Genomic DNA, 133,486 nt, shown 5'->3' with positions numbered 1-133,486 from the left:
GTGCCATCAATTGCTCCCTACATTATATCAGGGGCTATTAAACATAGGGTGGCATCAAAAGAGGGTACAGTAGGTGGGGAAAAAAATTTTACCTTCATCTCATTCTCATATTCCTGGAGGGGAAAAAATGGAACTGCTGGAGAAGTGATGTGCAAAAACAGTATGTGAAGTCATTGAAATAAACAGTAATCCTTACATGATGTTTTGTTGTACAATGTAAACATCACCATTTTGTTGTTGCTAAGAAAAAAAATGAAGCCAGATAAAATTCATAAAGCTGTCAGAGTCATTTTTGGGAATGCCTTAAGTGAACAAGGGAGAGAGTCTCAAGCTTAGTATTGTTTCATCTTAGAAGAATTCCCTAGAGGAATTGGCCAAAGTTCTGTAGGGGGTTAAACAAGGGTCCCTGAAAACATATGGCCATTTCCCAATCTCTAGAACCTGTGATTGTGACCTTATTTGCAGAAGGGGTCTTTGCAGATATAATTGAGCTAAGGATCTCAAGATGAGTTCATCCCGGATTATCAGGTGAGCCCTAAACTCAGTGACAAACATTTTTATAAGAGACACATAGAGAAGAGGAAAAGGTAATGTGAAGATGGAGGCAGAGAAGTGAGTATTGTGGCCACAATCCAAGAAACACCAAGGAACACCGGGAGCCAACAGCCACTGGACCCATCTAGCTCTAGGTTACCTAATCCTGATTATTCCCTAGAGCCTACAGAGAGAATAAGGCCTTGCCTTGATGCTGAGGACCTTGATTTTGGACTTCTAAATGCCAGAATGGTGAAATAGTAAATTTCTATTGGTTTAAACCACTAAGATTGTGGTAATTTATTGCAGCAGCCCGAGGAACACAATACAAGCGCCTTGAGAGAAATGTGTAAGAGAATTGGAGAGGCAGGGCCATCTTGTCGGGGAGCAATGCTGGCTGGAGCACCACATCCACATGAGCAGATGTGGGACAGCAGTCATGCTCTCACTAGGAATTCTCTGCAAAAGCCAGACATGTTTGGCTTCAGGCTGTTTCACTCCAATAGGTGTTACCTATTAGGACATGCCAAGGACGTACTGTTTATTTGTATGTTTCTGTCTCCTCAGCTAGATCATGGACTTCTAAATGCCAAGAGCCTTCATTTCTGCCTTCACTAAAAATTTATTGATGACTGTTATGTGCTCCATTCTGTGTTAGATGCCTGGATAAGATGCTGAGTAACACAGTTCTTGCTTTCAGGATGCAAGCAGACCTTGGGTGGCACACCACTTTTCACTCAACTAAGGTATGCTGGATGAAGGGAAAAAATATGGACAAAACAGGTTGGAGGAGTGGAGAGTACAAACAAAGAGAGACCTAGGTTCAAACTGCATAAACTTCCATAAGATACTTATCTCAATTGTATAACGCAAAATGGAGAAAATAATACCTAAATAATACATATATACATATATATGTAAATATGTATACATACATATATATGTATATATGGTGCCTTTATATATATGTACATATATATGTATATATGTATATATATATATACACATTTACACATTTTAAGAAAGGAAAACTGTATTAAGATTGTAATACTCTATATATACCGACAACAAAAGATGAATACAAGTCACGTTTGACTTCTGCCATTACAAGAGGTGCTCAAAGCGGTTCCCATCAGCATCTACACACTTCTGAGTATGGCGGACATTGACCAATGTGTCCACTTGTATACATTTTTTTGGCATCCCTGGTATATATAATATGGTACTAATGAATGAGGGTCTAGTGTTCCAGCAAAGTTTCAGTGTACATATCTGTTAAAAAGCTAATAAATTATGTCTTGCGTTAGTAATATGCAGTACTTCTCCCATGTGTTTTTACAAGTGAGATATTTGATTTTTCTCCAGCTTTCCAATGTAGGCAGGATGAGGTGGCGTCTCAGATGAGGCAAAAGAGCAAGAGATCAAAGTCATGGAAGAGCAGGGTGGTACCTGGTGGAGTTAGACTAACACCCAAGTTTTCGTGTCTCACAAGGCCCTGCAGTGACCACCATAGTCACTCCACTCACAATGGGTGAAATAGCCCCCTTAGGCTACGGGGTGGTCTGCTGAAAGTTACAGGTAAACATGAATCCATTTTACCCAAGATTTTAAGAACAATGTCTTTAAAATACTACAACACAGACTCATTTTCGAATATAATGTAAATACTTAATAATAATAAAATAATAATAATGATGATGATGATAACTGTTTATGTGCACCAGTCTCGATTCTAACCACTTTTAAAACAGTAACTCTATTCTTTTTTTTTTTTTTTTATCTCATCACTCAGCTTTAATAGCGATCAACGTTTTTCCATTCTTGGTGCATGTACTCCCTTCCTATTTCATTAGTATTATTTTTTTAAAAATTATTTTTTAAACTTTAAAAAAGTGTTCAATTACAGTTGACATACATTATATTAGTTTCAGGTGTACAGCACAGTAATTAGTCATTTATATAACTTACAAAGTAATCACCCAAATAAATCTAGTACCCATCTCACACTGTACATAGTTATTACCATATTATTGACTATATATTTTATGCTGTACTTTCCATCCCAGTGACTATTATGTTACTATCCATTTGTAATTCTTAATTCCTTCCCTTTCTTCACTCATCCCCCCTACCCCTCTCCCATCTGGTAACTCTCAAAATGTTTTCTGTATCTATGAGGCTGTTTCTGTTTTGTTTGTTTGTCTATTTTGTTCCTTAGATTCCACATATAAGTGAAGTCATATGGCATTTGTCTATCTCTGTCTGACTTCGTTCAGCAAAATATCCTTTAGGCCCATCCATTTTGTTGCATGTGGCAAGATTTCATTCTTTTTTATAGCTGAGTAATATTCCATTGTATATATGTAGCCTCTCTTCTTTATCCATTCATCCATTAATGGATACCAGATTACCTCCATATCTTGGTTATTGTAAATAATGCTGCAATGAACATATAGATGCATATGTCCCTTCAAAGTAGTCTTTGGGTTTCTTTGGAACAGAAGTGGGATTACTGGGTCCTTCTTTGTCTCATTATAGCCTTTGTCTTAAAGTCTATTTTAGCTGGTATAAATATTGCTAACCCAACTTTTTCTTTTTCTTTCTTGTTTCCATTTTCATAAAATAACTTTTTCCATCCCTTTACTTTCAGTCTGTGTGTCTTTCGATCTGAAGTGAATCTCTTGTAGGCAACATATGTACAGATCTTGTTTTCTTATTCATTCAGCCACCCTATGACTTTTGGTAGCAGAACATTTAATCCATTTACATTTAAAGTAATTGTTGATAGACATGTAGCTATTGACATTTTATTATTCATAATTTTGTTGTTGTTTCTTGGTGGGGTGCTTAAAGAAATCCCTCTAAAATTCGTAATATTGTTTTGGTGGTCATCAACTCCTTTAGCTTTTTCTTTTCTGGGACGCTCTTTATCTGTCCTTCAATTTTAAATGATAGCCTTACTGGGTAGAGTACTCTTGGTTGTAGATCATTGCTTTTCATCACTTTGAATATTTTGTGCCAATCTCTTCTGGCCTGCAAAATTTTTATTGATAAATCAGCTGACAATGTTATGGGGGCCCTCTATAAGTTGCTAGTTGCCTTTCTCTTGCTGCTTTTAGGATTCTCTTTGCCTTTAACCTTTGCTGTTTTAATTATGTGTCTTTGTGTGAGCCTCTTTGGTTCATCTTGTTTGGAACTCTCTGCACTTCCTGGGCTTGTATGTCTATTTCCTTCACCAGGTTAAGAAAGTTTTCAGTCATTATTTCTTCAAATAGGTTCTTAATCCCTTGCTTTCTCTCTTCTCCTTCTAGTACCCCTATGATGCGAATGTTATTATACTTGATGTTATCCCAAGGGTCTCTTAAACTATCGTCATTTTTTTGGATTATTTTTTTCTTTTTGCTGTTCTCACTGGGTGTTTTATGCTACCTTGTATTCCAAATCACTGATTCAATTCTGTGCTTCATTTACTCTGCTGGTAATTCCTTCTAGTGCAGTCTTCATTTCAATTATTGTATTCTTTACTTCTGACTGGTTCTTTTTCATGGTTTCTGTGTCCTTTTTTTTATGCTTGCTATCTCTTGTTGAAGTTCTCACTGAGTTCCATGAACATCCTTATAACCATTGTTTTGAAATCTGTCTCTTGTAAGTGGCTTGCCTCCATTTTGTTTAGTTCTTTTTCTGGAGTTTTCTCCTGTTCTTTTATTTGGGACATATTTGTTTCCTCATTTTGGTTGTCTCCCTGTGCTTTCTTTGTATGAGGTAGACGTGCTATATCTCTCAGTCTTGGCCTGGTGGCTTTATGTAGTAGGGCCCTGTGGGGCTCTGGCACAGCCTCCCTGGTCACTTGCTTCAGATACTCCAGGAGTGTCCCTTGTGTGGGTTGTATGTACCCTTCTAGTATAGTTGCACCTTGATTGTTATTGTCACATCAGTAGGTGGGATTGACCCCCAGGCTGACTGGCTGTGGGGTTTGGACGTATCCACAGATTACAGGCTGCTGTGTGGGGGACTTAGCCCAGTGAGTGTGATTTGCCCCACTGGGCTCTGGTGTCTGTTGAGACCGCCCTTTGTGTATGCTGCTCGTGAGACTAATTGGGTGGGGCTCTGCGTAGGTCTGAAGCCAACTTTCAGGTATGTTGCTTCTGTGGCCTCTTGGGAGGGGCTCTGGTGCAGGCCTAGGTCAACCACAGCCTGTGACCAGCCAGGAACTACCTGGTAGGAACTACAATGTGATCCACAGTTTTTTTCTGCCTGTGCTAACCTTGGAGGTAGGTGGGAGAGGCCACACTGTGAATCAAAAATGGCTGCCACAAGTACCAGGCCTGAGGTAGCTCTGCAAAAAGGCGGGATACCCCAAGGCCTGCTGCCACCTGCCAGCTCCCTTAAAATTCAGCTGCTGACATAACTTCGTTTGGTATGCAAATTGGGTGAGGCAGAATCTTAAGGAGGCACTAGAATGGGAAGAGTTATGTTCACCAGGTTAATGTAAATTCTGTTTTGGTGCCAGTGCTGAGCCTGGATTAACTCAGCAAAAGTCTCAGAGCACACCAAGGCTAGTCATTGCCCACCTGGGTCTCATGGACTCTGATAGTTTTCCAAGAAAGAATGCAATGCAGGTGGGGCTAGCTGAGCTCAGAGAAAGTACCTCCGGTGTTGGGGGAGTTGGGCTGGGCGAGTTCTCAGTGAGTCAGCAGAGCAGAGCCTAGGAGCTCACCAGACCAATCAGATTCAGATTTGGCCGTAAGTGTAGGGGGCGGGCTCAACACATTAAAGATGGCGGCTAACTGCCCGGCTGCCAAGGACCCCATACAGGGAAAATTATGACTGTCCTCCAGTCCTGGGCTGCAAGTCACACACCTCCCCATACGCCACTGATGCCTCTCGAGTCACTGTCCCTCCGCTGGAGCCCAAGGTGAGTGACTGCGAGCAAGTGAGTTGTGCGCGAGCTGTTTAAAAAGATGTCTAGGTTTCCTGTAGCTCCCAGCTCAGCCCCATGGTTGGAATCCCCACTGTTTTTCACAGCTAAATATTGTGCGGGCTCTTTTTCTCAGTACCAGTACTCCGGGCTGAGGGCCCTGGAGTAGGGCTGTGGTCCTTTGTTCCTTTGGGGGAACCTCTGCGGCCAAGGTATCCCTTTCTATAATATTTTCAACCACCACCTGCAGGTTTGGGACCAGCTGGGTTCACGTCTCCACCCCTCCTCCCAGTCTTGACATGGTTTCTTTATATCCTTAGTTATAAAACTGTTCAGCCTTACTTCAGATGGTTCTCCAGGTTGATTGTTCTATAATTTGGTTGTAATTTTAGTGTGTTCACGGAAGGAAGCAAGTGTCTTTGATCTCCCTCAATTATCATGCGTCTTGTGGGCCTGTTTGGGTTCATCTTGTTTGGGAATGTCTACACTTCCTGGGATGTCTGTCTTTTTTTATTTTCTTTTTGCCAGGTTAAAAAGGTTTTCTATCATTTTTCTTCAAATAAGTTTTCAATTCCTTGCTTTTTCTCTTCTCCTTCTAGTAACCCATGATGTGACTGGTATGCTTGATGTTGTCCCTTAAAGTGTCCTCATTTTGGTGGATTCTTTTTTGTTGTTGTTCTGATTGGATGTTTTCTGCTACCTTATGTTCTAAATCGCTGATTCAATTCTCTGCTTCATTTAATCTATTGTTGATCCCATCTAATGTATTCTTCACTTCAGTTATTGTATTCATTTCTGACTGTTTTGTTTTTGTGGGTTTTTTTAATGTTTTCTATCTCCATTTTATGTTTTTTGTCTCCTTGTTGAAGTTCTCACTGAGACCATTGAGCATCCTTATAACCAGTGTTTTGAACTCTGTATCTGGGAGATGGCTTGTTTCTATTTTGTTTAGTTACTTTTCTGGAGCTTTGTTTTGATCTTTTGTTTGGGATATGTTTTGTTCTCTCCTCATTTTGGCTGCCTCCCTGTGTTTTATTTTATGTATTATGTAGAGCTGCTATGTCTCCTGGTCTTAGAGTGGCCATATGTAGTAAGTGTCTATGGAGCCCAGTTGCACAATCTCCCTAGTCACTTGAGCTGGGTGCTCCAAATATGTCCCTAATGTGGATTTTGTGTTCCCTCCTATTGTAGTTGAACCTTTGTTACTATTTGCACATCAATGGGAAGTATTGACCCATAGGCCAATTGGTTGTGAAGACTGCTCGTGACTATAGTGGAGGAGCTGTTATGCAGGGGCTGACTCTATGGTGAGGAATTCCCTTTAGTGGGGTTCTGTTCCCTGCCCCATCTGACCTTTGGGTGTATTGTTTGTGGAGGTGGTTAGGTGATGCTGTAGTGTGGTGTGAAGCTGGCCACCAGGTGTATTGATTTGGGGGCCTTTTGGGAGGCGTTCTCTTGCAGGCCAAAGTCAACCACTGCCTGTGCCCTACCTGGGGCCACTTGATATGAGCTACACAGTGATCTGCCGATGGTTGCCCCTTGTGCTGAGCTTGGAGATGCCTGGGAGAGTCCAAGCTATGAACCGAGACTGGCTGGGGCTAGTTCTGGGCTTTATGCTGTTTAGCAAGAAGTATGTGGCATGCTGCGGCCAGATGTGGCTTGTTTGGGGTTTGTGAACCTTTAAGAGATTTTAGGAAAGTCCCCAGCATGAGTCAACGTAGAATATTTGTATGGAAAATCCACTGGAAACAATTTGGGTGGGCCTGCAAATTGGATGAGGCAGAGTGTCAGGGAACACCAGGGCTGGGCAAAAGATGTTAACCAGGTTGATGGAGACTCAAATATGGTGCTTGACTGTGTCTGCACACTGGATAAGGGGCAGGCTCAACAAAGGACCAAAGGCTTCTGCTAACACTTTTGTCTGGGAGAAAGCTGCTCCTCTAGTCCTTGCCCTGAAACCCGACAATTCAATTCTTCCTTGTATGTCCCTGGCACCTTTCAACCTACTGCTTCAGCAATGGAGCTCAGAGTAAGTAAATCTTTCAGTGAGTAGGTTCATGCGTGGTCCCATTAAGAGTAGTGCTTGGGATTCCAGCAGCCCTCTGTCTCAGTCAATCTCTGCTGGTTTTTACAATCAGAAGTTGTGGGGACTTTTCTTTCCAGCACTGGAACTCTGGACTGGGGAGGCTAATTTGGGGCTGGGAGCCCTCACTCCTCAGGGTGGACCTTTGTAGCCAAGGTATCCCCCCCCAATTTTTAACTGCTACACGTGGGTATGGGGACCCGCCAATTCTATGTCTCTTCTCCCCTACAAGTCTTTATGTCCTTAACTATAGGACTTATGTTCAGCTAGCCTTCAGTAGTTTAGCTATAATCTTGAGGTTGTGGAGGAGGTGTGCATAGTGTTTACCTAGTCTGTCATCTTTCTTATGACTGTTTTTATAATTGGCAGTTTGTACTTCTTAATTCCTTTACCTTTTGCACCTATCCCATCACCCCCATCCCATCTGTCAACCATCAATTTGTTCTCTATATCTTTGATTTTGTTTCTGTTTTGTTTGTTCATTTATTATAATTTTTAGATTCCATACATAAGTGAAATTATATAATATTTGTCTTTTCTAGTAAGTCTATTCTTAGTAGTAATTCTTACTAATCTCCCTGATCAGTCCTATCATTGTCCCATTTTACACATTAAGAAACCAATGGAATAAAATGATTAAGAGGCTTGCATACAGTCATATAGCTAGTCAGTGGCAGAATTCGGATTTGAACCAATGGGGTGTGGCTCTAGAGGTCCCAGTTTTAACAATTTTGTTATGAGTATTTATACAAGCATGAATTTCAAAGGCAGTTTATATTGTTTGATGTCCCTAGGGCACCAGGGCTATGATTATTCTGTTGTCTACCACTGTGGGCATGGGTGAAGATTTTGAGGACAACCTCAGAAGCACTGTACTGCACAGGCTGCATATAGAAGTGAGTTTTTAAAATCAAGCGTGCATGTGTGTGCGTGCGTGCACGTTTGCTTGCACATAGAGAGCAAGCATTTCAGTGTATGTAACTTTCACTTAATTAGAATAGGAAGACTATTAACACACTATTTTTAAATGCACCAAAGTTTAGGAGGTGTATTGGAATTAAATTACACTGGTTGAGGCTGATTGGCAGGCCATGTAATGTGGGAAAGTTCATAATCTTGTCTTTATCAACACAGTTTGCAAAGTAGGCCTGAAAGCCATGTCCCCAAACACATAGTTTGGGGCTATAATTATTCAAGTAAAAAAAAATAAAACTAATTGGAAATGTGATAAGGAATGATTAGGCAGCCTATTTCAGGAAGAAAATGAACAAAATGAGCAGATGCCAATTGCTGTGACTTTTGCGAAAAAAGATTGACACACTTGTTAAATGAATGGCTTCCTGTCTGTCATCTAGGGGAGGGATTTCCCTCAGGAGTGCCCCATTAGCATGTCATTTGCCTAGAAAGCTTAAAACAAAAACAGCCACCACCAAATAGAAACTCCTGGGTACAAAGAGCCTGTATTCCAATGCTGCTGACTGGTGGAAGGGACCGCGTCCCCATACAGGGCACTTGGAGACTTACTGCCACTGGGAATGCTTCTGACCTTGCAGTAGTAAGAACTGGAATAACCCTGGCAAAATGGAGCCGGCAGGGCATCAGAAGATCTTGGCTCCTGTTTTGGCTGAAGCTCTTGGGCCGGAGCCCAGAGTCCATGTGCCTTTGAGGAATTACTTTCTCTCTGTAGGCTCCTTGATGGTCAACCCCTCTCCTCCAGTGCAAATTGCATCTTCCTCCTCTTTATTTTAGGCTAAGGGGTCAGACCCTTGAGCAATCCAGAGGCTCCAACTTACTCTCTAACATTAGCTTCATCTCCTGTTCCAGTGGAAGTATGGGCTCTGGTGTCTGACTGCTTCAGTTCAAATCCCGGCCTAAAGATTGCGAACTGTGGGGCTGTTAGCATGACCTCGCTCTCGGCCTCGGTTTCCTCACCTCTAATACAGAGGTATCTCACAGGTGTGTGGTGAAGATTAAAGCAGATAGGGAAAGTAACGCAGAGAATAGTGTTTGGCACTTACTGATTGACCACTCTTTGTTAGTAATTAATATGGATTTGCAGAGCTAACTTTGATCATTCACATGCACATGTCCTGTAGTTGCCAAAAATAAGAACCATTATGTACTTAATGAATTTAAAAAATCAATTCGAGTTTTCAGACTCAGCTGTATTTCAGGTAATAGTATTTGTGAAGGCCCAGGATGAATGTGTTTATTTTTTCTAATACACATGAAAATAGAAACAGACCCACTAAAACAATGTTTTTAAAGGTCAGCACATTCCCAAATCACCTGAAGTACCAGTGCACAATTCACATGTTAGACAACACTGTCCACACATATTCATTCATCTTTCAGTGGTTCTATTAGCAAGCATTTAAACAACACTTATCATGTGAGTGGAGAGCAAGTTGGGCAATAGAAATGAAAAACCATCTTCCCTGCCATCATGGAGCAGGCAGATGCACTGGGGAGTGATGAGAATGATGCTAGAGCCCTGTGGATGAGTGGTAGGGAATGGCATCATGGGAGGGCCCTCTCATCCCGCTGGGCAGGCCAGTTCTCTCAGGAGACAGAGTGAAGTAGAAGAACCAGGCATTATTCCAAATCATTATTCCAAATTTTCGTTCCAGGACAACTTGGCTTTGCTCCCAGATTCTACCTTGAGGCTTCTTACTTGAGTTCTCTGAGCATGATTTGTCATCTGTGAAATGGGCATGCTATCTAGCTCACAGAGCTAGTGAAGCTACCACAGCAGGTACTTAGTGAGTGACAGTTCACCTCAGATTATCAACACTCACTGAGGACAGACACTTGCCTATTCTAGACGCCTGTAGTATGTACCCTGTTCTCTCTGGGTTCTGAATGCGCTCTACCGTGTTTCCCTGAATATAAGACCTAGCCGGACAATTACCTCTAATGTGTCTTTTGGAGTGAAAATTAATATAAGACCTGGTTTATAGTAAAATAAGACCGGGTCTTATATTATAACAAAATAAGACCGGGTCTTATACTAAATTTTGCTCCAAAAGACGCATTAGAGCTGATTGTCCGCCTAGGTCTTATTTTCAGGGAAACACGGTAACCATTAACCCCAAATCTGCCTCTTTGGGAAAGCGGCCCTTGACATACTAAACCAACTTAATATTGGCCAGTATATACTGAAAGCTTTCCAAGTTTAAGACACAACTCTAAGAGCCTTGTATGCAAGGCTCTTGCATACAAGAGCCTTGTCACAAGTGGTATCTTAATTAGGATGAGATCTGTAAAACCCCATTTAATACATGAGTAAACTGAGGCATGGAGGGATTAAGTGACTTGCCCAGGTCACATAGCTGATAAATGGAGGAGCAGGTAACGACTAAAACTAGGAACCACTAAAATTGTCAAGTTGTTAGTTAAGACAGGACTATAACTAATACCTACAGTAGTAGAGGACCATCTTATCTATCTCAGTGATTCTCAATTGAGAGCTTTTTGTCCCCTCCCCCCCCGAAGACATTTGATGATGTTTGGTGATGTGGTAGTTTTGGTTGTCACAGCTGTGGGGTGAGTGGGGCTGGTATCTAGTGGGCAGAGGTAATGGGCTGCTGCTACACTTCCTGCAGTGCAGGGACAGGCCCCTTCCCAAAGAATTATCTACCGCAAAGTATCAGTAGAGTGAGGTTTAGAAACCCTGATGTAGGTACGACCATATTCACTATTTTTAACCCAGCTGATAACTCAGAAGACAACACCGGGGTTTCTCAGATTCCTAAACAGGTAGCTCCAAGTTGGGGCAGAAAAGCACCTGTGCTTTGTCATAAGAAAGCCTGTCAACAATGACCTCGAGGTAACTGCTCCAGGCACATTTGTCTGGAGATGCAGATAAGCTGATTAAAAGCCCCAAGTGGGGTGCTATGGCTAAGTAGAAAGAAAGAGGGAGGCAGCATGACTCCTGGCAGGAGTGAAAGAGGTAGCGGCCAGCTGCTAGTGTAAGGAAAGGGGAAAATGTAAGAACCAGACATGTGCTCTTAGCAGCAGCCTCGGCTGTGCCAAGCCCTGGAGAAGCAGCCATGTGGATGGAGGCAGCTTCCTGGATGCTGGGATGAGAGGAATGGGCAGCCAGGAGCCTTGCGAGGGCCTTGGGATAAGGGGCAGGTCACCAGCAGCATCTGCTGCACCTTCTATTATTAAACTACTGTGAATGCTTGTGTTTAAAAAAGGGACCTGAGACTGTCACTTGAACGAGACGATGAACCTGGGAAAGCTAGAGGATTTGTCTTGTGATATTTTTCTGTATAAAATGCAAAATAACCAAGTGAGGCTCATCGGCTTAGCTATTATGAATAGGAACAAGCAAGAAGCTGACCTGAGTATTTTTGCTTTATTCAATCTCATAAACATTTTATTTATATAAAAGACGAATGAGGCACAGTATGAAAATAAGTGCTTGAGACATTTGATATAAAAAGAGTATATAGCATTCACATTCCTATTTTAATACATGAGTATGGCTGAAGTGTTCCATAAAAGAATAAAACTTTCCTTTCATGTAGAGTAGTAAAAAGAAAAAGTCAGTATTTTTAGGAACTACAGAATGTTATTATTCCTTGGTCTTTTTCTTGAATAAGAAAAACAAAAACAAAACATAAACAAAACAGGCCACAGTATCATCTGACACTACATTCCAGTTTATGCTGATGATGACCCAGAAATGATAAAACTCTTGAATCTTGGAAGATCCCAGTAATGGACCAGTATTCTAGCAATTCACCACTAGAGGTCGATGGGCAACAGCTATTGGGATGGCATCAAGCAGCTTTCAAGTGCGCGGAGTATCTGGGCACTTCATGGTTTTGCAGCGAAACCGTCCTTAACTCTCTCAGCTCACGCCCACTGAGTAGGGTGCCTAAGAGTTCCACCTAATCCCAAACTGCTAAAACCCCAACGAACCAAGACCTTCCAAAATCAAAACAGAGCTGATGTGCTCATTGCCAGTCCCTCTCTAATATTCCTATTTGGTTGAAATTAAGTAGCTTCAAAAACATTTTGTAAAAAGACATTATTTGCAGCATTAAAACTTGTGAATTAACAAGTTTCTTGTGGAGTCTTAAAGCTCATTCTTTCTTCTTATCTACGTGGACACAGATTTCCTAACTGTGAATGGGGTTCTTGTGTCCCACACTCAAACCCTCACTAGCACATTCTGCGAGGGTTGGGAAGGGCGGTTATGATGGACAGGCTGGTAGCCACGACGAAAGCTTCTTGGAGTAAAGGGCTCCCCTCCCTAATACAGAGGGGAAAGCTCTGAATAAACAGACAAAATAAACCTCTGTTAACCGGGGCCTCTTACAGGAGGTCCCCTTTAGTCCAAAAAAAAAAAAGGCCAACCTCAAATTTTACCACCAGGGCCAGTAGAGGGAGTGAATCAAAATCTATAGCCCAGGGCAGCCAGATGGCTCAGTTGGTTGGAGAGTGAGCTCTGAACAGGGTTGCACACTGTTCCCCAATATTCCCCAATAAAAAAAAATATTATACAGCCCGAGGATGACTGCTTGAGTGCACATTTCTTACAAAGGACTTTGGTTAGTGGCAGGTTTAATTCCCAGACTGGGGTGGGGTTAGGCAGAAAATACAAATGTTTATATCAAGAAGTGAAGCAGCTTTATAAGTGTATCCACAACTTCATTTAGTGAATGATGTGAACGGGAGAAAATTGGAAACCATCTGCTATCTATTCTCACTTGAGGATCCAGATATTTTTTTTTGTAAAGTCTCCAAATATTTGAAAAGTGGCTCAATTTTGTCAAACGCCACTCTGGCCAAGCAAAACACTTGTTCTGAAACTCCTGATTGTGGCCGTATTGTGCAGTTCAAATCCTTTCCACTAGGCCAAAATACACATGAGCATTCAGGAGCCCAGGAGATGGAACCCACTGGTGTTGCATAGAAATATAGACTCAAACCAAGGGTGGTGAAAAATGAAACACGGTGAATCCTGGAGGAGAGATCTGTTCCCTTTCAGGAAAGGGAGAGGGCTGGGAGTGGTCAATAGTAACATAGATATGAGGTGGGGGGGGAATTAATATATATGACTATTTTATTAGTAGAAGGTGTGGCAATTTCATGGATGAGGACATTTGTCCTTCTGATTTTTCTGTAGCCTGTACAGGTAAAAACGGGGCTCAAGACATTTAAACTATTATAGATGGAGCAAAGTTTCTAAGCTGGTTGAGGAAGGTGGTTCATAAACCAGATGTGGGGGTTGAAGCTTAACTGAATAGCCCAGGAGAAACAACGGCACACAAGCACCCCAGGATCTGGTCCCTAAACAGCATGACTATAAGTAACTCCATGGCCAGACGAGGAGCCACACACAGAGAATTATTTTGCAAAAGCAAGTGGAACGTGGTCATAGTGGGCTTGAGACATGGAGCCTCTCTCCTAATGCACAGTCCCCCCTTGTGTCAACAAAGAACCATCCCGTGTGTGATTGTCAAGAGCTAATGTTGTCATGGACCCCTTCTTCTGCGCTCGGCTCTGGAGCTCTCCAATCAAACCTATTTCCTGGGAATATCTGGTCTTTTTCCTTGTCTCTTTCCAGAGTATGGCTGTATATATAGATATAGACATATATAGATATATATAAAACATAGCTATTCCATATTTATATACAAGCATTAATAAAGTGCAAATGTTATTGGCTATTGTAAAAATCAATCTCATTTCCTGAGGAACTGCTAACACAGCTTATCCTATGACAACGTCAGAGGCATAGAATGCTTCATGTCACCCACTCCCTGCAACTGTTGTTTCTGCTCAAGCCCACAGTTTACAGGGAGGGGCGTGACCCCTGTTTTTCCAGGAAGCATCAGTTTAGGGGCAGCTTCCTGCTGCCTCTGTTCTTTGGCAACAGGGGCGGCCTCTTTGGACTGGGCCGAGCCTGCCCCGAAAGAGCTATTTGGTAGTGCTTAGCGAGCCGTCTTCAGGAATCTTCTCCTCGGAGCAGCTCCTCCCCGAGAGTCTGTCCAGGTGCTCCAGCTCACTGAAGCGCTCTGCCACACACTGGGCCGTGAGACGGGCCTCTGGGTCGTGGTCCCAGCACTCGGTCAGAGTCTCACACACCATCTGGATGCCCTGCAGAGGAAGAGACGTGCAGAGGCCACATGAGTGGGTGGGTTGGTTGGCTGGCCTTGTTCCCACAGTGCAGGCCAGGTGAGAAAGAGCCTATGCATTTCACACATTCTGACCGAGCGCCCCCTGGATGAGGCCAGCCAGTTGTGTGCGGATGGAAGCAGGCGGCTGTGCACTGCCCTGGAAACCTGCTGTACCTATTCGTTCTGGTGCCATTTGATCCCAATAGATTGTGGAAATGGAGCAAGGGCCCACTAGTAGACTTCTGGGGTACAGTAGCGTCCCCAATACCTGAAAATTCCCATGAAGTGTGCCCCTAATGCTATTTCATATCTTTCTCCTTTTTTAGAGCAGTTTTCGCTTTTACTGCGTAGGACAGTTTTAGGTTCACAGCAAAACTGAGTGGAAAGCACAGAGCCTTGCCACATACCCCCTCCAACCCTCCCAACCTTCCTCACATCAACATCTTGCATCTGTGTGGCATATTTGTGCAAATCAACCAACCAACATTGACACAGCACTGTAAACCAAGGTTTACGTTAGGGTGCACACTATCTATGGGTTTTGACCAATGTACCATGAATGCAGCCATCATTATAGCATCCCACAGAATAAGTTCACTGCCCTAAAAAATCTGTGCTCCCCTGGTCATTCATCTCTTCTCATCCCTGAGGCCCTGGCAAGCACTGATCTTTTTACTTCTCTGTGGTTTTGCCTTTTCCAGAGTGTCTTAGAGTGGGAATCATAAACACGTTTCTGTATTAACAGGGCTGAATACCCGAGTCAGAGTGAAATCCAGGCATTAGTGTAGTTTTATTTTGTAAAGTCCACACGTTTTGTGGAGTGATGCAGTAGCAGCCGCCAAGGGTGCCCTCTGTTATGCCCCCCTCTTCCCCATCGTTAGGCTGGACCCTACGAAACAGCTGTCTGTAGGTCAGCTTGACTCTAGGCCGTTTCACAGGGTTCAACCGAACCCCAAAATGGCCCCATTCAAAAGGTCCATCCAGGAAATGCTGCCCAGGACAGTGGCAAGGGTCCTCTCACAGCCTTAGTTTTAATTTTGCATTGCAAATCTTTTTGTTGTCATTTCAAATCAGTTTTGGAAATAAAGCAGGCAGGAGTTACACAGAGCGCCTTAGAAACAGAATGTGCTCCTGCCAATTACAGGCTCAACGTTGTCACTGGTGACCCCTCACAGAGGTGGCCCTGATGGAAAGGCTAAATCCCAACACTGCCCTGAGAACTGGCACTTTCCCCATACTAGTAACTTTCCTAACACACCTAGGAGCCTCTCCCTCCCTTCCCCACCCTCCGTAGAGTGAGTTCATGATGTTGAATTAATTGCATAATTCACCTAATTGACGGTATTGATTGATGGCCCTGTTCAGAGTGGAGTGTTATTGTTGGTACACAAGTAACATTTATTTTATTCTGACACTGTAATTACAGGCAGTAAATTAAATTAAATATTAAGCATTAACTTGAAATCAATAGGGCAACAAATCTCATTAAGAGAAAAAAATGTATTATGCAAATTCTTTCCAGAATTTTATCATCATGAATAATGGCTTCATTACAAGAACTATACAGCTTCAGAGGCAACCGAGTTTGAAAGAAACACTAGTGCCTCCCGATTTCAGAGTTAACGCAAAACAGTCTTGCATTGTCAGAGTCAAAGAGGCTTTGCCCTAAACCCCAGGGAAGCCCTGGGCTACTATGGCCAAGTTCAGGCTCTCCCAACTTTATTAGGTTCTGTCCTCGGAAGGGGCTTGAGGCCAGGACTGCCACAGGCCAGGCTTCCTGCTCCATCTGTCTTCCCAATTGAGCCTGACTTGTTACTGTTTCTTATATGAATTTGCGTTGCCCTTAGGAAAAATCTATGACTTAGCCCAAGCCTTCAAGGGATGAGGGAATTCATCCAAAGGAGACAATAAAAGGTTTCCAAAGTAGAAAGAACAGTTCTGTCAGAGAGATAGGGGCACACTGTTCCCTCTCGAGCTTCATTCAGGGCTCTTTCCTGGGTGGGTCAGACAGTCCTCTTGCTCTCACAACCTATCACTTTGTTCTTTTTCTCTGACCACTGCCTTCATCCAAATGCCCCCAGACAAAGAACTTGGATAGGTCTCCTTAGAAGTCCAGAATTACTGCCCTGCTAAGGATGGCCTTACCTACCATTTCTTGGAAAGGAAAGAAAACAAGAAGCCCTTAGGATGTTCCCAAAAGACAGATTTCCTATTTGTTCTCTCTCATTTCCTCTTCTTTTATTCCAGCGTGAGGTGTGGCCTCCTCTTTCCCAGCTCTGTGAGCACAGCCTACACAGGGCCTGTACAAGATCCTAAGCACACAGCAGTCGCCTCTCGGTCCAGCTGGCTGACAAACTCTGCTTATTTCTCTCTGCTAAGTATTTCCTTCCAGAGCTGAAAATTCCCAGAAGAAAACATTTGGAACCCAGAAGGGAGCAAAACATAAACTCCCTATGTAAAAGCATGGGGGTGAGTGAGTGGCAGAGGCCGTAAACAAAATATTTTAACTGGAACCAAGGGGGTTTGGACAAAGTGACAAATGCCCTTCAAATGATTATTCGTGAGCCCTCTTTGAATGTTGTGCCTACCTGCCAATTTGAAGCTTAAAAATAACAGGGTCAGCCCACTTTATTGAAATTTTCTTTATAAACAAAACCTGGGAGGATCACAGAACACAAAGGGACCTGACCTCAGATTGAAGGCCAAATAGCCCAGAATTCTCTCCTGCCTAAGAGGTTACCTCGGATGACTCTTACTCTCCCCTCAAAACAGCCACTCCTTACCTGGTGGTTGAGCCAGGAGCTGGGAATTTCTGGTCGTCCCCGATCTCTCAACACATTGTCCTTCATGCTTTCCACACAGGGATGTTCCCGCACCTTGGAACCAAATGGCGGCTCATAATCTTTCACTTCTGTGAAGAAAGCAGGCAAACACGGGGCCACTGAGGAGGGTGTGCGCATCCAGGGGACATGAGCCTGTTGGGAGGTCTGACTGACATCACGAGACACTGAGTGTCGAAATGCATCTTTGATTAATTACTCAGAGCAAGTTTTTAATAATAATGGATTAAGACAAGAAGGAAGGAGTGGTTTTGGAAGGAGCTTGAGAAGTATTCCACAAATGATTGTTGAGTTCTGTGCTAGCAGTTGGGCTACCAGCTGGGGACAGAGAGGGGAGGAAGACCAACGAGGTCACGAAGCTGACATTTTAACACAAGCATTCTTCATGGGGTGCTGTTGCCCCAAGGGATCAAAACTGGTTCTTGCGAGGTAGAAACAGTTTTACAGATTGCAGTGGTTTGTAGCCCTACAAAGGTCCACAGTCCATGAACAGATTTAACCCATGGTGTTAGATTTCATGGTGATATTCAGCCTAAAAAGGAAGGGAATTCTGATACATGCTACAACACAGATGAACCTTGAAAACTTTATGCTAAGTGAAATAAGCCAGACCAAGAAAAAAGAAAAAAAAGATAAATATTGTATGATTGATTCCACTTATATGAGGATCCAGAATAGGCTAATTCATAGAGACAGAAAGTAGACTAGTGGTTGCCAAGGATTGTGGGGAGAAGAGATGGAGGATTGTTATGTAGTGGGTACAGGGTTTCAGCTGGGGAAGATAAGAGAGTTCTGGAAATGGATAATGGTGATGGTGGCACAACATGGTGAAGGTACTTAATGCTAGTGAATTGAACACTGGAAAATGGTTAAAATGGTGAATTTGTTATGTATACTTTTTCAAAGGGGGGAAACATCATGGGGAATAGCAATTAAGAAAAAAAAAGTGTCTACACAGGCTCCTTAGGAAGCAATGATGAAAGAAGTTTGAGATATGCTATTTAGTAAGATGACAGAGGAGAGAGATTAATAATAACATAAACAAACAAAATTTTAAAAGGTAATTTTCCTTCGGTGATCTATGGTATGAAGAAAATAATAGAGGGTGATATAACCCTTCACTACGACTTCAGGTTTCAACTAAGGTCAGTTTCTTTATAGAAACTTCCTTGAATATGCCCCCACAGCCATCCTTGGTTAGATGTCCTGGGCAGAGCTGTAGTTTAGCATGTGTTATATTTTAATATGACAAACTCCGATCCCGTAACACGGATGTGGTCATTCAGATTAGGAATGGGGATGGGGACTTAAAGATATGAAGCTGACCTTTCTTCTACTCCGGGGAACTGTCATATTTATGTAATACATATTTTCTAAAACAGTTGCTCACTTTTTGTCTTATTATGAATTTTTTGCAATTCCTCCTTTTGTCTTTCCCTCACTTGAATAGCCTACTCCCACCCATTTCCTTTTTTTTGAATCATGCCCTATGTGTGTAAAACAATGTGTCCATTTGCCTCTCAGTCACCAGCTTTAATATTTGGTTGTGGCCATCATGAAAACCACCCTCAGGCAGCACTGCTCTCTTTTGGGGGGTGGGACTATTGAGGCAATGACATCCTCAGGTCTCCATTAAGACATGGAGGATACCAATTGACAGACGTTACAGTGGAGTTCATTCCTTTCTGGAGGTCATGCCCTACCTGCTCCTCAGTTCTTCTCCGAGTTGCTCAGAATACCAACGGCATTTACTTTGAGCAGGAAGAGGTATCCACAGATAGCTAGGTGGAAGCCTGAACCCGGAAAGAGGTGGTTAGAGGGCAGGAAGCCTCTGCCAGCCAGGTGGGCACCGATGGTCTTTCCTAGAACAGAACCTCATACACTGAAGCCCAGACAGTGCTGGGGAATTGAGCAGAGCTGATGACTGGCCAAAAGTTGGTTTTCAACTCCAACTTTGTCCCCATGGCTTCAGTCATCCAGAGGCTGATATGCTTAATCCACTTGGGCAAAATTGCTGGGGCCAACTTACTTATCTTTTATCCCTACCTATCTATTTTTCATATTGGTTCTTCAAATATTTTTATATTAGAAAATGTATGTAATTAAAACTAAAACAATTACTAAACAGACGGGTACAGACAAAAGCAAATCTCTCTCCAAATCTAGCAAATCTAACCCCTAGTTTCACAAAAGTGGTTTAGGTTGAATGGCGGAACTAAAAGTGACTTAAATGTTTCCCTTGTTGTTTATAAATGAGCACTTCTCAATGTATTCTTTATAAAAGGCCAGGTGTTTTGCCCCCAATTCACTGGGGACCGAGGCCTCAGTAAAATACCATAGAAATGAATTATAAGAAAAGTGGATCCCACTTGAGAGTCATGGCAACACCAATTGCTATTGAAGTTACTAAATAACTATTCTCAGTTTCTGTCTTTATCATATCACACATCTGAAACAACCAGTTTGAGGACCAGAACCTTCCACAGATGACACTTGGAGCAGCATTGTTTTAAATGCTTTACAAGGAATATGAGTTGCATATTGACAGAGGAACTGAATACCAGTTACTTAACATATTTTAAGGGTTTCACATGAGTCAGACAGAGAATGGTGAAGAAGAGTCTTTAGAGATGTGATCCAACACCTCATTTCACAGTTGAGAAAACTGAGGCCAAAAAGCTCACTGGATTCCGGGAATAGCACTCAGAACTGCCTACTGTATTACTGTAACTTTGATGAAATGGCTTTGCCTTTTTAGGAGGCTTTCCTGCTTTCTCCTCTCTACCAAGCATTTCAGTGAGTTCTTTCTTCCCCAAACAGAACAAGCACAGCTGGGAACAAATGTGTCCCTCATCACCTTAGCTAGGCCATCCATATGACCCTGAGAAGGGGAAACTTCTGGGACCTGTTGGATGTTATGGTTTGCAATTTCCAAACAAGCTATGCAAATAAAAAAACCACTGATGACAAAAACACCCTCTCATTACTGCTCTTAATTACCAACATTAAACCATACTGCGTTTAGGGAAATCGGTGCAATGGGTGGTGGTGGAGGTGGGGGAAAATGGGACTTGCATGTTATGCCATAGGCACCGGATTAGGGCATGGTTGGCAATAAAGTTAATGCAGTCTTTTCTAGAGTTCCTCTTTGTGCATTTGACTAAATGATGCCCAGGCTCAGGCCTCCCTTCTGTGAAGAACTGCAGAGAAAGCAAGTTAAGGGGTAAGTGGGGTTAGCACGGAGAATGCTACACCTGGCTAACCTATAAAAAGGACCACTCAAAAAAATTTGGAAATGCCTCTGAAGAAAAAGAAAAAAAATCGAAGCGTTTAGAGAGTAAGACTGAGTTTAGCACTTAAAAAAAAATAGTGCTAACAATATGCATCATAAGTAGGGATATTATCAGTTGTGTTTACCTTAGCTACATCATAAACTAGATATGAGAACTTGGAGAAGAAATGTCCACACTTTGTGCCTCAGTTCCCATATCCACAAAACAAGAGAAATCACAGTGCTCTCCATCATTACTCAGTACAGTAGTCCTCTCTTATCCACGGTAGACATGTTCCAAGATCACAGTAGATGCCTGAAACCATGGAAAGTACCAAAAAATATATACAGTGGTACCTCGGTTTTTGAACGTCTCCATTGATGAACATTTCGGTTTATGAATGCCATAAATTTTATGGATCTATGGTATCATTAGATAGTAAAATTCATGCTAAATGTGCAGTTTTAGGGGCTGATTTTAAAGGTCTGGAACGGGTTAATCCATTTTGCATTACTTTCTATGGGGAAACCGTGCCTCGGTTTTCGAACATTTCAGAACTCGACAGTCTTCCGGACGGATTATGTTCTAAAACCGAGGTACCACTGTGTGTGTATACACACACACACACACACACACACACACACACACACACACACACACACACACATGATTTGTTCTCATTGTAGATCTTAGCAACTTCAGCATACAATTTTTCTTTCCTTATTAAATCTAGAACTTTCACCTTTTCACTTAAAAGAAGCAATTTACGGCTTCTCTTTATGGAACATCTGAATTGCCAGTATTACTAACTAACTACTCTTGCGCTTTGGGGGGCCACTATTAAATAAAATAAGAATAATTTGAACACAAGTACTGAGATACCAAGACAGTGGATCTGATAACTGAGACAGCTACAGAGGGACTAACAATTGCGGGAATGCATGAAGTACGGATATGCTGGATGAAAGGATGATTCACGTACCGAGCAGGACAATGCAAGATTTCATTATGCTACTCAGAACACGGTGCAATTTAAAACTTGTAAATTATTTCTGGAATTTTCCATTTCATATTTTTGAACCATGGTTGACCGTGGGTAACTAAAACCGTGGAGAGAGATCCGTGGATAATGGGAGTTTACTGTACACTGCTGTAGGACCACTGGCCACACAACCTTCTACACTCACACTTCCCATGCATGCTGGCCCTACTCCAAGTGGGGCAGGCTGGGCATGTGGGAGTTCACCCTCCCAACTTGCCCCAGGGCAGCCCTCAACCAAAGACAGATGAGAGTTAGAAGATAAACACCCAGCTTCCTGTTCAGTTGGGTGGTGTGACACTGAGGTATACGTTTGATGCCCCAGCCAGGGTCCCCAGCAGCAATAGGCTCCAGTTGTCCACAGTGAAGACCCACTTGACCACACACCACATATTGGCTTCCTTCCCTTTCATGACTCACTTCCCCGTTCCCTTATTGGCATTTCCTGAGATCTCTTCCCAAATAAATTACAGACACTCAAATTCTGGTTCCAGGGTCTGAGACACCCAATCCAAGGCAGATGCCCACACAGCAGAATTACTTACTCAAACCAAGTCCCTGTTTCACCCACAGGCTGCTTCCTAAGACAGATATACTGAGGCCGGACACCTCAGGCTCTCCCTGAGTGCCTCACACATCATTCCTAAGGCACTTCACCTTGCTGCTTGAGAATAACTCGCTCTTCTTCCCAGCATTCCCTGCCTTCCCCCCAGTGGTTTCACTGACGGAAGCCACCCCGACTCATAGGCACTTGTAGCACCGTTAAGTTCTCTCAGAGGCTCTTAGGAGAAACTACACTTATATCCCTCTTCCTAGTTCTGTAACAGAGGGCAAGTCTCTGGCATAGCAATGCTATTCCTCTGAAAGTCAGCATCTGCTACACAGCTGTTGCTTTGTAGTTCCAACTTAACAGTGCAGCAAAGTTGTTGATAGTTTTCCCTGAAGCAGTACCCCAGCGTTTTGTCTGCCCTCTAAATTATACTCCCCTGAAATCCAGGAAAATGAAGTGCTTCCATCCTAGTCTTTTCAGTCCTCAATTATTTTCTCCTTTTTTGTTGTCTTCAGTCCTTTCTCTCTCACCCGTCTTCCCGCCCTCCCCACTGCTTTCCTTTCTTTTTGACTCATTTGCACTTTTTGTCTGTCTCACAAGACTGCAGCAGGCCGACAATATGGTCAGGAGCCATTCTTGGGGTTGCGTTTATGGTCTTTGTTAAATACTTGCTCAGCCGGCTGCTGTGTGTCAGCTTCTATTCAGAGGCCAAAATGGCTAGGGATTGGGGAGTCGGTCTGCTTGTGGGCCAGCTTTGGCTGGGGATGACATGAATGCTGTGCCTGCTGTGTTTGCCAAGGGGGGCCTGAGAGGCACCCCGCCTTCATCCGCCTCCCACATACCCCACAAACACTTGCATGAACACCAACAACCCAAAAGCCGCTGACAGAGATTTCTTTGTAAAACAGAACCACGCTCTGTAAAAGAGACCCAGTCTCTGGGTTTGTCGTTGCTGAATGGAGATTTCAAGACTTTCCTCCTTCATTACAAAACAGGAACACACCAATCACCTCCTTCTATCTTCCTCCCTCTTCAAACAACTATGAAGCCCTGTTTTCTTAGGTTTTCTTTCAGATGGTCAAAGTGTCTGAAATAATACCCTCTGTCAGTATCTATTCCCTAATTCTGCTTTATTTTTCTTTCTAAAATCATCATAACCCACCCCTGATATTATAAAGCTACTTGTTCATGACCTGTCTTTCCAGAATATTAGCTCTTCATTAGACTCACTCTCCCTTGAGGACAGAGGCTGTTTGTTCTTTTTTTTCACCACTGTTTGCTTAGCATTTTGAATAATGCCTGCCATGTAATAGACACTTAATAAATATTTGTTGAGTGAACGAATGAATACATCTTCAGAGAAATTTAAGAATAAGAAGGTTATCTCAGAATGTAAGACACCGAGCCTGCAACATGCTACAGAATTTAGTTGCCTTGGGATTTATTAATAGAGAATGACCTGAGGGAGACAGGACAGTCACTGGCATCTTTCAGAAAGGAGGGAAGCCGTCACCAAATGTGCCTCACTTCAGGTACTTCCAGAAAGGCTTCAAGTCAAAGGCCAGGATACACAAAGTACTACCGACTACCTCATCAATAATAATAGTAATAGTAATAATGATATTAATAATAATGATGGTAATGATACCTGCCATTTATTAAACATGTTCTCCATTGGTCAGGCCAGTGAGTACTAGGAATGTTAGGGCCTGTGGGCTAGAATCAGACAACAGGGCTTTGATTCCCAGCTCCACAACTTTCCTACTCCCAAAGCCTCATTTTTTTCACCTGTAAAATGGGGTTAATAATAGTACATACTTCAAAGAGTCCTTGTTAGATTAAATGAGCTGATCCATGAAGACGTTGTACCTATCATTCCCTTGTGTTTATTTCATGACCAAACCTACTTCTACCAGAAAGCCTTTCCCTTTTGACCACTCTCTTCAATTATGACAACCCATCTTTTGAGCTGGAAATTTGTGCTAACTGAGAGAGTTGTTACCTGTTGGCTTCAGCAGGGTATTATCATGTTTGCATTTTCTCACTTGATGACCGGAGGACTTCCCAGTGAGTGCTGTATCTTTCTCTCATTTGCCTGTGTTGCTCTGCACAGAGGAGGCTGGCTGATAAAGAAGCAATTCAAGAGGACACTCCTGTGTCTTACCCTTCCTTCCAGAGTTGACCTGTCCCTCGCTGCCTGACCCTACTGTTACACTCCCTTTAGCCGATGTGGGCATGCAGCCCCCTGTGCCCTCTGCCTTACCCACCTGCAGCACTAACCACAACCGAACTGCACTTGCGTGTTTATAAGTCGATTTCAGTGTTCCAGTCCAAGTAAACAGCATGAGACAAAGCCTGGGGGCAAGACCTAAGAGGCGTCCATAACAACAACTGCAAAATGAGAGCACTGTGTGGAGAGGAGCCTAGAGAAGCAAGAGAGGGCTGGCCTGGCACCCATGTGAAGACTTTGGGCTCAACCCTCAGAACAGAATGGAGTCACTTAAAGGCAGGAAAGCTAGGATTTTACATTCTCCCGCAACACTGTCCTCTGGATGCTTATTGTCCTACTTCATCCAATTAGATGTTCTCCCGCTCAGAATAAACTGGATGGAATATAAGTTGCCTTACGCTGTAAAATTAAAAGGAATTATAGTATCTATAATTCCTCATACTATGGTTAAGTATAGTCCACATTTCCTTTTTTGAAATAAGACTGCCAATGAAAAATAGTAATTGTATACGTTGCATTTCAAGTCACAGGAAAGAAGTGTAAGCTTAAGGAAAGCCCTTTTACATCCTGCCCTCTCTTTTAGACCTTATAAATGAAAGCCTAACATCAACTAGAGGGAGCTATTATTGATTTTCCTTGTAAGGTAATAAATGTGTCTGCCTGTGCAAATTTTGAAAAAGGAGAAAAAACAAAAGTCTGTTTCATCAGTAGACTATATGCTTCTTGAGAGCAAGACCTGTTTTTCCACGTTTCTCCAACAGCTAGGAGGGAACATGTCCATCTTCAGGCTTTGTGTACCTTCCAAGAGACTCTTTAAATATAAATGAAAAGTCTGAAATTAAGACTAGGCTAAAAAATCATCTGTCTTTAAGATTTTAAAGACATGCCAAAAAGGAAAAAAAAAGTTCTTAAAAGAAGTTCAAAGAAAGGATTTAATATGCAATTTCACACAATCAAGTGAAGGGCTTTCTGTTGGACCAAAGTGAAGACAAATAACTTTGGTTTTTTTTCAGTCTGAGCAGAGATGGGGGAAACAGGACTGTGGGCTGAAGATCAAACAAAATGAGAACCAGGATGGCCTCTTTCCGGTTCCCCAAATGCCGTCTGTTCTTACCCTAAAGGTTATGAAAGGTTTTCTGAGACGAGCTGAACAAATGAGATCCTGTTCCTTCCTTGGGAAAACCTGTTTATACTGTATCTGTTTTTAGATCTCATAAAAGTTGGTGAACTCCGTTCCTCCTCATTAGCCCGAGTTCTTCCACACTCAGCAAATATCAACAGGAAAAGGCCTCTGTTGTCGCAAAGAGTGGAGGCAGAGTACTCGCATGGGGCCCTAATAAGCTGGCTGCCCTGATAGAGCAAAAGACAGAGACACAATCTCCAGCTCATGTTTATAGAATAATGGGCTTCAAAGGATAGGAAAGATACTGAAATTTAGGTAAATTTATTCTGACAGTGACAACGGCATCATCTCTGACACAACTCACACCAGTCTAAGGATTCATTTTGGAACTGTCAGAGCTTTCAAACAGAAAATTATTCTCTGTGGCTGAAACTTGGTTATACAAATCTCACTGAGCAAGGAAAAACTAAGTTACTTTTGAAAGTGCTGTGGGGGAAGAAATCTTAGGCAGGAAACCAGAAAATAACAGTGTCAGCCAGACAGGAATTACCATCCCCATGCAGGGACTCAGAGAACTAGGTGATGGCACAGCCAGGTACTCAGTGTGAGGGGGTGACCTGGAGCCATCCTAGAAAACTGGGTAAGCATGTACTAAACAGGATGAAGAATCAGAGCCAGCAACAGTGGCAAGCAAATCCATCTTGGGCAAAATATTGGGGAGTTTGGCTCAGTGACCAAAGCTGTGGCAGTATGAACAACAAAACAAATGGTACTGGATATTCATAGACTAAAATAAATATCTATAACTCAATAGTGTTATAAATACATAATCAAATGAATAAATAACAGGTGGTGAAAGAACAGATGTTCCTTACAGTAGAATATCTATAATAAATGTAGAAGGAATAAGAATAATAGAGAATCACTGTCAGGAAAGCATTACAGTAACAATTGTTGCAGGTAAGTACTGATGGATCCTAAAATTAGCAGGCAAAATTATGACAAGAAACAGGTCTAGTATCCTGACTATACAGATGTCTAGTATCTTTAGAAACAGGTCAAGGCACCTTTCCACGAGATGTGTATTAATTACAAATAGAAAAAATTAGTTACTTTACAGGGGAGAGACCTGGCAGATACCATCTTCACCAAGGATCAAATTGAACAGGCACACTGACATCTTGTGTCCCCAATATGAGAAATCGAGGAGGACACAATGTCATTTCTGTGGTATTCTTGCCCAAAATACACGATCTCAATTGAATCATAAGAAAAGCTCAGAAAAATCAAAAGTGAGAGACCACCTGTAAAATAACTGGTCTAAATTCTTTGTAAGTGTCAGGGTCATGAAAGATAAAACTAGACTTGTCACAAGTTGAAGGAGACTAAGGAAACATGACCATTAAATGAAATGTGGATTAGATTCTGTTCCAGAAAAGGACATTACTGGGGACTTGGACAAATACATTCTATAGATTAATTAAGAGTATTGTACCAATATTAATTACCTAGCTTCACTATTTTTGCAACTATGCCATATGTCTAAATGAGTACAAAACAAATAGTTAAAAATAAAATTGCAGTTAGCTTGATCTGACTTCCCACAGCCAGAACCATGATGGGACGTGTAACTTTCTAAGGTGAGACCTAAGACTGCGATGGAAACTACTAAGAGGAGAGTCAGAAAAAGATAAAGTAATGCAGAATTCGGCCATTCTCTTGTCCAGGAAGTTCAGGGGACAATAGTCTCTAAAACAACGACATTCCTCTGCACCCTTGAAGAATGCGGCATTCCTCAATAATTTCTCACCACTAGATTTTCCAAAACCTAAACAAATACGTCAAATCATTCTGCTTGTTTGCCCAACAAAGGCAAGTCATGTCCATAAAAGTAAACTGTGAGTCAAATTCATCTCCTGAACTTTATAATTCTAAAAAATCTTAAAATACACACAAAAGAAAAAAAATCAGATGCTTTTTTGAATAATATATCCATTTGATAAGTAAAAATAATTCTTATATTCTTAGTGTTCATTGCTTGCCAGATACTTAAATATCTGTGGAAAGATATGTCAAGAGAGAAAAGTAATTATATTTCAAGAAAGGAGATAAAAAAAAGTTTTATGCTCCAAACATAGCTTTCAGATTAAAAACATAGGCTTTTCAGCACAATTCCAAATTGTTCTGTGTACTGCCAGACCTCAACTAGCTCTCATTGTGGGGTTAACTCTTCTGTAACCCTGGAATCGTGTCTGAAGCAAATAATATCATTTTGAAGGCACAGCTGCCAGGACACCAGGATGGGGGTCCATACATACCCCCCACTGCATTGCAGCGCGACGTCATTTCCCAGAGCACCAGCGCCATAGAGTAGACATCTGTCTGCTTGAAGGACTCCACATTCTCCAAATTCATCCTGGACTCTAGGACTTCTGGGGCCATGTATCTTGCAGTTCCCACCTAAAGCAAAAACAGATATTGAGGCCCATTATTTAATCCCAGCTGCATTTTTATTTTCAAAATATAGCTGATGTTTATCCCCTCCATGAGCAGATAGTCTTTAAAAAGCACAAAAATAATGAGACCTGTACAGAAAAGTATAGCTTATGTAATTATTTTTAAAAGTAGGTGTTCTCTTCCTGAAAACACCTTGAAAGAATATAAACAAAGCATGCCAAAATAAGGTCTGCCTTGTCTAATCCCATGACATATGTCACCATATTATACAATAAAATCCTTGCAGATAACCTGGGAGACAACATCTGTGATACTTTAGATGTTTATTTTTGCTTTTGCAAATAAATATATTTTCATTCCTGAAACTCCAAGATTTATGGTGGAAATAATAATCATTGCCATTAGTTTTAGTCACTTAAGGACTGTGTTGATCTTCTTTGTTTACCCCATGGCCCATTCTAGTGTGTCGAGGATGTAACATAATTTCATAAAATCTCTAGTAAATTAAATTGCATGAAAATCGTAAAAGACTAAGTCTGGATCTTTATGTAGTTTTATTTGGATGATGACTGATAATATAAAAACACTGAAATACAAAGGAAAAAAGAAAAATGTATATTTCTAGGGAATATTTGATAAATATTTCATAATGCAGCATGTATAGCTTGACTAAATAACAATTAAGTCCTACCTTTCCAAGGATCTAAGGAAGGTCAAGTGAGTTAATATTATTATCGCAAGGAATATTTCTTACTGGCATGCATTAGAAGAAATTTTTCTTTTTAATAGGTCATTGCATGACTCATTGTCCTGGCACAATAATCAGTTCGTGTTTCAACATGTTTACCTCAAGATTGCCTGTGCCAGGGACCCAGAGGGCTGACAGAGCAGTAACTAAGTGCTTCAGAAGCACGTCCCTGCACCTGGTTAGAGAAAACGTTGGTGCTCGTGACAATTAAGCTTCCAGCATGTGAAAACATGGGGTTCCGTTATTCATAAAGGATGTCTTGGTAATTTCTAGTCACTTTCCAATATCTCCTTAGCTAAAAAGTTTTCCATTTTAATCTGTGAGATACTTCAAAAGCGGAATTGTTCATTCACTCAAGTCCATCACTCACACTCACACAACAAATACTCATTGGTCACTTTCACTGTTCAAAGTATTGTGCTATGTGGGACCAAATGGATGTGGATTTGGACTTCAAGGAGATTGCTTTCTGGAATGGTAAAAAAATAAAAATAAGAAAACAAAACAATAACCACTATAACTACCAATAGTACAGAGTAGAAAGGGCTGAGTGCAACCCTAAAGAGAGGAAAATAACAGATCAAGTACTAACACTGTTTGAAGCAAAGAAAAATAATTTGAAGAGAAATGAGGATTGACTCGAGGAGAAAAATGTCCTGAAGTGGGGAGGATTTGAAGAAACCAAATGCTTCTTATCAAAGGCACCCTGTCAGGAGAGAGTGGGGCATAGAGTGTAGGACTGTTTGAGACAAGATGCAGGAGATAGGGATGAAGAGGGATGGGGTGCAGGGACAAGGTAAGGGGGATCCAGGTCTAACTCACCTGCCCACTGTTGGCCAAGTCATCCACAGACAGAGTCGGGTCGAGACGCAGGGAAAGCCCGAAGTCACACAGGCAGCAGGTCAAGTCATTCTTCACCAGGATGTTGGAGCTCTTGAGGTCCCTGTGCACGATGGGCATCTTGGGCCTCCCGCACAGGGTGTGGTCACTGTGCAGGTGAGCAATTCCCCGCGCGAGGGAGCTGCCCAGCTTGCGGAGGTCCTCCCAGCTGATGACGTGCCGCGTGAGGTACTCCTGGAGGTTGCCCTTGGCATGGAAAGCGGTGATCAGCCAATACTGCTTCCCCAACTCCGTCTTCCGCTCCTCAGCTGTCAGGAACTGGAGGATGTTCTCATGTTTCAGGTTGATGTCCGAAAAAATGTCCTTCTCCATCTTCCAGGAGGCATACTCCTCATAAGGGAAGATCTTGACCGCCACGGTCTCGAACTGTTCTGATGTGTTCTGCTTCAGCTTGGCCTTGTAGACCTCGGCGAAGCGACCTTTCCCCACCAGGGTGTCCAGCTCAATGGGCAGCAGCTCTGTGTTGTGGTTGATGTTGTTGGCACACGTAGAGCTGATGTCCGAGCGGTCGTCTTCCAGGATGATGGCAAGCTGCTCGCTGAACTCCATGAGCTTCCGTGGCTTACTGGTCTCCCAAGAAGGAGTCAGCTTCTGCTTCCGGTGAACACGGTAGCAGTAGAAGGTGATGATGACAGCTATGGCGATGCCCAGTGGTGGTAGGAGGCTGATGCCTGTCACTTGGAATATGACTAACAACAAGTCAGGGTTGTTGGTGGAATATTCTGATGTGAAAACAAAACAAGGGAGAGAAGGAGTTGGGTTGAGTAGATATGCACTGTGAGAAAGTGGGCGCCTACCTCAAGTGTCTAGAGGTTTTAACATCAGTGTAGTTTTTGTCAGTAATATATCGTTGAATTTTTATCCCAGAGATGGATGCATGTAAACGTCACCTTAAATGTCACACCCTAATAGAAATCTAGGAAAACTTGTGAAATAGTTTATTTTACATATCCTCATAGCACCCTACATTTTTCCTGCATAACAATTTAGCACAATTTAAATACCTATGACTCTACTTAGTGGTTTTTATATCTACTTTCCCCACCCCCCAGCACACTTAAAATGCCATGTTGGCAGGGACCATGCTTCCTTCTTCACCACTGTAAACAACACCTAGCACACATCAGGTCCGCAAGAAGTACTGAATACACAGACAAAGCATTTACTTAGTGTTGACTATACCCAAGGTATTGCAGGAGGCTTTGGGAATATAAAAAGAATGACAACTCCTACCTCCAAAATATTGTATATATGGTAAAATATATGTATATGTGGTAAAAACAAAGAGATTGCCAGTGCTGCCACGGTCTTTGTTCTTTTTCTAAACTCCAGCTTGTCCTGTTCTGACCACTATCCAGGCTACCCTTTAGCATCAGCTCTGGGCCTATCGGTGGTGGGGAAAGGAATCTGTGGAAAGGATCTTTTTGGAAGTCAGTTACCTTATTATAGTCACCTAGTATTACTCTTTCCAGTGTGCATGTAGTTGGTAGTTTCACAGAACAGAAATACTTAATAGCAAGCGTGGAAACATTACTATGAAGGTGAGAGGAGTTAAAAAAAGAAATGCAGCCTGGACCTAGGAAGCAGGCCCTGTGGGATGATGGAGGAGTCTTTAGCACCAGCTATCCAACTAGAATGTCATGGATATCAAACTTTGATTCACGTGCTAGCCTTGGTTGGAGCTAGTTACATGGTTGTCCTTTTGGGAAGGACATGGATGGAATCGTTCAGTAAACAGGAGAACAGTGAAAGGTAGTTCAGTGACAGCTTTGTACTAGGCTGCCTCCATTGGCCAAAAATGCCAGAATTCTATTGCTCTATATACCATTCATATTCCCTCAAAGGTTCCCATTAATGAGCAGGCTTCATGAAATGCTACATTCATTCATTAAACATAGCACTCCTGAGTGCCTGCTGTGGGGCTGGCAGGAGTTAGGGCATGCATGCAAATGCCTAGCAATATATGTCAGTCTGAGATGGGAGCTAAAGTTGTACTACAATCTATTTAGTGGTGAAAAGTGGAAAAAATGAGAGAAACGGAAGGCAAGGACTGCTTTTCAGTTGGTCAATGAAGAATGGGAAAAAGTCAATCATGGGCAAAAGGAATGTTAAATTAAGAAGTAAGAATATCTGGTGCTTTGTACAAGGGACTGGGAGGAAAAAGGTTAAGTAGGTAGTAGGGAGCCAGGCATCATGTCACAAAAGGGATTTGTAATTATTCACTTGGCAGTTTTCATCTACTGTAGGTGTTTCAGGAGGGAAAAAAAAAAGTGATGAGAATACAGTCCAGATGTAATAGAGATAATCATAATCCTTTGAAGGGAACCCATTACCTAAATTTTATTTGATACCATCACTTTAACAAAGCAGAGTTAGAAATGAGGCTAGTACCATGTAAAATTGGAGTTTTTAGGCATGATTCATAATCTATTCTTACAGTAAACTCTTAGTGGAAATGCCAACTTCCACTAACTATATAATCTAGATGAAAACCATAGGTCTTAAGCCTATCTGATACCACTAAAAAACTGTAAAAATAATCCCCAAACATCTTAATTTCATCAACCAAGAGAAAAAAAATCCGTATTTTGAGGAAAGATACATTAATGCATTAAAATGAATAGGAAATGGGGATATAATTTGACTCTTGAAAATCTGAGTTCTTACTCACACTGGAAGGCTTGAATGAGACAAAGGACAGGTTGAAGGAGGGGTGGAAGTGGCAGTAGGACAAAGCAATAAAAGAAAGGATTGGAACTGCAGAAAAAAGAAAGCTCTTGTGAAGATGTATGGACTGTCCCTGTTGTCTGGCAAAGTATGAGCCTGAAGAGCAAAATTAAGGGGCCAGATGAAATAACATTCAAGTGCAACAGCTGAACACAATATTTCCTCCTAGTAACTCCACCTCTATTATCTGAAGCGTCCAATAAGTGTGTTTGCTTCAAGTACCTACTTATCTGTAACTACATAAGATGTCTTACAATCCTAAGTCGGTTTGGTTCTCTGATTGCGTGTTTCACCCATGGCAAAGTGTTCTACATGGGAAAAGGCCAGATCTACTTTGATCATCGTAATATACCCAAAACCAGACTCAAGAAGGAACATTTTTATGATATACTCAGCAAGTGTTTGTTGTATTATAGAAGCTGAGTGAATGATTACTTCTGGGGGACAATATCCCTCACATTTTTTATGTTCTACTGCAGGGGCTGGCAAACTACAGCCCAAGGGCCTTGTTTTTGTGCAGCTCTGTGAGTTAAGAATGTTTGTTGTTTTTTGGTTTGGTTTTGTTTTTTACTTTTAAAGATTTTTATTTATTTATTATTTTTAAGGAAGAAACTTCACTAATTGTTAGGGAAATGCAAATCAAAACCATAATGAGAGATCCCCTCACACCTGTCAAAATGGCTATTATCAAAAACACAGAGATAGCAAGTGCTGGTGAGGATGTGGAGAAAAGGAAACCCTTGTGCACTGTTGGAATTGTAAATTGGTGTAGCCTCTATGTCAAACAGTATGGAGGTTCCTCAGAAAATTAAGATTCGAGCTACCACATGACCCAGCAGTTCCTCTTCGGGGTATTTATCCAAAGACATGAAAACACCAATTGAAAAAGACATATGCACCCCCATGTTCACTGCAGCATTACTGACAATAGCCAAGATATGGAAACAACCTAAGTGTCCATCAATGGATGAATGGATAAAGAAAATGTGGTATATATCTAGAATGGAATAGTATTCAGCCACAAAAAAAAGATTAAATATTGCCACATGCAAGAACAGGGATGGACCTAGGGGGTACTATGCTAAATAAAATAATTCAGAAAAGGACAAAAACTCTAATTTCATTCATAGGTGAAATATAAAACAAAAAAGTAACAAACAAATGAAACAAAAACACATAGATGCAGAGTGGTTACCAGAGGGGATAGCAAAATGTGTAGAGGGGGTCAAATATATGGTAATGGATGGAAACTGGACTTTTGGTGGGAGCATGCAATATAGTATAAAGACATCGAATTATAATGTTGTACACCTGAAATTCATATAATGTTATTAACCAATGTTACCTCAATAAACATAAATACATTTTTTTAAAAAGAAGAAACTAAGAGGTTCATGCAACAGAGATTATATCTAGCCCGGAAAGCGTAAAATATTTCCTACCTGTCCCTTTACAAAAAAAGTTTGCTGATCCCTCTTCTATAGGTATTATCTTAATAAGCTGTAATACATTGGCAGAATTTGGAGAGACTTTATTTTGATCCACTGTGGATATTCTCTTTCACATATGAGGAAACCACACAATTAGAACGTTTTAAATATTAACTGCATAATTACTTAGTTGTGTCTCCAATTCATTAAAAAGCGTAAAACGTCCAAATGAACTGTTCATTTATCACTCATAATTTTATAATTCCTGGCCATATATGAAAAGGGTCTGCCTTACTGAATTCTGTTCTATTTTTAGGCTAGGAGAAACACAAAAAACAGAAATCCCCTGAAATTTATGTGGGCATTGATTGAAGAAGTCTCCAAAATATCCTCTCCTACAATGTCAGAAACCAACGTTTTACTTTCCCCTCAAATTTCCTGTGTTTTCTTTTTGAAAATCTACATGTAAAAATCTGGTGGGGAGAGAATTATTGAATAACATCTGTCAATTTTGAAACTTCAAAGAAGTGGTGAAAAACCTGAACAATAGCAAAGAGGCTGAAAGGAAGCTTTGGGATGTGGCTTTATCTAAAAAGGAACCGCCCACACCCTCTCACAGCATTAACCCTTTGGTTGCTACTAGAAAAACCAACCACTCTAGGTGTAGGTACAAGCTAGCATCTCCTTTCCTCGTCAGCAGGAAGTATTTCTGTCGCCAGCCCCCAATTACATAGCAACTCGTAAATTGAATTCTTATTATGAACCTGGCTGTATCCTAAGAGTTTTATACGATGTTTATATTTAACCAACAGAAAAAAATCCTATGAGGTAGAAACTGCTATTATTATGAACCCCATTTTATATATAGAGAACCTAGGGGTCAGATGGTTTAAATAATTTCCCAAGATCATAAACTTAGGCAATGTTAAAGTTGATCTTTGAAAATAGCTCTGTTGTATTGGTGAGACCCCATGCTCTTAACCCCATACCATATTGTCTCGAAACTTAACATTGGTGAGAGCCAATCAGCAATGACTTTATATAACCTCTCAGTTTGATAAAGTGGTGTTCTCCACTGGGAACTGGACTAAGTGATTTTACAGCCATACTTTAAGTGATACCGGCAATTCTTGGATAATTTGTCTAGAGGGGCATATTCTGAGTGCACAGACTATTTCCTTTGTTTTTAACTAAGAACCACCATTGAGGGGTATCCTTACAAATATGTATCTTTCCCGTGCTTGGTAAGAAAAAGTCTTACATGAGAAAGAACTCTAAACTATCTTTCTTCAGAGCCTATCCCCGGGACTAGAATATAGAGGGGGATCAAGATATAATTTTGATTATTGGAACCTTCCATGAGTTGTTTCTTGGATTCATAAATAATTAGTGCTTGAGACCTGGCATTCACATTACATGCCTTTGTTATGGAACATTGAGCTAGATATAGTTCTGGAGGGCATTATGAATAAGGGGAATTTCTCCAAGGTTCTTAAAAAATGAGGCTCTATACAATAATAGCAGAAGCTCTTAGCCTGGGCTTCATGGATAGAATATAGGGCTCTGTGAATTCCAATGGACAAAATTTACATCTGTTTATTTTCAGTAATCTTTAGCTAAAATATGACATTTCCTAGTATTAGCCATACCTATGACTTTGTCACCAATAGAAACCACAGATATATTCATGCCATATTACATTTGTTACAGATGTCTTGGTGTATCATTTATACTCATCACTTAGACATTTCAATTTTTTAGAGCTGATGCTAGATTTTATTGTTTAAGACATTACTATAGAAGCAGATAATACTATAGCATGAATTTATTTTTAAAACATTTGATAATTACAGTTCAATGTCATTCATTTTCTTTGAAATTTTGTGTATTATATTTTATGCACTTAAAAATATCACTGAGAAGGAGCCAATAAGCTTCACCAGACTTCCGAGAAGTCCATGGCACACACATGCACATGCACAAATTGAAGAGCTCTTGGCAGACCGAAGGCACTCCAGCTCTCATTTCTTTGCCAGGATTGCGTAGAGCAGAGATTTTGAGAGTCCTCTGTTCCTTGGGGAAGTTAGTAAGGGAGGAAACTCTTGCCAATGATAGACCCTCCTGGCATGATATGTTGTGTTCCCCACAGGCAATTGTGAATTCTGTCAGAGCTTTTGTCACATTTTCCACTGAAGGGAGATCTCAGTGGAAAATGAGGGGAATCCCTCCTTTGAACTCCCTTAACAATAATAAAGATAATTATCATATCATGTGCGTTATTGAGCTAGGCACTGAGCGTTTCACTTTATAAGCATCATCTCTCTTGGGAGAGGGAGAGGGAGAGAGAGTGAGAAAGGAAGAAAGGAAGCAAGAAAAGGGGGACTCCAGAGCTATAATGACTCCTGCAAGGGAAAGCAGGGGGCCCCGTTTCCCTCAGGTCTGAGTGGCTCCCCTTCTTTCCATACCATCAAACTATCTTCCTAACAATGAACCCAGAGGTCCATTTAATAATTCTGGAACTTTCTAACCAAATGTGTCCCACATTGAGAGTCCAGACTTATTTGCAAATAAGGAGTCATTTGCAAATGTCAGTCCTGATAAATAAATATTTTTGTAAAGACAAATGGCAAAGATAAATGTTAGTATGCCATAAAAACAAACGCAAACTGGCAGAAAACCTCAAGAGGAAATTCCATGGTATACATTCCTCTGGAGTGATTTAAAAGTAAACAAGTTGCCTAATCTCTCTCTCTCTCTCTCTCTCTCTCTCTCTCTCTCTCTCACACACACACACACACACACACACACACACACACACACATACACGACATTGAAAACAGGTTGCTCCCAGCCTCTTTCACGTCCTTTATTTTATTATGCCGCAAACCGACACCAGTTGCTAAAAGAAACTTAAAACTGAACCTTTACAATTCACAATATTTTAAAAAGCCACATAGTGAAAACAACACTAAATTAAGACCAACATAGCAAAAAAAAAGTCCCTGTAGATCACGTCTTGATGAAACCAAATCAACATAGATGAATCTGAGAGATGGGCTCCTCCACTCAATGAAGGTGTTTGGTGTGGAAATTGACCAAGATACTAATTTATCTGAGTGACAGAAAGGGTTATGGATGACCGTGTTCTGCGTGCCTTGGTGTGTTGGTATCCTATGAGCACACATGACAACTACAGAGATTCTTTCGAAGTTGGCAGTGACCCTCTAACCACAAAGATTTTCACACGTGAACGTGTTCAGCTAAAGTGACAGGACATACACATAACTGGCTGGGCTGCAAAGAAAGAAACTGTGCTAAAGACAGATATGCTGGGGGGAGGGAGAATTTCCTGTCGCAAGCCACTATGTTAATTACAATATTAAAAAGTGCAGCCTGCATTTATGGTGCACCTACTAAATGCCACAGTGTGCTTTATGTAATCGTTTATTTTGAATCCTTGTCGCCAAACTGCTAGATATGTATGATTGTTGCCATACAAATGGAAACTGGAAACAAATACATGAAATGAGCTGGGTTCATTTGGAGTGGCAGAGATTCACCGAAGAACAATGCTGATGGCAGCTCTTAAGATATTCAGCCAACACAGGGTTCAACAGGACAATTCAGAAAAAGGACAAGAGTATGGAGCCAAAGAAAACAGGACAGACACAGTAAAGAAAAAGGACAAGAGTATGGAACCAATGAAAACAGAAGGACAGACACAGTAAAGATACACTGGTGAAACAGACAACAAATACAGAAGAGGGAGAATCAACAACACCCCAAGTTGGTATTGTGTAATGACTAATGCGACACGTAAACCTCTGTGAGAGTTATAATGGAACAAAAGTGCAGAGGGAACATAGTTATCTGCACAGCAAAAATTCAAAGGATAAGAAAATCCCAAGAGAGATATTTCTGCTAATCAATCTGAAAACTTAGACAGGAATAGTCAAAATCTTAAAAATATATATGTGTATCTTACGAAAACTGGCCTCCAAAAAACTACAAAACTTGAATAATCTTACAAATAGTAAAGAAAATAAATGAGTAATTAAAAAATCTTCCTATAGTATAACCTTCTTAATTTTTTATCTTTTACTGTCCGATTAATTTTCTTCTTACTGATATGACTGAATACACGTCCAAATTTGATTTTTGTAGAATTGTCACTGCCCCTGAAATCTTCCTACCATAAAAATACCAGTAGAATCCTTACAAAAACATTTAGGCAGAATCTAATCAATGCAAAGAAAACAAAATTACTATCTCGAAGAGCTATATGCACCTCTATGTTCACTGAAGCATTACTTATAATAATAGCCAAGACATGGAAACAACCTATGTCCACCAATGGATGAATGTGGAAATATATATATCTATATATACCCAATAGAATATTTTTCAGCCATAAAAAGAGATGGAAATCCTGCCGTTTGTAACAACATAGATGAAACCTGAGGGCATTACGCTAAGTGAAATAAATCAAACAGAAAAAGACTAAAACCTTATGATCTCCCTTACATGTGGAATCTAAAAAACAACAAAACAAAACACAAAATACAAACTCATAAATACAGAGAACAGATTGGTGGTCACAAAACAGGTGAACGTGGTCAAAAGAGAAAACTTCCAGTTATAAAATAAGTCCAGGAGATGTAATGTACAACACGGTGTAAATAGTTAATAATACTGTATTGCATGTTTGAAAGTTGCTAAGAGAATAAATCTTAAAGTTCTCATATGAAAAAAGTATTTGTAACTATGTGTGGTGATGGATATTAACTATACTTAACCGTGGTGTTCATTTTGCAACGTATACCTGTAACAAATCATTATGTTGAACACCTGAAACTAATGTTATGTGTCAATCATATCTCAGTTAAAAAAAAAAAGAATCTGATAAAGCTGGATCCAGCAGACAAACCCAGAATGCCTCTAGAAAACAAATGGCCTGGCCTGTTCAAAGTCAATGCCATGAAAAACAAGAAACACAGTGAAAGACAAAACAACTAAATGCAATGTGTAGACCTTGACTGGATCTTGAATTTAAACAACAGCAGCAACCCCATTGCTTTGTGGAAATTTGAATGTGGAGTGTAATACACACACGTGCATGCGCACACACATATAGAGAGAAATGAGGATGTGGTTAACACGGTAAATATTGAGAAAGACAAAGAGTTCACTGTACCATTCTTTCAACTCTTCTTAAAGTTGAATTTTTTTTTAAAGTGGGGAAAATTAACCCAATACATTTAAGCAACAATATTCCCCCCAAAAACCCAAACACAGACCAGTCCCAGATGAAGTTGAGAGCTGCCAAACTTTCAAGGAACAGTTCATTTCAATTTCACACAAACTCTTTCAGAGACTAGGAACAGTGTACCATGGCAATTGAGTCTATGAAAACAGTACCACGAACAGCAGATACAAGGAGCATGACAAAAGAAAACTACAGAACAATCTTACTCATGTACGATGATTTAAAAACATCATTCTAAATAAAGGAACAGCAAACCAAATCTTATAGATATAAAACAAACATAAGACAGCAAGACCAAGTAACCAAGAAAGTATATTTTAGCACTAAAAACAAACTACTGTTATCGATCACATTTAATAATGTAAAGGAAAAAATTTGTATGACCAATTCAGTCGACACAGAGAAAGTATACGATACAGTTAAATACCCTGGTAAGGAATATATATATATATATATATATATATATATATATATATATATATATATATATATATTATTTATTAACAATCTTCAGCAAACCTTATTTTAATGGGCAATATTAGAGGCATTTCTTTTAAAAACAGGAAAAGGACACTGAAACGTAGTTACTTCTTCTGAACATGAGTTGGAGATCCTAACCAGCACAGTAAAACAAAATGGAGGAATTGGCCTTATCAGATAAATAATCTTTATAAATCTACAGTGTCATCTGCCTGGTCCTTTATACCTGATCTCAATGATTCTTGGTCTTCAGATATCACTGTGCTAGCTCATCTACTGTATAAACAGATTCACTGACAGGTGGCTTCTTTTCTGACAAAATAATTTATATTTAGGGAATGATCTAGGTAGGTATCAGGAAGAACAAGAGGTTCACAATATTAAAAGTACTCTGACTTTCAGTCAAAAAAACAAAAAAAGATTATTTTCAAACAGACTAACACAAAGTACATTTTGTTAAAACAGCTTATTTCGGAATTTTTATCCCAAGTCAGGAGACCTGAGATATATCTTGGAATCACCTTTCTTTGCCATGCTGTGTTTGCTGCCTGGCATTAAAGGTCACTTTATTTCCCTTTAACAATTTAGCAGGATATTCTGCAACAGCGACCACATTTAAAATCCTGAAGTCTTTGCTACTCTCGGAAGGGGCTTCTCAAGTGTTCTACAATCTAAGTTATGTGCTAGTATCTTCTTTGTTACTTCATCTCCAAACCACAATATTCCAGACACAACACTGAGCTGAGATTCAATTTCATGATTTTCTCAGTGCACACTGAGAAGTCTTTTTTGTTTTTTTTACAATTTAAAGGAAAAAAAATACTAGCTCTAGACTCAAACTAGTAATAATACTTCATCAGGCAATAGAAAGGTCTAAGAATAATCGCAGTAGCTCCTGAGATTTAATAACTTACAGGTACCACTCTGTATATTTGGAGGCAGTATAACTTGGATTTTAAGAACTGGGGATTCTGATTTTGGACCCTGCCTTGCTGTTTCCTGACTGTGAGATTTGGGGTCTCAGCTTCACCTGCATAAGAAAGACAACCCACAAGCAATCCCACTGGGTTGTCCTGGAGCTTACAAGAGATAGTGTTTGTCAAGCTCTTAAAATTATTACACCTATGATATAGAAAGCATTCAATAAATATATTTGTATTATTTTGTGATAGACCGTAACAAAAATGGTTTTCACTAATAACATATTTCACAGATTTCCAACCAGAAAAAAAAAAAAGTCCTGATCTGGTAAAGACGCATTAAAATATCACTGGAGCAGTGGCCTTTGGCCTGACTGCAATTTGCTTTGCCTCTTTTTGTAACATGTCGTATGATAATGCTGTTTTTGGAGAAACCTTTTCCCCCAAGCCTATCTGAGCTCCAGAATTCTTTCTTAAAAAGCGAAATAACACAGCCACATCAGAAATAAGTTAAGAGAACATATACTGAAGAGTTTGAAGTGAAAAAACAAAAATAAGGCAGAAAGTTATGGAGGTAGTTGGTCTGGCTGTTCTGAGAAAATGAGGCGAGTGCTCTTCGGTTGTTGGGTTTGGATGCGACTGTCTAATCAAAGACATAATTCAGTTGAACCATATGTCTGGTAAAATTGGACCCAGTTATAATAAAGAAAACGATGAAAGTGAACAAGTGGTACTGATATCTTCTGCATATTTACTGGATATGTTCTGCGTATGTTCACTCATCATGCAAAGGAAGCATTGCTGAGTCACAGGCATGCTGGGATCCTACATAGAAAGATAATGGATTTCATAAGGAGCAAAACATATTACCTTTCTTCTGTTACATGCCTTATCCTTATCAGCTTTCCTTTGCCCCATCACACACACACACACACACACACACACGCACACACCCCATGCCTCCATATTATATATATACTCTCTAACATGGGATCTAGTATCTTACCGCCATTTTCTCCATGTTTAAAAATTGTGGTGGCATAGTACAGAAGGAGTCTCTTGGCACTCTGCTATTCAAAGTGTAGAGTCAGCAGGCATTACCTGGGAACTTATTAGTAAAGCAGAATCTCAGCCCTGTCTTAAATTGCTGAATCAGAATCTACATATTACAAAGTTTTCTAGGTAATTAATTTACACAGTAAAGTTTGAGAAACACAGCCTTAGCAAATATGGGATGAGTCCTTTGGTGCTCTGCCTTAGAGATATTTCCCTCTTACAAAGAAAATTCATCGTGGATTTGTTTGCAAAGCCCTCACACAATTGTATTCAGTGCTAGCCAATGAGAAAACGGTCCATGAAAAAATTCTAGTCAAATTAACTGCTGGAGGAGTGTAGAATGAGATATGATTCCTCATTCATCATTTCAATAAAAAGCAAACAATTAAGTTCAGGCAAACAATAAAACATCATTTTAATTAAACAACAGAAGGACAGTGAGCTCACTAGACATGCAGGATTTAATTTACCTTCCAGCATATTGACAGTACTTACTGTTTGTCATTCTGGACAGACTTTGAGAATATTTTTTTTCCCCAAAATGATGGAAGATGCCTACCTTCCTGTCCATGTGTTTGTTTTATTCCATTTATACATTTCAAGACTAAACTATTATCCATTTCTTGCATCCCATCCCAGTCTCCCTTCCGTTATTTCCCTCCCACTTCTCTCCCCAACAAAAGGGCCTTACATGTAGTTTAATTTGGTATGACAACCTCTTCTGGAATATTCCTAAGGAAGACATAAAACCTCTGGCTGAAATGTTACAACAGTGGGACCCAACTCCTCTGTAAATCATGCTATGATCAATTTAGCTGCATATCTATTGGGATAAACTCTAAATATTTGGGATATTTAAAAATGTATCTTTCGTATTAAGTCATATGCCTTCCTGCATGTCCATTTATTGGTTTTCATGCTGCTCTCTAAAACAGAAGACAACAACAAAACAATTCCTTCTTCTACAGGATGAGAGGTCTTAAACTGGTGGGCATTTGACCCATTTCTCTAAATCATTTCTTTTTTAGGTTGAACATGCCTGTTTCCGTCAATCACTCTTCAAAAGACATATGTATCAGACTTTGAAGTCTGACATATTTGTAGGACCCTAAAATCTGCCAGTCCAGCATATAGCAGGTGTCCAATAAATGTCAAGTCCTTTTCTAAGTATAAAATGATCTGTTCTCTGAAATCATTCTTTCTATTCAAGATTTTCTGTGACACATTTCACTAGATCCAGCTACGATACCTGAGATGTCATCTCTGTAAGCAGAGTACAGTGGAACTCTCACCACCCCTTCCAAGGAGAGCAGTTTAAGATGACTGCTGCTGGTTTGTTTGTTTGTTCTGTTGTTGTGTTTTGATTGTCTCAGCTAGGTCACTCCAATTTCAGAATGACCTCAACTCACCTGTGAACCCCTGGGTCTTTATCATGAACATGTGCCCCGTCAGCTTTTTGATGAGCTGCCCCTCTGCCATCGATCGTTTGAACCTATCTGTGTTTCATATTACTGGTCATTCCAGGCAATTAAAACCCTGATTCTGCCTTTGTTGTGTTAGGCATTCTTTCCACTGTGCTCATCATCCTCCATGTTTCTCCTTGGGATATAGAGTCTTGCTACTTCTGTAGCTGTGGCTTGAGGAGGAGGGCAACCGACATTACCAGAGAGGCTACAACGGGCCAGGCTTGACCCAAGAAGCAACGACATGTCCTATGAATATCTGTTTCTCCCATACATAGCACTTCTGCCTGATTGATGTATGTTCTTTAGAGCTGGAGTGTTTTCATTTTCTTCTCCATGTTATCATCTCAGCAGACCACTAAGCTTGGGTTTTGGTAGGCTCCCCGACCTGCCCGGATTCTTCATTTCTTTTTCTGGCTGCCTGTCTGCCTGGATTACATCTTCTACTCTGTGCAGGGGCGCTTCACGTGCTCAGGACATCAGAAAGCAGAGATATAGTTCTTAAGGTATTTCAGCATCTTCTCCAACGGGGAGACTAGGGAGCTTTAGCACAGCACACTGATGACTCACACTATCAGGACCTGTCAGGTCACCAACACATATCCTCACGTCTCCCCTGCCTTTCCAGGTGAAGCCCAGCTTCCGCAGTTCCCTCCCACCTGCGCGTCTTCACCTCCTGCGACGATGCACACAGTTTCCCCCTCCCTGCCTTGTCTTTGCCAAGGCAATAGCACCCAGAGCTTGCCCTCCAACCTTTCAGTCACTTAACGTACAATTTCATCAGTTCTAAAATCTCACATACCTCTGCCCAGTGAGGCTCTTGGCCTCGTTCTGAAGTAATTGTTTGCAAACTGTGGAAAGCACAGTAATATCCCACAGTAAAGAAGCATGTTATTCTCAGGGCTGTGGTAATATAGGTGTTTTGTCTGCTTGTTTTCTCCTCCTGTAACCTAGAAGGCTGAATTTTGGCTACTTCCTGCAGCAGTTGCCATTTTCTAATTGTTATTATCCTTTTCCAAGTGACATGGGGGAAATGATGAAAAATATAAGAAAAGATGTGGCAGAAAAAAAACATGTCTTGAGTCCAATGGCTCCCAACATTGCTGCCTAATAGAATATGTTGGGGAGTTGTTTTTGGTGTTTTCATTTTAATCCTGATACAAGGCCCCAGACCAATTAAGTCCAAAACTACAGGGCTAAGACCCAGTTAATGAGTAGTTTTTAAAGCTTATCAGGTGTTTCCAATGTATGGTCAAGGCAGAGACCAACTACTTCAGCCTGACAGGAGAAAGAGGTGTTTTAAATAGGATGGGACCTGGACATAAAAGGGATGGAAAGAATTTTAATGACTAAATTTAGGATCAGTTGTTCTTGACATTGGAACTAGCTATATCCTAATGAGGCAACATGAGGTATATATATATTTTCAAAAGTAGAAAAGCAAATATTAATTGTTTCTTTAAAAGTTAATATGTTTTTTAATAGGCATAATTATTGCTGGTAAAATTGACATTTTGCATAATTAGCAACATGCAGTGATCGGAGGACCAGAAAAGGTTTTTCAAAAGCAAGTCAGCCAGATGTCCAACTGGTGGTAAACACAGCCTCTGAAGTTTAGTATGAGAGGAAATGAAAGTCAATTTCATGGTGGTTAGCTAGCTTCCTGGTGTTTTTCCACTGGTGGGACACTGAAATTCTTGTAAAGCAGCAAAAAGAATCTCCCTCGACCCTTTCTCCATCACTCATCTGTGTGTTTGTTTATAGAACATAAGGAGGTGGCTGTGGGAGAGAAGGGAGACTGAGGACGTATGATCAAAGCTTTGTAGCCACACCAATTGTTTTATTGGTAACTCACAACCAGTGGATGGGATTCGAGACGGGCTGTGTCCTTAGTGGATTCCACTCCGCCGTGATTCATATCAGAATGAGGTTCCAAAGCAGAAATATTCACAATCGCAAGCACATCTGGCCTCAGAGTACCTGTGTTGACTGTGTGGCTTAGAAAAATAAAAATCTACAGAAGCCAGTTGCTCTGCCCGACGTCACTACAAGTACATTCTCAGTTTCACCTGACTGTATCACAATGCCCGCTGGCAGGTACAGTCTTTATTATTTCCTGGGCGAGACACAGAGCCGTGGTCAAGGATTCAGAGGATGCTTTCTAACCTAACTCATTCACAACCAAAGGCTCCTTCACCGTGAGTCATCACCTCAAATAACTGATTCGTCTTCCCAGGAATGACACTACTGACTTGAATCCATAATCTTTTTTTTTTCCTCTTCTAACAACTTTTCTCCGCCATATTTCCACACTTATTTCTTTCTTCTGCATTTAGACCAGAAAGTAAAACTGGTTTGTTTCTCTCCAAATAAAAATGCACAGCTGGTGAGAAGCTATTTTGAGTAGCGAGCGCACGGCCCAACGGCAGCACAGCCAGAACTCCCAGACCTGTCAAAGCACCATTTATGCTTCTCTTTTCTTACCTGCGAGAACCAGGAGTTTCCTTCAAGAAGCCATCTAGCTCCCTGATGCTGGAGCAGAACAAACACAAAATAAGATTTGAGAGAAAGAGTACTTTCAAGGCCTCCTTGACTCAGAAACCAGTAAGAGTCAATAAAGTGTACCAGGCATGTGATCAATGCACAGAGTGGGCTTGCTAGATGGCAGGAGGCGACGTGGTTAAGGTCACAGTAGTTCCAGGGGGAACCAGCTGGCTGAGATGTTCTGCTAGCAAGTTAAACACAGACAGGAAACCGTGTGTCTGATACTGTAAAAAAATAATTTGTCTTCCTGCCAGAGTTAGGCTTGCAAACCAAAGAGGCTGTTTTCATTTAAAAGAAATTCTACAACAATGAGAGAGGAAGGAATGAAACTCTGGCTGTTAGGAGTCCACGTCTCCCTTCCTTAACTTCTCCAGTCAGAGAGCATGTGAACTATGAAAGCCTGCACACAGCTGGCAGGTCACCAATGAACACACATTGGGTGACAGCCGACATCTGATGGTCTGCTTCTCTATTTCACCACATGGGTTGAACTCTGAGTCAGAGTGGTTTCTAGAGTCCTAGTTTCTGAGCTAACTAGATATAATTGATGTATTTACTGATAGTTCCATCCTGTAAAAAAAGAAAAGAAAAAAGAAAAAATGTCATGCAACCTACAGATAGATATAGCAATGAAGGAAAACAAAAGTAAAAGTGGGAGTTGGGATCAAGACAAATGGAAGAATGTTGCTTATGGCGGATGGAAACTAAACACAATACAGTTGAAGGAATTTTCACAATACAGTTGAAGGACAGAGAATACAACATGACATTGGTATATCGCTCCTCGCTCACCTGGCCAAATCCCACATAAGATACTTGAATTTAGGGGAAAGACCGTAACGGTTTACAGCCAAAATGTACTGAATACTTGCTCTGTGCCAAGTACTTCCCTAAGTTCCCCACGTGAATAAACTCACTTACGTTCGCCAAAGTCCTATTCAGAGTGAGTACTAGTTCCACCTACATTTTTCAGAGGGGAAACCAGGTGAATTAGTTCACCCGAAGACAAACAGCTTATAAATGGTGTAGTTGGTATCGCAACCCAGATAATCGTCCTGGGGAGACTGTGATCTTCTCCAAACATGAGCACCAGTAGCTGGCCATCATTTAGGAACATCACATTCCTCACAAACACATAAATAGTGCAATCCTGGGCATGTAGCCCTTGCTGAGGACTTGGGGAGTGGTGGGTCAGAGGGGCCACTCAGTGACAGCCACGTGTGCACAGAGCAGGTGGCCTCTTACGTGAGGTGCACAGCCTTCCATGGGTATAAGGCTGATAAAGAGCACACAACCCCACCCAGACCTGAGCAAAGCAGGGTAAGGATATTCCCTGAAAAGGAGACAAGATTCTCTGACCCTTCTGTGGACAAAAGGTGGAGAACCTGATGTTAGATCTTGGGAAATTCAGGCCACTCCCTGGACACCCACTGCTTTGTCAGTAAAATGAAAAGTTTGGACGAGCTAATTTCAGGGATTTCATTTCAACGTAAAAAGGTTATAGACTCCCACAAGACAAGGGAAAACAAGTGTTGGCGAAGATGTGGAAAAAAGGGACCCCCGTTTCTACTGTTGGTACAAATGTAAATTGGTTCAGCTATAATGGAAAACAGTACGGAGCTTCCTCAAAATATGAAAAATAGGACTACCATATGATCCAGCAATTCCTTTTCTGGGTATATATTCAAAACACATGAAAACAGGATCTTGAAGAAATGTCTCCATGTTCAGTGAGCACTCCATGAGCACTCCGTGTTCACTGCAGCAGTGTCCACAATAGCCATGACATGGAAACAACGTAAGTGCCAAACACCGGATAGATGGATAAGAAGCTGTGGTACACACACACACACACACACACACACACACACACACAATGGAATATTATTCAGCCACGAGGAAGAAGGAAATCCTGATATTTCCAACAACATGGATGGACCTTGAGGGCATTATGCTAAGTGAAATAGGCCAGATGGAGAAAGACAAATACTACATGGGATAATTTATATGTGGAATCTAAAAAATTAGTCAAACTTACAGAGACAGAGCAGAATGGTAGTTACCATGGGCTGGGAGGGTGGAGGAAATAGGGAGAGGTTGGTAAAAGGATACAGACTTTCATCTGTAAGAAGAATAAGCTCTGAGGATACAATGTAAAACATGGTGACTACAGTGGATAACACTGTATTGTATAATTGAAATTTACTAAGAGTAGAACTTAAATGTTCACACTTACACACACACACACACACACACGATTAATATGTGAGGTGACAGATCTGTTAATTTCCTAGATGGCAGAACTCCTTTCACACTGTATATGTATATATCACCATGATGTACCCTTTAAATATCCTATAATTTTTTTTTTGCCAATTATACCTCAATAAAGCTGAAAAATGCAAAAAATGTAATGCCCAACCCCCCACCAAAAAAAGTTATGACTCTAGGAAACAAGACAACACACTGAAAGTAGTTAGCATAGATGAACAAATCCACTACAGGCTTTCATCCCAGGGCAGTGATCATTGCTACTCTTGTCCAATGAATTCCCCCAGTCTGGGCCTTGGGCATGGTGCCAGCTTGCCTGCACTTCACTTAAGGAAGTGGAGTGGGCCTCTGGCCTTGAAACCAAACTTTACAAAGTCCAGGACTTGAGTTTAGTGCTAATTCCTTTTCCTGTGTGGCCATGGTGCCGCTCAGTTTCCAGAATAAGCAGTCAGTTCTAAATCAGGAGGAAAACTAGGATGGCCAGGGAGCTGGCAGTGGGCCAGAAGTACGCCTCCTTTAGTCTCCCACGTATCACCTTCTTGCTTTCCTTGTGCCCACCTCCAGCAGATGACTGAGAAACAAATGGATTCAGGCAAAAGCTTTTCAGTGCCACTCTACTACTTGTCCAGGGCTCCCTGGGGCTACCAAGCAACTCTTGTAGATCCAATTCAGTACAACATCATCTAAAATGCATCTCAATAACATTCCTAAATGTCTTCTCGCTTTGAGCAATATTAGAGGACAATCCCACTGATAAACTGAAATGAACATTATCATGGAAAACCCAAAGAAATGTTCCCGAAAAGGTGCCTGATCCTCTCTCCATCCAGACCCATGTTAGCACCGTTTGGAGTATATTAAAAATGAACTTCACTACTGCCGTTGAAAAACACCCACATTTCACCGGGGAGTCCTGTTATATGAATGGACTGAGTGAGTAAAGTATATTTAGCTCATTTCCAAATGACCAGGTTTAAGATCACATTTATTCCTCTTGAGCTGATTAGCTCAGCATGTTACCAGCAAGAAGTTAACAAGACCCTTCTCTGGTTCTGTCCCTAGCGGGGGGAGCTCACACCAGTGCTTTCCACACTTCAATATGCAGACAAATCACCAAGGACACTGTTACAACCCAGATGCTGATGCAATAGATCCAGGAGGGCTCCAAGTTTCTGCACTTCTAACAAGCTCCCTGGTGAGCTTGTCTGGTCTGCCAACACTTGGAATAGCAAAGGGTTTCACCATTTGGAAGAAATGTGCTCCTTGGCTTAGTGTTCTTACCAAGGGGACAAAGAGAAAGAAAGGAGGCACTACTGTGTGCTAGCCACGTACTGCGCAGGGCACTGACACCATCATCCTCTTCGATCCCCACAACCATCCCACGTGATGGGACCATTACTAGCCTAGATGGTCCACAAGGGATCAGGCATTCAATGAGAAGGCCACCGGGCCCAAAGCAAGCTTTCTGTGAAAGAAAGAAGAGGGAGTGAATCCCTTTGGCAAGTACAGAACTGCAATGACCCTCATCACTGATCTGAAAGGCCCTTGTGAATCGTTCCCGTTTTACTTAGCTACCTCCTACTGTGGTTCTGAGTCAAAACAGGAACAACGGGCCTAATTTGTAATATTATCCAAGGATGAAGGGATGTGGTTAGCTTTGATTAGAAATCCTAGACTCAGCGTGGCCCCCCTTCCTCTGGGAAGGCGTGTAGAGAAAAAGAGAAACTGGATGAGGGACAGATTAAAGCAAGACAAGCTCCTCCAAAACTCTTGGGGTACAATGCCTGGAGGTGTCTGCTGTGCTGGCATGCCATGGTCAAAACTCAGCCACAAAACCTCAACGCTGGAACATACCTAAGGGCTGAACTGTCCTGGCTTCATGTTTGAAGAGAAGCAAAAGTCCTAAACCCTACAGAAAAAGCCCAAGTAGTAGAAACAGCTAACAGACAGTGACTCCTTATGCTGTGCCAGGCACGACTGGAAACACTCTGCATGTATGAATCTAGTCAGTCCTTCCATCACAACAACCCCCTTCTTCCTTTTGTTTCCATTTCATAGACAAGGCGGCTAAAGCATGGAGGTATCAGGTAACTGGTCCAAGGTGGCAGTGATAGTAAGGGGTAAAATACGCCTTAAATCCAGGAAACTCCCTTGGGGTTCCCAGTGTTAATCATTCCAGGGGCCATTTCTCTCTTACCTAAAACAGCAGAAATCATCTCCTTGCCCAGTGGTCTGCAAATGCAGTGTCTTTGCTGCTCTTGGAAACCATTTATGAAATGAATAAAACTGAATGGTTGTGTCTGATTCTAAATGATTCAGTAGGAGATCAATAGCCACATAATGTCTTCTAAAGTGGATATGTCATTGGCAAGTAAATAGGGCACCTATGAGCTTCGGATTCTCTCTTCCTACATCCTATGCTCACTTCCGTCCTGGAGGCTGATAGGTCTTACCTGACTCACAGCTGTCACCAGGCCATCAATTATAACCAAGGCAAACACCATCTCTTCTAACTGGAATCTTATGTCTTGGTGAGTTCAGGGGTAGGTAGACATTGACTTCCTTAGAAGTCTACACAATATCTTTTGGCAAGAGGGAGTCTTCCGAGACAGGACCAAAGACATAACTGTTGAAGCACAGCTGTGAAAAGCAGACCTCAGCCTCATTCTTGTTGGTCGTCTACTCTCACCTGCCCTTGGCCACTTCAGGGAAGCAGGAGAGTCACCAGACACAGGACAGGGCCCCACTGGGGGGTTTCATGGGTAAGGGGCAATACTTGGTTCACCAAGAAAGACACAAGTTGTCTTTAACTCCTTTGTTCTAGAGCAATTTTCAAACTTATGAAAGCCAGCAAGCTTGCTGTAGTCCTTATCTTCTACTGAAGCTCAGTATACACAGCAGGTAGAGGAGAATTGACTCGATCCCTTCCCCCTCAGTTTCTCAGTGCAGTCCCTGATGCCCCTTGGAATGCCCTGTACTAGGGAACTAAGACCTTGGCAAAAGTCTGGAGACCTGAGCTGTAGCCCAGCTCAACCACTGACAAGATGAGTAATTGAAGGCAAGTCACTTCTGTGTTGCTGTTTTTCCTCCAGCATCACCTGGAAATAGTGATCTAATTACCTTGTGGGACATGAGGAGGATTACCTCAATGTATCTTCAATGCATTTTCTGTGTATTTCTCATGTACACAAAATAAAAGCGCTTTGAGGAGAGGAACAGGACAATAGGCATAAAAGCCATTGTACACGCTGACCTCCAGGAGCCTGAAATGGGATAACGGGGGTTTGTATAGAGGTCCATTCTCCCCTCAAACATCATCCAGCCTTCAGGATCACTTACTGCATGGCATAGAGACAAGTGGCATGGAGTGGGAGAGAAAATGTGAGCTAAATGATGCAGAGCTGGCATTTGGTTTTGTTTGTTTGGTAGGTTTTTAGAATAAGCTTCGTACCTCCAGAAACAAAGGAAAACAGCAGCATTTTATTGTCTGAGGCTGGGGGCACCCCATGTATCCATTCTTCAGAGCACTGAGGTCATGGCATTGGTTAAGTAACATCAAAACCACAAAGGAAAAAAAACACCAAATTGTTTAAAATGTGAATAAAAATTCCAATATGACTGCAAAAAGGCATGAGGGAATTTAGTGGGAGTCACAAAAACGTTCTGTATCTTGATTATCAGAGCAGTCATAGAGTTGTACACATTTGTCACAATTCAGCAAGCCGTAGAGTTGAAAAGGGTGAATTTTATTTTATATAAATTACATATCAATGAATCTGACTTTTTAAAAATCTCAATTATATGCTTTACCAAATTAAGGATTCCCATGCAAAATTCTATGCAGAGTAATCTCTCTGGAAGAATGGATGACCATTGACTATTAGCAATGGACATGAAGATTAGGGGACAAATTAAAAGGGAGACTTTCTTTTCACTGTACCCATTTTGTAGCATTTGAATTTTTAAAATATATGTATCTATTATCTGTTTAGATACAGAGAGATAGAATGAGAGGAGAAAGAAGGAAATAAAAAGAGAAGAAGGAGAGAAGGGAGGAAGGAAGGGAAGCCCTTACAGATTTTTTTTTAGTTCATACACAGCCCTAAATCCTAGCTATGCCACCAATTAGACATGTGATTCTGGAGAAAGTGTTCATCTTCCCTGAGTTTGATTTGCTCACCCATCAGATGAGGATTCTGCCAGTGCCTACTTGTGGGGTAGCTGTGAATGTAAATGAGGCCATGCCTTGGAAAAGGTCTGAGTACTGTACATAGCAATGGTACATTCTCTCTGAATGTGACCTATCATTCATAATAGCACTGAAAATTAAGAGCTACATTTCAAAAGAGAATCTGTAGCTCAACTTTTTTCCCTTCCCTATTTTAAGAAAACCAGAAGATGTAAGTAATTATCATCCACTATGTGTGCAGATCAGAATCTGACAACAAGATGTGAGTATTACAGTAATAGAAATACAGTGTAAAACACTCCAGAGGTTTGGTGTTCGCCATCTTGTTTGATTTGGAGTGGAGAAATAAAAATTACTTCAAGGGTTGTCATTCCTTAGTATAAAGAAGAGATGGTGGCAATAAGTGGAGAAATAGAACCTAAAATGTTGCTTTAGTATCTGCTGTTTTAGGTGGGGGGAAATACTCTCTTTTCAGAGAAGAGAGATGCTTAAAAAGCAAAGCAAACATCCCGTAGAACATTTTAGAAGATTAAATGCAAAACAACCCCGGAACATTGTAAAAGATGCTGAAATCACCCAGACATCTGAGTCAACAGCTGTGCTGGATTTCTTGAACAATGAGAAATTGTCTTTAGGGTGATTATCTCACCTCATATAGAAAGAAATAGTCTGATAATGAATAAGAGGGAAAATGTATGAATGTGGGCCCATGATTTTCACCTAAGTTGACATACATTGAAAACTTATGTCATTAATCTTAAAAGCTTATCGTTTTTTTGTTTTTCTTTTTTTGTGTGTGTATGTATGTGTATGTATGTGTGTGTATCCATCTGACTTCAAGTCATTTTTCAAATTTTGTCCCTTTTGGATAAAATAAACTTTTCGATTGTGGACAAGCCAGTATGCAAAAGGAGAGAAAAGTTTCATAGGTGATAGTAAAATGTCTAATTAAAGACTAATTCCTTCAGCTTAGCTTGGGCCTTTTTTAAGAAAGTGAACTGCTTGGAGAAAGTTGACATGTTAATTCAAAATATCAGGTATTAAGCTTTAGTGTGATTTAATGTAGTTATATCTTTCCTTCTAACTCAAATTACATAAGTAAACTGAGATAAATGGAGTGTTTCTAGGATGAGAAACCAGGAAGAAGGAGAGATTTTGTAAAGTGTTGCACTGAGAAGATATACATGCCTACCTTCATGTATTGAGAAGTTGGCAGAGGTGGGAAGTTGGACAGGAAGAGAGGGAAATGGGCAGTAGGTGAAGGACACAGAGAGAGAAGAAGGAGGGTTTGCAGTGCTGCTGAGCACCATATACAATGGAGGAAACACGTCATTTCCCATAGATGGAGCACATACAGGGATAGAGGGTAGACGCAGCACTTGGGTTCCAAAAGGAATGTTTACTGAATCATACCTATTTTGGGTTAAAATAACTGTTTCACACTCTGAATTTACATTCCTAAAACCAAGAGAATATTATTTTTACCATCAGACTGGCAAAACTAAAAGGCTTATACTCTTCAGTGTTGGAGAAGGCACATGGAAATCCATACGCTCAGATATCATTTTTTTGGAAGTAGAACAATTTAATAGTGGTGACCATATTTAAAATGTTCATAACTTTGATCTAGAAACTTCACTTCTAGAAATCTATCTTGCAGAATATTAATAGCACATGTGTAAGATATTCAATGTGGCATTAATTGAAAAACTGAAGACACCTAAATATTCCACCAAACAGAGGAATGGTTCAATTAGTGATGGGGGATAATCCATATTATGGAATTCTCGACAACTGAAAGATGTGGAGTATATCTTTATGTATTGTCTTATTTAGAAGGAGAAGTAAAAGTGTTTTTTTTTTAAAAAAGTCACCAAATATTTATAGTCACATCAACTACTTGTACTGAAAGATGGATGAGTAGATGGGATAAATAGATGGATGGACAGATGGAGAGATGGAAAATGCATGGATGGAGGAAGGCAGGGAAGAAAAGAGGGAGAGAGGGAGGAGTAAGGAAAGAGAGCAGGAAGGAGGGATTATATGAATGAATGAGACATGTGTATCCAACAGACTCTCAATATTGATTATCTGTTGAGGTGATGAGGTTTATGTACTTCCATTTTGAAAATTTTACATATTGTTTGAAATTTTGATAAGGGATATCTGCTTTTGTAATTCAAAATTATTGAGTTTTTTTTTTTAAAGTGAGGGACCAGTTTGTGCCCTTCTTTCAAGCTGAGTGAATGCTGAACTTCAAAGATAAACGTCAGTATCTAATCCAGTCTTCCCGTCTCCCTGAGTAAACCTTGGCTCTTTATTTTTCTTCTACATTTCAGTTCCCCTCTCAAGTGGGACAAATAATAAGTGTCCTTTAGACAAATCCTAGGAATAAGTACATAAAACCACTTGAGTTCATTCAAAGCAAGTGCCCCTCTTGTATCAAATAGCCTCCTCTAATCTCTAGACCAATAGTTTTCAAAGTTTAGCTGCATCAGAATCATTTGGAAGGTTTGTTAAAACACAGATTGCTGGGCCCAGCACCCACAGTTTCTGATTCAGTGGGTCCGTGGTGAGGCCCCCGAATCTGCCTTTCTAACAAGTTCTCAGGTGCTGCTGCAGCTGCTGCTGTTCCAGGGACCACATTTTGAGAACTACTGCTCAAAGTGAAAGACACTCTTTGTCAAAGACAAATCATAATGTGGGCCTACGAGCCAGATTGGATAAAGATAGAACCAACCCTACTCCTCAGTAAGTACTGCTTTCCACCAAGTGACTGGGTTGCTAATCCCTAGAGCATCAGCTCACTCTGCAGGTTCAGACACAGAAGGAAGAGCAGTACTTGAGACTCAGACCTGGGATACAAGAGATCAGCATAGAGGAGGTCGGGCTGCAGACCATCAGGAGAAAAAGACTTACCTTCGGAGAAGATGATGATGTCATTGCACTCATCCGTGCTACAGGAACACATAAAGAAAGTCTCGCCGTCCACTTTTTTTTCCTTCATAATACACTTTGTAGAAGCAGCATCTTCAAGGACAAATCCATGGTAGACAAGCTTGGGGTCATGGCAAACCGTCTCGAGTGTAATGTTCTCATCATTCTTTCTCCTTGGGTGCAGAGGTTCATGGTGGAGGGCCGGGGTGGGGAAAGAAAAAGAGAGTGGATGGATATGGTTTCTGGACAGAAAAGCAATCTGGAATGTATTTCCTTCATGAAGTTGTTTCTAACAATGGCAGCTGGTTCTTGTTTTCCAGTATTAACAGGTTGTCCCATAATCTCCTGTGCTTTTTCTACTCACTTCAGTTTTTCTTTGGCTTATTCTCAGAGCCCACTTAGGATTATAAACATGAGAGCTTTCCTTGGGGGCTAACCTGTCGGTCCTTTTACACATTAAGTCTTAATTCAATCATTAAAGGGGAAGGCACGAGAAAACAAGATTGCTGGGTCCTCAGGATGACGTTAAACCTCCAGGCTCACTTTGCAGCCCTAGTTTATTTGGCAGAACCAGGGTCATGTCTAGCTAACCTGTCGTCAAAGAGCATGCCTGGGAAAATACTGCAATTCCCCTTTTGTTGTCAGCTGGGCCCCAGGGCACTGTGTGTGAGGGCATATTCCATGTCAGCAGCTAGCTGTTCTGAGAAAACAAGATACTTCCTAGATAAAGAATTGCAATTTCCAGAATTACAGAAAGGAACAACAGAGGGGGGAAAAACATTAAAACATATGGGAAAGAACTGCAAGGTGTTCTTCATTTACTGTTCAGTGAAATGTTTTATGCTGTCAGAAATTAATTTCTTCTTGGAATCATTTGGAGCCTGACTCGGCGTAGGGCTCAGTGAATCTTTCACACAGCATTTTACTTAGGGCCTAGGAAAGGCTCACTTGGCTGTATGTGTACATTACGTCTAAAAATGACATGCTTAATGCCCGCTATTATCATTGCAAAAGCCAAAGTCAAACTCTGGCATCCCTGGAAAGTGCATTCTTTCTCTATCTGCTTCCCTCTGCTCCCCTCATAAACGTGCCATCTTGGATGTTTGGGTCCAATGCCAAGGTGGGTCTGACATCCTTCCTCCCAACTCTGTCCTTTGTGGATGTAAAACGTTTGTTGTCTTGAAGGGTATTCTCTACAGCTGGAGGGGGAGTCTAGGGAGGGGCTAATCGGGCTTTACATGACTTGATAGGTCCAGTCTGCACATGTAATCTTCCCTGGGAAGGATTCTTGAATGCATACATAGGAATACACATGTGCTCTAACACACGAGGTTGCTGTTCACAGCCAGGAGAATGGGAGGCAGGCTGGAAGCAAGAAGCAGCTAAGATACAGCTCTCACCTGGAAAGAGCTGGGCCCACACCTAGGGAAGGAGCAACTTGACCGATTCCACCCTTTAGTGCTGAATTCAAGGACAATGCAGGACAGTGTGTCAACAAGTAAGAGTGAGCGTGAGTGAGGATGGAACAGCCCAACCAGGAATGGAGTCACGTGTATGACATCCAGACAGCCCAGGGTGGACTCCAGCACAGACACTTACTTGTACCTGTGTGAAAAACGGTAAGCTCCAGCAGGAGCAAGGGGAGCAAGGGCTTGCTAAGTGCGTCCCTACTGTCAAAGGAAGAGTAACATACATAGTTGGAATCTGTACTCGAGGGTGGCAAGCAGGGAGCTAAAGGAAACTTAACTCAGCACGATCACACCACAAATGGTGTGTAGGTAAAAATCTTCCTATCCTTAATCCCAAGGGTATGGAGTCTTGGCAAAAATGGTGGGCATGAAACAAGAACACCTCCCTCCCTTCCCACGTGTGTGTGTGTGTGTGTGTGTGTGTGTGTGTGTGTGTGCGCAGGGTTGTATTTTGGTAACAAAAGGCAGGCATGCTGAGTCCTCTATGCTCCCAGAGAAAGCATGGTATATCTTTCTTGTGAATCTTCTAGAGGCCAAGGGACAGGAAGGAATTGGGAGCCACAAAGCCCAGCTGCTCTGCACTGACTGGGCAGCTCTTTCAGAGGTTCTTGCTTCCCGCCTCCTAGTTGCTTAGAGAACCAGACTTGCAGAGAGGAAACTCAGCTAAAATACTTGAGTCTGGGTAAAGTCCTTAACTGTTTTCTCCACTCACTCCTGTCGCAGTGTTTTCCCTGACAGCAGAGCTCATATTTTTGCAAAATATTGTTGGAGCCAGCTGAGCATAGAAAGGGAAAACACAGTGAAAAAAATACGGACTTCTGTGTCCTGCAACATTTGCTCTGAGCAATTGAAGGTGAAAAATTTGTCAGTAGACTTGGAAAAAGAACCACAGTCATGAAATTAATTTTGGTTTCAAAATACTTCTATTCTTGGACAGAATTTGAGCATTTTACATGGGATGGGCACACAATTGACATTATTTAAACCAATGAATGAATCAATGGATGAATGAAAACAACACTAAAACTGATAAAGACATTGAAATGCACTATGATGAAAGCCCCTTTCAGTTTCCACACCTGGCTCTTGCTAAAATAGACTTCTTTCTTAGTTTGGGTTCCCTGGAAACAGACATGGAGGCTGAGATTTTTCTGTGCAGGAGATTTTGGGAGAGACACCTGTAAGGCACTGAAGGGAGCAGTACTGCACAGAGGAGTTGAACCACAATGTAGTTTGCAGTGAAGGACTCAGCTAATCCCTCAGAAGCTGTAAGGCTGGATGGCCTGTGGGAACTGTTGCAAATTGAGGCAAAGTAGCCAGGCATTTGGACCCCTGCATCCATCAATCATAGGAGGCTGGCTACTCAGGAAAAGAGGCCAAACCCCAGAAGAGGTCAAATGAGAAGAAAGCAGCTCCTCTCAGTGGAGGGGAACTTGTGGGAGAGAATGGCGATGATCCCTCAGCAGCCAGTGCTTCAGAGGCTGAGGGGGTGACGCCTCAGTGCTGACGGGGTCCGGGACCCACCACACATCCCTTTCTCCTTTTGCCAAGACAGGTAAAAATAACATTTCCTATATTTGCTCTTTATAGCTGGGACACGGAGGAGAGAGAGAGGCTTCCCCTCCCCCACATTGTTCCCGTTTTCTGAAATAAGAGTAGCCTCTATTCTGGAGATTTGATTCACAACCAACCATGTGGACTTGCCCTGTGAGTCAGGAAAAAAACATCTTAATTAAAACGGCCTTTCCTCATTAGCAGAAGTAAGTTCACCCCACCGTGGATATTTAAGTAAAGATGATCAGTGGAGAAGAGAAGGAAGGAAGGAAGGAAAGCTTGAGGTCATCCAGTTGGGTGTCTCAATCTTTCCTACACTAGACCTGCCAGTCATCCAGCCTCTCCTGAACTTTATTTGACCAGAGAAGGAAGTTTGTTCCACTGTTAGGCAACCACAATTGTGAAAATGTTTAAACTTATACTGAGCACTAGTCTCTCCTCTTGTAAATTTTACGGCCCCTTCTGCCTTTCAGCGTTACGAGGAAAAAGTTTCTTATATTTCCTAAATGAGAGCCCTTCAATATCTCTCAAGAGAACCCATGTCCTCTCTTCACTGGAACCATGTCTAATTGCCTCCGCCATTCCTTAGATGGCACGCTTTCTAAACCTCTATTCACACAGCTCCCTTTCTTCTGAACATGATCTCTGTCAAAACCCCTTTTTCAAAAGCATTGCTCCGACCTGGACGTGAATGAAGTTGGCAGGTACAGCAAGCTGTCATGACAGGCCTTTGTTGTTAACATTCCTCCAGTTCTTAAGAAACTAGTCATCCCCTGGTATGTACAGAAATTTGCAAGGTGTTCAGATCTATCATCAAGGCTAACTCGATGTGGTCTGGAGAATGTCCAAAAGACTCATTCCCAAAGAGGAAGGGAGGATAGTTGGGTTTATATTCTCATTTGCAACTGGCCAGGAGACACATAAGTTACTTAAAAAAAAAAAAAAAGGCCAATGAATTCACAACATCAGACTAAGTCTTGCAAAGTTGTATTTCAGTAATGAATTTATACATTTTTATAAAATGGGAAGTCATTTAATGATCTCTATTTTCCTTTTTATCTGTTGCTCATACTCCCCATTTATAACTATGCATTTATCAAATGATTTATGAGCACCTACTGTGTATGTGTGTGGGGGAGACAAAAAAGATGAGGGGAGAGAGATAGAGACAGACAGAGAGAGAGAGAGAGAGAGAGAGAGAGAGAGACAGAGAGAGAGACAGAGAGAGAGAGAGAGACAGAGAGAGAGAGAGACAGAGAGAGAGAGAGAGAGAGAGAGAGAGAGAGAGAGAGAGAGACAGAGAGAGAGAGGAGAGAGAGACAGAGAGAGAGAGGAGAGAGAGACAGAATGAAGGGAATCTGATCCAAGAGAAAGATGTAGCATGTCGCCCAGTGGTGGTACGAGTGACACGGCCAGAGCTTCTAAGGAATTGTTTTCTGGTTCCCCGAATAGCTTCCCTTTTTTGACAAGTGCTTTCCTCTTTCAACAGCCCAATGATCATCTTTTTTTCCTTCCACAAAATAAGACTAGGATTGCCTCAGAGGAACAAAGCTCCTAGTGTCACTATAGGGTACAGAGCAGGTATCATTAAATGACTAGTAAATGTCATATTGCTCTCCTTCATACAAGGAATTGTCTCCAGATTTACGGCAAATATAAAGTTCATCTTATGTACATTCTCACATATATAAATAACACACATATAGAGACTTGTGTGTATGTATTTGAAAATGTAAAGAATATCTCTGGAAAGTGCATTTAATGATGAAAAGAGAGATTGTCTAAGGGAAAGGAAAATGGGATGGTGTCTACACTCAGGGCATGGAGACACACGAACTCTCTGTACCACGAGCATGCATTACTTCTAAAAGGGGGAAAAGAAAGACTTTTTTAAAAGGCAGCCTTACCAGACAGCTACACAGACTTCATGCGGGTTCTCACAGATGGACGTGATACTACAGTTGCTCATGCAGGACTTCTGGTTGTCGCAGGTGGAAGATCTCACATCACAAAATTTACACAATTTTGGCAACTTGACCGCACCATTGTTGTCAGTGACCATCATGTTATTATTAACTGTGGAGGGAAGATAAAGATACACGAAATGATTATCTAACTGCTAGGCAGCCTGCCAATGAATTCCTCATGATGTTATGCAATTTCAAATGAACCTCATGTCACAAGAATAAATATGGAGAAAGGCAAAACAGTGCCTTCACATCAGAGAATTTCCAGCACCTATGCCATCTGTAACGAAAGCCATTGTAGGGTGGGAGGAAGTTTGAGTAATTTCTTACTTCTGTCAGTGATTTATAAGGTACTCTTCGTACAGAAACCTTATCGTCCAATCAAGAAACATAGCTTGGATGGGCCCACTGCATTGTACTGGGTGCTGGAAGCACAATGAAAAGTACCCATAGGGAAATTATAGTTTAGCGGGGTGGATAGACAAGGAAGCAGATGAGGGTAGGATAACCTGAAATAGAGAGAAAGATGGAGAATGTGGAAGCCAGACAAGAGTCACCACCCAGATGGACAGAGAGAGGTTACAAGGGAGCAGAGTTGTGAAGGACAAACGGGAGTTGGCCAACTCAGAGGAGACACTGTAGGCCAGGCAGGACATGGCCATGCTGTTCTTGACCTCCACTTGAAAGAGCTGTGGGCCTTCTTTACAAGGCTCTGACTTCTCTCAGTTGCCTTGAGGGACATGAGTTGATTCACCAATACAGACTGAGTGCCTCCTAGAAATAATCCCAAACACTGGGGATGCACTGGAGTTCTCTGGGTGAGTAAAGGCTCTGTCAAGGGTCTGTCTAGCTCTCTGACTTCAGCCCTAGAAGAAGCCAGTTCCCTCCTTCCTCAGGTTTTTCCCTTGCTATTCTTTGTCTGGTTCTTGTCACCTTTCTGATCACTGGTTACATGTCAACTCTTCATCCTAAAGCAGCCCACAAGTAACTAGGACAGGACTCGTTTTATCCTCTGCACAAGCCAACTTGATCATTTTCTTGCTTATAATCTACCTGCCAAAATGGAAGCGCTGTGAGACTATATCTGCCATGTTTATGTCCTGTGTCTCCAGTGCCAAAAAGAGGGCCTGTCACAGAGAAGACATCCAAAAATATTCATTGACTAAATGAATGAAGAGATGAATACATTAAGGAATGAATATATGAAGGTCACATTTGGCCCTTTATCCCCAGTGGAAAAGCATATAGAAATTCTTCCCACACATCAGTGGGGAGTGTGATTATAAATGCAGTATTCATTCACAACCATCAATCATCTGTTGAAGACAGACTGTTCTTTGCAAAACACATGCTGCATGCTGAGGCAAAAACAAACAAACAAACAAACAAAAAACACCAGGTATAACACCCCCTTTCTCATCTTCTTCCTCAAGGATTTCCGTTTCCACTAGCAATGAAGGTAATTAAAGGCATGCATTTGGAGAGTCAAGTGAGATGAGGCTATAAGGCATGTGGTCAACAAACATGAATTTAAAGACACTGAAATGCTAGACTAAGAATGATTAGGCATCTGGAACACGTGTGGCACTATACTAGTCGTTGGCGGTCAGGAAGCTGGGAGTGGTGCTTCTCGCAGGGATGGGGCTTGGACAGGCCTGAGCGCAGCCTCCTGTTCTCCTCCCTATGTTAAGTATGCTCTTGCCTAAAGCCAAAAGAACAGTTTCAATGCCCTCCCACAGTGGCTCCCTGTCCGTGAATTTTAGATTTCTGTCACTGACACTATGCCATGCAACCCTCTTTGTCATTTAGGCATAGCACCTGTTTCCTGGGTCTCTAAAAATATAAACATATATAAATTCAAGATTTGCTTTCTTGTGGTAACATTAAATATAGAAGAAAAAATACACCCATTCATCCCTCACAGGCCTCAAGTTCATTTCAGGAAGTGTATTTTTAGATAACAAACTATTTTGAAATTTGCAATGTCTCCCAGAGCTACAGCTCTATGCTTAGTTAAAAATACAGGCAGATCTGAAGTGCGTCCTGAACCTTGTGTTAAATTTGGAACTAAACAACAATACACATTTTTTTCTACAATGGTTGAAATTGGATCCATTGGTGAAACAACGAATTTAACCCTTTAGATTTCCCTATAAAACATGGGCAAAGCAGAAAAAGCTAGGTTGTGTTTTGTTTCTTTGATTATTTCTTTTAGAGAACCATGTCTTCCCGAAAATAAGACCTAGCCAGACAATCAGCTCTAATGCGTCTTTTGGAGCAAAAATTAATATAAGACCCGGTCTTATTTTACTATAAGACCGGGTATAATATAATTAACATAATATAATATAAAACTGGGTATTATACTAATTTTTGCTCCAAAAGATGCATTAGAACTGATTGTCCAGCTAGTATGTTTCAGATAAATCTCTGTTTGCTGGTTAGGAAGCTTTGTTGTTTTAAATATAAAATCAAACCTTCATGACCTGAAATTCGGTCTTCTAGCACGTTAAGATTTTACCCTAGATTGGTGGCTATCAACTCTGAGGCATGTTAGAATCCATCACCTAGGGAACTCTGAAAAACAAGGAAGCAATCCCCCTAGACACGCTGATTTAATTATTCTGCATAGTTACCTAGGCATCAGAAACGGTGGAAGCTGCCCACATGCTTCTAACGTACAACTGAGACTGAGACCCCTGACCTAGAATTAACTGAAAAACAATGGGGTGGGCACAAAACAGCAAAAAAACAAAAACAAAAAAACCCCACCCCACCCACAAACAAAGACATGTACAACTTATGTGACAGTGAAGGGAGAGCTGATCATTAAAATTGGACGAAGTTTCCTTGTGAAAAACATGCCCCGAAAGCTGTAAGCTTAGCACTTTTAAACCTCAGAAGGAAAGGAGTGCTTTCCTGGTCTGGCCAATCCTTTTCTAACAAAAGCTAAGAAGTGTGAGAAAAGTGACAGGAGTCAGAAGTGATAGAAGAGAAATAAAAACAGATGCGACTGGTGCTGAAAGTAGCACTGGCAGCCACAGAGGTGCTGACAAGTAGAAGGGGTTTAGATTTGATGCCTGCAAAACACAATCAATAGTGAAGACATATACACACACACACACACACACACACACACACACACGAGAGAGAGAGAGAGAGAGAGAGAGAGAGAGAGAGAGAGAGAGAGAGAGAGAGAGAGAGAGAGAGAAAGGAGAATAAAGAGGGCCACTGAGTTGCACAGCTCAGGGGGTGTCACCCAGATTACAGTCTGTGTAAATGGGGCCCCTGGAGATGGGCAGGTATGTAATTCATGATAAGGCCCAGAAAGATAAGACCTCTCTGTTGAATTTTGGGGAAAAGGCAAACAGCCAACTTTACTCCATACTTGGAGGCACAGGCATATGGGGGCAGGGAACAGTGTATGATGGGAACTTATACCTAGTAAAGCCCCTACATGTGCTAGGTAAGGTGTATAAGTTATTATATATCACTGGTAAGTACTCACAAGAAGATCTCATTTTTCTCTCTATTACAGTAAAAGATACCCCTGCTGAGGTGAGCAGGCTTTTTATCTTGATCAGCTTATTATTATTATTATTATTATTATTATTATTATTATTATTATTTTTAATTTGAAAGCCTTTACACAGGGCATATTCACTACAACCTCCCTTCCCCACGTGCCCCCCCCAGGCAGCCACTCACTATTAGTTGACATCAGGAGGCCCCCCCCACACTAACAATTCCCAACCAGTCAATGAATGTCCAGCCTTCGCTTTAAGCCAGTATTCTCCTTTGTGAATAACTGTGTTGGTGGGATAGAGTTAAGTCTAGAGGGCAAAGCTACTCGTAACCTTTGTTGGGAGTGGAAGTGGCAGAGGTCACCTAACTTTGATAAAAGCTGTATGAACTCTGGAGCGAGGGGGTGGATGGACAGACCTACAAACTTTGGCTCATCATTTCAGAGGGATGGTTCCCAGATTCCCTGAAGGTCCATAGGCCCCAGTTGAAGAATTCTAGGCTTACCCAGGAGTCCTCAAGGGTGATTCACTGACAACATGCTAAGCAGCACCCTGCTAATCAGGGTGGGGTGGAGGGCTAGTGGGGGCAGGGGATGGTGATGGGCACTCAGTGTAGGCACAATTGTATCTGTGCTCTGGAACCCACAGGGAAAGAGGTCACTGTCATGACCTCTCCTATCAAACAACATCTTATGTTTAATACATGTTTCTGAAGCCAAAGAAATAGAAGGTAAATGCCTAGAGTTAACCTTCTGTATCCACGAGTTCTGTATCCATGGATTCAACCAAGCTCAGTTCGAAATATTGGGGGAAAAAATATTATGTTGTTGCTGACATGTACTCTGTAGTTAGGCCTACAATGGTTGTGTCTGTACTGAACATGTACAGACTTCTTTCTTGTCATTACTCCCTAAGCAGTACCATATAACAGCTATTTAATAGCATTTACATTGCATTAGGTATTATAAGTAATGTAGAGATGATTTAAAATATGTGGGAGGATATGTGCAGGTGATATGCAAATACTATGCCATTTTACATAAGAGACTTGTGCATCCTTGGATTTGGGTATGGGGGCGTGTTAGAAGCCCCCTGCCCTTCCTGGATACTGAGGGAGGAAACACATGTGAATAGCCAGGGACAGAGCTATTACTCTAAACAACACAACAAAAGCCACCTAATTAACCCAGTAGCAAACCCTAAACAACTTCAAAATTATTTCCAGTCCAGGTTGTTAAATTACTCTCCTAAGTCCCTTTAGTTAAGATGTTTAGTTAAGGCACTATGTTTTAATGGCTGTAGGCCCTCTGTGAGCAGCTGACCATCTTTAGGGAATTTTCTGCTCATAATAGGCAAATTAATTATTCATATGTTCTTAAAAAAAAAAAAAAAGGTTCCAATAAGAATGTCTGCCCCCTAGAAAGTCATTCAGTAAAGGAAGTGAACATGGGCAGCTGCTTTCAGCATATGATGGTATCACATGGCCCCTATTTCACTTCTCTTCAAACAAACCCATGAGTAATATGTCCAAATGTTCAGTCTGGGTCATACTGCCTTCCTCATTTTAGGGCACATTTTCCCCCAACTCATTGCCTAGAGACAGAGGTTCCGGGTCTTGAGAATATGAATTAAGTCAATGCATTGCTCTCTCTATTTCTGGAACAGTCCTGTTGTCTCTGAAGGTCAGAGATGAGCTGCCTAATAAGGTTTAGACTTAGTCCAGATAAATATTAGCAATTTTGGATAGGAAGTCTTTGCTCGTACCTTTGGAATGTTGTCTATTATGAGCTGAACAATGATGTAGAATATCAAGATTCCATAGATAATCCTAAACACTTTGCCAGAAATGCATCCACGTATCTTTGAATTCATGCATGTATCTACTGTTGTGTTGTAGCCTGTTTTGGGGGGACTTAAGAACTCATTTATATTGCAAACACCTGTGGATATCTTGCTTAGTGCTACATATTTCATAGCAGGAACACTAACATTGATACAACCAAGTGCAGCATCTTATGGAATAATCCATGTCAACTGGTAAACAGAACTCCCTGTGCCTGGGGGCAGAGCTTCTCTCTTGTTAATAAGCACACACAGGTCCCTTGGGAATATGTTTAACCCACAGGTGTGGGGTGGCGTATTGGCTCATGACATTGTGGAGCTGGCAAGTCTGATATTTATAGGGCAGGCTGGCAGGCTGGAAACTCAGGCAAGCATCGGTGCTGCAGTTTTGAGGCAGAATTTCTTCTCCAGGAAACCTCAGTTTTTGCTCGTAAAGCTTTCCTACTGACTGGATGAGGCCCATTCACACAATCTACGGTGAACTCCTTTTCTTAAGGTCAATAAGATTGTAGTTGCTAATCACATTCCAGAGTACCTTCACAGTGACACCTAGATTAGTGTTGGATTAAAGGACTGGGCACAAGATCCTAGCCAAGTACTCGTGACACTGACCAGCCCAGGTAGGAACTAAGACTCGGTGCCCAGGTGACGCCAAGGCTGTTGATTCACACTGAGTAGGAAGGTTGTGGAGAACCCAGTTGTTGACTGGCTATTGTTTCCCTTTGTCCACTCATGTTTGGATCTAGCAAAAGGGAATGCAGTAAGTCCTTCCTTAAAGTCGTCAATAGGTTCCTCAGCTTTAAGTGAAATCAATTTTACCATAGGCTAATTGATACGAACAAGAGTTACATTCCTGTGACATCTCATCAATGTTAGAACGAAATAACTTTGAACAAAACGACGTCATTCGTGGACCTGCTATACTATGCCTCACCTTTTTTACAGGCACGTCTCATCTTACAGTTCTTTCCATCTGCTTTTCTCTAGAGCCTGGCCTCCTAAACGATCACAGGCCCAGAGGCTCTGATCACCATATGGGCCCAGAATAGAAAGACTTGTTCTCTGAAAGAAGGTTTTTAATTGCAGTTGGCATTTCAGAGTCAGACACTGAGGCAACCATCTGGCCCGCAGTCACCAGGGTCTGGGATGCTGGCAACACACAGCCCACGCATGGCCCCTGAGACCAGGTGGGACAAGTCTGCTGGCCTATCACACATGTCCTCCCACCCAGAACAAAGAGCAAATGCAGCAACCTCAGAGGAGTCCCTTCATGACCCCTCATGAAAGAAAGATCCCCAAGCTAATCAAATACTTTGGCCAACTACTATAAACAAACAAACAAACAAACCCCAAACACCTTCTGATGAAGTCAAAAATATTTCAGGAGTACTTCCCTTCTTCGAACATCTATTGCATAATTGGAACTTCTAACACAATGCAACACCTTCTTTTTAGTGTTAAAATTGTATGTGAACCCTCATTCGCTAATTATAAGTATCTTGAGAGCAGGAGAGGGGGAGCTCTCCTCCAAATGACAGTCCCACATGGTCTCCAGGCACCAGGGCCAGTACTGAAAAGCCACTCCTTAGTTAACTGGGGCATCAGAGTGTGGGCAAAGAAAGAAATAGACAAGTGGCCTGAAGACATCAATTCTTCTTTTCATGTAAATGTTCTCATGATAATAATACTTTGCTAGAGCCCTCCAAGGATGACCTAATCAATACTCTAAAAACTCTTTGAAATATTAGGGAAATCATTCTTACTAGTCAAAAAACCTAGTAAGAAAACACAGATGTTTTTCCACATTGAAATTGCCTACCACAGGGTCAACAATTAAGGATTTATCAAGTATCTGTGATGTCCACACAGTCAGAGATTTAAAACAAACATCAGGTTGGTCCCTGCCCTCTTGCAGTTTACATTCTAGATTAAGAAGCAAGATTATCAAATGCAAACTACTTGCCTTTAAATACAAACATGAGGTCAGAAAAGGAAAGAGTTGACATAGGAATCTCAGTTTCACAGGGGAGGCTATCCTTGAAGGATGCTGGTTCTGAGAGGCTGAGGACAGACAGAAAGGAAAGGCACTCTGGGTAGAGAACACAGCTCGGACCAGGAGAGGTGGAGTAAAATAGGAGATCCAGACAATCTAGATGTCAGGTCTCTGAAAATAGAGAATTATTCAATGAACGTGCATCTTCCATTTCACAGATGGAAAGGCTGAGAGGTACACGGACGTTCTAGGTGTGTGCATGGTTCACAGGGTTGGCATGGCTAGAACAAGATTTACAACAGGCAAGGAGAGTTGAGGAGGCATAGAAAACGTCGCAGACTCTGTCCACCTAATCTCATAATAGAAAAATATTCTATTATAAACACGAACTGAATAAACCCAAAGCCTCATTTAAAAAGTTAAAAGTCAAGGACTGGCAAATAAATCACTGAATATGGAGAGTTGTAGACTTTCTTAATAAAACTCAAGCCTAAATTGATTATTATGTAGATAATTATGATTGAACTGGAGAGGACAGTTGTGTGTGTGTGTGTGTGTGTGTGCGCGTGTGAGAGAGAGAGAAAGAGAGAGATTTCCCTCCCTGCTTGACTTATTCCACTGAGAGGATTTAGCTTTGAAGGTTTGGATTCAGTAGACTTGTTGTCTGGTGAGTTTAATAGTTCACTCTGGATTGCTTTAAGAAAACTGTGTAAACATAAACTTGTATTCATCAAAGAAGTAAATTACAAGATTGAGGGTATTTTAAAGGGATTATCCAATAAAGGACTTTAAATAAAAAACTTCACTGTGCCTTTATGATTTTAAAAATTTGACTTGCAAGGACATTTTAAAGAAGCCACATATAGACTACAACAGGCCATAGCTGAATGGAAAAGTAATTAGCTTTTTCTAGTGACAAACATAAAATAACTGAGCTGGACCTTCCATTGCATCCTTCCCTACTTAACACGCCCTACCCCCAATAACGCCAAATAACTTCCAAATATGCACACTCTGTTTTTTTGCTTATCCCTGAATTTCTTGGATTACTAAGGAATGAAAGCAGTTTAAGTTTTCCCACCACTTCCTGAAGTTGCCTCTTTATTTTTTAATGTAAGTCCCAGAATCGGGTCACATATGAAGACAAAACCCAAACGTTTAAAATGACTCTTGCAGATGGAAATATCTATATTGTTGCCAAAGGCAGTATTTCAGAATACCAGCACTTTTGCCATATTCAAAAAGCTGAAAAACTTTCAGACGTCTCAGTCAGCTACATCTTCAATAGGGATTGAGTGGATAAAACACACTTTTGAAAACTGGACGGGGGTGAGCAGTTTGCAGCCCAAACCACCATCCATACTTGGCAATCATCGATAAGGATGATTTTAACAGTGTATTTATCTGGGAAATCCTAAGTGTAGGAACTTGACAGGAGCTGAAAACCCAGGAGCATGCTGGGGCTGGGGACAAGAGGACTCCAGTTGAAAAAACTGAAGCCACATCAATGCAAATGAGATAGTATATCAAGTGAAGGAGGAAGAATGTGACATTATTTCATGGACTGTCAACATAATAGCTTTAGTCTTCTACTGGAAAGTGCTTTCAAGTTGGCATTTTACATCAAGTAATAGTAATTGAAAAAAACAATTCTCTCCTGGTTGATATAACTTGGACTGTGTGCTGTGGCAACAAGGAAAATTACCCTGAGATTATTGAAAATAAAAGATGATTAACTCTCTTGGTGACAGTCAAAACAACATTGGTAAATAACACAGGCTGATAGAGGCAAGGTAATGAGTACATGATTTATGGAGCTTTACAACATTATATTCAGTGAAAATAATTTATTCCTTAGCAGAAAAATTTGCCAACATAAACAAAATATGCATTATTTATCGGTGAGCATGCTCATATTAAACCCCTGTGGAAAAGTTGGACCATATAAGATATGGTCCTTTTCTCACGGTGCTTGCGTTCTTGTAGGGAATGAAAAAAGAAAATGTACAAAGTGATTTTTACCAAAAGAACTAAAAATGAAAAAAAAAAAAGGTCTACATGAAGATGTGTTTTTTAAAATTACGTTATTCATTTGAGATTGAAAACAATTAATGTTATTCCTTTAGAATCTCAAAGTGCTGAGGCAACTTAATGCGAAAACGAATGCAAATTCTGGTAAAAGGGAATTTTCAAAAAGATAAGCAGCTATTAGAGAATCAGAAAAAATAGGCACCTGAGATGAGCCATTTGCTTCAATTAAGCAAACAATTTGGTCTGAAAATCAATTTTCTGTGAGATTGGGCTTTTTGTTTATAAATTTCTTTGTGGACGTGCCCCCCTCTCCCACTTCCAAATGTACTGCAGTGTCCTGGTGTATGCCCAGTGCCTGAAAGGTTTTTCAATCACAGTTTTACTAAGCATGTGAAAATATCATACAGAGCATGACTCCCATACTGAAGTTTTGAATAGGGGCTGGAAATAATACCGCACTGGGAGGGAGGGGAGGTACTCCTTTAAAGGGTGAGGTCAAAGATACTTGGTTTCTGACAAACAAATAACCAGGGTGAGAAGCGAGAAAGCAGAGGGTGTATATAGGGGTGTGTGAGCCAGGTACAGCCCACGGACATGTTCCGTTTGGCCTAAACTCTTGTCTTTTTAAAATATGAGCCAAGTTTTAAAATTAGGATATTTCACAGAAAAGCTGGATCTCCAACTCCACTTAATAAAATAAAAATAAAAAGATTTGGTAATGGGGGTGGGGGAGGAGGGGGGCTCAGATCATCCCGTGACAACAGTCTGCTGGCAGTGAGGGGTGGTGGTCCTTTAAGGTGGTGCGAATCTCCTCAAGTTTGCCTCATCCCTGCCACTCCCTGGAGTCTCCTAGCTCCCTGCCCAGCCCTGGTGGCCATCTGAATTTTACCATTAATGATTATTCAACATGTCCATTCAATTCCCTCTTCCACTGTTAGAGGTTTAACTGACATGGAAAAATTCAAGATAATCTCTCATACGGTATTTTCTAATATGCATTTCATTGTCTAATGTGGATACTCACATTTCAAGTCAAGAAAAAGGAACATTTGCTACTTTAAAAATCAGATCTATGTGGGATACTACTACTAATAATTTCCATTATCACCATTCATTGAATGTAGAACAAATGCCAAGTCCAGTACTGAGTGTGATGATTATTTCATTTATTCATCAGAACTGTGTCATTTTGTGTAATCACCATTTTATAGATGGGGAAATTCAGAGTCAAAGAGGTGAAATAACTTATCCAAGATCAATGAAAGACAGCTCATGAGAGACAAAGCCATAGGCCACAGGGAGCCTATCATTCTTCCTGATATTAACAATAAAATAGATATTCCCATTGTAAAGGCTTAAGAGCAGAGGTTTAAATCATTCCAACAGAAGACAAAGACGTTGAGTGTGGCCTGCAGGAGTTCTGGGAGGTAGGTAGGGGCAGGGGGAGCAGTAAGTCTCTTAGAAAAGAGATTTGGTGCTTCGTAATTCCTTTACTTAGTTTAGGAGACATATATAACAGGGGCAGCTTGGTAAAATCTAAGAGTTTTAAGGTCAAAGACTTGTGAGTGAGTTCAGGTTCTTGCCAATATTATCTGTGGGAGCAAGGAGAAGCCACTTCTCAGAACTTCCATTTCCTGATCTATGAAATGGTACTTCCTATGGATGAAGGATGAAGAGAAAAGAAAATGTGCTTGAAGTACATGTGAAAATTGTCTACACAGTAAAAAGTGCCACATAAGCACTCTCTGGTTAGAAAGTAACACTGTATGCAATGTTCTCTCTCAGGAAAAGAAAATTACAGGCAAGGCAAGACAAGATAATTAAGAGTTTGGGCAAGCTATTCCTACTCATCAATAGAATGCAGCAGTTTGATGACTTCTAAATAATCTTTCAGGAAATTTGAGTGAAGAGACAAGTTGAAATATAATAACTTTTTGTTACCACTATGCTCCAATGCTTTCAAAGAGATACAATGGAATTGATCATTGCTACAATAAAATCCTCAAGAGTGCTTAGTTTAGGATCTTTTAAAAACCCTTCCAGAATCAAATAATCCAGTTTAAAATTTTGTTCATAACCAGTTTAGGATCAACTTCAATTTTCAAATTCTCTGCTGACTCTGTACAATATTCAACAGGTGAGAGTTGATCTGCTTTGGCTTTGAGACACTCAGTATGTAACTTGGCAACATTATAATAAAATTAGTGAGTTTGACACCCAGAGATGGGGAGTAAATGAAGTGCCTTAAGATTATGGAATTCTAAAGTGTTGAGATAAAGTTGGGTTCAACTTTCTTTCTCAAGGAAATAAAACTAATACACTTTGATTCACAGCTGATGAAAGAATAAGAGAGGATATGAGCAACCATTTTACTAGCTTTTCAAGTTAAAAAGTGTTCTGTGCCATTCAGATATATGGAAAGCAATATTTCCTAATCTCTTCTCTTTGAGACCATTTACTCATGGGAAAAATAGTTATGTGGTATTTTGATACAATTTCTAGTGGAGGAGAATTCACCATGCTGGGAGTGGAAGCCAGTTGCAATGGAGAAGCCTCTGCACCAACTGTGAGCTGGCTTCATGGCCCTGGGCAATTACTCAGCCACTCTCTGTGCCTGTCCTCTGACCAATCAGACAGGTGCATGGAACATGGTGATCCTAAAGGTCCCTTTCATTTTGGAAAATATTCACAATTCAAACCCCCAAGAAAGCTGAATAATTCAAATATGGTCCAGCCTAACCCTGGCAGACCTGATTCCATAGAATGAGATGCTGTTTCAGCTTGTAAGAAAAAATGGCTTCAAGCAGGGTGTTTACATTTTGGGTTGTTTTCTCTGATAATTGAGAAACCACCTTTGGAACTTCCTAGTATGCTGTTTACGTACCACATTCTTCCCTTGCTGCTCACATACAGACTTAAACCTGACGTCTCCAGCTGATCCGTCTCGCAAGAACGAAAAACTACTCGGTGTCATTTGTGCATCACGAGGTCGGAAGGAAGGAAAATTATGGAAGGATCACTTTCCGTTCACCCCCTGTAGGCATTTCCTCTAATTTTATGGGGGATGTGAAGGAAATTTTGATTTAGAGCAGAGACATTTACTGTAACAGTTTAAAACAACCTTGAGCATGTTTCTAATCTATGTTTATTCTGAATCCATTCTCTGGGCTCAGCTTGAATGATGAGTAATAAGAACAAAAGAAATGATTGTGTAAAAATATCCTATTGCTTGATCGAAGCCTTGATTGTATCTGACAAATGGTTGTGGAAGATTAGTACTACTGTTCCCATTTCACCGTGTTTAAGTAACTTGCTAGGTTGGCAGACAGCAGCAGGCTGTAAGCTTCCTAAGGGCAGGGACTGTCCTCTGTGTTGTTCCATGATGACAGCCTCAGCCCAGGATCTAACACATAATAGGGGCCCAATCAATGTTGGTTGAATTAAAAGCCAAAATTCAAAATCAAGCTCTTTCTATGTCCTCTATTCAAGGCCGATTTTCCCCGAAGGGCAAATTAAGAAAAAATCAATATAGTCAAGTTTAAAGCAATGAATGTGGAAACCACTTCTAGTGTAATTTCACTGATATATTAAAACAGTGATCCACTTCTAAAAGAACTTGGGGAGGCTTTTATTTGACTAGTAGCAGCCAAACTTCCCTTGACTCTTTGGCAGAAGAGGACTGAAAGGCACATTAAGATTCGCTTTGGTTTCTGAGATAACACCAAACACTTTGAAACCTGCTCCCTCCTGCCTCCCCCCTCCCCCCCACACTTGGTGTTTTTCAAGCAGAGGAAGTAAAATAAAAAAGAAACAAGTTTCAAGCATTGTTAAGGCTTCAAGAAAGGACAACAAAGGGCAGGAAACTTGAAATGAAATCTGAGAATCTGCCTTTACACTGGGCAACTTTGCTTCTTTTCTCACAGTGCACTTGGATGAGAAAGGGGGAGACTGGTCTTTGGGCATTACTCATTGCAGTCAGGGCCTCAATGTTATTTGCAGTAAACACCATAAAGGTCTCTCATGAAGTAAGCAGCTGCCATTTGTATGATGTTACCCACACATGATGAAAAATGAATTTCCCTCCAAACCCTAACAATCCCAGTCAGGTTGGTGAGAACAGAGGATGGCACTGACATGACATTATTTGTCAACATGACATTATTTGTGGCAGAGTCAAGATAGATTCCAGTAGCCATTTTAATATGGAAAATGAGAAACACACTCAAAGTCTTTTGAAGTACATTCTTCTCACATAGTATTGGAATATGGTGGACTCCTTACATCCATGAGGAATGACCCATCTGCATACTGAAATAATATTTACTACTAGGGATTTACCTTTGACTAGGAAGTCAAATTATAATACTTTCTAGTTCTTAAGACAACTTTTCATGCAATCTCTGGTATGCAGCTAACTTTTGCACCTTCGATTCGCAGCCCCATGCAATCTTATCTGTTAAACCGACCTAGGAGTGAGAGCTGAGTTGTGCAAAATGCTGCATGGCCCCAGAGGTGACTGTGAAAGTACATTTTGACTACATTTCTGTCTTTTATCCAAAACTGAAAAGCTCAAGGCTTATTAGTCAAAATCAGTGGTATAAAGAAGTCAGTTCAGAAGTCAAAGAAAGTTTCTTTCCTGGGAAGAGCTGGTGTATGAAAGTGGAGAACCGTGGAGCAGCCAAGAGGAGATGCTTCCCTCAGGACACAGTGTTCTGAAGTCCAGGGGACAGTGTGGAGCTGCACTGTGTAATATGGCAGCCATACTTGTTTTTTAAATGTAACTTTAGTTAAACAAAATCACATATTCCGTCTCAAGTCACACTAGCCATTTTCAAATGCTCAGTAGCCACGTGTGACTAGGAAAGATTTTTATCACCACACACAGTTCTACTGGACCACACTGATAGAAAGAAATCCAAAAGACTAGGGTTCCTCAGCTTCCAGGGAGACCTGAAATTGAAGGCTACCAGGAAATGGAAGGAGAAGTAAAGCAGATAGAAAACGAGTCTCACTAGTCTAAGACTTGCCTGCTGGCTTGGATGCCATCTGTAATTAAAGTTCCATCCAGATTTCTTAAGGGGTGTGTTTTGTATTAAATGATTGGCTGTCTGTAGTATCACTGCTGAGGCAGGGGTAAATGACAATTAGCGACAAGGGCTAGAGTTCCATGGTAAACCTATAAGCCATGAGTGGCAGCAGCAGAAGTTTCCAGAAGTAAGAAAAATGGACCGAACTTGTTTGCAACAAGCTGAAACCTGTGAGGGCTCAAGTCAGCTGGCATAACCCCTCAAAATGCAAATCCCTGTGCCTGAGATAAAAGACTGTTTAAAAAAAAAAAAAGTAAGGCTTGTCTGACTCCTAAGGTATTAAGTAATTCTTATTAAGCCCCATTTCAATGAGTGAAACATAACTCAGAGCTGAAGCACAGATTAAATTTCTAGTCAAAGCCCACATAAGCCTGTAGCAAAGAAATTAACATTTTACCAAAAAAAAAAAAATACTGGCCTTTTTTGTCAAGGTATTTTGGAGGGTTTAAGTCACAACATGCCAAATAAGGGTCAGTTTCTAGAAGAACATAGCAGAGAGGTGACCAGATTGGGAAAGTTTATTCACAGGGGAAAATCCCAGTGGCCTCAGGGAAGCTGCTTCACTGGACTCCTGCAATGGAAGCAGCTAAACCTAATTAAAAGCATTCCTCCAGGGCAAGTTTTCTCCTTGGAGACTTTTACCTGCCTCTTAAACTTCTCTTTACTCAGTATTTCCAGGAGTTTAGATGGTTTATAATCCCTACCACTCCATGTGCGCTGATGTTAAGCATATTTTTTTTTTCTCCCGCAAGACAATAGTATTTTTACATCCTTTTTCAGATTAAAACTGAAAACACAGATGATAAAAAAGGCCTAGCTGGATCCTCCTACAACAAAGTACTATAAGTAGAGTGTATTACTTAAAAGTATTTCCATAAACGTTAAAATATATATCCAGGACAGAAACAGTCTAAATTCCAAAGTCCAGGAATAGAAAGGTACAAATAATTTCATCTTTCCCACTAAGATTGTGGGCACTAAGAAGTGACCTGAATGTTTCCTTCAGAGGACTGAAGGAAAATGGGAATTTTACCGATACTCTATAATTGTTTGGTTCATTAGGGTAGTCAGTAGCTACACGTGGTGATTGATATTTCAATTAATTGAAACAAAATATTTCAAATTCAGTTCCTTAGTTGCACCGGCCACATTTCAAGCCACACATAGCCTCCGGTTACCCAGTTGGACAGCACCGATATTAGATACTGTGACCACTGCAGAAAGCTCTACTGAACAGTGCTTCTCTCTAAGACGGTTACCTAATTTGTCCCAATATCATCACGGAGATTATGATGTAAAAGGCTCCCTAAATATCAAGTTTCTGGGTTATGGGCGAACTTCTCCACTTTGGTGAATTCATTACAGTGGTTCATCTATGTTGTCTAATCAACCCAACCTCCTACTGTCAAGCCCATTAAAATGGCATTAGATATAATCAAAGTATTCTACTGAGGCTCTACCCAACTGAAACTCTAACTGCTTCAGAATTCCAAAACTATGAAGTGGATGTTTGAAGTAGTTGAGGTGCGAGCATATCAGAAAAATGTCTATGAGTCAGGAAAATATTTCTGAGTGAGGCACAAGCCAAAAAAAGGCACTCTCTGGAATTAATGAATTTGTGTCCTCATTTTTTTTTTTTTCCAAAGGATTCAGCAGGCTACATTGCGTAGACAGAACCTAAGGATAAGGCGAGGATACTGAAAGTTCTGGGACTCTTAAGAGCTTCCCCATATATCTTTTCAAGTACCAACAAGGAATGATGGTTTTTAAAAATCATGAAGTGGTGACGATGGGATCCTAGCCCCAATGAAGGATCAGAAATAGGAAGGGCCCAGGTGCTGACTTGCGGCGTAGGGAGGGTGTGATGGGCTCCCCTGACATCTGTTAACTGTAGAGGCATTCTGGGAAAGGAAAAGCGAGATTCGGTACCTTCACATCATCACAAACTCCTGGCCTTGCCGTGGTTTAATTATATCCTTCTTCTACTTACAATTTGCCAGTGACTCAGAGACTTAGGCCTAAACTACATGGCTTGGCATTGAAGGCCTCCACAACCTAATTACATTTCTTCTGAACAACCCCTTTATCAGAAACCCTTTGATCAGTTAACTCCTTCTGCCTTTTCCACCCCCAGCATTTCCACCTCCCCATAAGATCTACCAGTGTCTGGCCAAAGGATGATCCCCAAGTTGGCCTGCTCAGGCCCTAGAAAGAGTTCCGTGAGGTTTAGTGTGACTGGGAGAAGGACTCAGAGAATGGCTTCTCCAAGGTCACCTGGTGTCTATGACACTCCATGAGGAGAGGCCCAAGGCAGTTAGCATGCTGATTGCCCATGTTGGATGTGGCTCAGGAGAGCTGGAGAACTCCTTTGTGTGGTAGGTGGACATAATTCCAGGCAGGCATCTTCCCAGCTTCCCCTCTGTTTCCTTGAAGCAGGTGGAGAAGTATGACTCTGGGGCTAACAACTGAGTTGTACCCAGCCTTTCAGACCCAGGGCAACTGTTTTCACCTTTGGAAAGTTATCCTTACCACTCATCACCAACACAACCTACAGGGATCTGCCTACTTTGGCCTTGATTTTTAACCCCCTTCATTGTGAGGTGGGCTTTTACATGGGTCTATATTTATTCTTCTGCAGATAAGTTTCCAGAAGTAAAGGGATTTTGAGTCTCCCAAAGCTCTACTCCAAAACTGGCCTCATATTTGTTATACTGAATGTAGTAAAACACTCAGGAAATCAGAGGTTTTAAACCCAATAAATGGCACGTATTTGCTGGGGGATATCAAGTACCTTGACCTTACTTATCAAATTCCCCATTTGTAACCTGTCTGAAATAGGCTGGATCGGTGTTTCTTAACCTGGGTTCCATATCAAGATTATCTGGGGATCCTTTAAAACAGTATTGATGCCAGCACCCTTCCCAAGGGCAAATAAATCAGAACTTCTACGGGTTTGGCTCAGGCATTCGAATAGTTATGTAAGCACTCTAGATGATTCTAATGTGCAGCAAGAGTTGAAAAAAGCAAAGTTCAATAAAGGATTTATTCTATATGGAGTGAAGAACTCAACAGGAACAAAGAGGGGTTAGAGATAGGGGACGTGGCAGCATTGGATGGAAGGACAGGCCTACATGCTATCTATGTATCTCAATTTGCCTAGCTGCTAAGGAAAATCACAAATGGCATTATTATAGAATCTTATTATACACGTATATAGGTAGAGTCAAGCCCAACCCAAATAATTTTCTTATGTGACTCAAACTCTACTGTTTTAAGATGAGACAGGGATCGTAAACATAACTGGCCCCAAGGCATTTAGCTGCTATTGTACAAGTTCTTCCTGGAAGATCATTTTTAGATTAATTTTTAAGCAAGGATTTTATGAGTTCCTATATTTTTAAAGGGTGGAAATCCTTCCCAAATCACCAAGGGGGACAATAAGCTTAAATGAAGATCTTTTGGAAAGATCTGAGGAGCAGGTTTCCTGAGAAAATTGAATTCTAAAGTGTTTCAACACCATGAGGCAAAATGAAGAGTGAGTTCAAGGAGACCAATCTGAGAAAGTGTATCTCCCTTTAGATCAGGGTGTCCAAACTGCGGCCAACGGGCCAACTGCGGCCCGCAATCCATTTTTAATTGGCCCGCAGCTAATTCCAAAAATATATTTAGTTTACTTAAATAAACCAGGTGAGGCAATATGTACTTCACCTCGGGTGGGTTGCCCGGCTGTTTGTGTATTTTACCGCATATGGCCCTTGGTGAAAAATGTTGAAAAAAGTTTGGACACCACTGCTTTAGATAATCCAGCAAAGAAGTTAAAAAGGTCAACAGTTCCTTAGATCAGAGTTAACAGTTGTGGATAATCTTGTCCTTCAGAAAACCACAAAGCTAAATAGATATAACACAGACTAGGTAACTTCTAAGGCAATATATGACTATAATTTAATTTCTTTTCCTAGTCTCTGTGATATTTTTCTTCTTTATTGCATTAAACAAATATATATTGAGCACCATCATATATCATATCTGAAGAACCACTCCTGAAATGTGCAGATTTTGAGTATTTTTATTGGTACAATTACATTTGCCTTAACAGGATTCAGTAGGTGAAAATTACAGATTTTAAAGGATTATATATAACAGATATTACTCCAGAAGATTTACTATCAAATACTTTTAAAAAGAAAGTGCATAAATAGGTAACACTAAAACCTAATATAGTTTCAAGAAAATCTCCCCAATTATAAATTCATGAACCCACTCATTATTTAATGAAGCTCATCTTTTCTAGGAAATTTTCACTAAGAATGAAGGATAAGAATGATTGTCAGTCCCAAGTCCGTTAGAAAACTCATCCTGATGAAAACTGGTGGAAAAGAAGAGAAAAAAGTCCATATTATAGTGTGGGAGCTGATTGGATATGATTCCCTAACCAAAATTAAGTGAAACAACATCACGACTCAACTTCTCTCTTTTTGTTGTGGGCAAAATAGCTTATGTAGAGCAAGTTACAGGAAAGCAAGAATACAAATTAGTTTTGTGTGCTGGCAAACTGAATACAGTTTCTCCTAATCGAGATCATTCTTTATTATATATCCTTTGAAAATGTCGTAGTCATACAAGTAGGCTTTGCTACTCCTCCAGGCATAACTTCTTTTGTATAAAAGCAATTTGACTAAATATTAGATGTCTATGTTATCGTGTTATACCAGTCAAAACAATTTTGTTCTTCTCTAGATTGTTAGTCATTCGTGTTTAAGAAGCTCTGTAAAAGGAAACCCAAGCCACTACTTGACCTCTATGTCGATGTGAGGAAGAAGCGCCCTTCCTATGTAAAGACACCCATGTCTCTGATTGTGTTAAACACCTTGAAGCTCTGGGGATGAGTAAAACTATATATAGGACTGTAGAAACTGCCATAGTCTTTTTATAAATGGCAACATCTGTATACTGACAATGGTGACTTTACCCTCGAGAAGACAGACGACATGGTGCTTAAAAGAGAAACTGTCCCCACAAGAAAAAAGGGGAAAGAAAAATGACTCATTACATAGTATGACTAGTAGACAAAACCCTCAAAGAAATGTGTCTTGAGAGGAAATTCTCCAGTCTTGAATGTGGCTTCCAATTTTTGAGGCAGAGAAAGGCTTCCAACATCAACCCTTTCATCCTCTCTTCTACAGTTTAGCTACAAAAATACAAAAAAACACGATGGGACCATAGTATCTATCTTGGGTTTACTCAGAACGTAAGCATCGAGGGAACACAATGACTAAAAATGGTAAAATGATGAAGAAAAACAAATGTGTGATACTTTACAATGCCTCTGATGGTTTCATCTTTCTGGGCCTCCATTTCCATAATACCTGTAAAACAGGATAATTATATCCATCTCAGAGGGTTGTTTCTAAAATTAGATATGGCATGCGAGTGAAACTGTTTCATAGATAATAAAGTATTCTATTAATATAAGGGATTATTAAAAATTATTATAACCATACATGGTCAATATGTTTTCTTCAAAGTTGCCAGACTCAACTTTTATCGCATGTGTACTCTTTCCACCGTAATTCTCAATGACAGTAAAGTTATTCAAATCACTTCTCTTTTCTGTTTTCCTGGAACTGGTTTTTATCTGCCTGGATAAGTAGGCAAATGACTATTTTTACAGTGTTTGTTGTGCATTTAATATTCATTTGACAGCTATTTTAACAACAGAAGACATTTTATATGTTCCCAAGAGACAAGCATCAAAGGGAGCTGTGGACTAAAATGTTCACTAAAATCAGGGCCCGGTCACTGCTGACAAGGTAAACACAAGCGGCTGCTGTCAACCAGCATGGTCCCCAATAACCCGCTCTGATCCCTTCCTTTTCTTATACATTCAGGACCTGTCAGTTTAGAGAACAGGGGCCACGTCTGCCTCCGTGACCATATTGTGTAACACGGAGGGACACTCAATCAATCGGACTTCCCTCCGGTTTTCAGGGACTCACTCCAAAGCTTCTCCTTAACATAAATTTTATTAAAGTACTGATCATAATCAAAACAGTATATTGTATTGGAGGTTAAATATTGTTTGGGGCTTCCTTGCCCAGCACTTAAAAATGAATGCCTGAATTAACAGGGTGCCAAAGATTTGTATACACGTTTTAAGAAAGAAAACTGTATTAAAATTGTAATAATCTATACCGATAACAAAAGATGAATACAAGTCACATTTGACTTCTACAATTACAAGAGGTGCTGAAAGTGGTTACCATCAGTGTCCAGACACTTCTGATTACAGCGAACTACTGCTTGAGCAACGTTGACCAGTGTCCAGGTGCATATATTGTTTTGGCACCACTGGTGTGTATGTGTGTGTATATAAAGAGAGAGAGAGAGAGAGAGAAGAACACAACTGTTTTGACCGGCAAAACACAAATAATGTGGACATCGATCATTTAGTCGATTGCTTCTATATAAAAGAAGTTATACCTCGAGGCGTAGCAAAACCAATAGGCTTGGAGCAGGACTCATTGTAGCTCCAACAGTCATTCAAAAAGGAAACACTGAACTGTTAAGAAACTAGATTCCCTCCTGCACCCTGAAGATACCATAAGCATCTCATTAATAAACCAGTAACAGGAAACACTCTGAGTTTCACAAAATGCTTTGCAATTGTGCTGAATAAATATAGGTAATTATATAATGGCCACAAACGTCCTCACCAACATCATCATCAAAATCTTGGCGGATAATTGTTTTCAGCAGTTTGAAAGCTTACCAGTGGTACATCAAATTAAAAATATTCTATCTCAACCATTTCCAGTAAGTACTCCCAAGATATTAAGACATACAATTCTTATTTCATCTCCTCTCTCCCTTAAATAGAGCAGGTAGGGCATTGCTAGTCCATGTCTAAGTAAGGTTATGAAGTCAGTAGTAGCTCCAGAATTTCCATAGAGGAGAGACTCCGTGGGTGATGATCCAGATGGAAGAGAAGCTGGTCTGGAAGCTGTGCCAGCAACAGAAGCACACTACCTCTGGTTCCTAGGCTGCATGTCCATCCAGGGTGGCTTTACAGGGCGTTGATGGAGATGACAGTGGAGGAGGAGGCTGAACACCTTTAAGACCTTCCCTGGAGACCCATTCCTAGGAAGCACCCATCTAAGAAAGTCTTCATCTTTAAGTCTCCTATTCATGCACCTTTTTAAATGGGGCTTTCCGAAAACTGCAAGCAAGAGTCACCTTTGCAATATGGGATGTTTGCCCTCAGCCAAGTAGAAGCGTGTCTTCAGGCACTCTTCACACACCAAGAGCCCTTCATTCAACTGCCCCTTCTCCAACTATCCCAATGACAGGAGATAACCTATGATTCATAAAAATGAAAGGCAGGAGTGGTAAAAATTGTCCTGAGTCAGATGGTATGGTTTACTTTTTGACTTTTTCTGGCCTCTCCAGTCAAAGCACATTAGGCTCGCTATACAAGACTCATATACAAGATAAATGAATCAAAGGCAGTCTGTGATGGATGGAAAAACAACAGCCCTTAACACCCACAGACTGAACCTCCCTCAAATTCACAGAAACTGAAGACTGAAGGCAGAGGAAACTTCTCCTGCAAAGAGCAACTTACACATATCAGATCATTTGAAATTTCCCACAAGCCCATGTTCTCTCAAACAATACTATAGGTGACTATAAATAGCACAGCCATTGATGACATGCTTGGTGGTGAAAAGGTAAGCAGTCTAGGGAACGTGTGTGTGTGTGTGTGTGTGTATGTGTGTCCTGTCACCCTGTCTTGGATTGATAAGCAATTTTTCCCTGGCCTTTAATAAATTCCAAACAGCAACAATATTTTAGCGAGAATGTGTGCTGAGTGCTAGAGAAAAATCAGAAGTTTCTATCTCAAAGGGTTTTCATTCTAGGAAGAGTTAAAACACACACATACGGTCCCAAGTAGCTTGATGACCAAGGTCACCTGAGTGAGGAGCAAGGCCTTATTAAAGAAACTGAAGAGGAGAAAGGGCTGGGTAAATAATGACAGAAGACACAAAAGGAGAAGTGGCATTTGGTCAGGCATTATTTCAGAAGATGGAGGTGTTGTAGGGTCTAGGTAGAGAATAAGAAACTGGGGGGAACAGAACAACCACAAGTTAGAAAATTTGAAAGCAAAAGGATGTGAGGAAACCTGGTTGAAGTGGAACCAGGGCCTGAAGTATGTGCAAAAGTAGAAGGGGAAAGTTTTGGCCTCATCCATGTATGTCATCACCAAATCATCCTGCGTCCCATCTATGTTATCTTAAAAGCCAGGGATACTGATGCAGCCACTGATCTCCAAGAGAAACATGTAATCACCTAGATCCATGGAGAAGATCCATGGAAGGTTTTCTAGCAGGGACCACCTACTCAAAATTACACGTGTGAAGTGGATTTAACTGATGGTTATGTATGTGTGTTGAAGAGATCGGGGACAAGAGGTGTCCATGGGCAGAAACCAGAGGAGATTCTTATAGATGACAGAAAATAGGAGTTCAGACTTGCATTGTGGTAGCATAATGTAAGAGCAAAAATGAAACCAAATGGTTATACGTTTTGTGTAACTAGGTTCCTGTTATAAATAAATGTTTGATAATGAGATTCTAGGTATTAAGATTTTAAAACTATTCTGATGAATAAGATGAGATTTGATGCAATAGGGAGCAACATGAAATAAAAGTTGCAATGGAAAGTTTTCTTTCTTTTGTTTTTTTCAATGATAGTTAAGATAACAAAAGAAAAAATGAGCCAGAAAACAAAATTATTTGGAAAAATGAGAAGGTGGTTGTGAGAACTGGTTGTTGTAACTGACAGGGACCCCTAATTCTTGAAGACAAAAGGAACTGAGGTGCAAAAATTCGCCTTAGAATGAGTGAAATACAGAAGCAATGGTGGCGCTCTCAGAAGAGCCTAAAATAAATGTTGAGAGATTCAGGAAAAATTCCACGAGTCCTCACTGAGCAACAAGCAAATAAGTTTCTTGAAGCAAAAGAAGGTTTTTGTTTTGTTTTGTTTTGTTCTGTTTGTGTGTGTGTGTGTATGTTTGTTTTTTAATGTTGAAGATTGGAACTACTTCCTGAATACCTGACATTAATTCATTAATTTTGGGGTCTATACCTTGTACACAGCAGAGTGCTACATATTTTAAGAAATGCCGAAGTGTAATAGCTCTTAATTAAGGCCTACAAATGTCAAGGCGGGCTGTGATTAAACGCCTAATGAGTAAACCTGATGAATGATGTGATTTCAGCAGAGAAGCAGGGACCCACAGTTGGTGGTCAAGGGACATTCTGTGGAGGAAAAAGCCATGCGAACGCTCTGGGAAAACAGGCTGGTTAAAACCGACTTACTAATTGACTTGCCCTCAGTGCATTCCTTCGTGCTAGCCTTAGTGCATTAGTTACAACCCGTTTAAACGGGCCTTGCAGCTTAGGAGGAGTCAAAACACCCTCATAAAACTAGGAGCTCCTTTTCCTTGTCCTTCTCTTCCTCAGAGACAGAACCGAGCCTGATCTGATCTGCTGAAATCAGTGCAGATCATTCAACTTCTCTGGAAAATGCTTCCATGCTGTTAGAGAGAGCAGTGCTTCTCAAACCTCAGTGCGTACATGAATCACCTGGGGATCTTGTTAAAATGCAGATTCCCAGGCAGCAGGTCTGGGGAGGGGCCGGCATTCTGCATTTCCAAGAAATTCTCACTGATGCTGATACTGCTGGTTCCTGGCTCACCCTTGGAGTACCGAGGTATTAGAGGACATGTTTAGTTGTCAAGGGATGATATAAAAGCATCATTTGGGGGTGCAGAATGCTTGTGCTCAAGATCTGGTCTCGATGCATATTATAACTCATGAAAGGTAATGTTAAAAGAGGAATGAGGCTCCTGAAGGAGTCAGAAAGGACAAGCAGAGAGGACGGCTGGAGGTAATGGAAAGCAAAAGACAGCCACAAAGGAAAAGACAGGTTGGCCAGTGGCTCATTAGAATAAATACATAGGTGATAAGAGAGGCAAGAAAAATCATGATTCATTATAACAGAAATGATAAGAATAAAGGTAAGAGTGCCCAGGGAGGTTAGATTGTCAGGAATTAGTTTATAACACCGTAGTTTAAGGGACAACAGAATAGTGAATGCAAAATATGTTACTTTGTGGGTTTTTTTCTTTTTTGTTTCACATATTTGAGGAACAATTTTATCACATTTCCCCCCAATCCTATGGGTCTTAGAGAGTAAAACATAAACATGATATGTAGCAACAAGATAGTCACTCAAAGCAGTGGTCAGAAGTCCTCTGTGCAGAACGCTTCATACAGAAATGCAATTATGGGACTCAAAACTACGCCCCTGCCTAAAAAAGCAGTCTGGAAACTGCCAATCTGTAACAAATTCCGTCTTTTCTAAGAATATTTTAAGAAAATTGGTGGAGAAATCTTTGAAAGGCAACAGAAGACTAATTATATTCAGACAAGTTTCCTTCCCGCTCCCCCCACACCCCCCAACACACAGAAGGTCCTTTAGGGCTTTCTTTTCCTAGACATAGCAAAGCGTTTCATAATTCGCTGCCTTTGGAAAAACCTTCACAGACACTTTTACCAAGTCAGAGGCAGGGGAGAATGAAAACACCATAATTAACCAAAGAGAAATGGGATTACCACCAAAACCAAGTAAGCCTTTTCTTCAGCGGGGAGTGAGTGCTTAGCTGAAGTAAACATGCTATTTAGTCAGGATGTATGCTCAGGCACCTGCACCAGGAAATTTTCAAAATAACTATGGTTTATTTTTCTTTTTTTAACAGTAGTCATCTCCAGAGAACTCCAAGTGGATGTTTGTGGTATTTGTCAATTCTGACCTGTTATGACTTTTGATAGCTTTCTATTTTGATTAGTTAAGGATTATGTTTTCTAAGTCAGCTTCAATGGTTTCCTCTACTAACATACAGAAGGAAACATTTCAACAGAAAAAGCTGAAACTCTCGTCTTGTCTAATTCTTATCACTGTACATAAAAGAACAAAAGATTCAGTGGGACCAAAGGAAGTAAGCAGGTCACCCAGACACCCTGATTGCGGGGATAGCATGCTTTACTCTTCACCTGCTGCCCAGGCAGACTCTTAATCTCAAACCAAGGGTTAGATCTGGGTTACCTTTCATTCAAGATCAAAGTTTTGTGATAATTACATATTTAGGGAGAAGGGGAGGAGGCATTTTTTATTTATTTTCTAAGCCAACAAGCAAATCCTACCAGAAAGTCAGAGGCAGAGAGTCGGGTCTTATGGAAACTGAATATCATAAATTTCAGGGACACTTTTTAAGAAAAAATAATATAAAAATTTAGAATAGAAATTTAGGTATGAAAGTAGGTATGAAATTTAGGTATGAAATTTAGATATGAAAGAACTTAAAATGGCATCTTACAAATTACAATTTTAAAAATAAAAGCTATACGTAACACAATTATAAAATTTTAAAGAAAACAAATATTTGTGTTAACTGTCTAATACACCTCCAAAATATGTGTGCTGCATTTTCCAGTTGCATACTCTTTGATCACCTCTTCCAACAATATTTTGCAACATTCTTTACAGAGAGAATAGAAAAATAGTTCAATCTTTCCTCTAGAACTGTTGACCAGAATTTGTCATTTAAGTTTCTTTCAGCTTCATAACTCATTATAAATAATGTCATAAAAAATTTTGAATTCCCTCTAAATTTGGGAAAACCTCTATCAAGTTTCTTTTAGATATGAGCTGTAATATTCAGGGCATTTGCAAGATTCCTTAAATATTCTTGAACTTGATTCTTTAACCACATTGCCAGGGTCCCTCCCAAAGCCAGGAGATGGGCCTGTGCAAGGCAGAAGCCTTGAGTTAAATTCCATTCACTTCATGTTATATTCAGCTTGGCATATCATATATATCCCCTAGATATTTATACATATTTAATACATAGTTAATGCCTGTTTTGCTCAGAATACCTAAACTAAAACCCTCGATTATATAACTATTCCATGATTCAACCAAGGCTATCACCTGATGTGTATATTTAATTTTCCCACTGAGGAGGTCACATGACCAGCATGATGTTTGACTACTACGTGTATGAATCAAACATTATCTTATTTAGCTAAAGAAATTAAATGGGGTAACATGAAAAAAATGCTAAAGCATTAGGAAAATGTTGGATATTATCATCATTTCTCTTATTCCCTAGGGTCTCCCACCACCCATGCTATAATGGAGAAGTAGTTTGTGTCAACTGAGGCAGCCTAGCCTCAATATAGCACAACACTTACGGTGTAGGTCCTCAAACCAGACCATCTTGGTTCGAACTCCAGCAAAATCATTTGCTAATCCGGGTGGCCTCCATTAAGTTTCCTAATTTCTAGAGAACTTATAATGAGCATTGCAAAATCTACCTCATAGAGTTGTTTTGAAAGTTAAACAATGCAGATGGAGTGCCCAGCATGATCTAGGCAGTAAGTAGCAAGATCCGAACGTGTTAGCTACAGGTATTATTGAAAATCTTACGCATGAAGGCTGGTGAGTAAAGATAGGAACACTGCTCAGAGGGAACATGAGGCCAAGTCCGTTTCCCTGTGTAGAGAAGTTCTACAGAGTTTTAGGATGACCAGCAGTAATCCACAAAGCAACAGAGTGAGTGTCCTCCAAAGTCAATGAACCCTCTATAATGATTTACAACTTAAACAGATACAGGGCCACTGCGGCATAAGCCAAAAATGTGCACCTGACCCCATGTTGTTCTTCAAAGACATTCATGTTTGTTCTGCCAAACCCCTGGTTCTCTAAAATGCATAGTTTGGACAATCCTATACCTTTTAGAGTGCTTTATACTTCTTTACACTCTTCTGATAGTCTTATTTTCCTTAAAAAGGTTTGAGAAGGTTATGGAACACTCAGATAAAATATTTACAATAGTAGAAGAAAACGTCCCAGTAAGCTTCACCTTGCCCTAGCATTCCCTTCAGGAAAATACAAACTACAAAAAACTGAATTTCCCAAAGGGAATAAACACTATGATTACAAACAAACTCAGCTTTTTCATCAATAAGCAATTGCTCAACTCCAAGGAAAGTATGATACAATGAATAAAAACTAAGTTTGTCCCCAACACTTCCAAAAAGGAATAGTGTTAATGTCAGACCCACCATTGACATTGGAAGACCCAGGGCAAGAGGAGGCCCACATACCGTGGCTCAAATATTGAACGTTATCAATCAAGTGAACAAACTGTGCAATAAAATAGGTTTTATCCTTCTACCTTGACTGAAAAGTATGTCTTCATAATGTCTTGGAAGACCAAATACAACTTTCAAACTCTTGAACTACAACTTGAATTCCCTCCATAGAACTGGGTGTTTTGGGGAAAATTCATCACAGGCCTGACCGACAATCTGCCTTCCTCTTTCCTTGGCCAGGGCCATCACGTATCAAGAGAGACCAAATGAGATGTGTATGGACAACCAAGCTTTCACATACCTCTCACCCACCCCACACATACACAGCTGTCCCTTAACCTGCCCTCTGGTGCACAGACCAGTGGCTATGAAGGGCCTCAGTAAGGTGGACCAAGGGTCTATGTAGGCTGTAAAAGTGGGTCCAGGGCCACCTAGATGGTGAAATTTGAGTTCCCAAGTAACTGAAACACAATCTAAAAAGGGAGCAAAGTTTGGACTGAGAAGCCCAGAATGTCCTCACCCTATGGACAGGGGCCTGGCCAGAGAAGAATAAAAGCAGTGCCCTCTAAAGCCCAGGGCAGAGAACCTTTGGTTTTAGATGAGGTGAAAAATTTCGGAGAATATATCTCATCAGAAAAAAGAGAAGGATGAGAAGGAAGAGGAGAGGTAGGGGAAAGGGGAGAAGAAGGAGAGGAAGAGGAAAAGGAAGAAGGAGGAGGAGGGAGAGGAGGAGGAGAAAGAACCATGTCTTGAAAGCAGACAGACAGGCTTTCCAAAATACAATCTCACCAGTCATAGGTCCTTACCCTGCAGCTAAATCCATTCTAATGATCTATAGCTTCAGCATTGTAAACAAACCAGAGATGCTAGGGAACCATTTAAGAGCCTAAGCAAGGTATCCTAAGTTGACAGCATCCAAGGAAGCAGCTGATCCATGTTGAGGGCCCATGCCTAAAATGCCGATCATGGCAAGAAAAAGGCCAGATCTTTTCATGAGGGTTAGAAGTTTACAAATTAGTTGGACCTCAAAAATCAAATCATCTCACTTTGTTATGTTGGATAAATCCCACTCTTTCTGCTCTCACCAGCAGTTGAGGCCTGTACACAGATGCTAGTCCTGCATGGTTGGAATCTGGGGTTCACAATACACGAGTTTGAAAATGGTGCATGTCCAACTGCTTTAAATCAGACAGACCAAGGGTCACGGCAGTGGGTCCCACCATCAAGATGCCGTTATCAGACTAGGAACAGTAGAGTTTCCTTGTGCAAAGACATTCTGCCCTATCTTGATTTTTCATGATTTGTACTACTGTCTGTAGTACAAAGACAGTCAGGAAGGAGACAGATCATACAAGCAAAGCAAATCATGAAGTCAGGAGCACTGAACTGATGACACTAGATGGTTAAATTTCCTCTTTCTCAAATGTGATGTCCCTTAACCCCCTCCCTAACTTCCAACTCAACACACGCATACATACAGACACACCATGTACACACACAGACACACAGACACACACACACACACAGAGGCAAACCTCGAGTGACCTTGAGCAGACTCTATCTTCCCCATTTATAAAATAAAGATAATATAACTCATTATACAGGTTTCGGAAGATGGAATTCGAGAAGTAATGTCAAGCAGCTGGCTCAGAGCAGATCTCAAATGTTAGTTCTCCCTTCACCCCACTTCTCCCTGAGATGAGCCAATTTGTCTGTTCAGTATTCCAAACCCTTCTGACATGCCAAGCAAAGGCCATCATCATCTTGCCTCAGTCAGAAGCAACAAGGACCTGGGGAACAAAATATTATAAAGAAAAGGAGAGCGAGCATTTTGGCTGTTAATGCAGATATGCTAAGTCATTTCTACTGAAAATCTTGAGTTAACTCTGCTGGATTAACCCCTGGAGGGCTGAAGCTAACAAGGTGATCCAGTTATGCTTTTATGTGGAAATTGGCTAAAGAATGCCATGCTGTAGACAGGAAGTATGTTTCCTCTGCACCCTATTTTAAACCATTTTGGTGTTTTGCACCACCAAAATAATATCCACATAACTCTACAGCAGACGGCCGCTGCTATAGGGCCACACTTCCCTTAGACCAACTCTGCTTCACTGCTTATAAACCAAAACCTAAAACCCTGATGAGAAAAGAAACTTAAAAACTAAATTAAGACTTCAGCAGTTCATTGTTAATGAAAGTCTCCTTTCGACAACCTTCTAGGGAAGAGAGACAGAGAGACAGAGAGTGAGAGAGAGAGAGACAGAGAGAGAGAGAGAGAGAAAGAATTCAGTATTCACTGGAAATTTTCTTTGGTGAAACGTTTTAAACACTTGCAATAGCTTTGAATGTCCTACCCTAATTCAAAATGTGTAGCTCAAGGGGCTGGATGAAAATTTCTAGCAGCTTTCTATCACGTTTGTCAGAAATTGAAGCATCCTTTTCCACAGCTTATCAGAATAAAAGAACCAAGTATATAGTATAAAAACAGCCAACCTTCCTATTTAGCTGAGAGCTGAAACTCTTCTCACTAAAAGTAAGATTTTACCATTCAGACCAAACTCCCAATAGAATGACTGCCTGGTTGTTAAATTGCTCCCCTCGATTGCACAGCCTCCAGGAGGACAAAGTGGAGGCTGAGCTCAGGGTTTCCTGGATATTAAATGATGCACTAGGTGCTGCAGGAAACCTGGAGACAGAGAAACGAATAAGAGACACCACTTGCCTTTGAGAGAACTAAAGGCCTAATGGGCAAGAGAGTACATGGAAGATATAATTTTGGCGTACTAGGGTTAACTATTATTACAAGCTAAAAGAGAAGCCTACCCTCAGGAGAGGACATTGGCTCAACCTGAGGCACTCAAAGCAGGTTTTCTTAAGAAGATGACACTTGTTAAGTCTTAGAAGAGTGAACATTATCCAGCTAGCAGGTGTTCTAGACATCATCATGAACAAAAGACACAGGTACCTAAACTGCTCACAGCATGTGTACATGGTGATAAGAGTGGACTGGGAAAGTGTGAGTCTTGGTAGTATACGAAGATGCAGAATCAGATGGGAACCAAGTCACTGAGAGCCTTGTTAGGCCAGATTCGTGCAATAATAATAACAATAGAAGCTGATATTTATTGAACATTTGCTATGCTGCTGGTACCATGTTAAGCACTTAGAGTATTATTTCATTTTCACCAGAACTCTATAATCCCCATTTTATAAATAAGGGCACTGAGGGCTAGAGAAGTAAAGTCACTGCAACAGGCTACACAGCCAGTAAATGGGAGGTGGGTTTGGAAGCCAGGATGGCCTGACTCCAAAGCTTGTACCTACACCCTTCTATCTCCAAGCCTATCTTCAAAAGAAAGACTGGATGGGCATATTGGGTCCATCATTTTGGCTACAGAATGGAGAACTGAGGTGGCCCAATAGGGGGCTTGTAACAGGGCAGATATAGGAAAGAACAGATATATGAAAAAAAAATACGTTCAGAAGGATTGAGAAGGAAGCATTCAACATGCACCTCTTTTTAGTGCATTCAACAGCAAAATGGGCTTTTGACAGAGGGGTCTAGAAAATAAACTACCAGTGTTCGGTAATGTCTCTAAGTATCGGGGGTTAAAATATGAATGTTGGCTTTGCCTTTAACACGCTCCCATACGCTACCTCCAATGAGGGCAAAGTCTGTCTTATTCATTTGGGATGGTGTCTCCAGTCTGAGCCTCTTGCCTCACACAAGGAGCCACTATAAATACTGTTGGAAAGGAAGAATGAGTAACGGTGCTTTTTACAATGGCATTGAGGAAGTGCCATTCTTAACTGGAAAAATAGGGTTAAAAAATAAAGAAAAATTGTGGAAGTTGTCTAGATAACTGAGGGTTGGTCAACTGAAATGAAAAACACATAGCAGGTATGTCAACTACACATACAATAATGAGGACTCACCCTGGGTGCTATCTTGAAAAATGCCAATGAATCCACAATGTGACGAGTGTTTTGTGTAAACCATAACTGGTTAAAAATAAGATGTTATTAAAGGAAGTGGCCTAGAAGTGAAAAATGTGCTTTCTGGGAACAAAAGCAAACAGATCATGATCAAATTCTGGGACTACTGACTTGTAATCTGTGACCCTGACAAAACAAGCACAGCGTTAATGTGATTTTAGTAAAGAAGCTTACCCCTATGACATTTTTACCAACAGTTAGTCATCAACGAGAACCTCTTGTTAAGTTATTTGAAAATTTAAGTCCCATCTTTCAGATCTGAAGAGTTTTCAGATATTTTAAAGTTTTCCCCCAAAGAGCAATTACTCAATTCTGAACATTCAGGAAGAATGAATCTACTAATTCGAAAACAAAAATTTTTTTTAATTAAGTACATTTCTTAGTGGAGTTTGTTCTTATACTGAAAGCCTTTGCCCACTTGTCAATCTACTAAACAGAAGATGGGTGTGTGTATATGTGTGTGTGTGTGTGTGTGTGTGTGTGTATGTGTGTCCTAATAGGAGGCTATAAATAATCTCATTTCTTCATATGCTATCATGCATGAAAATATTTTGAAATACGTTTTGACATATTTTAATTGACAATTATGTTAGAAAAATCCTGAACCATTTACTTACATGGAAAATTAAGATGCAATCATGGAATTAGGTTTCTTGTTTTCATCACAGCTATTTTCAACCTTCAACTATCTTCAAAGATTTAATTTCAAATGAATACATGCTCAAAATGATTCCTTAGTTCAACCATTTTGAAACTTTAATTCCATAAAAGTACGAAATCTGTGGGTTTTATAAAACTGTTTAAAAGCCCAAATAAAAAGCCACGAGGCTTTTAATTGTTTAAAAGTGTATATACAGATGAAATGAAACTGACTCATGAACTATTGGGTCTGGAATTCGCAAATCATAAATCTTATCCTTGTAAACAAAACCTAACAAAATCAGAGCCCACAAATTTCCTTCTTTCGTAAATTGAAGCAAAAGTTTTAATGATTTTTAATGTACACAGAAAATTAAGGGTGCATTTAAAATATTTATTAGCAAAATATAACTCAGTTTTTAAGAGTCTGGGGTATAATCAGAGACAGTTGAACATTCAATTGGTACTGCAACGTAGGAAAACATCCAAGAATGAAATACTGGGAATTTATTAAACCGTGGATCTCAAATTTGTATTAGGATTTTTTGTTGTTGTTTACAGTAGTACTTCTTCCTCATTCCATTAAAAACTCCCAGCTCCATTGGACCTTCAATATGAAACATAATTTTAAGAAATTCTCAATCCACTTCAAATAGTCTGGAATGTACCATTTAGAATCTGGTGCATATTTCAAGACAAACCCAAAGGTAAGTCTGCCTGAGGCCCTTGGAAAATCAAACATGTGCTTCAGAGTAATGAGGGCTGTCAAATCCTCTATATTTCATCCCAAATCTACACAGGGCCTCTCTAAGTCACCAAAGGGGAAGGAGAGGCACATAACATGTTAAAGATGACGGGCATGTAAAATCACCGAAATCTAACCATGTCGTTCTACAGATGAGAAAACTGAGGCCCTGAAAGGCCCAAGTACTCAGTTACCCAGACAGAGCACAGTTGCAGATATTCAGTTATGTGGCTCATAGCTGCAAACATTCTCATTTTTAAGGTCCAGGGGTTTGCTATTTTCCATAACACATCTTTAAGAACTCAATTCGTGCATTTTTTTTCCCCCACAGACACCTCTGGAGATAGAGAGGTCCGGTGGGCAGCAGATTTATGATTTTAACCCTTCCGTTTGCATCAAACGATAATTGCAGAGAACCCAACTCCCAGAAGGTAGGGTGGTCTTGCTGCAGGAAATATCTCCAGCACCCAGCACCTAGCAGGCACTCAGTAAATAATTCTCCACCTCCACCTGACAATCCTCACTCCCTAGTCCATCCAGGCCAAGCCTTCAGCGGAGTCAGACAACTTTCCTTTGGAAATCACTTCTTTTCTTGTAAGTTTTACCCAGTAACTCCAAGCCAAGAATCCGGCCTGGGGCCCTTAGCAGGAGTTAAGGATGGACTAATTAGCCACTTAAGGGGGTGGCTGGGCTGGTCCTGGGTGGGCACGCAGCATCGCCACTGGCCGCTGTGGCCCCAGGTGTGCCAGCTGCTTTGGCGGCCTCGGCCGCAGCCGCTCCAGGCCGCTGTTCCCCTGCCTCCTCCAGATAACCAACTTCTCAAACTTCCCTTTCCGGGGGTGGGGGCGCGCTTCGAACGCGGCCGACACACAACGCCTTTCCTGCCCGCACAAAGGGGGCCGAACGCTCCCCGCGCCCCCTGCCACTCTAACTTTCCTCCTCTTTGGAAAGAAAAACTCACACCTCCCTGTGGCTAAGGCTGGAGGGCTGCATGCGTGCCCGAGGGCAAACTTTCCCGTTTCCGCCCGCGCGCTGCGTTCCCGGGGCCGCCTGTCAAGCGCAGCGAAGAGGCGGGGAGCCCGGGAGACCCCGGCAGCCCCGCCAAGCCCGTCCTGGGGGCACTCACCCGACTTCTGAACGTGCGGTGGGATCGTGCTGGCGATGTGCGTCCACAGGACGATGTGCAGCGGCCACAGGCCCCTGAGCAGCCCCCAACCCATGGCAGACCCCGCTGCTCGTCATAGACCGAGCCCAGCGCGCAGCGGCCGGCGCTTTCCCGGAGCCCTGGCTGCGCCTCCGCGCAGCGCCCCCGCGGGACCCCGCGCCCTGCCGACCGGGCAGATGTGTGGGCCAGATGTGATGCCGGCTCCGCCGCGAGAGGGGGGCTTGGAGGCCGGCGAGGCGCGGGGAGGCCCCCGGCGGCCGAGGGGAGCTGCGCAGGAGGCCGGCTCCTGCCCCGGCCGTGTGCGCGCGCGGGGTTGTCGTCGGTCCGGGCGCGCGAGTGACTCACTCAACTTCACCCGGAGCTGCGGGGGGAAACAGGAAACTCCTCGCCAACAGCTGGGCAGGACCTCTCACCGCCCGAGAGCCTTCTCCCTCTCCTCCTTCCAGCCCTAGCTCTCTCCTAGCTGCCAATCATGTCCCCTAGACCAGCCCCTCCGAGGACTTTGGCAAACTTTCAGCTGCCCCTCACCGCCCTCAGGAGTTCCTTATTCCGGAGTGACTGAGTGCACACGTTTCACAAAGTAACTGAATATAGAAAGTGTATACACTTTCCAAAGCACCCCACGAAGCACCTTTCCCCTACCCCAAAACCTTTGGAGTGTTCTAGATGCTTTAGAGCATTTCAAACTACAAATCTCAACCTAGGAGTGGATGCTGAAATCCAATGAGCTGTGAGCCCAACCCCGCCCCCCACCCACCTAATAAAATAGTAAGTATTGCCTCATTAAACTTTTGTTTCAGGTATGTATGCATATACTGTTACATTGTAAAACGTTTTTCTTACTCTAGGTTGAAGTCCAGATGTTGTTTTCTCAAATAATATGCATATTGACCACCTGAAAATCTTGTTTAAAAGGCAGATTCTGATTCAGTACATCTAAGATGAAGCATTTCTTTTGAGCTCTTGGGTGGTGGCTCCCATTTTGAACTGCCTCTTCCTGGGGGTGATTCAGTGAGGAACTGGGAATGATTCACGGAGTGATAATGGTGGGAAATGTTCTCTTCAGAATGTATCATGTATGGCAGAAAATGTAAAAATAAAAGTGGTGTGGAAGTTAGCTGCATGCCAGGGTTTGCATTCCAATAGTGCCAGTGAAGACAGACAATGCTTAGCCTCTCCTTTGGGAGCCAGAGCTGGGCAGGATAAACTTTCTACTTTCCCTTCTTGCTAGGGTGACCAAGTTGTCCCCAAATGATCCTGGTACACATCCGTTTTAAAGTTAATCATTATCCAACCAAGACACATTCTCTTTTCCATGTGTTTTGCTTGGATGATGAATTACACGCTCACCCTACTTCCAGGTCTCAGAGACTTAAATTCTCTATAGACCCTCTGGACAGGGGATCTTCCAGCAGGTGAAACAAGGAACTCCTTTATCTGAGACAAAGATTGTTTGCAGAGAGGCAGGTGGCCAGGCTCACTGGAAATACATAAGGCAAAGAGCCCTGCCATAAACCCAACTCCTGAAATCTTCCCTGTCAATCTGTGATTTCATTTGCTTGACTCTGGCACCTTTAAGTCTTGTCACAGTTGTTCCAGCCAGTCCTGAAGCTGCTTCTGATTGTGTCTGATTGTGTCACTTCCCAGCTTTTAGATAGAGGATGCAGGAAGGACAGTGAAATTAGGAGGGCTGGGCATTTGCTTGCCCAGTAACAGCTTTGGCAAAGCTGGAAGGCACTTGAAGATACAGAAAAGTTGCATTCAGAATCTGCTTCTCCCCATTTCCTCTGCAGCCACCTCACCTGCACCGTTGCTGTCCCTTGAGCAGGAGTCTCCCAACCTCTCATCCTCAGTCAAAGCCATGCTGGGCCCTTTCGCTGTTTCTCAAACCAGAGCTGAAGTCAGTTTTTCAAAATGCACACCTGATTATACCAACCCTCTGAGTAAAATTGTTTCATGGCTTCTCATTGCCCTTGAGATAGAGGATAGAAAGCAGATTAGTATGCCTTCCAAGCCCCTTCCTCTCTTGTTACCTTCCATTGGGCTTCTCCTCCTCTTCTCCTTTTCCTTCTCTAAATTCCTAGATCGAGCCCCTATATTCTTCCTGCACAGAGCTCTTCCCAGCGTGTACTTTCCCTTCCTCTGACCTTCTTTTTCTCTTCACCCAGCCAATTCCTCGTAATCCTCCTTGGGTAAGCTGATGGGCAAGCTTTCTCTGACCTTCCTGCGTAGATCTTTTATTTCAGGTTCTCTCGGCACCATATGCTTCTCTTTTTTAGCACTCACTGTAGCTATAGTTTTATCATTCTTTAACTTCTATGCCTCTTCTCTCAAGTCCAAATTCTTTGAGGACAGGGATCACGTCTTTCCCTCCACTCACTATTGTATCTCCAGCACCTAGCATGTAATGGGTGTTTAATGAATATGTGTTGGATGAATGAGTGAATGAGGTAACAGATACTCAGAAGGAAATCACACTTGATCATCCTAGTTACTTCATAACTCTGAATAAGGCACTGTATTACCTAATAAATTGAGATAAACAAGCTAGATTTTAGCTGAGGGTGATGTCACTATTTCCTTTTCTTAAAAATGGAGAAGTGCGTTAGTTTCCTTTTTTTTTTTTTTCTAAATTTGCCTGAGTTCTTCTGGACGGCATACATGTTTTCTTTCTCCCCAAAATACACTGAGGCAAATAAATGCCCAATTGATTCTAAAGACTTTCTTCTTCACATTTATTGCAAAGACAGATGTTTTACATTCTGAAAGGCCAGGTTTGAGGTATTGAAGTCCATGGTTGAATATTGAACTGATGGTCTTTGTCGTCATATAGCACAAATGTTGATTTTAAATTTGTTTTCCTTTAATATTTCTGATTTAATCCTCAGTCTGCTGTGAAATTGAGTCTGAATTCAGTGAAAATTGTTAAGTGCTAACTCTTCTTTTAGAAACCATCACAATGAAATCCTAAATATGTAAATTCACACATATTGCAAGCTGACAATCTTTAAAATTTGACAATATCACCTTCCTTTTGGGAATCTCATTGAAAGAGATGTTTGATATCCTCAATCAAGACTTTGTTTTCACACATAGTTGTATATTGACATAATTTTCTGTGTATTCACATCGGCCATTATTATACATATGCAAAAACTGGTCCATTTGCAGATAGAAACAAAAAAATAAAAGCTGGGCTCAGGATTTGAAAAACCAGAAAGGTAATATTTCAGCCTTTACCAAGTTGACGATGAAAACAGTAAAAACCACCTTGAACCAAGTTAAACAGATTGAATATCTTCATTTTTCCAGTTTTACAAACTCTGGACACACATACAAAACAATTGGACCGAATCAAAATGTGGTCAACTAGAAGCCTGCATTACCCGGTTGTGATGAAGCAAGAACTTTCTACTTCCCTGAACTTTTTGACGTGCAGCTGTTGAGGTTACTGGCATACAAAGCAGTTGACAGGGAGATTCCTTTCCCTGTAAATCAATCACTGTGCATTCTCCACTCTTATCTCTTGCCCAGTATTCCTTCTATTGTGAAGCAGGCCAATAAGTACTGAGACAATAGTGAATTTATGAGAGTCAACCACCCTTTCAAGGTCATCTGTGCTCCTAGGTCCTCCAAGAAATATTTTGTGAGTCTTCCAGCCTATATAATCCCTTCTCCCAAGGAGAACCCAATGAGCATTAAGTTTATGTAACCTGTTTTTGTTTGTTTGTTTGTCCCATGCTGACATGAAATGCATTATAGTTGTGCATTTCTTTTTTGGAATTCTACCCCACCAATTGTTCAGGCTTTGAAAGCACAGACTATTCCTTTTTCAACTTTGAATCCCACTCTGTGCCCTACTGTACTTAATGTATGTTTCTTGTCATCAATATAGGGGAAAAAATGAGGATATCTGTTTCCCTAACCCAATCACTTGTTCGCAATTCTTCACAGATATTAATAGAAGCTGCAATTACCGTGTTCCCCCGAAAATAAGACCTAGCCAATCAGCTCTAATGTGTCTTTTGGAGCAAAAAATAATATAAGACCCGGTCTTATTTTACTGTAATATAGGACCAGGCCTTATAATATAATATAATATAATAAATATAATTATAATATAATATAATATAACAAAATATAATATATAATATATAATATATATAATATAATACAATACTGGGTCTTATATTAATTTTTGCTCCAAAAGACGCGTTAGAGCTGATTGTCTGGCTAGGTCTTATTTTCGGAGAGACTCAGTATGTCACAGTTTACAGAAAGCATGAATAGCTTCTTTTGGGAAAAAACATAAATAACTTTTTTTTTTATTACCAAAGTCATATATTACTTTTAGGTAGGAAAAACAAAAAGTCTGAAATACAGATAAGCCAAAGGCAGAAAAAGAAAAAATCCCTAACCTTATCACCCAAAGATAATCATTGTCAACATTTTGGAACACGTTCTCGCGGTACTATTCGAACATTTACAGGTGAAGAAATTGAGGATTAGAGAGATTGAGCACTTGAGCATTTGGCAAAGATCACATACCTACTAAGAAAGAGAATCCAGGTTTGAACTAAGGCCTGTGTAGTGCCAGAGCTGTTATGGCTGCTCTAGCAAACTAATGCACCCCATTTCCTGCCTGCTTGCTCAGCTGTTTCTTCTCAGGTTTGTCTTTACAGGTTTGTTTTCTTCCACTCATTTTTCAAATAGGAGTGCTTACCAATCCTGCCCTATGCCCTTCTCTCACGCTTCCTAGGGAACACATCTGTTTCTATGGGTTCACGATACATGATGACTGCTAAATCTAATTATAAAGCTCTGATTTCTCACCTAAACTACAGTTATTCCAACTGCCTACTCTACCTCTTCATAGATGTTCTATTGTCATCACACACTCCTTACTCGAAAATGGGACTCTAAAGTGTATGTCCATTCGGCACATTTCCTGCATCAAGTAAAGGCTCTATTTCCAATGTGTAACCCAAGCCAGAAACATAAAAATCAGGTAAGAATTTGCCTCTATTTTATAGGGTCTATCTATTTACTTCCTAAATCGCGTTTAAATCAATTCTGTTTTCATCCCATACTGACATTATTTTAGTTCTTTTTCTTATTTCATGTAGGATTATTTTAGTTTCCTCATCTTCTTGCCTCTCTAGTCTAACCCCATTCTACTACATCCTCCAGTGTTACCAAAAATATGCTCCTCCAAAAATACAAGAACAATCACATTAAACATTATCCAATGGCTTTCCGTAGTCTTGAGGATCAATTTGCAACCTACCATGCGTCTATTTATTCATTTAACCGGCATGCCCAAATACTGTGTCAAGCGATGGAGACATCAGGACTCAGAAAATGTAATCCTAGCCTTAACTGAAGGGCATTAAGGTGTCCTTATGATCTCATGTTGTGAAACGTAGATAAGTAAACAAGTAATATTAATGAATATGATAATATGATTGTCACAATGGTGAGAAGCTCCATTGTACCACAGGAGCAGGCAGTAGAGGCCACTCACTAATTCAGCCTGAGAGTAAGAGAAATCCTAAGGGAAGAAGTGCCTTTTGAGCTGAATCCTTCAAGATGGGCTGGTGAGGCCATGAGGAAGATGTTACAGACACACAGATCAGCAGTGTAAAGATACTGAGTTGTGTGAGCTTGGAGCGAGTAAGAAAATGCAAATAGTTCAGAATGCTTAAAGTATAGATTTGAAGGGATTTTAGATTTCATTTTTGGCTCTAATTCTGTACCCCTCCCTGAATCCATGCTTTTTGCCTCATGATTGTATAGTTCTTCCCACTAGAGGCCAAGGGTTCTTATAGGCAACAATGCTCATGGGGTTTGTTATGAAGACAGGGGATGCAGAGGGCAGTAGGACTGTAATTTAAATTTTTGGTGTGTTCTACAAATTTGGTTACATATGATGTTACAGAACATGGCTAATGTCATTGCTTGCACAAAATCCATTTTCCCTTTTCCACTTTTCTGTCAGAAGCCCAATTTTGTTTATGGTGTGGATTTAACTACACCTTAGAGAAAGGGCTCATCCTTGTTTAAGGGTAGATAAGTGATCCAATTCTGGGAAAGGAAGTATAAAAAGGAATCTGAGGGGGACTTGGGAGAAAGATGCTTTTCTACCTGATTAGAAAGAAGTGCCCAAGGACAGCCTCTCTTCCCGTCACCCCTTCTAGTTCCTACCTTTGAACATGATCAGGGTGATAAAACTGTTATAGGTGATAGAATCACCATTCAACAATGAGAAAGGCAAACGTATCACAGAGTAGAACCGCTGAACCAATATCAGCAACTCCTTCAATGTGGACGTTATCTGAGTGTGGGGTAGTTAGTCTTCAAAGATGGCTGCGATCCCTTCCTTCCCTCACTGTACTCACACACTGATCCTTACATCAAGAGGTGGGATGGAGTCTATTTTCTGTTTCTCCTCTCCTTCAATGTAGGCTAACGTTCACCAATAGAATATGGTAGAAGTGCCTCAGTGCCAGTTCTAAGACTAGTCTCAAAGTCAAGCTCCCTTTTGTGGTTACCAGGTGAGGAGTTTGAATACCCTGAGACCATCATGCTGTGAGGAAACCCAAGCTAGCTACGTGAGAGGCCACATGGAGAAAGAGATACCTGGCCAGCCAGCAGCTTTTCCAGGCATCCTGGCAGAAGCACCGCACGTGAGTGATGAAACTATCTAGGACTTTCTAGCCCTAACAAGTACCGGGCAAATCCCAGTCCAGACTACAGAATCATGAGACATAATAAGCTATTGATATTGTATAAATGGTTAGTTCCAGTCAAAATCATTTCTAAATAATACAGAGAAGTCCGTTAAAGAAATGGAAAGAGGAAACTGTTCCAGTTACCATGTGGCTGTCAGTCTGTATGACCAATGCATAACCACACCAACCAGGAATGAAGAACTGTATAAACCATACAGTTCTTCATTATCTTGTGAATCACACAATTATATTTTTATGTATTTGTATTCATAAGTAAATACATATTCATATGCATTTGTATTTTGTATGTTTGATTCTATGTTTCAAACATGTAAATGTACCAAAATTTTGAGATTTTATTTTAGTAGGTACCTATTTTTACACATTAATAAGAAATCTCAAAATCTGAGAGTGGCCCAGGATAACTACAGCTCTGAGAGGCCCTGGTTTTCATGCCAGACAGAAAATGTTTATATTTCATACTCAAGATGGTGAAAGACCATGAAAGACATTTTGATCATTGGAGGGAGATGATCATAGATGATCACATAAAATTTTCAAATTCATGATTAGAAAGTCTGGAAGATGCATCTGAGGGCATAAGACCATGTCAGGAAAATAGGTGAGCAATAACAAGTCTGAACCAAAGTCATGATCAGGGGAATAGAGGGAAATCAATAGATAAGAAAGACAAGGAAGAACTCAGTTTAGCAGGAATTGGTTTCTGAATTGACAAGGGATGAGGCAGAAGAAGGCTCTTGCAGCTTTCAAAGCATTGCACACTTAATAATTGTAGCCAATATGTGTTGTCAAGCACATTTATTATTATGTGCCAAACACTGTTCTGAGGTTTTTTTTTTATATGAATAATTGCCTTTAGTCTTCCTAACAACCCTACGACATAGGTAATATTATATCCATTTTATATGTGGGGATCCTGAACCACAGAGATATTAGGTAATGACAGAGCCAGAACCCAGCAAGAATTCTGGCTGCAGAGCCCAGGATCTAAGCCACTTTGTCATCTGCTGCCACCTCTCATTCTCCTCCACTAGACTATGACATTCTTGAGTCAGACTGTATTTTTCACCTTTAGCTTCCTCTGCCTGATCCATATTTGTTGTTCAATAAATACCTGCAAATGAGAAGATGTTTCAATGAATAAACTCCATAATATATAATATTCAAGAACTAAAACTTTAGAAAATATAATCTGCAATGCTATCAATGCCTGAGTAGCAAATGAGACTAGAAATATTGTCATGGAATTTAAACACCAGCATAAACTTCCTCTTAAAATGTTCCCCAAAAGTGAAAATGGTACAAATAGATGAAGATTTCACCTCCCAAGAGTGCACTGATGCCCTTGAGAGTAACATTAATCAACTTCATTCTGGTAAAAATGTTCATCTCCAATTTTCTAGTTTTTTTTCTTTTTTTGGTCTAACTTAATCCTTGCTTCCTTAGAAATTCTGGACAATTTCACTCTCATTTGGACATTATTTTTTCAAGTTCCAAAAACATTCAGTTTAATAAGTAGTTATTAGCCAAATTATATCACAAGACTTGAAAGTTAGAAACTTAATCAAATATAAGTATTGCTTTAATTATAACAAATTATTTTAATTGTTTATTTCATAAAAGTACAAAATCACTTAACAGTACAGGTTCATTGACTTAAAAATATATCTTAATGTGGATTTATTTAATTGGTGTCAGAAAATGATGATAGTAGCCATTTTAAGAGCTACACTTAGTTTGTACTTCAACTCCATGGTAATACACATCTTAGAGGATATTATACAGATACGTGCTAATTACAGTTGATGAATTTTGAGATTTTCTGGTAAAAATTGTACCCTAGTTAAAGATAAATTTTCTAAGATAATGGTAGCATTTAGAAAGCTCTTATCAAAGGACTCCACCCCTAGGCAACTTCTGCAATATTCATCTTAGATCAACTCCAAAAGGTTTGTTAATTGACATAATGGAGATCAGAAATGAATTTTCAAAAGTGAAGCAATTGGTGCTCAAGATATGTTGATTGGCTTATAGGGGTGGGCCCCTAGACCTAACCTAGTATCCTGTGTTTAGCCACTTTTGGAAGATTCTGACCCTTGATGTTAGATTACTTAAATCCTACTGCTAGAAATTGTCCCATTTTCCTGGATAAACCATTTCCTGCAAAATATTTTCAGAGTACATAAAAGAGCAGAATCTTTATGTTCTTACAGAGGAGGTCAATGATGATTTGCTAATAAATACTTGCATGTGTAGCAGCATTCAACCTGAGACTTACTTTCACTGTTGAATGTTACTCGATAGCAATGATGTGGGGAGACCTTGAGTTCTCACCCATTTCCAAATTCTCTCATCTACCAAACGTAACCAAATATTTGTCAATGACAAAATAACTGATCAGTTCACAGCAGTTCTATAAACTCAGAAACTTTAGATCCACTGCTAAGAACAATTGCAAAGACTATTTGGTAACAAAACACATGCTTTAGTGTATCAGGGGTGAAGAATTTCACAGTGTGATGTGTGCTCTTGCCAAATCATTTGTGAAAGTCTCAAGAGGTTATTAATTATTAACCCACTGAATCATTGGAAAAGTCTGTGCCTCTTGTGCCTTCAGGCATTCCAAAGGGTTGCCTCCTTCTTGAACTTGACAATAGACTCATTTGGTTCTTGTTTATCTCCAAGTCATAATAACATTAAACCATCTGCTCTGTGTAGTCATTCCTCACTTAAAGGCTATCAGAATGCTACCAGTTCTTTAGAATTCCAGAGGAAATAGTTCAGAGAGCCTGCCTTTGAAATGTATCGTGACATCATTTTGTCTCCACACACAACACGAACTCCTGAAAGACAATTAAAACATTGGATGATTTTCATTACACTTAATGTTTTATTTGACTGTTTTTATAGACACCTTTTATTATGCTCTACTTTATTTCAGCTCAGCCATCTGTTCCAATGAAACATATTTGCTTCTTTTATGGGGAACATCCATGTTATCTAGGATGTTTTTCTCTAAGTGGAAAAATAGGTTTTCAAATCAGGTCTTTTACGTAAATATCTTTTACAGAAAAACAACAATTCTGTACATAAAATTCTACTTTTGGGTGAGGTATAGGATCTCTAGCCAGACCTAAAAATAATATTGGTGTGGCATTTTCCGATTTACAAAGAGTCTCCATATACGTAATCTTATTTGTTTCTCATGAAAACCACATGAGCAGGGCAGGAATTGTGAACTTCATTTTACAGATGATGAAATTCAGATTCCAAAACCTTAGTAACTTGCCTGAGGCTGCAGAGCTAGTAAAAACCTGAACACAGGTCAGTTCTCTTACTGTTCATTTTTCTATTCCCCTTGGCCTTTTTAACCTCTCTTTTCTGCTGGCTTACATGTCTCTACATTGGGCTTTTACCTCTGCACCTAGCTCAGGGTATACTGATACGCTTAAGTCAATTCCCTAAAGTCCACATACAATCATTTGTGCTGGAGCCAGAATGGGCTGGAAGCATTGCTACAGTGCATGCAGCTTGGGGACTGACAGTTAGTAGATGGTATCTTAACACACAGAGGAGCTCAGTGGAGTTGCCTGTCCAGAAAAGTCACCCCAGAGGGAACCGGGCAGAGGAGAACAATTGAGTCCTTGTGAGAGGAGAGACGTCTTCTAATTTCACCACGGCTCTTGGCATTACCATGATACTTTCATAGTTGTCTTCTCCTCTCCTCATCACATGACCTCAGAGCCTCTTGGGCCTGAAATCAATTTTTGAAACAGGGAATGACCTTTTAGAATGTGATTTTTCGCTGCTTGTTCATAAATGTGGCCTCTCTCTTCCTGACATTCAAGTCTAGAGCATACTTTTCTCAGAAACAGAAGATCCTAATCTGGAATTCGTGGAATTTCTAGGATATGCAAAATATTGTAGGTAATTACATAAATGTGTTTTTCAAAAGAGAGGATTGTAACTTTCATCAGATTCTCAAAAGGGTCTGTGATTAAAAGAAGTTTACTAATAATATTTACAGTGAATGATAGATCTGGGAACCAAAGCCTCCATCTCACTCTAGAGCCCTTATTTTTAACGTTTTTCTGATCTTCCACCTTCTAACTAGGTGACCTGAAGAATTTATCCAAGATTTCTGAGCCTGAATTGAGTTTAATATCAAGATGATAATCAAGTCATGTCAGATTTCCACTTCCAAGAAGGTGGTATAGATCTAGTTTTCTCTATTCCTCCTGATAAATACAACTAAAAATCCTGGACACTATATACAGAAAAATGTACGAAGACTATGAAAAGACGGAGAAAAGAAAGAAGGCTAGCTATGGACATTGGACCCAAAAAATGTCACGATGGTGAGTTCTCCATTTTGTTTTGTTGTTTTGTTTTCCCCCCTATTAAAGTCCATACTTGGAGTTAAAGAAACCATCAACTTGGAACTTGGAAACATCAATAGATAAGACAAAAAAAAAAAAAAAAAAGGCAGAAAAGAAAGGAAACTCTAACCAAAGCCTGTTCTCTCTAGCCAAAAGATCAAGAAAGAAGGAATCTAGCAAGACAAAACATTTTTAGACAGTAAGTACTGTACTCTAACAAAACATCACACAAAATATTGTGGCTATGTCCCTGCATGCCAGCACAGACCAAATGGGGAGCATAGATTTCCACCCTCATGAGATTATAGTGAGGAACCCCAATACCTCCACCATGGTGGAGGTAGAGAAGGTCAAGTAGAGAGGCAGGATTTTCATTCCTACTGGCTAGTAATGAGATCCCTATTATGTTCCCTCCTGCTTCTGTGGTGTCAGTGGAGACCAAGAAGACAGGCTAAACTTCTCCCCCCATATTGCAGTACCAAGTGTCCCTATCCTTCCCCACTGGGGTGATATCAGAAGAGAGCTAGTGGGGATTCATGACTTTCACCACTGCCCTGGAGTAACTTTCACCACTGCCCGCCTCCACTACAGTGTCAGTGTATGTCACATAGGGAACCAGAACTGCCACCTGCACTCAGCAATAATGAGTGTCCCTTCACCTTGAACTCAGGTGTCATTGGAGGTCAGATGGGGAGCTTGAACTTTGACCTCTGCCTGTCAGTTGCAAGGTTGTGCCCCTTGACCCACTGGAGCAGTGTCAAAACATACAAACAAAAGCCCTTAAACAGAAAGTTTAAATAAGATCTAAAGTCTCATAACATAATAAAAAAAATAAATCTAGGTTTCAATAGAACGTGAGTCATCATACCAAGAAATGTGAAGAACTCAAACTGAATGAAAAAAATTAAACAAAACACCAACACAAAGGTAACAGAAATGTTAGAATTGTCTACCAAAGATTTTAAAGCAGCTGTGATAAAAAATGCTTTAAACAAGCAGTTAAGAATATACTTGAAATAAATGAAAAATTAGAAAACCTCAGCAAAGGAAGAGAAGATATAAAAAAAGAAGTAAGTTGAAATATAGAACTAAAAATATAACTGAAATAAAAAGTTCAGGATGCACTCAACAGCACATTAGAGAAGACAGAAAAAAAGAAGCAGTGACTTAGAAAATAGAACACTAGAAATTACTGTCCCTATTTTCAGATGACATGATTTTTACATAGAAAATCCCAACAAATCCATAAAATAATCTCTTAGGAACAATAAGTAAGTTCAGCAAGATATAGGATAAGCATATAAATATTGATTGCATTTCTACATACTAACAGCAAACATGTAGACATTGAAATTAAAAATAGAATACTACCTACAACTCAAAAACGAAACACTTAGGAATAAATCTAGCAAAACATCTGAAGAACATGTATGCTGAAAACCATACAACATTGATGAAAGAAATCAAGGAAGGCCTGACTAAATGGAGAGACTTACCAGGTCCACAGATACTCAAAAGTAAAGATGTCAATGCTCTGTAAATTTATACAAGTTTAATGCAATTCCTATGAAAGTACTGGCAAGATTTTCTGTTGATATAGGAGAACATTTTAGTAGAAATAATTGTTCTAAAATTTACATAGAAAGGCAAAGTAACTTAAATAGAACAATTTTGAAAAAGAATAACAAGCTGAAAAGAATCTGTCCATTTGATTTCAAGCTACAGTAATTGTGACTGTGTGTGGTAGTAGCAGAGGGATGGACACATAGATCAATGAAACAGAATATGCCCAAGTGATGTTTTACAAAGATACAAAGGCAATTTAATGGAGGGAAGATAGCCTTTTCAAGAAATGATGCTAGAGCATTTGGGCTTCCCTTTGCAAAACACAAAGTAACAAAATTAATAAATAAAATTAACTCAAAATGGATCACTGACTCAAATGTAAAAAGTAAAACTAAGAATTTTAGAAAAGTAAACATAGGAGGAAAAAACTTTGGTATCTAGCTCTAGACTAGAGTTCTTAGTCTTGACAACCAAAGCACATCCATAAAAGAAAAAAATGATCAATTGAACTTCATCAAAATTAAAATGTTTGCTCTATGAAAGGCCATTTAAGAAGAATAAAAGACATGCTACAGGGGAGTGAAAATATTTGCAATCCACATATCTGATAAAGTAAATCTAATATCTAAAATATACAGACTTCTCAAAATTCTGCAATACAAAGCAATTATGACATAGGAAAGCAACATGAGAAGACATTTCACCAAGAAAGACACAGATGGCAAATAAGCACATAAAAAAAGTGTTCAACATTAATAGCCATTTGAAAATTGCAGAGTAAAGCCACAATGAGATATCACTACATACCTATGAGTATGGCTAAAATAAAAAATAATAGCAATAGTAAATGCTGGTGAAGATGTGGAAAATTGGATCACTCATATATTACTCGTGGGCATGTAAAGTGGCACAGTCACTTTGGATAATAGTTTGGCAGTTTCTCCAATAATTAAACATGAAACTACCACACAACCCAGCCATTTTACTCCTGGGCATTTATCCCCCCAAAATGAAGTTATTTGTTCACACAGAAAAAATGGGCAAGAATGTTTATAATAGATTTATTCTAACAGCTCCAAACTTGAAATAACACAGATGTCTTTCAATAAGTGAATGGTGATACATCTATACAATGGAATAGGATTCAGCAATAAAAAAAGAATGAACTATTGATACACACAACAACCAGGATGGATATCCAGAAAATTGTTGCTAAGTGAATAAATATGATTGTAAAATGTTACATATTATATGCTTCCATTTATATAATATTCTTGAAATAACAAAAATATAAAAATGGCAAACAGATTAGTGGTTTTCAGGTGTTATGGAGATTGTAAGGCAGTAGGGAGTGGGTGTGGCTAATAAAGAGGCAACATGAGGGAACCTTGTAGTGATAGAAATGGTCTGTATCTTCCCCACATCAATGTCAGTACTGGGTTGAAATCTTGTACTGCAGGTTTCCAGTGTTACCATTGACAGAAAACGGGGTTTGGAGTACATGGAATCTCTCAGCCTTAACTCTTATGTCTGTATGTGAATCTATAATTATCTTAAAATAAAAGTGTAATTAAAAATGATGTCTGTCTATATTTCTTGAGATTCAAATGTAATAATGTGTACGAAAACTCTTTATAACTTAAAAAGCACTAATAAATTATATATTATAGTCAAAATAGCACCCACATTAAGATTTACTTTTTCTTTGCAGGTATTTTAATCTGGTATTTCATCAGTCTATTGCACTTAATACATTTTCAAGTATTTAACTTTCAGGTTCTTGAGTGTATATGGAATGAGAAATAGTTAATAAATGTGCAGATCTGATCTAAGATTATGAAAGATACCTAACCTCACTCCTGAGTTAAGATACACAATGTGGATTTGTGTTTGAGGGTGCTGCTGCCGATAATATAATTAACTATCAATGATGCACCAATGAATGGATTTTAAAATTGGTTTCAAAAGCAATGGCTGGAGATCATCGGGCAACAATCTTGTAAGAGGGTTTGGAAGATTACATAAGAGAGTGCTTATAAAGGGTTGAGCTTAGTCCCAAGCACACAGTACCTGTACAATAAATATTAGTTGAATGAGTAAATGACATACCACTAAATAAATGGTAGCAATTTTTGCTACAACTAAATCTGAAATGTCCTGAAGACACCTTAAACTCATCATTCCCATCCTTGAAATTGTCCCTTCAATCAAACCACACACTTCTCTAGCATTCTTCTCTTTGTAAAGACTTTTATTAAAATATAGCTGAAATACAATATTATATTAGTTTCAGGGGTACACCATAGTTATTCAACATTTATATACCTAAAGAAGTGATCACCATAAATCCAGCAACCATCCGACACTGTTCCATACTATCACAATATTATTGACTATATTCCCTATGCTGTACATTACATCAGGTGTACAGCATAGTGGTTAGACATTTATACAATTTAAGAAGTGATTCCCGTGACTAGTCTTGTACCCACCTGATACTATACATAGTTATTATCATATCATTTACTATATTCCCTACACTTCACATCTCTATGACTATTTTGTAATTACTAATTTGTACTTCTTAATCTTTTCCCCCTTTTTTTATCCACTCTCCATCCCCCTCCCATCTGGCAATCATCAAAATGTTCTCTGTATCTATGAGTTTGTTTCTGTTTCATTTGTGTGTTTATTTGTTCTTTAGATTTCATATATAAGTGAAATCGCATTGTTTCTTTCTTTCTCTGTCTGACATACTCCACGAACCCTCCAGGTCCATCCCTGCCATAGCAGAAGGCAAGAACCCATTCCCTTCCATGGCTGAGCAACATTCCATTGTGTGTATGTACCACCTCCTCTTTAGCCATTCTTTCATCTACAGACACCCAGGCTGCCTCCCCATCTTGGCCACTGTAAACAATGCTGCAATGAACATAGGTATGCACAGAGCCTCTCAAAGTAACGTTTGGGGTTTCATTGGATAAATACCATGGAAGTAGGATTACTGGATCCTTCTTTGTTTCTTCTTATAGCATTTGTTTTAAAGTCTGTTTTGTCTGGTATAAGTATTGCTACCCAGCAGGTTTTTTGTTTGTTTGTTTGTTTCCATTTTCATGAAATATCTTTTTCCATCCTTTTACTATCCATCTGTGTGTATCTTTCAATCTAAAGGAAGTCTTTTGTAGGTAGCATATGTAAGGGCTTTATTTTCTTATCCTTTCAGCTTTCCTATGTCTTTTGATTGCAGCATTTAATCCATTTCCATTGAAAGTAATTATTGATAGATAAGCAATTATTGATAGATTCATCATTTTGATCGTTTTTTTTTTTGTCCCCCCATCTTAAAGAATTCCTTCTAATGTTCCTTGTAATACTTCTTTAATGATGATGAACTCCTTTAGCTTTCTCTTGTCTGGGAAGCTCTTCATCTGTTCTTCAATTTTGCTGGGTAGAATACCCTTCGTTTTAGGTCCTTGCATTTCTTTTCTTTTTTTTTAAATTTTTTTGGGGGAATATTGGGGAACTGTGTATTTCTCCATGGCCCATCATCTCCAAGTCGTTGTCCTTCAATCTAGTTGTGGAGGGCGCAGCTCACTGGCCTATGTGGGAATGGAACCAGCAACCCTGTCATTCAGAGCTCACGCTCTAAGCAACTGAGCCACCTGGCCACCCCATCCTTGCTTTTCATCACATTGAACATTTCCTGCCAGTCCCTTCTGGCCTGCAAAGTTTCTATTGAGAAATCCACTGACAATCTTATGGGAGCTCCCTTATAAGTTACTAGTTGCCTTTCTCTTGCTTCTTTTAGGAGTCTCTCTTTGTCTTTAACCTTTGCTGTTTCAATTATAATGTGTCTTGGTGTGGACCTGTTTGGGTTCATCTTGTTTGGTTGGGACTCTCTGCACTTCCTGGGCTTGTATGTCTATTTCCTTCTCCAGGTGAGGAAAGTTTTCAGTGATTATTTCTTCAAATAATTTCTCAATCCTTTGCTTTCTCTCTTCTCCTTCTGGTACTCCTATGATGTGAACATTGCTACTCTTGATGTTATCCCAAGGGTCTCTTAAACCATTGTCATTTTTTTTGGATTCTTTTTTCTTTTTGCTGTTCCCATTGGGTGTTTTATGCTACCTTTTATTCCAAATCACTGATTCGATACTGTGCTTCATCTAGTCTACTGGTGATTCCTTCTGGTGCATTCTTCATTTCAGTTACTGTATTCTTTACTTCTGACTAGTTCTTTTTTTATGGTTTTTATGTCCTTTTTAATGCTTGCTATCTTTTTGTTGAAGTTCTCACTGAGTTCCATGAACATCCTCATAACCATTGTTTTGAAATATATCTCTTGTAGGTTGCTTGCCTCCATTTAGTTTAGTTCTTTTTCTGGAGTTTTCTCCTGTTCTTTTATTTGGGACATATTTGTTTCCTGATTTTAGCTGCCTCTCTGTGTTTGTTTCTATATATGAAGTAGTTCTGCTATGTCTCCCAGTCTTGTCCTGGTGGTCTTATGTAGTCAATGTACTGTGGAGCTCAGTGGTGCAGTTTCCCTGGTCACCTAAGGTGGGTGCTGCAGGTGTGTCCCTTGTGTTTGTTATTTGTGCCCTTCTGTTGTAGTTAAGCCTTAATTGCTGTTGGCAGATCAGTGGGAGGCATTCACCCTCAGGCTGACTGGCTGTGGGGTTTGGCCACATCCACAGCTTATGGGCTACTGTGGGTGGGGCTTACCCCAGTGAATGAGATTCACCCCAGTGGGCTCTGGTGCCTGTTGAGACCACCCTTTGTGTGTGTCGCTTGTAGAGCTAATTGGGTGGTGTTCTGCAGTGGTCTGAAGCTCACCTCCAAATATGTTGGTTCTGGGGCTTCTTGTGAGGGGCTTTGCTACAGGCCCAGGTCAGCCACTGCCTGTAACTGGCCAGAGACTACTTGGTAGGTGCTATAAAACTATCCATGGTTGTTTGCTGCCTGTGTTAAAGTTGGAGGCATGTAGGAGAGGACACATTGTAAACCCAGAACAGCTGCCACCAGTTCCAGGCCTGGCGTAGCTCCTCAAAAAGTCAGGACACCTGGAGGCCTTCTGCACCTATTGGCTCTCTTAAGATTCAGCCACTGATAAAGCCTCATGCAGTACATGAGTTGGTTGAGGGAGGATCTCAGGGAGTCACTGGAATGGGAAGAGTTATGTTCACCAGGTTAATGTAGACTTTGGTTTGGTGCCAGTGCTGAGCCTGGAGCTACTCAGCAGAAGTCTCAGAGCATACTGAAGCCAGTTGCTGCCCACCTGGGCCCCAGACACTCCCATAGTTTTCCAAGAAAGAGTGCAATGTGGGTTGGTCAGGCTGGTAGTGAGAAAGTGCCTCCAGTGTTGGGGAGTTGGGTAGGGTGGGCGGGTTACCAGTGAGTCAGCAGGAGCTCACCAGACCAATCAGATTCAGATTTGGTCATGTAGGGGTGGGCTTAACACAGGAAAGATGGCAGCCGCCTCCCAGCTGCACAGGAGGAGGACCTCCTCACAGGAAAACGGTGACTGTCCTGCAACCCTCAATCCAAAGAAAGATAACTCAGTCTGCCCCTCGTATGTCACCAGCACCCCTGGAGTTACTGTCCCTTCGCTGGAGCCCAAGGTAAATGACTGGGAGTGAGAGAATCTGTGTATGGGCCATTTAAGAGGAAGCCTGGGTTTCCCACTGCCTTCGGTCCCATCCAGATGGTCGGAATCCCCACTGTTTTTTCACAACCAGATGTTTTGGGTGCTCTTTTTCTTGGCATCAGTACCCTGGGCGGGGAGGCCCGTGTGGGACGGGTTTCTCATTTCTCCTGGAGGAGACTCCATGGCTGAGGTATCCTTCCCAGTTCTGAACCGCCACAGAGGTTTGGGGTTAGTCAGTTCCGTATCTCTGCCCCTCCTACCAGCTGCAATGTGGCTTCTTCCTTATATCCTTAGTTATAAAACTTCTGTTCAGCCAGACTTCAGATGGTTCTCTAGGTTGATTTTTCTATAATTTAGTTGTAATTTTAATGTGTTCATGGAAGGAAGCAGGCAGAATGTTTATCTACTCTGTCGTCTTGGCTCTCTCCCCTCTAGCATTCTGATTCTATCAAATGATACCACTATCCACAGATATTGGTCATATCATGTCAGAAGCTCAAAGTCTTTCTAGACTCTTTTATACCCCAATTCAACTAGAAACCACGCCCTTAGCATTTCCTTAATTCTTTACTATCTCCGCCATCACAACCTCTGACTTCTTGCCTTTCCTTATCATTTCTCATGTAGACAATTTCAAATTGCTTCTACCTTCAACACTCAGAGTGACACATCCTGTGGGAAGTTTTCCCAATCACACTATTTATTTTTTAGATAATAACAATGTTAATAACCATTTATTGAGCTCTTGCATGTGTTTCATACTGTGAAGCTCTTTTCACACACTAACTGTGAGGCTGGTAGGTTTAGGTAGGTTTAGGAGGTATTTTGGTTGCTTTCCAAATCTATCTGACCTATGCCTGTCTCTTTGCCCAACCCCACATAATTTTCCTTCCTGGACTTCCTTCCAGATTTTTTTCAAGTGTTCCATCTCTGTTTATCCACATGCTTTGGAGGAAAGTCCTTTCTCTGCATATTTCAAGAGGAGGAATCTTGTTTAGTCTGAGCCAATCATGCAGTTCCACTAGCTTTAGCAGATAGAGGTTAAGACATAGGCATGTGATACAATTCAGGCCAAACAAGAAGTTTGCTGGTGGTGGGATGGGTAGATGGGAGAGGAATGGTTTTGGACAAAAGAGATTTGTAGCATCTCTAAAAGGAGATGCATGAGTTCCATTTTTGGTCCTATGGACATGTCTATATGAGGAGATGGTTTGAGCTCCCGTAGCCTTCTAGCAAATATAAAGTGTTAACACTAAAGAAAAACACCAACATAACGCAAAGTTTGGTCTTTGAGAATGTCATCAGCAACTGAATTAATCAACTCTGGTCTTTTATAATGTGAAGTTATTGTTGTTCTTATTGTAAAATAATTTGTTTGGTTTTGTGTTACTGGTAGCTAAACCCACCATGAATGATGAAATGTTATTATCCCCACTTTGTTGTGGAAGAAATGTGTCTAAGGCCTCCACAACTAGTGTGTAGCAGAGCTTGGATCTGTACCCCATGCAATTCCAAGACTGTGGTTCTATTGTTCACAGCACTTATAACACAGTAGAGTATTTATTGGTCACTTAATCATATCCTCCCCTAGACTGCATTTTGCTTATGTGTAAATTTATACAATCTAACCTGTGAGTTCTTGTGATGGTTTTATATGACTGCATGTGGCATTAGGAAAGCAAATAGTACACTTTAGAACATTTCTTAATCTTCTTTGGTAGTGGATGTCCTGGTAGCCTTTTCATGGATCTGTTTCACCTCTTCCCTGATGAATAGTAGACATAAGGTTTATATGAGATTGACCACACCCCCAGCTCTAGAGATCACACTTGGTCCAAGTCAATCAAGATACTTCTAAACTCATGACATTTATAGTTTAGAGATGATAATATGGTGGATGATGATACAATCAATGTACAGCTTAGAAATTTTAATTGATGGTTCAGGGAAAAGTAATACCCTTTACCTTGAAGTAAAGAAGGATATATGGAGACCTGGAAATCACTGTCCTACCATGAGGGAATCTAGTCTAAGGATAAAATAAAATAAAAACATAGAAGAGGGAAAGCTGCAAGAATTGCAGGAAAATGAGACCTGATGACATTGTGAATCTTTGGATCAAACTAAACCTAGAAAAGCCTGTCTTAATTTTGAACTCTCCAACCTTGTGAGTAAATACATTCCCTAATTACATTTGACATGGGCTTTTTATTGCATGCAATATAAAAAGTCCTTATTGATGTAATCTTTAATATATGTTAAATTAAAATCTAATCCAAATAGAAGATCATGTTGCAAATAGTCTAAATATAGATTCTAGCCTGCATTATCCACCTATAACAATGGCATTGATTACTTATGCTTTTTTTTAGTTATATTCTTGAAGTACTATCATTTTATATCTAACTTTGTATTGCTTGGTTATAAACCATTTAAGAATTTTAGGAAGTGGTCAGTGTGAATTTTGACTTAATATAAACAAAAATGAAATTTTACCTATGTACAATTAATTCTGCTTTGTGTATCAAACAAATCATGATTTGGACAAAAATATAAATCCTTCATATTAGAGAGAAAGAAGATCGGTGCTTCATTGCAGCTAAGGCTGGGACTGTGAAATCAGAACCCTCTTATTCAGTGTGGAAAGTTAAATCATGTAACTATTGGAGCTAAATTTCCTTTCCTTAGAAATGAAATATTTTGTGAAGCAATCTATGATTTTACCTCTAAGCACATACGTACACAACACACATACAGATCTTGAATTTTTAAGATCTTGTTATTACATTTGTTAAAGGAATTACTGAAACCTGGCAAAGATTTCTGGTAAGATTTTATAAAGACTTCAAGAAGGGCTTAAATTCTATTTGGGGCATCTGTCTTTGAAAAAAATTTAGGGATTTGTTAGAGATAAAGTGGAGATGAAACTTAGAATATGCTGGTTCAAAAACTGAATTCCATAGGGAATATTTGAAGCTCATAGGCAAGGATGAGAGATTTAAAAGTGAAAAAAAAAAATAATTCTTTGACTCTTATGTTGAAAGTGAGTTCAGTAGCCGTGAGCTGCTGTTGAGGTTGGCGGCACAATGCCGTGAAACAAATGGATTCTTCCATTTGTCTTTATGAAAATTTGGCTCTACTCTTAAGAGAGTTTTGTAAGCTCTTCTCGTGGTCAAAATTTAAGCATAGGACAGTGATATGACTACTTGGTGTTGCTCATAAGCTGTAGCTCTATGACTCTAATGCCATCTATCTACTCTACCTACCTGCTTGTATCTGATTTTATCTCTCTGATCATTCCACTTGATTTTGCTTTTTTGATAAAAAATTGATGTTTGATCAAGTTTTCAAAATGAATGATGGAACAAAAGAAAGAGACAAGTGGCAGGTAATAAGAGCAGAGAGGTAGCCAGTGTCTGATCATAAAGGAGTTTTATTTTAACTTTATCAAGATAACTCTAGGGTGCCCCCAAGGAATGTAAATCAAGAAAGAGGCTCTTGGTGGTCAGATTTGATTATTTCCTTTGCAAATATTAGTGCAGTTCTGAAAGAGAGTCCTCCTTCTCCCTAAATCATCCTGTGACCTCGTTCACTTTCCTTTTGCTATTCATTCTGCAGCACTGGGCACTCTATCCTCTCTCACAGGCCAGGGATCTCCAAAGCTTTTGGATGCATGCATGCCTTTATGTTTGAGAAAACGTGAAAATAAACTACTTATTCTCTCACACACATTAAATCCTGAGGTTGACCTTCCAGAGCTAGTGTGGTGGCTCCACAGTATCCTAAGCTCCTTCTATCTTTCTGTTCCCATATCCGTCCTATGGCTTCTATCCTATGGTGTCAAGATGCCTGTTGGGGCTCTAGCCATCATATTTGGGCCCAAGAAGGAATAAAAGAAAGGACAAAATCAAAAGTGTTGCTTTCTAGCTTTCTGTTTTTTCTTTTAAGGAGACTTCCCAGAAGTTCCACTCAACAATTTTATCTGATTGTCCAGAATATAGTCACTTGACCCCACATAGCTGTAAAGGAGGCTGGAGAATGTAGTGCTTTAAAAGAGAAACATTCATTCTTTGACTCTTATGTTGAAAGTGATCTGGGTACACTACCACACCTAACAAATGTTATAGAAGAAAAGAATGCTATTTCAGCCAGTTTGCTTTGTTCTGTCTAGTCAAAACAGCCATAGCACTTCTCTAGAATGTTTTAAGAATACATCATCTTTTGTATATCTTTTTTTTCAAGAGATCCCCAAAACGTATTTCTTTATGTATTTATGTATCCCAAAGTAATTTAGCAAATAACAAGCTGAGACAGGTAAAAACATCTGTGTTTTTATTCAACCACACAGCACCTTCCCACGCTGTGTCATTTGTTCTAATATTTGTCTCTTTTGCATCTCCATCAATGTTTTTCATACATTTCCTGTAAGTTTGCTGGCAAAGCCTTTCAGTTTGTTGCCAAGTCACACCTTAATGTTATTTCAGCCATTTTCACAATGGAAGAAAAACAAACAAAAAAAAAATTATAATTGTTGAGTGATATTTGGTAAAATACTGGATTCAGCATATTGTGACATAACCATCTCTGAATGTCATGGATGTTTAGCTTTTAGTTGCCTTGTTAGCTATGTCTTCATACTAATATTAGCTATAAATTCAAGCTGCTTCTCTTAAGAAATTTTTGGCATTTTGCTCCAGGACTGGACTTTACATTATTAGCATGACACAGTCCTGTGCCTGAAACTGTTCAGATTAAGTACTGTCTCAAAATCATTTAATGAAAGCCACGTTTGTATTTTCAAATTTCTAGTAGCCACACTAAAAAAATGTAAAAAGAATCAGGTTAAGATTAATTTTAATAATATATATTATTTAACCCTATGTATCCAAAATATTATAATTTCCACACATAATTAATGTAAATTTATCAGATACTTTGTGTTAATTTTTATGCAAGTCTTTGATTTTCATTATATAGTTTACATTTCCACACATGTCAATTTGAACTAGCCACATATTAAGTGCTCACTTCCCATTGAATGTAGACAGTGGGATACCAGCGTCCAGGAATAGCACTCACCATGAGAGAGAACCTGAGAAACAAATTTCTGTCAAAAAGTAATTGTTAATGGCTTCTAGGAAGGTGGTCTGTCAGGGACTTTTCTCTCTTATGACACAAAAAGGGGAGGATTCACAGAATATTTTCACAGAGCATATTGTCACATAATACAAGTGGGGGCCAATACTTAATTTGTCTAACAAGTAAAAGAAACACAGGTAAAAAGAAAAATATGTATTGTAATTAATGTAATATTATATGAGCAAACTTTGTAATTGAGCTGAAATTGCCAATGATTACCATATCGCTCTATTATAAGAAAGGGGATACTTCTATACCTGAATGTATTTATTCCCATTCACTGTGCAAAGTGGAGCAGATTGCAGCATCAATTAGATATCCTGGGTTTTGTGCCCAGCTGCACTTCTTACCAGCTGTGTGATCCTGGGCAACTGATTTAAGCTGTCTGAATTTTGCTTTCTTTATTTCCAATATAAAGAAAAATATTTCTTCTGCTTAGGTAGGGATAATGTGACAATGAATTAATAGATATAAAAGTACTTTATGAAGGATATGCTCACATATTATGATTTATTTACTACAGTGTTATTACAACAAGAAATATATTTGGGGGCATCCTGATCTATAATATTTCTGGAACTCCAATAATTTCCAGATATTGGGCCTGATGCCTTTAAATATAGTATCTTTTAAATACAGTGCCTATCTATACTCCCCTTGAATATGAGAGGGCTGGAGTATGCACTGACCCACAGAGAACAGTGAAAACAATGCTATGTGATTTCCACAGCTAGGTCATAAAAGTCCACGTAGCTTCCACCTTGTTTTCTGGACCACTTGCTGTTGGAATTATGAGCTGCCATGTAAGACATCTGACCACCCTAAGGTCACCGTGATGGTGAGACCTTGAGTAAAAATCACATGGAAAGGCCCTGAGGCTACATTGAGAGAGGTGCCAAAGAGCCCCAGCCACTTGAGTTATCTATGCTCAGGCACTAGACATGTAAGTAAAGATAATCTCAGCCCCCATCCATTCAAGTCAACCCCAGACATTGAGTCTTGCCAGCTGATGTTCCAGACAGTGTAGCACAAATAAGCCATATTGATTATATGTCTTGTTCAAATTCCTGACCTACAAAATTCATAAGTAAAATAACATAGTCGCTGATATATCATTAAATTCTGGAGAGGCATGTTACAGTGTCTCCATCGGTTTCCACAAAACCCTGCATAATTCCAATTTTTATAGATGGAAACTGAGGGGCGGAGAACTTCAGCAACTTTTAGTCCTGCCATGGAAACTGTTAGATCTAGCATTTGAACTCAGGTCTGCTTTAAGGCAGAGTCTTTGCTCTTCTAACCACAATGAGGCTGACCTCTGAGGGCACATGTGTGGCCAGCCTGCTGAGTCCACAGGAAGAAGGGGCAGAAGAAGAAACATATATTCTTGCTTTGGTGCTTGTTTGTTTCCAGGATGATCACTGGAGGAGTCCAGTCCCTCACATTTGTTATTATCTGCCTCAGACATCTTAATTAAATGCTTTGGAGGCCTTTACCATGCAATCAAAACTCTAAGCACTTTTCTCTCTTTGGAAAAAAAAAAAAAAGGTAAACTAAAATTCCTCTCCACTGTTCAGATTCCAGCTATTGATTTCTGCTCTTGTTTCTAACCTACCTTTTCTCTGAGAGTGGAAGTCCTCCAACAAGATAAGAATAAATAAAAGCAAGTTGGTGCCACCTGGATGACAGAGGGTGGGGAGATTAGAACACCCCGATAAGGGCCTCAGTTGATGGTTCAATAGGAGAAGGGTCCAGAGACCTTAAGTTAAAACTTGTTTGAACTTGAAAAACCCTTTCCTGAAACCCCAGTAGAAGGTCTTTTCACTTTCGCAGGGAACTCTGCACCACATACACAATAAAAATAAGAAAAAACAAGAAAGCAAAGGGATGCTGTATTAAATAGCAAACATTTCATCACTGTTTAATTTAAAATTAAAAATTTAAGCTGATGTTTAAATGGGAAAATAATTTATTCCCTTAATTTTATTAGATAAAGAGGCCAAGACACAGAGAGCGCATGAGGTGTTTCTGAGATGGCAGAACACCAATGGAAGCAGGGCCTGGAAAAGAATTCTAGATTCTGTACTCTCGCTCCCTAAGAGTTGTCTGCATGTGTTTTAATGTTGTTCATATTTATTTTTATGCAATGCAATTACTAGGAAGGGTGTTTGTTTTACGTAAAATTCGGCCACTTTGGTTCTGTGAGGCTATATTAGAATAAGAGTAGTCAACAGATTTTTAGAGGGAGTGACAAATGGAGAAAGAAGGAATAGAGTTTGAAAGGTAAAACATCAATATCATTTTAGCAGCTTTGGTTGAACATCTAAATAATCTATGGCAGGCTCCTATGAGGTGACTTGACTATGTTATCTCGTTTAATCTTCAAAATTCCCTGAGGTCAGTTTTCTTATCTCTGTATTTATACAAAGTATTCACCTTTAAAGAGGTTAAGTCACCTTGGAAATGGCAAAGTTCTAGCTTAAGCACTCATTTGTCTTATGACAAAGCTTATGTTCATTCTACTGTGCCAGTGATTCCCGTGGTATATACTTAAGAGTTCTAAGTATATACCAAGTATATTCTAAGTATATGCCAAAGTATTTTCCCACGGTACATACTTAGATAGTTCTAAAATGGATGTGATATATTTTATGTTTGTGTATTTATTTTAGTGTGCATTAGACAAATAATGTAACAGGTACATAAAACTCAAATATTTGTGGATATTATTTCTTACAATGGGGTTAAAATCTGTGTTTAAGTTAAAAAAGTGGGTAGAGTTGAAGAAAAATATATACTAAATAATCACATAAATGAATAACAAAAATATAAAATAGTTTAGATAAAAATATAAAGTGCTATGTAATGAAGCTGAAGTTTGGGAAACTGTATTATGCTAGGCTGCCATGATATCATTGATTAACTATTGGCTATTTAAGGATTTCCAAAGAATAGGTCAGACTTTCTGACACTTAACATAAGTGAGATGTGGTTTTCAAAGTGATAGCAATAATATTAGTGTTAAAGTATGCTCTTAAAAAAATATAACTCCTTTTAAAGGTATCTGTGTAATTTCATAGAAATGTAAATCTCATGTATTCACAAAGGGGTGTTCTCATTGAGACCACTAGCTAGCCATCCATCTATCCATCTATCCATCCATCCATCCATCCATCCATTCATCCATCCATCCAATGGAGTGAATTAGGTACCTGAAATGTAGTAGAAATAATACAATTAATGCACATTCCCTATGTTATAGGAGCTCATGTTTACTGGGGAAGATGGTCATGTAAACATTCAATGACATATTTATTTCTGGGCAGAGTCATGAGGTCAACTGAGGAGTGAATTCCTCTCAAACTCTCTAGGAGTGGAACCTCTGGGAAAATTTCAGTGCAAAGAATTCTACTGTGGATAATAAGCTGGCATTAAATTCAGTCCACATTGCAGGCCTGGTGAAAACATGCTACCTACAGCTGATAAATCATGGGGATCTTTAGGGTCAAGGTGGAACATGATACTTCACAATCTGAAACATCTAGCATAATTGTCACCCAGAGCTTATCATTTTAACATCGCCTTCTTTATTAGATAGAATTATTTTCAATAATAATCCTAAAGTGAAAGGATTCATAATAATAACGGTCAGAAAAGAAACAGAGTAATAGATTAATGATTTGTGATTACATTAATGCATTTTTTTTGAAGAAAGGGGAAAATGTATACCATCGTATTGTTCACTTATAGTAATAAATAACAAGTTTGTTTTTGAAGTTTAATTTTTGCCAATTTGTCACTGACTTCATCAAAATCATCAAAATGAATCTTCTTCAGACATTCCTGAAAAAAAGAATATAGCTAGATTTTTCATACTGATTCACAATTCATCAAAGAACAAGCTTAATTACACGGAATTTCAAAAAGTTTATTGTCACAAAGCAACATATATGAAAATAGTTATGAAAAATCTTAAACGTAAGGATACATTTGGCAGAGATTATAAAAATTCCATTTTACAACAAATCCCCCCAAATGCAACTACCCATATATTTGTTTCTTTAAGATAGGGTGATTGATTGTAGGGGCTTTAAATGAATGTCTCTGCAATGGAAAAATTATAAACACAAATTAAAACACCGTGCAATGACAGAATTAGTCACTCAAGTTCTGTTTCTTGTCTTTGCAATCATTGTACCATCACTGTTTATGTCCAAGCTACTGTTTGTTTAAACACTGGGATATGTAGTACAGCAGGGGTTAGAACAGGAACTTAGCCTGAAGCTAGCTCAAAGGATTTCAAACTGTTATAAACTTACTCACAACGTGAATTCATATAGCTGGGTCTAGGTGTTCTGGGTCAGCTATCTAACTGAGGACTCTCTGAGTCTCATGTAAAAATAGTAAAATATACTCATTTTCTGCTTCCATCTATGTATTTTTAAAATGCAATTGTATTTATAGCAATTGTTTAGAATTTGAACAACATATTTTTTGGAGAGGAATCTATATCATTGGTATTATTTAGATTTGCTAATGCATGGTATTGATAAAAAGTAGGCCAACTTTTAGTCAGTTTTATTATTAGTCAGTTTTATTAGCATCATCTACAAGCACTACATCTGTCTTATTGATGGCAGTCATTCCCAGCCCAGCCTTTGCATGCCACTTCTCTTGGGCAATCTTTGATGGTAGAGCTAAGTGATGTCTTATCAGACTCTGAGAATTGGGCTTGGCCCTTCCAGTGAGGTTTAAAAGTAGTTGATAGCAATAATAGTAAACCTCTCATCTCTGATATGAGACCCTAAGTTTATTGGGAGAAAGCAGAAGCATAACCAGGCAAGGAATTCTGCCCACACATTCTACACTCTGGGGTTCTTACTCACTTGTGTCTGGGTGACACCATATCACCTTAACACGGAGGAGTTTGATTCTGTGTTCTGCTCATCTTTACCTCACTGAGGGATAAGCTGACTTCAACGGTCAACTTACAACTTCAGTCAAGGCCTTCAACCCTTCTCTCTCTGTCTCTCTCTCTAAAGTTGTGATTCAGTGATTTGTATTCAGTGATTACTGATATTGGGGAAAGAGCAAATCTCCACTTCCATCTGCATAGAGGTGACTAGGTGTTTTATTTTATTTTTATTTTTTATCAAAGATATAGTTGGTCACAATATTATATTAGTTTTAGGTGTACAGCATAGTTAAATTTTAAAAAAATCAAAACAAATAAATAAAACAAAAACAGACTCAGAAATAACAAATGCACTGACGGTTACCAGAGGGGAGGGGAGGGGAAGGATGGGTGAAAAAGGTGAAGGGGAATATAGTCAATCATGGTGAGATAACTTTACATGGTGACAGATGGGTACTCAAGTTAGTGTGGTCAGCACATTGTAAGATATATAAAGGTCTCCTCATCTGGAAAAGTGGAAACTTGTGCTCGGTGGGCTGCAGAGGCCTGGCAGGCAGTAATAGTGGTGAGGGCAGGACAGGGGCAAGAGGCAGGAGTGGAGGCTATGAAGATGGGAGCACCCACATCCTGTCCAAAGGGGACAGCATCGACTTCACCCTTGCCTATCACTGCCACATGCAGCCTCAGGGTTAGCAGATATTTTCATTTTTCTAAAAAGATCAGTTATCTTGCTTTTCTATGTGAAATCTCTCCTCTTTAAATGTTGGTCATGGATCAAAACTGTTTGATGCCTTTGTGGGCCAAACAATGAGTAAGTGCAGGCAAGTTTCTGGTCTTCAGACTTTGGGAGAGTTCTGAGGCTTGGGTTTCCTTAGTGAATCTACCTTGCTGGAAAAGAAGAGGCTTGGCAGTATTTCCTGGGTAGGATATCCAAAACATGGTTTCTGGTCTGATGCCAGGCTCACAGCTTGGAGCTTCATAAATCAAGGACTGCGTCGTTGGTTGGGTCCCAATCTGTTTAATCCATCCAGATCTCAATCACCAGGCTGCAAGAAAAGGAGATTACCTTTTATCAGTGGTCACCATTCGACAGCATGGCTTTGATGTCCATTTGAAATCTGGTTGACTTTTTCTATTAAAATTTAAATACAAATAGAAATGAAAATGAAAGAAACAGAAACTACCAAACTAGCCAGACAAAATGAAGGTCCAGAATCTTTTCTTGATAATATGCCTCTTCATTTTTATGGTGGAAGGCAAGGTCATATCCCTTTTAAAAGTGTAAATTAAGTAAGAAATATCTTTACCGTTTGCTTTTTATAGATTGTGTGTGTGTGTGTGTGTGTGTGTGTGTACTTTCACACTAACATTTCAGCTTAATTGGTATGAGCAGTAAATTATTAGAGACACTTGTTTTTTAAACTTGTAATTTACTGCAATTCACTGCCCATTTCACTTCTTCTTATTGCCTTGGTATTTTTCTAAAATACACAACATATTATTTTAAAGAAACTCTACAAAGGACTATCAAAGATTAACGAGAGATGAGAAGTTATTGAAATTAAGAAGAAAGAAAGGGAAGCAGGGGACCAGGAGAAGGCAAAGGCAGGGGAAATAAAGCCTGAACAGAATTATTATTCATTTTAGTCATTAATCAAAACTGTTGCTCTTTATAATCCTGTTGGGTCCTGGTGGGCTTGCCTCTGGGACAGAAACCTGTGCTCTCATTCTTTTGTTCTATGTTTCCATTGTAATGGGAGAGGGCACTTATTCAAATATAATACCATTTCTGGAGAAATTATAAGAACATATTGAAAGTCAGTGTGTGAGAATTCTCTCATCCCCAATTTTCCATGCCATAAAGGACATTTTCATTTGCATTGTTTGTTGTGAACAATTAAAGTCAAGGAGAGAGTATACTCAATTATAAATTAAACCTTTTCAGAAGAGGATTAAAAATGATCTTATAAACAGGCTTTTTAGTGTGAGAGGATAAGCTTTAACTCTGAATTGAAAATCAATACCACATAGAAATTGAAGCAAGAGCATTTAATTAATCTACAGTTTATCCTCTAGTGTTGTGATAAACAAAAAGAAACTGTAATTTCCATTTAATTTTTAGCAACAATTGCATTAACAGAGAGGGTAATTATTAGTGCAAAGGAATGCCTGTGGATGCTTTGCAATCACAGGAACAATATTTAAAGTCTCCATGCTTGAAATTTAATCTGTCTCATACTGCTGTGACCTAATAAAAGAGTACCTGAATTTCAACCATTTACAAAGTAGTACTTCTTGCATTTGTCTGTGCTTGCCTGTTTTTATTTAACTCCTGGGGATGGGGGTGGGGGAACCTGCTCTAGTGATTTACAACAATTATTCTAAAATATTGCTTCATTGATGAAAGGAACAAAGCATTCCTGGCAGGGCCAATAAATGATTTATATATAACACTTTCAATGAATATTTCACTTTTCACTTTGCATACACAAACACAAGCCAAGAGAAACCAGGAATGTAATTTCAGAATCTATATGAGAATTTCAAGGCCAAATATCAAATACAAGAATTTAGGGAAGAAAAAAAAATCACCATTAAAGACAATCATTAAAAATAATCATCCTTGTAACTTAACATTTACTCACATCTCTAATTATTGAAGTAGGTGTGTTTAAAGACAATATTACTTATAGGGAATCCCGATGAGTTTCCAAATTTAGATCTTGCTTAAAATAGTTGGGATCTACCCCAAATCAATGAATCAGAATATCGAATTTATGGGTCTGGAATAGGATCCAGGAAACTGAATTTTAGACAAGTATGCCTAGGGGATTCTGATACAGATCACATTTTAGGAAACCCTACACTACAGCTGCAACAAATTACCCATGTTTATCAGACATTTTGCTAGCAGCTAAATGCTTTTTAAACTCAGAAAAGAAAGAGAACAAATCCAGAGCTACTCTCACAGAGGCAGGTGGTTTTTCTAGGACTTGTGGTCTTGACCTGTCTTTCAACCTTAAGAGGTAACCCAGGAGTTATGCTCCATGGACTGCTGGGAACTAGCACACCTCTCTCCACAACGCTTGATTAAACAAAAGCTCTTCTAGCTCCTTTCTGGGAAGAACTACAAAGTTGACATGACCATACTTGTGAGAGTTTTGCTAACGTTTGGGGTACTTGTAGCGAGTTAAGACTACCAACCATGTAAGTGGAACCCTCCCATTATAGTCTAATCAGCTGTTCCAGGCCTCTGTCCTCTGTTCTGATTGGTTATTGACCTGGCCATCCCCATTATTAAATATTTTGTATCTTCAGTGTTTTTAATGAAATTCTTGTGGCAGACAGCCATATTTGGCGGCTTAACAACCTTTCCCAGCCCCGTTTTTATTTTCCCACTTTCCACTAGAAAGAATGAAAAGTCAATGTTGCCCTTCCCAGAGTCCCTTGTAACCAAAAATGGCATGCCACTTAGTTTTTAATCAAGGAGAAATAATAGGAAATCTTCTGGAGTCATTCTAAGAAGGATTTTTCCTCCACAATGAAAGCAAAGGGGATCTGAGGAGAGCTTTCTTGCCATCCTGGCTTCCCCCTGCCTCCTGCCTTTGGAAGCAGTCACATGAGGAAGTGATGTAGGAAGTGGCAGCACCCACCTTACAACCCAGGGCAGAATCCACGAAAATATCAGACCCTAGTTCTCCACTTTGTCATGGCAGAGCTGATGAACTAACCCTGGAAGTGGCCACCTCCAGACTTCTTGTTATATAAAAATTAACGTCCTTTATTTTAAGTCTTTTTATTGTTTAGTATTTTTGTCTTTCATCTGAAATCATTTTAACTGATGTTTTCTGCAACAAACCTCTTTCTTCTCTGAGCCATCTTCTCTTAGCGGACTATTTTCCCAGGAACCCGTGTTTTTTGTTTGTTTGTTTGTTTTAGGTAATATTCAAGAATTTCTAACTGGGTGAGCTATGGTATAATTTGTGCTCACAAACACACTTCAGATTCAAGGTCAGATTACCCAAAGTTAAAATCTAACGTGCACAAGCCCTCAAAACTATCTTCTTAATCATCGTTTTATTAATTGATGGACATCTACTTTGTCTTACTCTAAAATGTGTTTAGAAAAAAAGAAACCTTATAAGTACTCACAAATTATAGGCTCATTGAATAAAATAAAAAATAGGACAGTCTCTAAAAGGGAGTAAAGATTAGGAAACAAACAGAGCCTGGAGAGGGGAAGATAGAAAAATGCATATCCTGAGATGCTCTGTAGCAGGGCCATGTTCATATTTGTTTTTATACCAAGTAATAGTTATTCAAAGCCAACCAATTGTTCAGAACAATGGTAACTATTTCTGATCCTAATGTCAGAAAGGATTTGTTTTTTCTTCTGAGGATCCTTATACGTAAAGTATGGTGTAATGTAACCAGGGTCTGTGATGTGACTTCCCTCAATGTCTGACTGTGGCATCACACCAGAGTGTGTGGTCATTCGTGGAGCTCACCAACACAGCCCAAAGTGAAGCAGAGCATAGTCTGCCTAAATAGCCACCTAAAAGCAATTTATGGAGCACGTTAGGATAACCCTTGCTTAGTTTGCATATATAGAATCTAATTTCCTACAAGAAGTGTTGTGATTTTAGTTTAAGTGCTAAGAGCACAGACTCTGAAGCCAGGCTGCCTGGCTTCAAATCCTAGCCTCACTGCCCATTAGCTGAGTGACCATGGACAAATCACATAACCCTTTTGTACATAGTTCATAGAGTTTTGTGAGACATGCATGCATTCCAATTCCAGGCAGATAATAAATATCATGTAAATGTTTGTTATTATCCTATTTGAGGCTTTGAATTAAACTCTGTAAAATATTCCATACCCAGTTGCAATGTGGGTGAGGAGGGTTTCCCACACCAAGCAGATTTTGGACAAGAGCTGGGTATCCTACAATTCAACTCACGATCTATCCAAAAATAAAAAGTGTTAGATCCCATAGGTTAAGGGCTTAGTCCTATAAGACTGCCCTCCCCTTGCGATGCCAACCACAAGTCCAGGTTGTCATCCATGCTTCTGACAGACCGATTGACCAGAGGTTCCCATGACCCTCGTCCTTGAGTTCAATTATTTTGCTAAAGCAGCTCACAGAACTCAGAGAAACATTTTACTTATTAGATCACTGTCTTCTTATAAAAGGAAAGAACTCAGGAATAGCCAGACAGAAGATGTACATAGGGCAAGGTATGTGGAAGGAACCCAGCTGGCCTGCTTTCTCCCAGTCCACCACTCTCCCAGAATCTCCATGTATTTACTAAACCTGGGAACTCTCTATCCTTATGGGTTTTTGTGGAGGCTTCAGTACATAAGCCTGGCTGATTAAATCACTGGCCATTGGTAAATGATTTAACCTCCAGCCCCAACTCCCCATCCCAGAAACCAAAAGGTGGGACTGAAAGTTCCATTCCTCCATTCACGGTTGGCTCTCCTGGCAACCAACCTCCAACTTTAGGTGCTTTCCAAAAGTCACCTCATTAACATAAACCTAGTTGTGGTGGAAAGGGTCTTGTTATATATAACAAAACACACCGTTATGGCTTTGAAGGCTTTCAGAAACTGAGGATGAGAACAAATATCATAACAAAAGATGCTCTCGTTATTATTACTCAGGAAATTTCAAAGGTTTGGGGCGCTCTAAGCCAGGAACAATGGATGAAGACAAATCTATAAGAAATATATTTTGGTCATCTGAATGACTAAATATACATTTCTTGTAAATTACAATAGTGCACCATGGCATATATCTTTCAGGGCTGTGGTTACCTAGTCCTCAGAAAAAATTATCCCCAAAGTTGCTGACTTTAAAAAGCAACCATTTATTATGTCTCACAATCATATAGGTCAGGAATTTGGTAGGGTTCATATAGACAATTTTTCTGCTCTTTGAGTCATTGTCTGGGCTAACTCAGTGATACTCAGCTGGTGGATGGAGTGAGTTGATCTGGGGGCCCCAAGATGGCTTTATTCACATTTCTACATGATGGGAGGGATGACTGGAAGTCTGGAATGGTCATGCAGAGTGCCTACGCGTGACCCATCCAAACTGGCAGCCTCTCTGCAATCGGAGTTCTCACATGGTTGCTCAACTTTCCAAGAGTGGGTATTCCAAGAGACCCAGGTAGAAGCTGCAAGACGTCTTAAGACTTAGCCCTAGAAGTTCCAGAAAATAACTTCTGCTGAATTCTATTCTTCAAGCAACCATAGAGATCAATACAGATTCAAGGGGAAAGGGATTACACACCACATCCCAATAAGAAAAGGGTAAAGAATTTGCTATCATTTGTAATCTATCATATCCTGTGGTCCACCCTGAGACATATAATACTACATCACTGCATATAAACATGTTCCTTTTTTAGTCTCGCAAGCATTGTTGACTGAAACATTGTTTAAACACTTTTAGAAAAAATTTATATTTTGGGGACTTTTGACCACAGAAACCAGGGAGCTAATAATCATTTAATGTTTTCTTAGTATCAATGTTATACTACACTTAGTATCAATTTTATACTATAAAACATATACAGAATATCTTGACTTTAAGATTTGGCTATCTCCACTTTCTGTTCTGTGAACTGGGCCATGAGAATTCAGGCCCTTATAACTTGGCAATTATGGGCTTAGAGATCTGTTACTTACATGAAGCTATTTGATGCTATCAGAGAACATAGCTCAGTATCCAAACTCAAGACTAATCGGTGAGCCAATATCCAGACTTTGTAGGTCAGCTGAAAAGTGAATCACCTGTGTTAGAGACTGATAGTAAAATATGAAGCTTGAACCCCCTGCAGAAATACCTATAGATGGAAGACACCACGAGAAAAGCATAAAATTGGATTTGAGCTAGGCAATAAAGGAAAAGTGGGGAGTTTTGAAAGAACACAACTGGTCTGATATTTATCTTTTAACTTGATCAAAATCTCATAGTGGAGAATTCCAGATGAAATTTCTCCCTCACACTATCCAGTGAGCACACCATTGTTTGTTCTTGTTTTCTTTGTTTGTTATCTTTTTATTGTATATTGAAATATGTTTGGGCATGGTGTTCATGTTACTCTTTGGCACAGTCCTCACTACTCCTTATTGTCATACACAGATCTGCTTCACTTATGTCTTTTACTTGTTTGGTGCCTAACTTGAGAAGGCTTTATTATTTCTATGGCCTTCTCTGGTCTTTATTATCTTTTGGGATCAGATGCTAACCTATAACCTGAAGGAAAATAAGTACATTAAAAAATGCATCACCTACCCTTGGCTATTGAGAGTAGGTCACAGAATGGGAGCCAAGGGGAGCTGGGGGAAGAATGGAATGATGCCTGCATCATAGTCTTGGGGGAGCTGGTATACATTATGGTCTCACCCTCTGATTACTCTTGCTGGCTATCTCATAGCTTGACCACTAAAGTTTGAATCCAAAATTAAATAGATTGACACTTAGTTTCAAACTGCTTACTCTGTTGTCCTATATCATCCATCTTAACCACCATCACGCCAAAGACTACCTCAAAAATTGTGAAAAAAAGCATAATTTTAAAAGGATGTGCCCAGGAGGGTGAACTGCCTTCCCTATAGCTATTTCATTACGTGGGCTGGCATCATTTTCTCCAGGGTATGAGCAACTAGTTGCTAATTATATTAACAGTGATTGCAGTGGACTCCTCAATAGCTAATAGTTGTAGGGAGCACAAACTTTATGTAAGTCATTAGAATACCATACGATTGACTTTATTCGTCACCAAACACATCATCAGATCAAGCTTGCTATTGTTTTGACAAGAGTAAATTCAAGCAAAGCTCACTTTAATAAATAATCCTATTTTATCAGATAGATTTTTGCTTCCTGGAAGATACATTTTTTTTCTACCCTGAATATGCATATTTTCTATAGGTTTCTTCATATTCACTTCTCATTATTGGCAGTTTAAGAATTTTCATGTTAGACAAGAAGAAGGAATGTTCCTCAGGTCCCATGCTAAGAAAATTGCTGTGTTTCATTCAGAAAATTCTGGAATTGAACTGTACGTAACGGTTGGTTCTCTAGTGAAGAGGTCAACTTTACTCCCAGCCCCCTGTCAAATATAATGCAATTTGAGACCCTTTGGGTTTTTCATTTCCCTCTACTTGTTGCCTTTTGGTCCTGTGTCAAGGAATTATTCTCATTAGAACAATAACAACAAAACGCCTTTGTTCTTTCATTGGTCTCTTGGGTGGTTTTAGTGGTATTGAACTCAGACATGTATTTGCTATGTCTTCAAACCATGAATTCCACCTCTCAGTGGGGTCATTACAGTCCTGCAGCATGAGATAAATCAAATTGTATGGCATTTGTTTGAGAGATTTCTAAAGAACAAAAGGAGTGTGTGTGTCAGGAGGAAGGATGGGGGTGGATGGAATCTATTCATACCTCCAAGATCACGGAAAACTCCCTCTCCTTAAAATAGCTGCCCTTTGTGGCAGGTATTACTTGTCACCTACCCCAAACCCATTTTTCTTTTTCCTTCCTAGCAGGATCCCTCATTTTGTTCAGGGCTACAATGTATGTAGTTAAAAAGAGTTATCTCCTGGAGTTCCTTTGTGTTATGGAACTGCTCTGTATCTTGACTGTGACTATAGTTATATGAATCCGTATAGGTAATACACTGTAATAGACATACAAAAAAATGAAAACTTTCTATTCCCCTCACCGTCTCCCTCATCCCCACCCCTCCTCTCATCTAGCAACCCTCAGTTTTTCCTCTGTATCTCTGAGGCTGCTTGTGATTAGTTCGTTCATTTATTGTTTTCTTTAGATTCCACATATAAGTGAGATTAGAAAGCACAGTCGGTAACCAGAAGATTGCCACGGGGATACAAAAGTCAGGTTGGGGAATGTAATCAATAATGTTGTAAAAACTTTGTAGGGTATCCATCGGACACTTGTCTTATCAGGGAGTCCATTTCCTAATAAGGGAAGGGATGGTAGATGCCTGATCATTGCACTGTACACCTGAAGCTGAAGCTGAAGAATAATGAATGTCAACTATAATTATATATATATATATATATATATATATATATATATATATATATAGTCACAGGAAGTGGAGTACAACATTAGGAATAGAGACAGTGGAAATGTAATGGCTGTATGCGATGTCAGAGGGGTAGTAGATTGGGGGAGAAGGGTTATCACTGTGTGAGGGATATAAATGATAAATGTCTAACTATTACATTGTTTTGTACTCCTGAAACTAATTAAAAAAAAAAAAAGGAAAACTGTGTTCATGAAAAAAAACTGGTGAAATCTTAATAAGGTGGAAGTCTTGTCTAGTTACTTATAAACAATCAATGTAAATTTTTGAGTTTTGATAACGTGCTATAGTTATGGAAGGTAGTACCTTTGGGGGAAGCAGTGTGATGGTTACTTGGGACCTCTTGGTATTTAAACCAATAAATTGATATTTACAACTTATTGGGACTCTATAATTATTTCCAGATAAAAACTTAAAAAAAAAAGATATTTACCCAGACTTCTTTGCAAATAAGGATAACCCTGTTACCTAATTTTAACCAATGAGATATAAGCAGAATTGCACAGGTAGTAGTCCTGGGTAGGCTATTTTATCATACTTAAAGAGGGCAGACTGCTGCATATGTTTTCATTCTTTGTTCTTTTACCCTTCTTCCTGCATGGAACATAAGCATGTGGCCTGATAAGCAGCTGGTTTCCTGCAAATATAAAGTACAAAGTTGCTTAAGTAGATGAAGTTGAAAATTAGAAGGAGCTTGGGTTCTTGACTATATGAGCCCAGGATAGCCTACTTTGGTGTTTGTATCATGTGAGAAAAATAAACTCCTTTGATGTTTAAGACTGTGTAGTAGAGTTTGTGTCTTTGATGTTGCATGTTATCCTAAATAATACTTTCTTCTTTGTTCCAAAAGCAACCTTGATCACCAAAGGGTTGGGTGGCAATGAACTGTTATCATCCTTAGGAGAACAATGGTGAGTGCTGGATGACATTTTAGGAATCCTGTGTTCTTTTAACAATTTATCTATGAGTTATGGGTATTCTTTTGGACAAGAAATTCCATTTTTTCTAAGATGGGATGGTTGGATTTAAGAACACTGAAGGCTCTTGTCTATATGATTAAAGAAAACCTTAAACCAGGGAATGGACAATGATGGCATCTAGGGACATGCTAAATCATTTATAGTGAGAAATTGATCAATATTGAAAGGAAGGAGGCAGATCAAATCACTTTTCACAATCATTTACTCCTCTTGTCTTTGTAAGAGAACAGTCACTCCTACCTGACCCCATATATCTTGCTAAGCTTCCTGGGAGAAGAGTAAATATCTTGCTTTAATGACTCTGGGCTTGGCCACATGACATGCTTTGGCCAATGGAATGTGAGAGGATGTGAGGCATCCATGATCACTCAGAAACTTTCAGAGGCCTCAAAAATTTCCATAAGAGCTCTTAATCTTCTCCTATGTCCTGGACCTACGCATGGCACACACAGGGGCTTCTCTTCCCTTCAAAGTCACTGAAGGAAAAAAAATACGTGGAGCAGACCTACAGCCTGGCTGCAGCCAATCCACAGCTGAATCATAACATGAGGAAGAAAGGAAACTTAGTTGTTATAAGCTGCTGAGATTTTAAAGTTTTTGCTATTACAGAAAAACTGACCAGTACTGAGAGGAACCTACAAGCC

The 133,486-nt window shown here is 40.1% G+C and overlaps 1 protein-coding gene across 1 annotated transcript; it reads right to left on the bottom strand.

The window, feature by feature from the left end:
- Positions 1–11,849: 11,849 nt before the first annotated feature.
- TGFBR2 (transforming growth factor beta receptor 2) lies at positions 11,850–95,032 on the bottom strand. The gene is made up of 7 exons (XM_081073316.1): positions 94,304–95,032; positions 60,044–60,212; positions 55,096–55,286; positions 29,753–30,552; positions 28,044–28,185; positions 17,455–17,582; positions 11,850–14,651 (listed from the first exon to the last, which is right to left on the bottom strand). Exons 1-7 carry the CDS (start codon positions 94,395–94,397, stop codon positions 14,472–14,474), a joined length of 1,704 nt encoding a protein of 567 aa, XP_080929442.1. The 5' UTR covers positions 94,398–95,032; the 3' UTR covers positions 11,850–14,471.
- Positions 95,033–133,486: the final 38,454 nt, after the last annotated feature.

This window comes from Rhinolophus hipposideros (assembly GCF_964194185.1).
Source record: "Rhinolophus hipposideros genome assembly, chromosome: 14".
Classification (NCBI taxonomy): Eukaryota; Metazoa; Chordata; class Mammalia; order Chiroptera; family Rhinolophidae; genus Rhinolophus; species Rhinolophus hipposideros.
The sequence above is the reverse complement of the archived record's forward strand: the minus strand, read 5'-3'. Positions and strand labels throughout refer to the sequence as shown.

Coding starts and splice junctions, on each gene's coding strand:
- TGFBR2 (XM_081073316.1), bottom strand. CDS start 94,397: ATGGGTTGGGGGCTGCTCAGGGGCCTGTGGCCGCTGCACATCGTCCTG. Junction 17,583..28,043: donor GCGCTGCAATGCAGTGGGGG/GTATGTATGGAC, acceptor CTTTCTTCACAG/AAGTGAAAGATTATGAGCCG. Junction 14,652..17,454: donor GCTCCTGGCTCAACCACCAG/GTAAGGAGTGGC, acceptor CTTCCTCTGCAG/GGCATCCAGATGGTGTGTGA.